Genomic DNA, 144,179 nt, shown 5'->3' on the forward strand with positions numbered 1-144,179 from the left:
TGGGTAAGTAAATGGAACACTTAAAACCCCCAAATAAAGACAAATCTCTACATTCAAAAGACTCACAAAGACTGACAATAGATGCCACTCAAGTTGTGTGGTCTTAGGGCTATATTTTTAAAGCCTTCATGTCCTTAAAAACTCTAAAATGCATATACATCATCCTTACCATTTTTAATAGTTTATTCAATCCTTTCAGACCATATAATGAAAAGTTATGGGATTCCAATCAAAGACAAACCCTGGGAACCAGAGAGTGTGGTAGAGGAGGGCTGGCTGCGAAGGCAAGCCATTCATGGCTTGAACCCCAGTTCTGTCACTTCTTGCACAATGATCTCAGGCAAGTTGTTTGAGTATCCTCACCATGGGTGAAGTGGGAATAATAACATCTCCAGGGTGGTGGCATAAAAAGTAAAGTAGCTCTCCTATGGTAAGTATTCAGAAATGCTAGCTGTTTCTATCTTTTCTAAATTATTCTCTAATTATCAAGCAATATTTTAAAGAACCCACTGAAATTCACAATCACAAAAAAGTTTTTGATTGGAAATACTTGTACCATTGAATGTTGCACATGGACACTGTACCAGTCAGTAGAAATTTCAGAGGTTTTTTAGGTAACTTAAGACTATGATATATTTAAAATGAAACAGATTCATTTAAAAACAATATTTAAGAAGACACGATTGCCAGGAGCATTGGCACACATGCCTGGAATCCACTGATCCAGGGGATTGAGGTGGGAGGATCACAAGTTCAAAGCCAGTCTCAATAACTTGGTGAGGCCTCTGAGCAACTTAGCAAGACCCTATCTCAAAATAAAAATGAAAAGGGTTAAGGATGGTTAAGTATCCCTGGGGTCAATCCTTGGTACCAAGAAAAAAAAGATGATCATAATTAAATGTTCACCATGAAAGAAAAAAAAAAAAAAGTAAAAACACAGCAATTTAGAGAAATGCAGCTCTGTAAGTACTACTATGACATTCTAAAGAGCAAAGATGAGAAACATTAAGATGAAGGACCCCTAAAAAGACACATCACAACACTGCTACTAACGACACAACAGGCTGGGTGCAGAGCTTCGGTTGTCACATATCATTCAGAGGATTCACAGTATTCTTGAGGAAATTAAACAGGAATAAGACAACGCAGAAAAATTAAAATTGAATTTGCAGGAATGAGGTTGGGTACCACTCTTCCAGTTTATCTGGATGCCAGGGCTTAATTTAGGCTCCATGGACAGTATAAATGGACTTTGAAAATGTCTGTGTTCTCCCCCAGATCTTGTGTAAATTCTGTGTGAAGGAGTAAGTATAGGTACATTTTCGCAGAAGAAGGCCTTAGTGCTCAGTAGAATATCAAAGGGGTCCCTAACCCTACAGATAATTCTCATCAGGGCATGTACAAAAGGAAGCATAAATTCCTAGCTGTTCAAGTTCACAGAACACTTCAAGGTACCTCATTACATTCAAAACAGGAAGGAAGTGACTCAAGTCTCTGTAGGTCTGGTATTCAAGACAACTAAAAGGATACAATGGAAGAGAATAATGTTTCAAAATGCACAAAACCTGCAAAAATACAAGATAGCATTTAGAGTGGCTACATATAATGAGTGCCCCATATAATCAATTCATCAGGATCGGAGCAATACAATGTATCTCAAGAGGAAGTCTGAAGCCAGACACATGTGAATCAAACACATCACAGAAAACTCAACTGTAAAAACAGCAAAAGAAGGAAGTGGAACAAATTAACATTTTGAGAGAAAATGACAGTCTGTATAAACTTGGTGTGTAAAATACCTCTTCTTAAACTCTGCCATCCCCTTCCTATCTTCGAAGGAAATTGGTAACACCACCTGCACTACCCAGCTCATGAAATAACCATATAAGGTTGAGTTATCACAATACTATTTAAAGTCAGTCTTTACTTCCAAGTGACAAGATGAAGACTGGAACAATGCAAAGCCATTGGTGTTTAGTGATTCATTTAAGATTGCTAATTAGACACTGTGGATTCAAAAGAAAAAAAAAAAATCATCTGGCATTTCAATTATTTCAAACTCAAAGCTCCTAAGTCCAAGGACCAAAACCAACATATAATAATCAATTGAGTTCCAATTACTAAAACAGATCTGATTTTAAAATCTGAATAGTATGTGAGGGGAGAAACGGTTTTGGCCTTTCAGTGTCATATATGCTTATATTACCAGTGACTCTGTGTGTGTATGTTTGCTAGATTGCAAAAAAAGTACCATTCAGAAATTCAACTCTTAGCTTTAGAGGAGTGCAAGGGTTCTGAACTGAGTAACAGAAAAGAAAGGAAAAACAAAACAAAACCAACCAACCAAACAAACAAAAAACAGAACCCAGCAGCAGCAGCTTAGATAAAAGGATTCTTAGAATAACCATTGAATCTTCCTAAACACAGAGCATAGTACTCCGGTTATTCTCATCGGAAAAATGAGGAAAACAAGCCTTGGACAAGTGAAGTCACCAGTCCAAGGTCATTGAGAGGCAAAATCCAGCGTGAACCAAGGCCCCTGGGATCTCCAAACTGAGACTTGCAGTGAGTCCGAAGTGCTGGAGTGTCTGCAAGACCCCGACCTGCAGATTCCTCCCGTGGAGGTGGCTGCCGGGATGTCCGGGCCGGAGACGTCATCCACCCAGACCCTCTGGCAAGTCTCCAAGAGCCGAGCGGGGGAGTGTCGCCCACCCGGGCCAGGCCCGCGTGCGGGGCGGGGGGTCTGGAGAGGCTGACACCTGCAGCCTCCGGGGGCCGCAGCCGGGAGGCCGCTCGCATTACTTCTGTAACCGGGTCTTCCTGCGGATTGCCACCAACCCCTTCCTGTTGGGGGAGCGGCCGCGAACCCCGCCGCCTCCCTGGCGGGACGGGGACGAGGAGGCGAAGGGGAAGGAAGGACCGCAGGGACCGGAGGGCGGCGGCCCCCCGCCCGCCGGGCTGACAGGCCCCGGGCAGGTCTCGCCCACGGCCAACACCGGGGCCCCCGCTCGCTACGACCCCCGCCGCCGGGTGCGGCGTTCCGCCTCGGGAACTCGCCGGCCTCGAGGGGGCGGCTCCGGGGCAGGGGGTCCCGGCCAGGAAAGCAAAGGGGAGCGGGCCCGGCCGGTGCGACTCACCCGGCCCGCTGCAGTCAGCGCACAAGTCGCTGCTCCGGAGCCTCTTCGACATGACTCCCACCTCCACCTGCCGGGAACCAGGGGCCCGGGAACCGCGAAGGCAGCGGCGGCGGCGCTTCCGCTCTAACGGGTCTCCTCAGGAGCGCTGGCGACGGCGCCTCTCCCCTCAGCGCCTCGCAGCCGCGGCGCAGCACGCAAGCGCGGGGAGGTGCTTGTCTGCAGGTCATGTGACCGGAAAGGGCAGGCTTCCTTGTCGCCATCTTGAGTAAGGGCAGGTACCTGCCCCAGCATCCTCTGTCCTGTTTCTAAATTCTCTTGCATTTGGGCCATCCTTTCTGGAAAAGATTCTTTTCATCTCAGCACTGATTAATACCAGACGAACCAGCAAAATCTTCTGATCAGAACTCTGTATCCACGACCTCCCTGAGTTAAATCAGGTTCAATCATGCATTCCTGTAGTCAAGAAATATGTATATTCCAGGCACTGGAGAAAAGATGGTAAGCAAAGAAGAGAGCATTTTTGGTCCTGATGGAGCTTATGTTCTACTAAGGGTAGCTGTACCAAAACAAAACAAAACAAAACAAAAAACCAAAACAACAAAAAAAAGTAAAATAAGGATACATTAGACAAATTTTCCTCAGGCTACCATTTTAATCTTATTTTAAAAATGTAGATAATGTGTTGTCCACCTGTAGTCCACAATTTGTTTTTGTATGGCCTATCATCTCAGATTTTTTTTTTTTTTTTACATTTAAAAAACAGAAGAAAAAGAAGGAGAGAGCCAGGCGTGATGGTACTTGCCTGTAATCCTAGCGAATCAGGAGAGGCTGAGACAGGAGGATCACAAGCTAGAGGCCAGCTTGGGCAACTTAGTAAGACCCTGCTTTGGGTGTAGCTAGGTGGGAGAGTGTCCTTGGATTCAAGTCCCAGTAGGAGAGAGAGAGAGGGATGGGGAGAGAGAGAAAGAATGAGAATGAACAGCAAAGAAGAATATGCAGCAAAATGTGTATGTAACCAGCAAAACTAAATATTTACTAACTAGCTACAGAAATGGATTAAGTTATGGGAAAATGTGATAAGCCTGCTCATAATAAGCCTTCAATAAACAGTAGCTACTACTGTTTTTTTTTTTTAATTTGTGCTCCTGCAGCTTTTAATATTACTGTTATTTTCTAATTACTACTTTTCTTCATAAACTTGGAATTTGAAAATAAGAATAGCTAGTGTAGAGTAATTTACAGGATGGTGTGAGACAAACACAATGAAGTGAAGTTAATCAGAATAAAGGAAAAAAAGGTGTGACCCTAACAATAATGAATGTTTATTGTTATGTGGTAGATGTAAACATAACTGTGATCTCCATGGAGCAAATGTTGGGTGCCTATTGTGGGCCAGGTATTATTTTGATTTTAGGTACTCTGGTAAGCAAAACAGATGTGCTTGCAGTCTTTGTGGAATTTTCAGACTGAGATAGGAGAAATGTTCAATAAACATGGGATGTTGACGAGAAAAAAGATCAAATTTCACAAGACTTCTAAAAGAACAAGACCTGGAACAGGCCTGAGAAGCACTGGTGGGTGTTAAGTCCATCTCTTCATTGTGATAGATGTGTAATGTGGAAATCAATACATAATTCCTACACATCCCAGGTTAGAGCTTCTGGTGTCATCCTGACGCTTGTGCATCCTGCTTTGGTTCAACAACTTACAGAATCTTCTGGGCTTCCCTCCATACGTGTGGAGAATGGATTAGACCAGGATTCTTGAACAGCTGCTGCAGGCATCTGAAAAGCTGTGTGCACATAAGCAGAGAAGGCAGAGGGAATGTTTTCAGAATGCATTGAATAACTTTGCCTAGTTATGTGATCTAGTTGTAGACAGGTGGGCAGACAGAGTGACTGGTTCTTCATTGAGTTAAGGAGACACACATAGTGCCTGAAGTTGGAACCCAAAGCATGAGCATTCTATTTATAGGTGGTGCTCAGATCCAGGTATTATATTAGTCTTTTCAATAATAACCCCAAATCTAAATGGTTAGCTTAAAAATGACACTCAAAAGCCAGGTACAGTGGTACATGCCTTTAATTCCAGGGAATGTAGCTCAGTGGTAGAGCATGTCTGGATCCAATCCATAGTGTGTGTGTGTGTCTGAAGGTGGAATAAACCACCACTATAGGTAGCTTTAAGTCATAACCCAGTTTGGAAATTGGAGAGAACCGTGGTTCTCAACTGGAGGCCATTTTTCTTTCCAGAGGATTTTTGGCAACATCTGGAGACATGCTTTGGGGAGTGCTATTGGCATTTAGTAGGTAGAAAAGCCAGGGATGCTGCTTCGTATCCTACAAAGGATCTTATAACTTCCACACAAAGATTTATCCAGTTCAAAATGTTCCAAGGTTAGGAAATCCTGTGATAGACTTACACCCTTATAATGCAAACATCTCAAACAACCTCTCTAGGGTTTATAATGCCTCCTAAAATTATTTGGTGTTGCCCACTTGCAAAATGGCTTCTGACCAATCATAGAAGGATCTGCCCTGGTCCAAAAAGGCTGCAAGGGAGTCAGTAGCCACAATGGTTTGGTCCAGGCTCCTGTCGTCACCCCCTGACTGCAGAGCCAATGGAAGAGGCCTAGTTGTGGACTGAACCACCGCAGGTCGCCGGAGCAGGGGGAGAGAGGCTGCTGACGGAGAGATAGAGTTTCTCACGCTGAGATCTTGGGCCAAAGAAGAGAACCGCTGCAGCTCTACGCTGTGTGTGTCATTAGGTTTCGTGGTGTGAACTTGGAGGTGGGTGGTACTGGGCGGGCCTCGGACCCGTTGCCTGGCCTCGGCCCCTCCCGCCGCGGCGCGCGGTGGTACGGCCTTCGCACTTCCCTGTTTGGGGCAGTTCGGCCCGCAGAAGTCGGTTCGGGAGCTGTCAGCGCGGGCGCGAGCGCGGCGGGGCGCGGGGTGGGCGCGGCCCGACCCGGTCCCCGACCCGGCCCGCGACCCCCAAACCTCACGCGCCCCACACCCGGCCCGCTAGGCCTCGCAGCCGCCCACCGCGCCCCTTGCCGGATCGCTCGCTCACTCCTCTCGTCCTCTCCGCTAGCCGGCCGCCGGGCGGGCGGCAGAGACCCCGCCGGGACCGAGGCTTCTGGCTGGCGGGCGGCCAGACCCCGGCCGCGGCCTCCTCGCCATGTCCTCGACCAGCGACGCCAGCAGTCACTTCCCCCTGCACCTCCTGGTCTGGAACAACGACTACCGGCAGCTGGAGAAGGAGCTGCGGGGCCAGGTGAGCTGTGGGGCGGAGGGATTTGGGGGGGTCGTTTGGTCTTCCAGAACCCATTTCCAGCCCGCTGCCTCCAGGACCTCCCAGACCCCTTCAGCTCTGCAGTCCTGGGACAGTAATAATAACAGTGATAAGTGTCCAGTGCTTTCTGTAACGCCAGGCCAGGCCCTGGGATTTTTGGGTGTCATCCCTTTTAACCTTCCCCAAAACGCTAGGAGGTAGGCACTTTTATTATTTCATTCGATAGAGAAGGAAACTGAGGCTCTCAGAGGTTGCTTGCTTTGCGTGAGGTTACCCCCAACCCCGCTCCAATTAATATCCATGTCGGGATTTTAACTCAGGTGGCCAGCTCCAGAATGCATCGCCTTTACCGTTGCTAAACTCTGTTGCCTCAAAGACAGAAGAACAACACACACACCCTTACCCCACCCACCCTTGTGAAGAAGGGCTTGGTTGGTTTTAGAGTCCAGGCTGTAACTTGCCCTGTGACCTTGGGCAAGGCATTTTCGTTCTGAGGCCCACAGTCATTTATCCATAGAATGAGGATGTTGGTAGTGATGTAGGCAAACCCAGTACTTGACAGTATTGATAGTTCTTGGGAGGGGTCTGGGAATCAGCATTTAACAAGCTCCCCAGAAAGGCTGATACATTTTAAACTTTGAGAATCCCTGGTGTTCCGGCTCCTTAAAATCCCTTCTTGTTCTAAAGTGCTTTCATTCTTTTTTATTTATTGCCATCTATTTACGATTGAGGTTCTCAATTGGAGGTGATTTTGCCCCTGGGGGGACATTTGGGAATGTAAAGAGGCATTTTTGCTTGTAGGTGAGGAGTGGGTGCTACTGGCATCTAGTGGGCAGAGGCTGCCCTACATCCTACAATGCACAAGGCAGCCACCCACAAGAGAACTATCTGGCTCCAAATGTCAATTGTGTCTTAGTTGAGAAATCTTGCTTTAAAGGATCCCAACAATCCTAGAAGTTCTGGTATCTTCAAGTTACAAACCAGCAAATTTAGTAAATAGAAAAAGGATTTGTAATTACTCTTGCAATCTGGTGTTCTTCTTGGTTTCATTCATTTTATTCAGCAAATTTAAAGACCTAATTTTTGGATGCCTCAAAATTGACCCTAGAATTGTCGAGAAATTTAGAAGAAAAGGAGCATTGGTTCTCTTTTGGATGGCAGGAATTGAGGAGGATCAACCTTACCATGTTTGAACAGTTACCATTAAGTGTGTACTTGCAATCTTCTATATTTAAGTTGATTGAGCATCTACTGGAATTCAAAAGTTGCTCTTTTTTCATTAAAAAAAACTCCATCTGGGCGCAGCGGCACATGCCTATAATCTCACCTACTGGGAAGCCTGAAGCAGAAAGATTACAAGTTTGAGGCCATTCTGGATATTTTAGAGAGACTTTGCCTCAAATAAGAAACAAAAAGGTCTAGGATATAACTCAGTGGTAGCATCTCTGGCTCATTCCCCAGTACCAAAAAGTAAAAAATAAAAATAAAAGATAAAGAACTCCAGACAGAACAAAGTTTTGTAACAGTCATTATTCTTAATTAAATGATACAGTAGCTATTTAAGAGTTAAGGAGATATGACACATGTTCCCAGACAAAGTGATTCACCATTAGGTATCCCAGTATACCTGATGACTTAATACCCTATTACTAGCTGTGGCTCAAAGGTAGTCTGTACCATTTTACTTTTAGCTCTAAGTCTCGCGAGGATCATTTTAAAAATGACCAGTTCTGATTTTTAAGGGTCTGCTTTTTGCATCTGCACTTTTCAGTATTGTGACTGCCCAACTTATGTAATGCTGAGAGAAAGTACAAAGAAAATCACAGAATTAAAATCCTATCACAAATAAAATTCTGTTTCATAAAAAGAGTCATCATTATTAACCACACACTTTCAATTCCAGTTTCCGAAAACAGCAGGCTCTCTACTCTTTGGAGGTGAAGTGAAGTTTAAATTTTTTTAAGACTAAACAAAGTCTTGGTTTATAATCTTTTTTTTTTTTTTTTTAAGTGGTACTGGGGATTGAACCCGGTGGGACTCTACCAATGAACTACACCTCCAACCCTCTTTATTATTATTTTATTGAGGTGGGCTTGCCAAGTTGCCAAGGCTGGCCTCGAATCTGTGATTCTCTTGCTCCAGCCTCCTGAGTAGCTTGGATTCCAGGCATGCGCCATGCACCTAACTCTGGTTTATTATTTAAAGTGTATCATAGTTATCTCTTTCCCCTGCAAACTATGATAAAAGTGTCCATTGAAGTTCTCTGCCTTTTACCTTGAAAAATAATCGGACATTCATGATTAAACTTGGGTATTAAAATCTTGGCAGCAGACTTTCCCCAAGTAAACTTTGGGTCCTCAATGCCCTTGACTGTTAAGGAGGTCAGGAAGAATATTCATACTTGCTAATTCTTTGGTCTTGACTCTGTTCTCAGTAATCACTGTGCACTGTTTCATAGTATCCCAGCTTCTTTTGGGGAGTAGACAGTTGACATGTATTCATAAAGCGGTCTTGACTGGGAGAGTTGACTGTCAGTATAATCCAACTTCAGTCTTGAAACTTGGCCATTGAAAGGACAGTCACACAGCTCCTCTCCATGCTTGGTTCAATGCTCTGCTGTCACCATCTTGAAATCCTTAACTATTTTGAATAAGGGATGCCTTGCATTTTTGTTTTTACTGGGCCCTGCAAATTATATAACTGGCTTAGGGTCAAGAAGTTGAATATCAATATCATTAAACTACATTAAAATATATGACAGCAAATATTTTGTTGCCCTCCTTTTGTCTAAAGTCTATTGATTATGAAACCACCTGCCTCTGTGACCTGGAGGCAATGGGGTTTTAATGGCCAGTATGAATGCTGATTAAGTCGTGAGCTGGGCGTGTTACCTTTACTGACTCATTTCATCACCTGTGCAGATGGGGACCTTGAATGCCTACTGTTTTCCCAAGTGTTGTGTTGAGGTGTTTTATGTGTAATCTTCTATTTAATTCTCACACCAGCTTTCTGGATGGGTGCTACTATGATTCCCACGTTACAGACGAGGCAAACCGATGAAGAGAACTTAGTCACTGCTTAACTGGTATCTGAATTAGGGTTTGAATCCAGAAAGGCAGACTGTCCAAATCCTGGAAATTTTTTGGTGGGGGAGGGATACTGGAGATTGAACTCAGGGGCACTTGACCACTGAGCCAATCCCCAGCCTTGTTTTGTATTTTATTTAGAGACAGGGTCTCACTGAGTTGCTTAGTGCCTCACTTTTGCTGAGGCTGACTTTGAACTCGAGAACCTCCTGCCTCAGCCTCTTGAGCCACAGGGATTACAGGCGTGCGCCACTGTGCTGGGCCAAAATCCTGTATTCTTCACCCCTCAGCTCTTTCAGTAAATCTGGAGAATAAGGAAGATAACGGATTTGAAAGTGCAGGCACATAGTGAATGGGAACAGTACCATTTGGAGTAGCTACCACTGTTTTTATTATAATCGTCATTTATAAACCTAGGAATTTAGCTTCTTTTATGTGTGTTCTAATTTTTTTTTCTGCAAGGAATATGTATTGGTCGCATAATTAATCACCTCAGCAATAAAACCTGCTGTTTTTCTTAATGTTTTGTTTGCCAGCAACTTTCTGCCATCTACTTCATTCCCACCGTCACACTAGGGAGATGTGAAGCAGGCACACTGGTAACTGGAAGGGTTTTATTTTGTTTCAGGAACTTCTGCAGCACAGAAAGCGTCAGTTTTATCCAGATGAAGAGGATGAGCACGTTTCAGCCACAACGGCACAGCGTTGCTAGTAGCTGGGTGGATGTCACTTTGCCAACTATGCAATTGTTTCAGGCCTCCAGTGCTTGCCCAGCAGAGGCACTTAGCAAAGTGCCTCTTAACCCATCAGCTCTTTAATGTTCAGTGGGGCCTCGGAATTGGTTGCTGAGGTTGAAATTGTTTGTGTTCTGGTTATGTCTTTTAGCTAGAGCATTCTGTTAAACTCCTGTGGCCTTCTTCCCCATGCTGGGGAATGCGGGAACATTTATGGGGACAAACGCAGAGGTGAGTTCATGCATCAGACAGTGTAGGGAAAACTCTGGAACCACATAGGGTGAAGGTTGGCAGAGGAGGCCTGACTTTAGACTCCACATACCCTCCTTGGACACCAGCAGGCAAAAATATAACATCCAGGCAGGAGGAAGAGAATGTTCCAGGCAGCAGCAATACCTGGAACCCAACAGGGAACCACCTTGAGGCTCTCACTGCAGCCTGTGGCAGGTCAGATGAGGCCACTGGGCACGTATTCAAGTCAGTGCCAGTGGTGAACCACCCCCGATGAAGTGCCTAGAGGCATACTCCGCAGAAACTGGCCTGTGGATCCCTTTCCCGCTGACCTGAGGCGGGAGGGGGGGCTGGGACTATCTGAGTTAAAGAGGAGTGAGGGAGGTGACCCTGTTGAGGGAAAGGAAGGCTCCTGAGCTTCTGGCCAGAAGTCCCCAGAGGTGAGAGTTCATGAGGAGCCTCGAGATGGCTAGGTAGGATATGGCGGGGCTGGTACTCGCCTGAAGCTGGTGGGGAAGCTGGAAGTGAGGCCGTATCTGGCTTTGAAGCCTATTCTCAAAACTTTGTCATTTACGGCCAGTGGAGGACAGTGGTGTGGGAAAGAAGGCTTTTGAGCAAGAAAAGTAGATGGGTATCAGTTAGCAAGCAGGAAGGAGATGTGTAGACATCTCACTCCTTGACTTAAACTTTTCAGATGCTCGTAGTTAAAAGGGGGTCGGCCGAAGGTACAAAATGAACGACCTAAGCATTCAGCTTTGAAAGTGAATTCCACTTCAATTCTGAAAGCCTGTGCTCTCTGAACTAAGATCATTAGTTGATGATACTAAGCCCCACTACTGTGATGAAATTTGAACAAATCTCTCTTAATAAGAGAGTGACAGTTAATATGAAACTCCATAGTGTGGGCGTATGCTAATAAGAGCTAACTCTGCCTAGTGTGCACTGTAGCATCAAGCAGGTGCCAGGTCAAGGCCTTTCCATTTCATAAGCTAGCAGACTGAAGCGCAAGAGAAATTAAGCAATTAGGCAAGCAGCAAAACAGTATCTAGATACTAGGTTAATTTTATGTATTACCTATAAATACACTTTTCTTCTAGCATCTTTGTTGAGATACTATTCACTTATCATTACAAGCTACCCTTTTGAAGTGTTCTATTTAGTGATTTTTAGTATGTTCACTGAGTTATGCAATCATAACCACTGTTAATTCTGGAACATTTCCTTCACCTCAAAAGAAGTCTCATTGCCCATTTCTTGCCAGCCTTTTAGCCCCAGGTAACTGCTAATCTTTCTGTCTTTGTAGAGTTGCCCATTTTAGACATATTGTATAAATAAAATCAGGTTATATAAGGCCTTTTGTGTCTGGTTTCTTTCCCTTAGCTGATGTGTTTTGGAGGTTTTTCCATGTTATGGCCTGTATCAATTCTTCATTCCTTTTTATGACTGAATAATAATCCATTGTATGGATTTTTTTTGTTACTTGGCCGTTTGATTGTGTCCACTTTTAGTTATTATGAATAATTCTGTTGTGCACGTTTCTTTATAAGTTTTTCTATGGTATATGTTTTCATTTCTCTTGTGTATATATGTTGGAAAGGAATTCCTGGATCATATGGTCACTAAGTAGCTGCACTATTTTACATTCCCATCAGCAGGGTTCAAGGGTTCCATTTTCTCTACATCCTTGTCAACACTTATTATTGTCTGTCTTTTAGGTTTTAACCATCCTAGTGGGTGTGAAATTGTATCTCATTGTGGTTTTTATTTGTATTTCCCTAATGATTTGTGATGTTGAGGATCTTTTCATGTTCTTATTGTCTACTTGTATGTTATTTTCAGAGAAGTGTCTATTCAAATTCATTGCCCATTTTTAATTGAGTTATTTGACTTTTTATTGTTGAATTGTAAGAGCTCTTCATATATTCTGAATGGTAGACTCTGATCAATATAGTATGTGCAAATATTTCTCCCATTCTGTGGGTTACCTTTTTGCTTTCTTTGTGTTATCATTTGAAGGATAAAAGTTTTTAATTTGGTGAAGTCCAGTTTATCTACATTTCCTTTTGGTACTGATCTGTGCTTTTGGTGTCACAGCTAAGACTTTGCCTAGCCTGTGGTCATGAAGGTGTACTGTGTTTTCTTCTGAAAGATTTAAAAAAAATCATTTTAGCTTTCACATTTGGATTTTAAGTTCCATTTTTGAGCCAATTTTCATGTATAAAATAAGAAACATCATTCTTTTGCATGTAAATATCCAGTTGTTAAAGCACCATTTGTTGAAAGGACTGCTTTTTTCCCCAGTGAATTATTTTGGCACCCTTGTTGAAAATTGATTGACCATAAATATGTGGGTTTATTTTAGAACTCTTAAATTGTACTCCATTGAGAAAATGTCTATCCTTATGCTAGTACCACACTGTCTTTATTGCTGTAACTTTGCATAATAACTTTTGAATTTGGGAAATATAAATCCTTGAAATTTGCTTTTCTTTTTATGATGAATATTCTAGGTTCCTTGTGTTTCCATATAAATTTCAGGATCAACTTGTTGATTTCAGTAAAAAGCCAACTGGGATTTTGATAGGAATTGCATTGAACTATGCCTAGTTTGGAGAGTATTGCATCTTAATGATAAAGATTTCTGAACCATGAACATAGGGTGCTTTTACATTTGTCTCAGTTCTTCTCAGCAATGCTTTATGATATTCAGCTTCATTTTTTTCTTTATTTCTAAGTGTTTTTCTTTTTGATGATATCATAAAGTTATCATAATTATTTTCTTAATTTCGTTCTTGAGTTCATTACTAGTATATAGAAATACAATTGATTTTTGTATGTTGATCTTATATTCTGCAATCTTGCTTAATTCATTTTTTTTATTGGATTCCTTTGGATTTTCTGTGTATAAAATTTTGTAATCTATGAATAGAAATATTTCTTTTAAATCTAGATGCTTTTTATTTCTTTTTCTTACCTAATTGCCCTGATTAGACCCTCTAATACAATATTAAATAGAAGTGGTGAATGAGGATATCCTTGTCTTGTTCCTTATTTTAGAGGGAAGCATCCAGTCTTTTATTCCTTCAAGCATGATGTTTTCTGTGGGTTTTTATAGGTGCTCTTTGAGGAATCTGCCTTGAGTTGTGCTTTTTTTTTTTTTTTTTTAAATAGGGCTATTGAACTTTGTCAATACTTTTTCTGTTTGTATCTGTTGACAATCATGTGGTTTTCGTTTTATTTTATTGACAGACAGGAATATGGTAATAATTATCAGATGTTAAACCAATCTTGCATTTATAAGATAAATGTCCCTTGGTTATAGTGGTATGATGGTTAACCTTTTTATATGCTTCCTGGAATGTTATTGAAAAATTTTGCATCTGTGTTCATGAGAGATTGATAAATTTGTCATCAGGATAATACTGGGCTCATATAATAAAGTTGGAAAGTTTCCCTTCCTCTTCTGTATCTTCAAAGAGTTTGTGAATAATTGGTATTAATTTTTAAAATGTTTGATATAATTCAACAGTGAAGTCATGTAGGACTATTTGTGGGGGGTGTTGTTGTTTTAATCTCATTATAAATATATTTGAATTTTCTATTTCTTCTTGAGTCAGTTTTGCTAATTTGTGTCTATATAGAATTTTGTCTTTTTTATCTAAGTTATCAAACTTGTTGGCATACAGTTGTTCATAGTATTCCTCTGTAATCTTTTTTATTTATGTAGAGTTGATAATAATATTCCTTCTTTCATTCCTATGTTTAGTAAAGTGAATGTTCTTTTTTTTTGGTCAATCTAACTCAATATTTGTCAATTTTGTTGATATTTTCAAAGAACAAACTTTGTTGTTTTTTTCTATTGTTTTTCTGCTATTTCTCTAATCTTTATTAACCTGTTGTTTTAATTTAAAAAAAATTTTTTTAACAATAATGAAGAGTGAACTCAGGCTAGTGCTGTACCAGGGAGCTACATTCTCAGCATCTTCTCTGCCTCCCACCCGTTTTTGTTGTTGTTGTTGTTGTTGTTGTTGTTGTTGTTGTTGTTTCACCAGGGATTGAACCCAGGGGCACTTAACCACTTAGCCACATTCCTAGCACTTTTTCATTTTTTATTTTGAGGCAGAATCTCACTAAGTTGCTTAGGGCCACACTAAGTTGCTGAGGCTGGCCTTGAACTTGTTATCTTCCTGCCTCAGCCTTGTGAGTTGCTGGGATTATAGGCCTGCATCATTGTGCCCAGCTTTTTTTTTTTTTTTTTTTTTTTTCTTAAATTCGAGACAGGGGAGACCAGCCTGAAACTTGCAATCTTCCTCTCTTAGCCTCCCAAATATCTGGGTTTACAGGTGCAGATCATGCTCAGCTTCATAACAGTTTTTAAATCACATTGTCACCATAATATATTATGAAATTTCTTCCCTGCCCTTCTCATTTCGAATGAGACAGGCACAGGAGGCTCTGAAGAATTATAATCAGCCATACAAAGCTCTTTGGCATATACATTTCTCCCTGTTGACCAAAGTAGAACAAAGTTAACAATTTAATTTGGATTTTATTTTGTATATCATATCTTAGAGTTATCCAGGAGTTTGAGTGTTAATTCTTAGTCTGAGCCGTTACTTTCCTTCTGGAATGTGAATTGCAGTAAGTACAATTTCTTCTTTCATGTGATAAATATTGTTAAGTCGCTCCTATGTGGCAGGCAGTGTGCCAAACCTAGCACCTTTCATTTGGATTGAATTTGAATTCTGGTTTATGTAATAGACGTGTAGGAAGGTAATGACTTTGCTGATTATTTCTTTCTTGCTAAACTTCAACTGTGTTCATAGTTCATAAGTTCATAGTCTTGTTACTTTTAAGAAAACAATTATTTAATGCAACTTAGAGTGTAGAGTGGCAGAAGCTAAGAAATATAATGCTTGGACTCTCCCTTTAAAATTCTCAATCTCTTTGGTGTGATAGACAAGCCATCCTTTAGGAAAAGTTAAGAGAATGATGAGACAGTGGTATGGAACATGCTCCAGAAGGCATGATGGAACAGTTATATCCTCTTTTTTCCAGGGTTTCACTTTCCACTTACCCATGGTCTACCACACTCTGAAACTATTTAATGGAAAATTCCAGAAATAAACTATTCATATGTTTTATTTTTATTTTTTTCATGTTTTAAATTGCATGCCATTCTGAGTAGCAGAATGAAACCTTACACCATTCCACTCTGTGATGGTGATGTGAATCATTGTGTTGTTCAGTGTATCCACAATGTATATGCTACCTGCCCGTTAGTCATTTAATAACCACTTTTGTTACCAGGTCCACTATTGGAGAGGGGTTTATAGTACTTGTGTTCAAGTAACCCTTGCTTTACTTAATAATGCCCCATAGCACAATGAGAGTATTAATGTTGGCAACTCAGATATACCAAAGAAAAGCTCTAAAGTGCTTCTTGTAAGTCTAGAGGTAAAATTATTTTTTAAAAAATTTGATTTAAATTATTATTTTTTGTGGTGCTGGGGATTGAACCCAGGGCCTTGTGCATGTGAGGCAAGCACTCCACCAACTGAGCTATATCCCCAGCCCTTATTTTTAAAATTTGTTCTAATTGGTTATACATGGAAAATTCTTTGTTGTTTGTTTTGTGCAAGGATGAAAATTCTTTATTTTATTATATATATATGTATGTATGTAGGAAAAAAACATGAGCTGAGTATTGTCCTCGGTTTCGAGTCCACTGGGGTCTTAGAAATGTCCCCCATCTGCAAGGGGGGCTGTTGTATTTCAGCACCTGGGAGGACACTGAAGTCTGGGATTTGTCTAGCAGGTCCCGTGTTCAGCTCGCAGAATGTTTTCAGCTGCTTCTGTTATTCCTCAACAATAGTTCTTCACTGCACAATAGCCATGATATAATTTTAGCAAAATTGGGAGGTTCAAGAGTTGTTGGTTGTGGTTATTTACCCATAGTTCCATTTCACCTCCCTTCCGAAGTGGCACGTGGTATATACATCTTTGGAGACTGCAGTTAGTGCCTGTACAACAACTAGCATCTCAAATCAAGATAAAGCACATTTCCTAAGAAGTGTTATGGTGTTTCAAAAGGTTTTACATTCCGAAAGTCCCACGGCAGTTCATTGTGTCCTTGGAAGAACTTTTGGAGCCCTGTTTTGCAGGCGGTGCTCAGTCACTGAGACTCACACCAGAGAAGCTGCTGCTTGGCTCTGGAGAGCGGATGTGTTTCTGAAAGGAGGGCCAGTAGCTGAGCAGGAATGAAGAGATGAGGCCACTCGTGTGTGTCTGTCACAGGGAAGAAACCCGCCAGTTGATGGAGCACACACGTGTGTGTCCACACACCTCCCTGGTGGGTCACCCTCCTTGTCAGGTGCTGCTGGTGTGGTGTGCTACTTCAGGGCACTTAGAACTCAGTATACAGTCATGAGAGAGGTGTTTTGGTGCAAATCCAGCAACACAATGTAATTTTATTCTGACCGGAATTATCTTCTGTACTTTCAGTTTTGATTAAAGTCCTGCACTTCCTGTTCTAGACCTGAATGCTGATGTGCTTCAGAAATCCCCCACGTTCCATGTCACAGGTTGCTTGCATTTCATGAAAGTCCCTAACCTTTTTTTAGGCTTAATCGGAGTTCTGTTAAGAGCTTAGGGTTGGGTTTGATGATCTGAGGCCTATAGTCATTCTTATTTTTTAAGCACTAAACTTTATAGAGAATGAAACTCATTGCTTAAAATTTTTTTTAATTAAAAAGGGAACTAGAACTTTTATCTTTATTTATAGTCCTCAAATTCACATTTCAACTGTGCTCACATGCAAACAAACCTTTTACATATTTCCATCATTATGTATAAATACTATTTTCTGCTTTTTATACTTAATATAGCTCTCATTTTCATATTCTTATATATCCAATTGTGTACTTCACAGAATGTGGAGGCTGTGGATCCCCGAGGGCGAACATTATTACACCTTGCGGTTTCTTTGGGCCATTTGGAATCTGCTCGAGTCTTGCTCCGGCATAAAGCAGATGTGACCAAAGAAAATGGCCAGGGATGGACAGGCAAGTATACTTGTAAAATAATTTAAAGTCACTTATTTCAGTTTCTCTTTCTGAAAAAAACTAGTCTCAATCATGATTTTCCTTTGAGTCAGCTGTATCTCTCTTGGGAGAGATGGGGGATGGGAGCAGATGGGAGTCAGAGGATGCTGGTTGGCTGGTCTGTAGCACAGAGTCACTCAGGATAGAGGGCGACTCCTCTTCCAGTGACAACCCTCATGCAAATCTTTCCCACTGTACATGAGTGTAGAGGTCAGTTTTACTCTTGCAGTATGGTGGGAAAAAGCAAAAAGAAATTGCTAGAAATAGGCATTTTTGGTAAAAATCCTGTCATTTCAGTGTGTGCAAGCTCTCTTACTATTAGTCAGAGTAGTTTTCTGTTAACTGAGCAAAAGTACTTGTAAGTGCAAGTCCTCTTGCCAGCTTTACACGTAACCACAGTTAAAGCTAGCTTTCGGGAAACACTGTCAGGACTTCAGAACCAATGTCAAGAACTTGGGAAGCGAAAAGTAGGAGAGGTTTGACCAGCAGGCTAAGGGTGCTCTGCCTGCTTCTCTTTTCTTTAGTGATGAGCTAGCCATCAGAAGTCATGGTCATCTCTCTGTTGGACTGCAGCCTCACTCCCTCTTTGAAGCAAATATTGGTCTTTGAGTCATATTGATACTCCGTTGGTGGGCTTTGGGATTTGTCAGAAAGTATGAGGATACTCAGTGATTAAATTTCACTCTCGTTTCCCAGTTTTACATGAGGCTGTGAGCACTGGTGACCCTGAGATGGTGTATACAGTTCTTCAACATCGAGACTACCACAACACGTCCATGGCCCTTGAGGGAGTTCCTGAGCTGCTACATAAAATTCTTGAGGTATCCATAAAACCAGCCATGCCAAACATGGTGCTACATGCTGGTGCAATCGTGGGACACAGTTTGACATTCTTACGTGCCTTCCTGAAGAGTTTCATGAATAGTGAATATGATATTTTGACTGCCTGTCCACCTTGTTGAAGTGTGGGAGCTTCTAGGTCATGGGGGTCACCTTTTTTAAGTGCTATTTTAAAATTATAGCCTAAAGAAAATGGACGTCAGACACAATTTGTTTAGGTGCCTGTTTTCTTAAAAGCAGCAGCACCCTGTGCAGAGGTGAGCATCAGTTACCACGCAAGCGTTTTCAGGCTTGCTAAGGCCTGGAGGTCTGTGTGCCACTTCTCTTTGCCACCCTGGTCACTTCTAGACATTAGTATTTTGCAGCCTCTAATCTATTGCCTCAATTGATTTACAGTTAGTGGCTTTTGGGAAGTTTATCTGTCTTATGAATCAAAGTGTAAAAGCTCTCTGACTCTCAGGTCTATCTTAAAAAATGTTCCTTCTAGGCTCCTGGGTTGTTTTGGATGATGGTTGCCATTCTTCAGATAATATTTGTTATTTGAAAGAACCATCTTATCAGTCAACCATGTGCTGTATTCCCAGGGCAGTAGGAGGCAAGAAAGGAGCAGTGGGTTCAGTTGTCAACATTGTTTATTTTCAACTTAAGCACAGAGTCGAGTTCTCTCAAACATCTCCTAAGATGTCTGCTAGTCAAATCAGCACATTTCTTGAGAAAATTAATAGCTCCATTGAAAAAAGGAAAAACTTCGTTATAAGTCAGTCATCGTTCACTATTTAAGCTCTCTCTAAACATTTTTTTCATTGATGTGTAAGCCAAGTCATGACCAAGATATTCATTTTCCATGTACTACAAAGAAACTTCCCATAAAGTACGTAATAGTTGTATGCATTGTTTTAAAAACAGATGGTTCTTTAGGAGTGTGCAGGGGTCACGAGGATTTGTTTTTATCTAATGTACTGCAGGAGGAACTAAAAGCATCATTTGCTCATTTGACAAAGACAGAAAGTGACTTATTTAACATGGGATCTTCCTTCATTTAAGAAATTCACTGTAAAGGATTTTCTTTTTCACCTGTGTTGACTCGTGGCAGGGGACTGCACGTAGTTACAGTGTCTGCTTAAGGTTACAGAGCCCACAAATGCCTCGTGTGCTTAGCGGCATCAGAGGCTGCAGTTGATCCGTCCTTTAACAGTGTCTCCTTAGTAACGCGTCATCCTTGCTTATCCGCTCTTGGAGGTCGTCTTTGCCCAACATTGGAGTCCTGGCTGGTTTTACCATTCCAGGGTAGATTTCTAGCCTTCCTGCCCTGTGTGTCTGTAAAAACTACAGCAAAACCTGGACTTGTAAGGCACAAATAAACAAAATACCTGGAATCCCTCGTATTTTTCTTCTTGAATGATAACTGTTGGATTTCCTAAGTAGCTCTTTAAGAACCTTCTGCAAAAATTGGTGGTAGATAAGAAAAGACCCCTAAACAAGACTGCTCTGATGGTGTGAAACTTCAAAAAGCCTAATTCTAAAAGTTTAGGAGAAAATTGGGGCAAAGTCTTCTGTTACCTGGAGGGAACATCTACTTCCCATGGAAGTGATGTCTAGCAGTTCTTAAGCCCATCTTTCTATAATTCTTGGGAACCTGACTGAACCCCCCAAATCAGATTTGACTTTTATTCTCTTCCAACCCCATTGCTGTTAACATTCTTAACTGTATAGATATATTTTATATCAAGGTAAAATATAATGGCTTGAATGTAAAATTTCAGTGGGTTTGTACTTCGTTTCTTAGTTTCTCCATTCCCTCTGAACTTTTCAAAAGCCATATTAACCTTGCAGTGTTTGTGTTTAGTGAATAGTGCCAAATGTCATCTATTTGAACCTTTGTCTGTCCTTCAGGCTCCAGATTTCTATGTGCAGATGAAATGGGAATTCACCAGCTGGGGTGAGTGGCTGTGGGCTTATAATTTATTTCCATTTCCAAATTTACAGTGCCTGTATATAGGTTCATTTTTCCTTTGTAACAATTACGTACATTTTTTAAAAAAAATCAGATCTAGGAAATGCATACAGAGAAATAAGGAACAGCAGTCACCTTTAGCCCCATTTTGTTCCTTCCAGTCTTTATCCCCAAGCATTGGACTTTTGTCCCCAAACATGTACACAGATGGTATATGGACATTTGCTTCTCCTTTCATTTATCTATCTTGTTAGTTATTTTTCTTTTATTTTCTTTCTTTTTTGTTTAGTGAAGGTAGAGCCTCACTATCCTGCCTAGGCTGGCCTTGAACTCCTGGGCTCAAGCAATCCTCCTACCTCACCCTCCCTGGTAGTTGGGATGACAGGCATGTGCTACTAAGCCAAGTTATTAATTTTTTTTTTGGTACTGGGAATTGAACTCAGGGGCACTCCCAGCCCTGTTTTGTATTTTATTTAGAGACAGGGTCTCACTGAGTTGCTTAGTGTCTCCGCCATTGCTGAAGCTGGCTTTGAACTCACAATCCTCCTGCCTCAACCTCCCAAGCAACTGGGATTATAGGTGTGTGCCACTGCGCCTGGCTCTTACAAGTTTTTATTTAAGTTTTTAACATTTATTTATTTTATTTATTTATTTTGTGGCATGTAGCACTTTGTTAGTGAGGGTAATCACCTTAGTCTAGGCAGAGAGAAGGCAGGGATGGACAGGACTAGCATCCATGTAAGGGGATTTTCCCGAAAATTGGTGGTTCAACATGCAGGTTTAGAGGAGGCATGGTTGTGGATGAGCACCCCACAGAAAGCAGCAGGCCTCTGCCAAGTCAATAGGAGGGACACCCTAGGCCTGGCAGGGTCCCTGAGACAGCACAGCTTCAATGTCAGACTGGATGTTGATGGTCCAAATTCTGCAGCTGTATCTGCACACTGGCGCAATGGCAGGAGCCCTCCGAACTACTCAAAGTTCCAGGCATTGTCATTGTGGTACACCAGAGACCAGATGACGAACCGGGGTCGGTCCTGAGTGCAGAGGAGTCATTGCTTGGCACCTGTAGGGCCTTCCGCAGGAGTGTGGAGGTTGGATGCACCTGGTGCCATTGGCCTCACATTTCTCCAAGAGGGTGGTTGAGCCAGAACCCATCACTGGGTTGGATATACTTGAGGGAATTCAGAATCTTTTTGCATTTGGTTCTCGTGGTGCCCAAACTGGTTGCATGCATAGGAAGCCAAGCAAGACTGTCCCCAGGGTCCAGTTACCCCTGCAGCTCACTCATCTCAGTGTGGCCCAGACCCAGGTGTCTCAGAGGTGCCCTGGAAGCATGGGCAGCAAGAGGACTGAGAGAGTGTCTGTGGGAACTAGGCTGCTGCTGCCCCGAGCTGAGCAGCGCACATGGCACGGGCGTCAGGAATTGAGGGGAGAAGGTGATCAGAGCAGCCATCTTATTCGTTTTTAACATGTCACTGTGAAATGCTAAGATTCTAGTAAGTAGACTTACCATGATTTACTCATTTCCATATGTGGTTCGGCTTGATTCTTTCAAACTTATTCTAGGAAAGACGATGAGGAAAATATCGGAATAGTGTGTGTTTTACCAAATGGATATATTTCTCTGAGGTATTAGATAAGGCAATTGACTGTATGTTTTCATTGATGTTCTATTTTTTTCTTCTTGTCTGTCCATTAACAATATGGACAGGGTTTCATCTATTTTTGTTTCCAGATTTATTTTTCAGGCAAGAAATTCTTTTCTAGTGAAACATATAAGTGAAGTAAAAAGTATAGAAGAGGATGGGATCGTTCTGAGAAATTAGGGGTTCTTTTCTCATTCACTCTGATTAAAGGTTTTGTTGAAGAGTGATACACTTTAGATATTTGATATTTTGAATGGTGGATATGTCATCATGGAAGGCCGCAGCCTTGTGGCAAGAGTAGCTCATGTGTGAGAGAGACCAGATGGACATACTTGAAAGCCCTGGTGAGGGGTCCTTAAGTGGGGTTCACTTTAGAATTGAGAATACTCTTGGGAAATTTGTTTAGAGTTTTCTCAGCAATGGAACAGAAGGTCCATTTTATTTAGTTTTAATTTAATTTTTTTTTCTGTTTTGGGTATTGGGATTGAACTCAGGGCCTTGTGCTTGCTAACCACATGCTCTTCTATTGAGCTGCACCCCCACACCTCCATATTTATTTACTTATTTATATGGCACTGGAGATTTAACCTAGAGGCACTTTACCATGGAGCTGCATCTCCAGCCCCAACACCCCCCCTCCTTTTTTTTTTAAATTTTGAGACAGGGTCTCACTAAGTTTCTGAGGGCCTTAATAAATTGCCATAACTGACCTTGAACTTGCAATCCTCTTGTCTACCATAATGTCCCAAGTCACTGGGATTATAGATGTGCATTACTGTGCCTGGCCCATTTAATTTATTTTTAAATTTTAATTTTTAATTTTTTTGGATTAAACCCAGAAGAACTTAACCACTGCGTCATATCCCCAGCCTTTTTATTTTTTGTTTTGAAACAGGGTCTTGCCAAATTGCTTAGGGCCTCACCAAGTTGCTGAGGCTGGCTTTGAACTTGTGATCCTCTTGCCTCAGCCTTCTGAGTTGCTGGGATTACAGGCATGTGCCATCATGTCCAGCCTCCTTTTATTTTTAAAGGTGACTTCCTATATGATAAGTGGGGTGCGGGGGCAAGAAATCTAGTTCTATTTAGCGATCACAATCTTGCCACTCCTCTCCTTTTATTAAAGTTATAATCCTGAATTCTTGGCCTGGGTGTTCTGCTTGGCCCTTAGTTTTTCTCAGTAGTATGCTTCTCTCCTCCAGTGCCTTTGGTTTCCAGAATATGCCCGAATGATGTCTGTCGAATTTGGAAAAGTGGTGCCAAACTGCGTGTTGATATCACATTGCTGGGATTTGAAAACATGAGCTGGATAAGAGGGAGGCGTAGTTTTATATTTAAGGGAGAAGGTGAGTGATTCCATTGTAATCATCACTGTGCAAACTGAATCGCAGTGATTTCTCACCATCAAAATGTGTTCATGTCCTGTTCCTTATCCGTCTGATCCTACCTGGGACATGTGTTATTCTTATTAAGTATTCAACTCTCCATCCCTCTTAGTTCTTGTCTGGCTAGTTCTCTTGCACGTGTGATTTGCCATGTACCAGTTAACTCTTGTGACCTGTGGGACAGCTCAAGGCTTTGACTGCAAGCCTTCTGTCTTGAGTCTCTTTATATTCCCTCCATAATGAGGCCTGATCCTTCTAATAGAGGGTCACCCAATATGATACAAAAATAGTTTGTGTTAATTCTGTAATCATGTATTTTTGTAAAGGTCACAGACAAAATGTGTTCCTAATAAAAAATGCAAAGTATTTAAAAATTTATGTCTTTGGGGAAGATGACCTGGAGACCCCTATGAGTTGTGGAAAGCAGGCCAGATAATCCCTGTGTCAGTAGGTGATTTAGGTTTTATCAGGTAACATCTGGGAGGAAAAAGTGAACAATGATACCTTGTACCTACAAGAGGCCCTTGTTTGTGCCTCTTCATTGCCTTCTCTTACTCACGTCCTTGTTTCTGTTAACAGACAATTGGGCAGAGTTGATGGAAGTCAACCACGATGACAAAGTGGTCACCTCTGAACATTTTGATCTTTCCCAAGAAATGGAGCGCCTCACTCTGGACTTGATGAAGCCAAAAAGCAGGGAAGTTGAGAGGCGGCTCACAAGCCCAGTCATTAACACCAGCCTCGATACTAAAAACATTGCTTTTGAAAGGTATGAATTTAGACTCCAGATTTTAATGTCTAATCGCTGTGCTGCCATCTTTAGTGACATGTATGTGTTAATTGGAAATTATGGACAGATTGGGATTGTTTTTCTAATATGACATAATAATACTAGTGGGTTTTAGGATCAATTGCTAACCAAATAGAAACAGTAGCTGATGTCCTACATTGCCTATCATTTTTATAGTTTAACATTGGTGAAGTCTTGGGAAAATGTCTTCCTGTTCTATTATGGGCCCTATCTAGTGGATGTCAGTTGGATCTTATTTTTATTTTTTTTGTGATTTTTAGATCCACAACACTCCTTAAAGTGTGGAACTCTGGGTTTTGGGAAGCTAGAATTGATCCAGTATTGAATTTTGTCGTACTGATTTTAGCCAGTCAGATTTACACACACCATATAGTTAAGTATAGTTCTTTTTCCTATGTGTGAGGCCTAATAGTTTAGAGCAAGAGTCTGGGAGCGATTCAGTTCTGTTCCAGATTCTGTGGAAAAAAATTCTCCAGATAGGCCTGTGTCTTGATTAATCCAGATGAGAACACCTTTCCTGTCATCCACATCTGGGTCACACAGAGGGCACGGACGGCCTTTAAATGTAGAGGAGGTAGAAGCTGTCAGTGTCTTTACCATGAAACACACAGAACCGAGGGAGCCCACAAGAGCCCTTAGCGTTTGCCTAGGATGTCACATCCAGCTCTCTGCAAACCAAAGTAGCATAACCTGAGCTTAAATGGACACTATTATCCTGGATTTAGGTGTTATTTCTCTTCATGAATATGTTTACTGTCCTCTTTTAAATTTTTTCTTTTCTTCATTTCCAAAAAAAAAAAAAAATGGGTAATAAAACCAAGAGATTTCTATTTAGTCAAATAATTTCTAATTTAGATTGGGCTGTGGAATTAGGGTATCAATAGCAGAAAGAAAAACCAGAATGTGCAACCTGTGTGGTGTCGAGCAACTCTTCTGCTTTAAATCCTCTCACCAGCCTCCTGGTACCAGCCTCACCAGTTGATAGCTGTTGTCCTCCTGGGACAGTAGGGTTTAGGGACTGGTGTGCCCGCGTGTGGCTCTGCAGATATGAAGAGCACCTTCAGTTTAAGGTTGTTTGTGACCTCAGATTATAGAAGAGACTGTCCTCACCACCATAGCCCCTGAGAAGAGATAAGAGTGGGAAAGATTGAGTGCCTCCAGCAGAGTTACTAAATAACCTGTGACTTTGGGCACGTAGCCTGATCTTTCTGCTTTTCTATTTCCTTAGCTGAAAGAAGAAAATGAATGAGTCTCGAGATGAAGTCTGTAAAGTCTGTGACTAAGAGACATTTCTTCTAATGTAGTTTATCCGTGGAGTTGCTAGAGTCAACAAGAAGTGTAATTTATGAAGGGAGTGTGGCAATTACTGGCTTTACCCCCGCTGAGTGCAGATGAGAAATAGTGCATTCCATTTGTACTGAGGAGGAAGGCACATTATGTGTTAGCATGGTCAGAGGGTTGTCAAACCTTTCAAACTAATTCTCCCTTCACAACTGGCAGTGGGCTGCTGAGTGAGAATTTCCGGAAGATAACTGCTTTTTTATGGTGATCAGTGAACTTACTGTGCATCAAGCAAGGATTTGAGCCACTCTTGAGTGTGACGTTTGCTGATACAAAAGTCTACTTCTAACTCGAGTTGCGAGTGTTCGTTGATTGAATGTGGAAGGCTTGGCTCTCTCCCATTTTGTGATAGTCACTTTCCTCCATTTCTTTCTTCTAGTCAGTTACTCAAAGCTTGATGCTTGAAGAATTTTTGGTCTGCAGTGGTACTCTGGTTGTCCTTCAGATTTTTCTCTTCTCTGAAAGATTATGCTCTTCCCACCTCAAATAAACCATTCCCTGCACCTTCAGAACTTTCCTCCAGATTGTGTAGTGATCACCATATACAGTGCCTGCCAAGTGGCCTTTGGTGTGGTGTTCTCAGGGGAGACACAAGAGGTGGAAAGGGCACAAGGGGGAGGCAGGGTTTCTGTCCTCTTCAGATGCCTGAGCATGCAGTCAGCCAAGGGCCAAGGAGGTATTAGAATCTTGGTTTTTAAGTCAGGGCACAGCCACGGAGTTTGCTGACTAAACTGCTGTCGGAGTGGGGAAGCAGAGGGAGTAGAAGCCAGGATGGCCCAGAGGAGATGTGGATGCCTGAGCTTGTGGGTCCTCCAGGGCACAGCAGGGCTCCATCTTCTCAGCCTACGTGAAGGATGAGGTGGAGCAGAGGGTGTCACCCTCTGTCCCTCTGATGACTTGTGCCAGGAAACAGTGATTTCCCTCCTCAGGCATCAAGTGACAATGAAAAGATGACAAACCGAGGGTTGGATTAGTTAACTGATTTTTAATTATTGATGGCTAGACAGTGACTGTGGTTTATTAGTCAGGTATGGCCACTGTCCCTTGCCCCTGTGACAGGTCCTTTGTTTCTGAAGTGTAAGTCAGAGATAGCTAGCACTTGGGATAATCCCGTAGGATTCCTGTCCATCCCTGCATGGGTCATTTTGCACTAGTTGTAGACAGCAGGGGATATTAAAGCCCAGGCCCCTCCTTCTATGATGGGCTAAAATACACATTTACATCTCATTACGTTCCATCCAGGCAAATTTCATTTACCAAATCTCATTAGAAGGAAAGCAAACTGAAAACACAAAATGTAAATACCTGCATATGTTCTTTGTGACTGTTCCCTGAGCTTCCTGCATGATGTCCCGCTTCACTCAGGGGTCAGAGAAGGCAAGCTTTTCCCTGCACAGGGCCAAGTAGAGCTAGGATGTGATGTCCTAGACAAACGGCAGGGCTGTTCAGGGATTCCCTCTGAATGGTAGCATTTCCCAGGCAAAGCTGCTTTGAAGAAGAATTAGAACCCCTTTGCTGTTCCTGGTTCCTAAACACCCTTTTTCCAGGAGTACAGAATTGAATAACTGGATTTCTGGGCGTATAACCAATGCAGCTGCCACTGGAATGCTGGGCTACTTTAAAAGAAATTCCATAGACTGGAACCAACAGCTGGGCTGCAAAACCATTTTAACATCCTTTCCCCCTGTTGTATGAGGCCCGAGAAAATGTGTGATACACAAGCCAGTTTACAGGCTTTAATGGCTTCTCCAGGCAGCTCGCCACAGTGATGAGCTCCTGCCCATCATGTTCTTCCTAAGAGCAGCATGCTCCGCGTTTCCCCATGTTAAGAATTCCTTGATGGAGCCGTGGCTGCTTATGGACACAGGACCTCTGATGTTCATGCTCATGGTTAAGATGACCCAGATAAACACTCTGACCTAGATATCTCCTTGTGGCCAGCCCTTGGATGCTGGTCATCTCCACTCACTTCTTTAGGACAGCTGTCCGATAAATGTCACCACCTTTGTCTTCTATGCTGGCAGTTTTTGTAAAGAAGCCAAGAACGGAGTCTGTCTACGCCTGGAGTGAGGCAAATTGATTAATAACTGTGGGAGGGGGATGGGGGTGTTTAAGCCATCTGTCATCCTTTTGTGGACAATAGGACCATGATTTCCAAGTGTCCTTCACTAACTTAAGCTGGGGGAAAAACTAAAGGCTGCAGGGATAAATCTGAATGGCATATTGTACATGTAGAAATTTGTGGTGTTCACTTTTTATCAGAACTAAATCCGGATTCTGGGGCTGGAGGACAGATAAAGCAGAAGTTGTTAATGGTTACGAAGCAAAGGTAAAAGGAAACTCTTAAAATAAGATTTAATATAGCTATTTAGCTTCTATGCAAATGAGGAGTCTGTTCAGATTTTTTCATGCATCTGGGCCATGAAGGTCCTCTGGGGAATACGTACTGTTTAATGTGTCTTTCACTTGGATGTTTGTTTTATTGACTTTCAGAAAAAGGGATAGCATGTTCTGAGGAGGTCTGTAGCTATGCCAAAGAGAAATAATGTTGTAGAAAAATGAGTATAGGTACCAGTTGTCCCAGTGGGAAGGACAAGCTTAAAATAAAAAAAAAGAAAAAGGATTAGATTTCACATGCTTTTTCATTTTTTTAAATAAGCTGAGTGTTTTTTTTTAAAGTCTTATGATAGCTTTTGTGAATCTGTATTACTTGCTTTTTTTTTTTTTTAACTTATTTCTTTAGCTGATTCTAAGCCTCTCTTTTTTAAAATATCAGCCTAATTGTAACAAAAGGCTCACAGCCCATTTGCATGACATCAGTGAATTTAAAACTTGGTAATGGCGGAGACGTTTGTCTGTTGAGTCATCTGGCGTTTCGTCAGTTGGAAGGCTGTTTGCTGGCCTTCCCTTAGTTTTGCAGTATAGAGGGACTGGTGGCTTGTGGGGTGGTGCCAGGTGCTGCAGGGTCCTCTGCTGGCCTCTGAGTGAGCAAAGAAAGCTTATGTCATGCTCAGCAAGCTGCACTTAGAAATAGTCGTTCTCGTGCTGAGTGTATTTTCTGTAGCTTTCAGTGTTGGGAATCCACACATGGCATCTACAGTTAATTGGCTGTTAACTGTTATATTTGATTTTCCAGACCACCATATTCCTAGTCACCGCTGGTCACAGCATTTCCCCTGGCAGTTATAAAAGAGATACGTGTATATATTTTGGTCAGTAGACAGAATGCCTTTTCAGGAGTGACTTGCTGGTTTTCCCTGACTCTCACAGGTCTAGAGAACCTGTGTTCTTTCCTTTTCCTTCTGCCCACCAGATGGCTAAGTCAGTACTGTCAGATCACCATGGATCAGTGGGAGTTCAGGAGTCAGGTTTGGGGGCCTTAGTACAGTAGGATCCCAGCTGGGAATCCTAGTTGCAGGACATTTGAGACTGTTGAGCAACAAAAAGGGCAGGTAGGAAGATGCAGCCTGTCACCATTAACTCCTCGGTGTTAAACTGTCAAATATGGGAAAGTATCTGCTGATGCATTTATAAGTTGATAGTTAGGTATTTCTCTGAAGGTTCCTAATGATTGTTACCATTTATCATTTTTATTTTGCTAGATTTTTTTTTTTTTTTTGCTTCAGCATTCTTGCTCTTGCTGTGCTTATTTTTTGAGATTTGATTCCCTGTGTCACTATTTTCTTTTGTACACATCTCTCAAGGTCTACACAGTAAACAATGTGAATGTGATAACCAAAATACGCACAGAACATCTGACTGAGGAGGAAAAGAAGAGGTACAAAGGTAATCGCCGCTACCTCCCTCCCACCTCTTTTGATTTCTGCTGCTTCTTTTTTTCCCTGTATTTTTCAATCTAGAGAGAGCCTTTGTTTGTTCTGTTAAGTTTGCAGTAATGTGATCTGGACGTGCTAATCCTAAGCCTAACTTCTTTTTTATGAAAATTTCCTGAGACTGACTCATTCTTGGAGTGTTTCCCCATAGTTGGCTCAGCTGTAATTAAAGCCATTCATGAGGGTTTGTTTATGTGTTATGATGAACAATTGTGATATTCAGCCAAGAAAAGTAGATAAGGATGTTGGAGGATAGTATCATGGGAATAAGTAATTTAGCCTGAACTATTGCGATGAAAGATTTGAGTGGAACTTGGGCTCTGAGCCACATAGTTGCCAATATGTTGTTGCCACATCCTGACTCTGTCAGCTCTGTGGCTTTGTGAAGTCACACATCCTCCATGCCTCAGTTTCCTTGGTCGTGAAATGGAGGTGATTTCATTCACTCATCCTTTTTCAGTTATTGAGACGATTAGATATGCAAACCTGTAGCGCTTGCAGCATGTGCTAAGTATGTGGTCACTGTTAACCACCAGCACCATCATGACTGTGCTCATTGCTCCGGTTTGACAGGAATCTGAGGCCCAGACCACATGGAAGTGAGTGGCCAAGGTGGGATTAGAATCCAAATCTGGCTCACTCTTAAATCAAGACTCTTGCCACTATTCTGCTGAATTCTTATGGATGTTCCTCTAGTTTAGCGATCCTAATAAAAAATGTACTGTAAAGGGTATGGATGATTTGATCAGCCTATCAATGGATTTCCTAATGTAGGTAGCTTGAATCTAAAACTTGAAAATATTATGAGGAACTTTTTCTATAGTCACAGTCAGATGTAATAATAGACATTAAACATTCCCTCCCTCTACAGCGGACAGGAACCCACTGGAATCTCTGCTGGGAACTGTGGAACACCAGTTTGGTGCTCAAGGGGTAAGTTGAAGCCACATGCTTTCAGCTCAGTTGACTGAAAAGAATCAATTTATGTATGCTTACGATGGCATTTACTGCATCCCGATTAGGCCTCTCTATTTAGAAACATTAGAGAACTCCCAAGTTGGAATTTGAAATCTTTTGGATGAGAATTAGATGAGCGAATCTTTGAAAATAAAGATTTTGGAGGAGGGGTAAGAGGTAGAAATCAGGTGTGTTTCTCTCTCTCTCTCTCTCTCTCTCTCTCGTCCATTATAAACTAGGGTCTTTTCTATAAACAGCACTTAAAAAGGATTTGGGACTATATTGTAACAGAGCACCTTAACAAATATTTTCTGATTTTATCCTACAGTTGGTACAATTTTTTTTTTCTTTCCAGTTTTAAAGCTTGAGAATGATAGAACTAGCACTTAAATTCCAAGTGTTTCATGTCTCACACACTTTCAGATATTTCTGTCTCCTCTATTTTCTTTCTACAACCAGGAGGTAAAAATGCAAAGGAGAGTAGAAAACATTTTAGACTTGCCATGATAAGACCTTTGTCGACTTTCTTGTTCCATGCAGTAACTTAATTTCAAAAAGTTAATGACTGGAACCTCCTGATCTATAGTTGGTTAACGTGTCCACCTCGTTACCCAGTACACTAGGCTTCCACCTGTATCATTTGGCACTTCTGACTCTCCTGAGTTCTGACCCAGCAGGACCTTACCACAGAGTGTGCCACTGCAAACAACCCCACAGCCATCACGCCTGAAGAGTACTTCAGTGAAGACTTTGATCTGAAAGACAGGGACATCGGGAGGCCAAAGGAGCTGACGATTAGAACACAAAAGTAAGAGTGATTTGGTTGCTACTTTTAACTTACGGATTGTCTCAGAGATGCTGTTTATGGCGTTAGGTCTCATTCCTGTGCTCCTCTTCTTTCAAGAGAATTTTAAATTACTTTGTCTGATGAAAACTAGTACTAGATTGTCCCTTTTCCAAATGAGTATAGAGAGATGTAAGAATTTTTCTGCTGGGTGCAGTGGTGCACACTGTAAGCCTAGCTACTTGGAAGGCTAAGGCAGAAGGATCGTAAGTTTGAGGTCAACCTAGGAAATGTAGAGAGATTCTTGCCAAAGTAAAAAAAAAGGGCTGAAGATGTAGCTCAGTGGTAAAGTGCTTCTGGGTTCCATCCCCAGTACAAAAAAGAACAAGAGAAAAGAGAAAAAGAATTCTTTTTTCTTATTTCTTACTCTGAACAAATCTTGGTCAACCAAGTGAAATGATTTCCAGCAGCTATCAAATTCTTCATGCTTGCTCTCAGTTACAACTGCTCCATGGGTAGGTTGTAATGTAGGCTGTTTTCCCCATTGCCAGATTCCAGGGTGATCTGAATCCCCCCATGGGTCCAGTCCCTCAGTAGTGCTGAATGAGGAGGTAGGGGGAGGAACGTGGAGCAGGAGGCTGGTATTGTCTGGCCTACTGCATGGCAGTAACGTACTCTCCCCTGTGGTGGAGACGGGCGGCCTCAGTATGTCTTTGGTGGAATCCTGCAGGTTTAAAGCGACGCTGTGGATGTGCGAAGAGTTTCCCCTCTCCCTGGTGGAGCAGGTCATTCCCATCATTGACCTGATGGCTCGAACTAGTGCTCATTTTGCAAGACTGAGAGATTTCATCAAGCTGGAATTCCCACCTGGATTTCCTGTCAAAATAGGTATCAGTAAATAAGACTCAGGAACGCGTGTAGGTTCTCCCCATTTTTGTGGGTGACAGAATGTGCTTCACAGAATCAGAGCACATTTGGTACGGGGTAGTCCACAATAAATAACGCAGGGGTCCAGATTATTGTCTGGTTTGATTTGATTGAAAGAAGTGTCTTGATTCTGAGTTCATTTTACATATCAAAATTAGGAGCTCTCCAGTCATCAGTTCAATTTATAGATGGTGCTGACAGATTAAAATGGCATGAAAAATGGATATATTCATTGTTTTAATGTCAAAAATAAGTGAAACTTCAAATTAGATAATTACTTAAGACAATTGACACCAAGATCAATATAATTTAGGGCCTGAACTAGTAGTGCATAATGTTTTATATAATCCCTATTATTTGTGAGGAATTTTAATATTCCTGACACCTGAATTCTGGTCAGTCACTTAATCACTACTGTCTTTGAGGAGAAAATACTTACCTCTCTGAATCAGAATCTGTTTTCCCTGTATGTTGTTAGGAAGATTCAGTGAAATCATAATGTTAAGAAGTGTTTGATATAGTACCAGTTAGTAAGCACACAGTAAAGGATTACTTTTAGTATTTTCAATACGTTTATTTACAAAAATTTTTATTTTATTAGAAATTCCCTTGTTTCACGTCTTAAATGCACGGATTACTTTTGGAAATGTTAATGGCTGTAGCACTGCTGAAGAAACTCAAAATGAAGGGACGCAGGCTGATTCAGGTAAGAAAACAAAGTTGAGTTTCTGATTAGAAGTAGTTTATATATTTAGTCATTGAACTATTTCAGTTTGAAATGGGGGTATCTTATGAAGTAGATCTCTGTGGGATAAGAGAGAATTTTAGATTTAGTTTAGATTAAATAAAAAAACAACTTGTAGAATATATATGATCCCACTTCTATTAAAAAGACAGTATGTTCTTAAAAATTAGCTTTATTCAGAGTAATGTCCATACAGTCAAATACTCCATTTAAAGCGTGACGGCTCAGTGGATTTGGATGAATGTGCATCTGGGCACCATTACAGTCAACACAGAGAGCATTCTAGATTTATTTCCTCATGTTTCTGTGCCGTCAATCCAATTCATATTTGGGATGCTATTGTAAATGGATCTGTTTTCTTAATATTTTCAGTTATATAGAAATTGATTTTTAAATGTTGACCTGGTATTGTGTAATATCACTGATTTTACTTGACGTCTGGTAGTTTTTTTGTAGATTCCTTAGAATTTCTCACATACACAATCATTTTGTCTGTGAATACATACAATTTTAATTCTTCCCTTCCATTCCTTAAGCCTTTTATTTTCTTCTTCTTGCTTTATCAGACTGGCTAGGACATCCAGTTCAATGTTGAATAAGAGTGGTAAGAATGGACATCCTTGCCTTGTCCCTGACTTTAGTGGAGCAAGGGTTGTTTCATTATTAAGTATATTAGTTGTAGGTTTTTTTTAGATATCCTTGAGTAGGTTAAGGAAATTCTTCATTTGTATTCTTAGTTTGTTGACTATTGTTTTTGTTTTGTTGTTGTTTTGAGGTGTTGGGGATCAAGCCCATTGTTGAGGGTTTTTGCCATCACTACTAATTTTTATTAAATGCTTTTTCTCCAACTTTGAGATGGTCATAAGATTTTTCTCCTTTTAGTCTACCAGTATGATGAATTAAACTATAGCATTTTAGTGTACGTAAATTAAAATTTCAAATAAAAATTCTGAACAATAATATACAATTTTATACACCACACAGCAATAAAGTTGGGTAGTATTAGGTGTGTTCATGAGGTTGTGAAGCAAAGGAACATTCATCCGTTCTTGGCAGGAATTGTAAATTGGAATAATTTATTGAAAAGTAAAACACTTGGCATTAATTAGTTAATTCAGATGTTACACCCTGTGATCTAGCTATTTTAAGGTGTGTACCCCAGAGAAACTCATTCACATAGGCATCTGGAGACCCCAAGTAATGACTAACAGAATTGTTCACAATAGCAAAAATTCAAAAATTGCCCAGATATCACAAATAAAATATAGTAGTAAAAATAAAAATTTATAGCCAAGTGTAGCAAAACTGATAAATCTTAAAAATGAAATGAAATGAAATAAATGAATGAAAAATAAAACCAGTTTGAATAATTCTATATGATTCCATTTATGTCAAGGTGAAAATGGGCTACACAAACCTCTCAGATTATGCACATGAAGTCAGACACTTTAGAAGAGCGAGGTAGTGAAAACCGCAGTGGGGGAAGGGGACATTAGAGGGATGCATACCTGGGATATGCATGGGCAGTTTTCTGTGTCTTAGGCTAGGTGAAGGAGACACAGGCATTTGTATTATTGTTATTATTTTTTATTTTAAGTGTTCAGATAGTTCATATACTCCCTTTTATATGTTCACCATATTCATATTTAAGGAGGAAAAACACATTAGTGTGACTACATGTCTGTGTACACACAAACACCACCCATGTAGACATACATACAGCACAGTCCTCAAAGGATGGATACACAAGTAAACCCTCGTTTCCTGTGGAGTTTGGAAATAGAATTAAGGAAGGAAAGAAATCTTTTTTAATTCTGTAGTCTTTTTTTTTTTTTTTTAATACTGAGGATTGAACCGAGAGGCGCTTACCCCCTGAGCCATATCTCCAGCCCTTCTTTATTTTTTATTTGAGACAGGGTCTCACTAAGTTGCTGATGCTGGCCTGGAACTTGCAACCCTCCTGCCTCAGCCTCTTGAGTCCCTGGGATTACAGCCATGTACCATTGTGCTGGGTTAGTCTTCTGTATTTTTTTATGACTGCATTAATTTGTTTGCTAAAATCAGGGCACAAAGAAAAAAGGTGCATTCTGATACTTTTTATTGTCATGATTATTTTTCCTCAAAATCTTTTACATAATAGCAAACCTTGAGTATTTGACTTTGATCTTTTCATTCTTTCTTGAGTTAAATCTGTTTTAGGCCATCACGGTGGTGAGTGCCTATAGTCCCAGATACTTTGGGAGGCTGAGGCAGGAGCACTGCTGGAGTCCAGGAGTTTGTGGCTGGCCTGGGCAACATAGACCCAGTCTCCAAAACAAAACAAACTTTTTCCCCCCTAGAAGTTTGAAAAGTTGTTATAATGAACTTGGACCCTGGATGGTTGCCTTTTGTGTTTCAGCTTCCCAGGTCACGAACTTTGAGGTTGATCAGTCTGTGTTTGAAATTCCTGAATCTTATCACATTCAAGACAATGGCAGAAATGTGCATTTGCAGGATGAAGATTACGAGATAATGCAGTTTGCCATCCAGCAGAGCCTCCTGGAGTCCAGCAGGAGTCAGGTGTGTTTGTCAGGACAAATGACAGGGCTTCAGAGGTGTTACCCTCAGGTTTTGACTATCACCGGAAACTTACTCTACTTAAATAGCAAGTTTGGTGCAGTCGTGGTGTACACGTAGATGGTTTTATGTTTTACACACCTGGTCTTTTACACGAGTCGTTATGCAAGAGACCATCTGCATAACCCCACCAGGATCATTCACACGGTGTCTTCAGACAGACTTTCCTTTTTCTGTTATGTTCACCTGTGTAGCTAATAATTATGTACTTTTCGGGGTGTGTGCTTTATAATTTTCTAGTATCAAAGTAGTAATTTCAGAATTATACTATTGTATTTTTCCTGGAATACTATTTGTCAGTAGTCTTAGGTGGAGGTAGTAGTGGGCTTTTAATCCCAATTCCTCCCCAGGAAAGAACAAGCATGGTGTGGTGTTTCCTTAGTAATGTGATGAAAAAGGTTGTTGATTCTGTGTACAAATTCTTTGACTCAAATGTATTCCTTCATGAGAAGCATCATCCCCTTAAACTGTCTACATGTCTAGCAAAAAGTAGAGCTAAGAACAGGACAGACCTGGGGAAGAATAGTGGCCATTTGGTATCCGATGTGGTGGTCTCTTCAGACCTCACCTGCCTGTGACAATCTGAATCCTCAGGTCCTCCTCCAGCCTCAGCCCCTTCTGTCTTTTCCCTTCTGTGGTTTCTCTGCTCTACTCTGGTGGGTCTGGTCTACTTTTCCACCCTCTGATGTGTCCTGGACTCCTGCTGTCCATTTGTTTGGTCGTCGCTGTCTTCTTTCCTTCCATTGTTCTCTCAGCAGGTATTTGCAGGTATGCTGCCTAATCCTCCTGGGGCTGCTAAGCTTTGAGAATAGTACCTACATTCTAGCATCTCCACTCATTCAGACTTTTGATTTTCTGGTTTATCCTCAAGTCTTAGAGCTTGAGAAAGCCAAGTTCCCTCCTTCACTTCCTCCTGATACCACCATAGACCCATTCACAGACCCATTCAGTTCTCTGAGGCTGCTGGATTGAAGGCCAGAGCAGGCGTATTCCCCTTGGGAGGCTCTTGGTAGAAGGTCTAGGTCCAAACCATCAGTGTCAGCCCACTACACTCTTTCTTTCCCCATGTAAGTAGGCTTAGCTTTTCCAAACCCAGTATCTATAGAAACCTCGTTGATATTAGACAAGGGAGTAGCCAAGGTTAAGGATGACAAATACTGAATTATGTCTTCTGCCCTGAAAACTTGCTTTGATCGTTTAAATGTTGCCCAAGTTTAGCTGCATTCATTAGATTGATTTTTGTGTAAAGTATGGTGGTAGTTGTTAATCAGTGTAGTACTGTATGGTAGTACCATATGTGACCTGATATTTGGGAGATATTTTTGAGGTAACCCAAGTCCTTCTTAGTATTTCACACCAAACTATCAATAATTGGTAGGTAAATATTTTACATTTTATTTCTTGCTGCTTTGGCTTCCTTATCAGCATGATAATTATTCCTTCTAAGAGGTATTCATGTCCCTTGTGTTTGATTTTGCTAGGAACTTTCTGGACCAGCTTCGAATGGAGGGATCAGCCCGACACAGAGCTATGAGGCCCAGTATGAGAGGTAATTGACATGATTCTTAGTGATGTGGCTTTTGTCAATCCAAGGTTGACAGAGGCACTTAATAAAACACAGGCAGATGCATGGCCCAGTACCTAGCAGGAGAGTCTTAATGTGTTAGCTTTTGTGCTTCCTCTTTGGCTGTTATTCATTAAACTAGCTCTGAACTCTTGATAGTGCCTTTCCAGGAACGGGTGATAATTGCTGACTGGTTCACAAGTCTGTGCCCTTGGCAAAAAAGCATCAAGTAAATGTTTTCTCATTGGTTTGATGTTCTATGAATGTCTGATCATAGGGTCTAGGTACGTAGGTGGGAAGTTTATACAATGTTAAAGATTATCACACTTGGAGGAATAGATACAGAGATGATTATAGAAGCACTTTTTAAGGGAAAAACTGCGATTCATTTTCTTGTACTTTAGAGATATGTGAGAAAGTGTTATGAAGAACCTGGGTTTTGCCTTCCAACACACTCAGGTTCCATTTGCAGCCTCATCACTTAGCAGCCAGGTGATTTGGGGCAGTACTCTTGGAGTTTGGGGTTTCTCATCTGCGTTCAGCACCTGCACCCCCTAGGTTAATGGCAGTGTGTGTATAAATGCCCAGCAGTGTGCACTTGGGAAGCAGTGACCAAATGCAGCTGCCACCATGACGAGAGTAATGACAGTCTCTCTTCTTCCCCTTTTTCAACCCAGGGCCATCCAGGAGAGCCTCCTCACCAGCACAGAAGGCCCCTGTCCAGGTGCCCTGAGTGAGACAAGCCGATTTGACAGCGACTTACAGCTAGCCATGGAGCTCTCTGCCAAAGAGCTGGAGGAGCAGGAGCTTCGTCTCCAGGAGGAGGAGGCTGAGCTCCAGCAAGTCTTACAACTGTCACTCACTGAGAAATAGACCTCCCTGCCCACGGGCTGCACACAGCAGAGGCTCTGGGCTGCACATGAGTGCTGTGTCAACTGAGGCCTCCGGGCTGAGGACCTACACTTCGTGCAGATGACAGCTGCCCCTGCTTTACACAGAGGTGCAGGACCAGGGACTACCAGGTCCTTCCAGGACATTCCCCGGAGTGGAGAGGAGCAGGGGACTGGCAGGCCCCATCTCCAAGCTGAGGGGAGAAGAACATCGTCACTTTCCATTAGCTGTATTGGCTTGCAGGTCACATTTTTACTACCAGCTTTAGACAAAAACCCCAAACCCTGCAGGTTTGTAGATACATTTTTATCAAGGAGTGATAACAAAACAAGTTATTGCAGAGTCAGGGTGCTTTTATACACGAGAGCAGCAGCAGCAGCCTTTGTAGAGTGGTTTATGAGAATCTGAGACCTTCTTTACTGTTCACCAAAGAAATGGGTTGTGCGGATCTATTCTTTATTTTTACCTTTATATATAGGGTTTCTAGAACATTGTCATTATTCCTCCTCCATCTCCACCTTATTCCATTCCTTCCACCCCCAGCTAAAGTTAAAGAGGAGATATGTACAGGATCTATTTTAGATTATGGTTAACTATTTGCATCAAATTAAGATATACAGATGACCACGGATGTTGCCTTAGCCTTAAAAATCACTAATAGGTTTGAAACCACCTCACTCCATGCACTGAGGGATCTGATTTGAATTTGTAAAGGCAGTTCCTTTGAGAGCAGGATCCTCCAGGCTAAATCAAAGGCAGCTAATCCTGTCTCTGAAGGAGCCGCTAGGGGAACCCAGGGCTTGTTCTTGAACTGGGAGCGCTGGCCACAGAACAGCAGAAACTAAACCAAGGGTGAAATTCTGCACCTGTTCTGTTAAGAATTTCCAGGAAGACGCTAAGGAAGAACCGGCCACATGTCCTAGTCTCACCCCATGGATAGGGATGGATTTGAAAATTAGAAAGGGAGTTAATATGGAGCTCAATGGCTCTTCACTCAAAAGGGAAAAATGAATTCCACGTTGCTTTTTAGAGTTCAAATCAACATCTTTCTGGATGAATATATTTTTTAACAGAATCTTTTTATTATTTTTAAAAGAGATAAAAAATGACTACTCCCATCAGTAGCAATATAAGGTTATACATTTTAACCAGATTTTCTCAGGCCTTTTTTGGATACCTTTAGTAGTTAACTATTTTGTCTAACCCTCCTGTAAATACCCATCGCATCACAGACCGACCCCTGGGGAATATAGCTGAGGGCACCTCTCCCTCTGGCCCACATGTTCATTCCCACAGGCTGCACTGAAATAACCTGGTAAACAATATCCTCCTCTGTTTCACATCTACTTCCTGTTGCTCTCCTTTCAGGATAGGAAGAGAAATGTACTACCGTTCCAGTTAATGTCTGTATCTTACATTAGTGTTGCCAGTAGGAGGTTCCTACACACAATGAATTGTGCTTTTAATTCCATATTGCCATCTGCCTTTTTGTCATGGTCTGACCAAAACTCCTCAGCACAGGAGGCCAGTATAGGCAACATCACCTTTGTTTCATATGCAGCTTGGCGTTTTGTTTACTTGGCATTTACTGTGAGCGAAGACACTTTGGGAATGGCTGTAGGTAGGCCACGTCATTTACTCTCTAAGGGGAATCATAGGCAATTTCTGTGTTTGCATTCCATTGCTCTGCTTCCCAGTCTCTGACTTTCCCCCTAGGAAGTCACTTAAAAAGGAACTGAGCATCATGCCAACCTGTCAAAGCATTTTTCCTATGTGTTCTCTTAAAATGAAATAAAGACTGCTTCTGTAGAGGGTGCTTATACAGTATCCTATTCAGTCTGAATCTTGTCTCTTTTCACCTTGTTTTCTGGTCACGGGAACAAGCCACTCAGTTGTATAGTCACAAAGCAGCACACTTGGGTCAGCCTTCCTGCCAAGCCACACAGTCCACATGTGCCACAACAACTTGTTCCGATGGAAAGGAAAAGCCTCCCGCATTGGATTGCTCAGACAGTTCTGCAGCAGCGTCCTGGAGGTGCAGTGGCTCTGGTGGAGGCAAACAGGACGTGCTTAACATGCCATCTCCTTTGAAGCCAGAGTGCTTTGTGAGGCTATCTGTACACGTTCAGATGATACCTAAGGCTTCCAGACTCAACTTATACTTGACATGTTGGCATTAAAACAAAAAAGTCATGGCCAGTAAAAATTATTTGGGTCCTGGAAATGAGGCTTTGATATTTCTGGGAAGATGTGAAAAGGTGCTTTGCTTTTGAAGGAAAGTAACCACCAATACACTGAGCCACGAGAACATTGTGAAGAAAACTTATTCTTCTTAGGTCAAGAGGTCCAATGTGTATGGATGATTTTACAACAGTATTGTTTTTTTTTTTTTGTTAAACCCTAGGTTCATTCAAGCTTGAATGGCCCAATAGCAGCAGAAACTAACTGAGCAACTTCTGCTCTTAAGACACTGTAAGAACTAAGTTCCGTAAAGAAACCTATCACACCGTATGTAATGTTAGATGTCGTGGAAGTAGAAAAGTCTACTCTTAGTAATGACAGTAAGGTAAATGTTCCAGCCTCCTGCTGACCACAGATAGCATCAAGAAAGATGGACTGAAATTTTCAGGTGACTGTGGTGCAGTAAGTGATGGGAATTCAAAGTCCCACCTTGACCTATGTCTAAAAATAGGCGTAGGTTAAGATTGGAGACCAGTTGAGAAAAGTGTAATATGATAATAGTACTCAAGAGTCCTCAGATCTCAAGCAGCACCGGGAGGCTTCTGAACCTCAACTTTAAGAGAAAGTTGTGTTTGCTAACATTTTCTTATTGGTGCAGGTGAATCACATGCGTTCATCTGGCTACACAGGTAGTATTCTGAGAATGGTTTAGTTAGGAGGTCTACAGTTTAGGACTTTGACAAGCATACCCCCAAAGATGAAGACTAGGGAAGTAATCTATTTGAAAGTACTAGCTGGCCAGTCTTGAGTGCAGACTCCCCCAGAATTGATGTTTTTATATCTCTCTGCAAAAAGCCTCTTTCTGCAAAGATTATTTTCTTGGACTGATACAGATAAAATTGGAACATGGATGGGTTTTGGATTTGTGTGTGGAATATCATTATTGCATAGTTGTTTCAGAAAACTGGAACAGATGACTGGTAATTCTAAGCAAAAAAGCAAGTCACAAGATTTAACTGCTTGGCAGGTTTTTACTGTTTCATTTTAAAATTCTAAAAATGGCAAACAACATCATAAGCAGTATTTCAAAATGTTCTTCCAGATGAAGTGGTAATGGCTGTGCGTTCCTGAGACTGAACTCTTGTAAATGCCAGTCTCAGTATCCCACAGTCAGTGACCAAGGGACGGTCCAGCTGTGGTGATTCTTCCTATATTTGTATTATTTTCCACATCACTGGAGCTTCACAACAATTAAAAGAGGTCGTACACCACCATTTTACAGATAAGAAAACTGAGGCTCAAAAGAAGTTAAGCCTATTTATAATTAGAGATGGGACAAGAATCCAAGCCTTCTAACCTGGACCCAGTCTGAGAGTTGATTATGGTTTAGTTTTTTTTCCTTAAAAATTATTACATTTACTGAAACATACAGTCTCAAAGTACATACAGTAGGCATTAATTGATTAATCAAAAGAAATTTTTAAAAAATGGACTCCCATTTTATGATACTTTAAAACCACTCTTGGTGATAAAGTAGATGAAATGAATAAAAAAAATCCACTAAGATAAAAAAGCCAAAGGATATAAATAAACTTGATCTAATAGATACATACAGAATTTTAGAATATTAAGCTGACCATAGAGATCAGAAACCTAAATCAATTTTTTTCCAAAAATCACTAAATACCCACATCACATTTTCCAACAACTGTCATGAAATTTGAATTATAAATCCCAAGTAAAACACATACATTTGAACATTAAAAATGCCTTCTAAATCCCTTTAGAGTCAAAGTAGAAATCGAAATCAAAAAGGTGAGAATTATTAAATCTTAACCCAAAAGTGTATGGCTTCACCTTGTCTAGTGAATATAGGTTATTTCACATGAATTTAAAATTCAATTCACAGTGCTTCCTTAAGAAATCAGGTTTACACACACACACACACACACCCGCAAAGTAAAACAGCATATAGGGTTTGGCTTTCATTTTAATTGACAGTTTGCTCAAAAGTACAGAACAAAGAACATCTTAATGGCTCAATGTTATAAGGTTAAACAAAATCCTTAGGTCAAATTGTTACAGTATCCCTCAGTTATTTCACATTAAGTGCAGGTTGTTGAGAAAAGAAAAAAATATCAGTGCTGTGCGAAATAGAGCACAAGATAAGCATTTCAACTTCATGACAAAATTAAATCTAGCACCTTACCTTTAAAATAAATAATCATAACCACTCTATAAGTATGGAAGTATCATTTCAATAGGGGTAAAAATCCTGTTCACCAGCAGTGCAAACTAACGGCAGCATTTTTTAAAGCTGAGATCAAATCTGTGTAAACATACAGCAACCCATGGTGGAAATACACTTCTTGAGTCCTCCTTACCCAAGGCTGCACAGGGCGGGTTCCTGCTAAGTCTCAGGTTTCCAATCTGAAAAGCCACCACAAGCTTTAGGCCATGGGTTAGAAAGACCTAAGTACTATACAAAGAAGATCAACGTGCCCGAACAGGAGGGAGTTCTTTTTCTGAGGGACCAACTAGTCACATTTCCAGTCCAATCCCAGAGTCTTCCATGCCAAGGGTACACATGGTAACAGGCCTACCTGATGTGGCCCTGACTTCAGTGGGGACATCCATGTGCAGAGCTGAATGCAGGTAGTCACAGGCCCAAGTTCCCCACAGTGGACACTGCTTTGCAACCAGGGCATTTTCAGTCAACTCAGTATAATGAAAAATGTGATTCTTAAACTGCTGTGACCAGATGGCTCTAATGCAGGGAATGTCTACAGGTTAAGCCTTCCCCTTATTACTATTTCAAGCATTAACAGTTAGTCCTTTCCAGTGTGGTTCTTACAGACACGGGGTTACCATGTTTTCTTTCTCCTGAGCACACCATGTTTGCACTGAACCTTGGAGCTTCTGGTTTTTGACAAGTACAGTCAGAAATAAAAAGAAATATCCAGAAGCAGACTCAGCAGCCAATTATTTGCATTATGATGTTAGGGGAAAAAAAAAATCACTAATAGATATTTTTTCTAAATCATTTAGCTTTTACCAAATGACCAAAGGTCATTTCCAAGTAGAAAAGTTCTGATTCCAACTTCTCCATTGGCCCAAGTGCAACACAACTTCTCCTGTTCCCAAAAACTTGTGGCAGAACTTGCTTGTTTGGCTGTTACCGACGCCGAATGGGCTTGTAGACACAAAATGCCATAAGGATGACGGTCACCAGCAGGATGCTGAAAATGGTCCCCATCAACACTGCAAAGAGAAAATAGGTTAGCTCCTAAGGGCAGCTCCAGTTCTGCAATTTATGCATCTGTTGATTATGATTTGTCAAATGCCACTTACTGCCAGGAACTGTGTCAGGTGTAGGGGAGAGAGTTGTGGCTAAACCCTTAGTGAAACATAAGTAAAAGCCTTTGACATACCTTGATATGCCAGGAAGAACACAATAATGTGATGATGATGGGGGGGGCAGTGTCACAGCAGGCAGGGTGGTGGAGGAAGCACCGAAGGTGACAGACAAGCTGACCCTTGATAACAGGAAGAAGCAGCTATGTGTAGCTCTGCAGGGAGAGTACTGTCTTCCCAAGGATCAGAAAAAGGCCCAAAGAAAAGGGGGCAAGCATGGAAGGAGCAAAGAGAGAGAGAGGCAAGAGAGGAGGCCAGACAGGAAGGCTGGAGCCAGTTTGCAGGGCCCTGGAGATCATGGAAAAAAACAAGGACTTCCCCCCTAAATTTAAAGAGAAGACACTGGTGGACTGCAGGCAGGGAGACATACTTTGATTTTGCTGGGAAAAAGACCCCTCTTGCTGCCATGTGGAGAATAATCTGTCTACAGACAGATAAGAACAGATGCAAGGAGCCCAACTATATTTGGGAAGCCACTAGGAAGACCTGCAAATTCAGTAAAGAATAAAATATTTTGGCTGGGGATATAGCTCAGTTGGTAGAGTGTCTGCCTCGTAAGCACAAGGCCCTGGGTTCAATCCCCAGTACCACAAAAAAAAAAAAAAAAAAAAAGAATAAAATATTTCAGTCTCTTGTCTTGACCAGGATCTTCTGACCAAAGAAGCAATTAACCAACTGCACAAACCTATTATGTTTTTGGGGAAAAAAGTTCCCAACTAAAATTTTCAAGGTGCTCAGGTGAGAAGTGGAATCTACAACTATCTACTCAAGTTGAGCCCTGCTGGTACAGGATGATAAGGAACTGGGCTTTAAACTACTCACCAGTCACCTGCCAGAAGGTTTACTCCTACAGCAGCAATGATGTGCAATCATGTTTTAATGACTATCTCAGAGATCTTAGGAAGCATTCAAAATGCTGTTACCATTAATAAGCAAACACATTTACATGTGCTTACTTGTAAGCAAGTGGGCCCAACCCAGGTTCCAGATGGGGTCTAATCATGGTTGTTTTCCAATCTAGTTACTATTCCTCTGGAAAACCAACATTTGACTGGTTTCCTTGGGATTAGTAAATTCAGAGTATCTGTGACTTTCTCCTACTGTCCATCACCATCCACACTTAACCCAGTTATTATATGGAAAGATCGTGTTTTTTTGGTGAGTGAAGGAGAGGAAGAGGAGAAAAGGGGACAAAGACAGTGTAGCATATCTCCAAAAGGTTAGAAGTATCTTTAAGGTTTTTTATTAAAAAAAGAAAAAAAACTACATCTTATGTCAGCTAAATGTTATATCTCAAAATAGCCCTTGTTAACTAAACACCTGCCCCAATTTTCAAAAGTCTTGAATTCCAAGTTTCTAAAATTCTGACTGTAATTAGATTCAAAACTGTCTTATTTTGCTTAAACCATTTTCTTGCATTTAGAAGGACTCTAAAAAATTAAAACTCCCAAAGCAGAAATGCTGACGACAGAAATGGAGATGGCAATCTTCTTAAAATAAATTAAAAACAGCATAAAAGCTGTGTTATGAGGTATATAATATCTATTGGGATAGCTACCTATCTATCTGGGGCTTGATTGATTCTCCTGCTCATCTTTCTACACCTCTCCCTGTACTTTGCATGTAGTAACCGTTGTCTGACTGGCAGTTTCAGACAGAACCTATTAAAGACTATTTCACTCAATCCTTATGGTCAGTTTCCATAAGGGAGTACTGTTTTCTGCATCCATCATATGGGACAAATGACACCCACTTAAAAAGAATTATTTGAGGTTTAAACAAAAAAGTGCTCAACAAATTGCTGGACATACCATAAGCATACTATAAATAAGCACTGTTACTATGGTCTAGTCCAGCAACATGGCACAGGGTTTGGGCTCAGACTATCTGGGTTTCCATGTACATTTACAAGCTACATAACCTCACACAAGTCACCCAATCTCTCTGTGTCTGTTTCCTTGTCTTAAAAAAAAAAAAAAGAAAGAAAGAAAGAAATAAAAATACCCACTGCACAGAATTGTCTAGGGCCATGTTTCTGGAACTACCAGTGGTAAAGGAGTAATTTTTATCCTTTCTGGCCAGAACCAGCAGCTCCCTTCGTAGCTCCCTACGAAGCATTCCTGGCCAGGGATACCTAAAATTGGTCTCAACTTGCTGGGATGCTACAACATCACACTGTTAAGTTGTTGTTTTGATTTTTTATTTTTGGGGGGGTTGGTACTAGAAATTGAACCTGGGGGAAACTCAGTCACCAAGTCACATCCCCAACCCTACTCTGTATTTTATTTATACAGGGTCTCAAAGAGTTGCTTAGCACCTTGCTTTTGCTGAGGCTGGCTTTGAATTCTCCATCCTCCTGCCTCAGCCTCCCGAGCCGCTGGGTTTATAGGTGTGCCCCACCGCCCAGTACATTGAATTTCTGAGTCATCTCTTTGGAGATAGCACAGATTGCACACCACTCTCTAAGTAGTGCTGATCTACAACACTGGTCTCAATGCCGGGAACGTTCAGCTGGAGCTCACCGGCAACAAGTTGGAGACATTCTGATGATCGAAACGGGGTGGTGCTGAACAACCTACAGTGTTCAGGGCAGCCTCCCCTCCACCCGAGAATCTTTTGCTCCAACATGTCAGTAGTATCCAGGCTAAGAAATCCTGACAATGTGTGGAAGCTGCTTGGCAGGGTGCTAAGGAGTTCAGGATGCGCCTTGTTGCCTGGCCTAAGCCCACGCGACCACACAGGGGCCACCCAGGCTGAGATGCAGGCTGTCCGATTCCAGTTCACTTAGGCACATTCGGGTCTTGTGTTGAGCAGCAAAGTTCGGGTCTTCGGAGAGGGGGTCTCGAGGCTCCCTGAGAGGCCCCACCTGCCGCCCAGCCCTCACACATCTCCCCCATTTCGCCGTCCGCCCGGCGTGCCGGTTCCGGCGGACCGTAGCTGCGGAAGCGCAGGTACCACCCCCCGTCGCCCGCGGATGCTCACCTAGGTTCTGCCCGCGCAGCACCGCATACGGCCGGCTCCGCTCTGGCGGCTCCACCGGGCTTGGGGCCTCCGCCTGCCCCAGCAGGAGGCTGCCCAGGCCCAGGCCCAGGCCCAGGCCCAGACACACCGGACGCAACATCTTCCGCGGCACCAGTGACAAAGAGGCCACTTCCGCCGCAAGCCCCGCCCTTGCCTCGACCCCAGCACCGCTTTCCGCAGCCTCCATCCGCCCGGTGCGCGTCGTTGCCAGGGTGACCGTACCTTCCGGCTAAGGTTCCGAACCTTTAAAGGTTCCTCGCGGATTAACGTTCCGCCCAGGCCAATTTTCCGCGCAGATTTATCTGCCATCCTGGGCAGCGTTCCACCGCCGTGACGCATCCTCTGTGACCCACGTTGACATCACTCGGTAGAAGTCTCTTAGGTCCATTCTGGACCCATGGACGTGTGCGTGTGTACCAATCCATGCCTTTTCTTACGAAATCTACATCACAGGCCTGAAAAATAGTGTTCCCATTTTACAGATGCCACTCAGGGAGTCCTTACCCGAACATCCTTTTCTAAAACTGCATCTCGCCCTCTCCCTCAGAATGCACACTCCCTCCCCTCGTTCTTTCACCCCCAGTGCCCTTAAACTCACTGCCATTTGCCCTTTACATTTGATGTACATTTTGTAATATTTCTGAGTCCCTGCCATCCACTCTAGAATGTAAAGTGCAGGAGGCGGTGATTTTGTTCTTGCTCACTGCTCCCTAAAGAGAGAAGAGTAGCACGGTAGGCTCAATGGATGTTTGTTGAACAAACGAGGAGACTGAGCTTAGTGTTTGGTCCCAGGCTACATGTGGTAAGTGGCAGCGCTAGAACTTGACCCCGATATTATACATTCTAAATATGGAGGCTTTACCAACTCACATATGGATTCATGTCACTGTTCAGGCTTGATTTGTGGCAGGATCAGTAATATCTACCTCAAAACGCACAAGCCCTGCAAAGGGGATATTGGAAAGCATTCTAGATAGTTATACCCAAATGCATGAGATCCCACAGGGGAGTGTCTTCGTTTACATATTTATTTTTAAGTTGGCCTGGAAATGTAGCTCAGTGTAGCATTTGCTTAGCATGCAACAGGGCCCTGGGTTTAATCCCCAGTACTGAAAAGAAAAATTAAGTGCCGACCACTCTCCTGTCCTCATGTAACTTTTAGTCTACTTAGGAAGGCAGATAATCAACAGTCACAAAGAGAATTATATAACTTGAAATTGCAATGGATGCTATAGAGTAAAATAATCACGGGATACTGAACTTAGACATCAGGGAGGCAATCCCCATCAGGCTGGTGGATTACCTTTGCAGAGATCTGGCCCTGGGAACTGGTGGAATGTTGGGCCCTAAAAGAACCTCCATCTGAAAGGAGGATGGAGAATGCTTCTCTTTAGGCAAAATTAGGACCCTCTTTACCTCTCTCGGGGATGTTTCCTGGCAGGTCAGTTAGTTCATGATGGGTTCTAGTGTGTTTAAAAGTAGAAATAGGTCGTGGAGTGGACGCCTAAGCATTAGTATTAAATGAGCACAGTGCTCAGCTCTCTGGCCCTCAGTGCTTGCCTCTAGAGAATGAGGATGATAACCGATTGACCTCCAAGTTGTTAGAGGATTGAATTAAGAAAATTCTTGTTGACGTCACACATTGTAAATGGCCTACATGTCAGCTATAATATTTTTGTTTGGGGAAATATGCCTTAGGAGAGTGGGTTTGGAATGGACCCTAGACATCATGTTTGTGTATTATTGAAATGCCTGCATTTCCATTCTTTTTTTTTGTGCTGCCCATCATTGAACTGGTCCCCAAATTCTCTTCAATAAACGGATGTGCAAAAGAGACATAAGAAGGCTAAGCAATTGTTTAAAGAAAATGTGTTCTATGGAGTCACACTGTATGACTTTCTGTTCTTGCTTCAAGATTTTTGCTGTCTCCTTTATGTACAGTGTTCTTCCTTGAGAACTGTACACATCAGTCCTCTGCCTGAGGCACTCCTTAGGGTGCCTGTTCCTCAGACCTCAAAGTTCTGAGGTCACTTGTCTTCACGGCCCTTGTCTTCCCTGCAGTGTGTTTTCAACACTGTCTGTATTTGGTTCTCTCATTGTTTTCTCTTATCATTTGTCTCCTGCTCTCATCTGTAAACCCCGTGAAGGGAGAGACAACATCAGTCCACTACTCTGTCCTCAGTGCCAAAGTAATGCCTACAACAGAGAAGTGTCCTCAAATATTTGTTGAGTGGTTGTGAAGCAGTAATGCTGAGGAAGGAAAAGAGAAACATGTTTGTCAAAAAGGGTTGAAGGAGGAAGAAAAACAGTGAAAAGAGAGAAAACAGCCTGTTTTCTCCACTTAAGAACTTTGCATATATTTGCACATTTCCAACAGAGGGACCCATTCAGAATTACATATGATGATCTCTACCACAAAATTCTCACAGCTCTTGATCTTTTGATGCTTGGTTCATTAGACCTTGCATTTTGGTGATTTCTGAACAACTCTTATCTCGCTAACTGGACTACATACTTCCAGGATACCCAGATCTGAATTTCAGATAAACAAGAAATAATATTTAGTAAAGGTGCATCCCAAAGATTGCACGGAATAACATATTCTGTATTTTTTTATTTGCTCAATCTGGCAACCCTACTTTCAGAGCACAATCTGAAACTTATTCATCTTTGTAACCTTCTTTTTTCCATGGTCTAGCATGATAAGTGCTTTACACATTGTAGGTGCACAATAAATGCTTGTGCAATAAATAATTGCATGACTATAGACTGAGGGACTTATATATGCATATTCAGGTCACAACATTTCAGGAGATACACTCACATCTGTAGTTTCTTTCTATAGAAACAAAAGAAAAAATGGAGAATTTGGGGGGGAGCTGCCAATGAATGAATTAATATTAAATTGATATATAAAACATAACATTTTTCCTCAGTTGCAAGCATACAATTCAATGGCATTAAATACATGAAATACATTCACAATGCTGTGTAACCATCACCACTATCTAGACTTAAAATCTTTCATTACTGCCAAGAAAAATTCTCTACCTATTAAACAACTCTTCCTCCTTAGCCCCAATTTCTAGAAACTTCTATTCTGTCTCTATGAATTTGATTACTCTCAGTAGTTTGTATAAGTGGAATCATATGTATTCATTCTTCTATATCTGGCATGTTCACTAAGCATGTTTTCGAGGTCCATTCACGTTGTGGCATTATGTAAAAGATTCGCTTCTTTTGTGGCTAAATACTATTCTGCTATGTGTACATACATATCTCATTTATTCATTCAACTACTGATGGACCTTGGGGTCGTTTCCACCTTTCCGTTGCTGTGAATAATGCTGCAGTGAGTATTGGCATATGCATATCTGTTTGAGTCCCTGTGTTCAAATCTTTGAAATATATACCTACGATTGGAATTGCTGGTCATGTGGTAGTTCTATATTTAAACTTTGGAGAAACCACCAAATTGTTTTCCACAGTGACTGTACCACTTTCCACTCCCTCCAGCAACACGTGTGTTCCAGTTTCTCCACGTCCTTGCCAAGACTTGTTTTTATTTATTTTTTTCTCAAGTTGTAGCCATCCAATTGGGTATGAAGTGCTATTTCTTTGTGGTTTTGATTTGCTTTGGAAGTGCCAATTAAGATTAGGATAGAAATGGTTTTTAACTGTAGCTCAGGAAAATAGCAGCTTTTTCAGTTAAAAAGGCAATGCCCAGAACACAATCTGGAACAGAGAGTTGAAGACAGCTAAATTATTCCACATTTTTCTTATGTGTAATTCTGATTTTTACCTGATATCTGAGAGATAAGAGGTGGGGCCCTTGAGAGAGGATGATATCAGAGATGGGAGAAGGGTCTGGATTGGCAGGAAGCCAAGTCGGGCATCACGGTATCAGGAGGCTCACAGAGGACAGTCAGTGCAACCTGTTATTTGTGTTTCCGTGGCTTCCTATGCTGTTATAATTCCAAACCTACCTTATCCCCAAAAGTTTGGTAAAAGGGGATTATGTAGGACATCTTAAATTAAGAGTGCTTTAGGGAATAAAAGCGGAGGGGGGGGCATTGTGACTGTGTCTGGGCTGAGTCAGCTTGAGACTGAACTTCAGCCTTAGGAGTGCTGAAGATACCACTAGGGAGCCAGGAAAAGGTATGCAAGAAATACCGGGCCACAAGTGACCGTCAGGAGAAAGCTCTGGACATCCCATCGTGATGACAGAGCTGACACTGTCAGGTTCTGGATGCCAGGATCTGTTCCCTCTTCTTCCAGCTATAGCTGGTGAGCAGTGGGAAAGCGCCCCTCCCTCCCAGCCTCTGGGGTCCTCACGCCCTTGCTCAGGAGTGTGCACGTGATCTGCACCTGTCCAATCAGCATTTCCCATCACTCTGACTGCAGTGTGGGTTCTGGACAGTGTGTGCGATCACAGTTGGGCCCATGAGAGCTATCTCCAGGCCTTTTCCCACGGCTCTTGAGGAGGATCCTTCCTCTGTCTGAGCTGTTAAGGGCCATCTTTGCCACCTGTTGAGCAAACACAGAAGCAAGGAGGTCCAAGGGATCAGAAGAGATCATGGCGCAGTCTGATGACACTGAATATCTAGCTTCACACTCTTGGGCCAGGCATTGCAGTCACATGAGCAGACCGATTTAGTGTTTGCTTTAGCTTATTAGTTGATTTGGGTGGCTGTGATTTTCACTCCCAAAAGACCCTGACACGATAGATCTGTAGAAACTTGAGTTGAACTATCTCAGCCAAGGAAATGGCTGCTTCAACTGTTGTCCTTTAGCTTCAGCCGAAGTAGAACACGATCATCTTCGCTTTCAATTCCTCCTTCTCAGGTTCTTAATTTGCTGCTCTGTGTTTGAGTATCCTTCTACCACCATGCTGACATGAAGCAGGAATTCCATACAGCCCTTGTGTCCTTTCAGGGGAAAAGGCTCTTGCCTGAGGAGATGGAGGGCAAGGGCAAAGGTATTTGAAGAAATTACCTTGATTTTTGGCATTGCTGGGTGTCCAGTATTTCCTTAGAGGATGCGTCAAGTACTTGTCTTTGTGATCACATTTAAAACTTGCCTTTGTGATCACCCAGAAACAAGGTGTCAGATGACGACAAAAGACTTGGCTTCTAAAGATGTTCTATATTTAAAATACAGCTGCAGAATGTGGATTTTCACCTACATTTACAGCAAAGAAGCAGCTATGCTTTTCTGAACCATTTGCCCCCTTTATTGGTAACCAAGATTGTCTTTTTCCAATTTTTTTTCCCTTCAAAAGAACCACATTTATGCTCTTCTGGTCTAAAACAGGATTGAATTTAGTTACATCAACGTTCTAATTTTAAAACCATCAGCTCAGCACTTTTGCCCTCAGTCAACTTGAGCACATCTACTTGGAGTGCTTCAAAAATTACCCTGAATTTTGCTCCTGTTGGGTGTTTAGAATTTCCTGAGAGGATGCGTCAGGTACTGTCTTTGTCTCAAGGTCGTGACGGATGTAGTGACTCTCTCACTGACTTAGTGACTGAAGGATACATTAAATCCCAGACTTGAGGAGTTAAATGAGACATCTGACATGCAACAGGAATTGGCAAGCAATTGACCACCCGCTGGATTATGTGTCTTGAAGTCACAGTTTTTCTGTGCTTATTCCAGGGTTTGGAAAGCAGCCAGGACACCATCAGTGTCATTACTACATGCTTCTAATTTTCCTTTTGGCAAGTATTTTCCTCTTTCTCTACCCTACGCTGCCCTAAGAAAAATTGGAACAAAGTGGTTATAAACATGGAATCCGGGGCTGGGATTGTGGCTCAGTGGTGGAGCACTTGCCTAGCATGTGGGAGGCACTGGGTTCGATCCTCAGCACCCCATAAAAATAAAAATAAATAAAGGTCCACTGACAACTAAAAAATGTTTAAAAAAGTAAACATGGAATCCAGAGCCAAGATGTTTGAAAGTGAACTTCCAAGTTCTTACTTTGTTACTCTGACAATGTGACTTGACTTCTCTGAGACTTAGTAACCTTTTCTGTAAAATGGATGTAATGACAGATCCTGCCTGGGAAGGACTTTGTGAGGGATAAATGAGATGATACTCATGCATGGTAAGTGTTCCACCCCGGAAACTCACTGCTGGGTCAATTGTATGCACATCCTCTATTGAGAATGAGGGGTTTGGAGTAAGGTTATGCATTTGTGACAACATCTGTTAGTTTGTACATACTAAAAAAGACCAAGGGTGTCTTTTGTGTCAACAGTGCTGGGCTTCACACAACTCCTTTGAGTCTTGTGATTTGGTAAAGCCAGTTCAAAGAGAGATACAGCTTGTTGGAATGGCCTGGACATCTGGCAGGAGGGAAGTCAGGGTTACAGTGTGGTTGTGGGGTTCACCTCTCTCTGACTCACTTACTCACTTAATCCTTTGGCTCAAGCACTAGGTTCCCATTTCTCCTCTAGGGACAGGAGTCAGTTAGACCCAATCAGAATTTGAACCCTGGTTTGTCTTCTATGACCTCAGACATAAATCAGGGTGCTAGAGGTTGAGTACTAAGATTGGTAAGTCACTGTTGGAATTGACTCAAGCAACAGGCTCTCCAGTTACTATCTTTTCAAATTAAAAAAAATGTTTTTAGTTGTTGATGGTCTTTATCTATTTATCTATTTTTAAAATATATTTTTAGTTGTTGATGGGCCTTTATTTTTATTTATCGATATGCAGTGCTGAAAAGTGAACCCAGTGCCTCACACGTGCTAGGCGAGTGCTCTACCACTGACCCACAACCCGAGCCCCTGGACCTTTATTTTATTCATTTGTTTATATGTGGTGCTGAGGATCAAACCCAGTGCCTCACATATGCAAGGCAAGCGCTGTACCACTGAGCCGCAACCTCAGCCCTCAAATTTTTAATTCTTTCTCTATTCCAATATCGAGTCAATGATCAGTTGCAAACTACTCCTCCTAATTGAAGTTTTGTCTTTTACCAACATCTTCTCCACCAGTAACTATCATTTTACTTTTAAGCTCTTATAAGTCCGATTTTTTTAGATTCCATTTATAAGTGAGATCATCTAGTGTTCATCCTTCTGTGCTCGCTCTGTTGCACTTAACATAATGTCTATGATCCTATTTTATTTATTTTCCCATACTTTTTATTGGTGCATTACAACTGTACATAATGATGGGGTCTGTTGTTACATAGTCATGCACACACACAATATAACAATATAACCTGGTCAGTATCATTCCCCAGTATTTCCCCTTTCTCTTCCCCGCTCCCCCTGGTTCTTCCCCGCTCCCCCTGGTTCTTCCCTGCTCCCCCTGGTTCTTCCCCCTACTCTACTTGATTTCCCTTTAATTTTCAGGAGATTGCTGCCCACCTTTCTTTTCCTTTTTCCTCTATGGTTTCCACATATGAAATAAAACATATAACCCTCGACTTGCTGAGTTTGATTTATTTAATACAATAATACTATCAAGTTCCACCCATTTTTCTGCAAATGACATAATTTCATTCTTATTTATGACTGAATAAAACTCCATTGTGTGTATATGTATATAACGTGTGTGTGTGTGTGTGTGTGTGTGACATTTTCTTAATCCATTCATTCATTGTCAGACACCTAGGCTAGTTCCATAATTTGGCTATTGTGAATTGTGCTGCCATAAAAATGAGTACGTGTGTATTACTGAAGTATGAAGACTTTAATTCTTTAGGACTAATACTGAGGATTGCCATAGCTGGGTCCTATGGCGGTTTCATGCTTAGTCTTTTGAAGAGCCTCCATACCAATTTCCATAGTGGTTGTACTAATTCATAGCCCACCAACAGCATAAAATTGTTCCTTTTTCTCCACATCTTCTTCATATGATCCTATTTATATTATACAAAATTTATTTTTTTCTATGTGCATCAAAACATCTGGAAGAATACACCTGCAATAATAGGGTTATCTCTAGATATCAGGCTGGTTTCTATTTCCTTTTTTTTTTTTTTTTAACTTTTCTCAGCATTGTCCAAATTTCTCTATCATCATTGTACATTAATTTTGTACTACAATACAAAAAGTAGTTATTTCTTATTAGGGAAACGAAAAAGGAAAATATTCAAAAAATACTCTGAACATCTTAACAGTCTGCCTTTACACTGAGATTTCTTTTCTTATTTTTTTTTCATTCTTATACCTGTTTTCATTTTTGAAATTTCTTTAATGAAAATACATTAGTCTCCCTTTATTCTTGGTTTTGCTTTACAAGATTTCAACTACCTGAGCTCAACCAGGGTCCAAAAATATTATGTAGAAAATTCCAGGGCTGGGGACATAGCTCAGTTGGTAGAGTGCTTGCCTTGCATGCACAAGGCCCTGGGTTCAATCCCCAGCACCGAAAAAAAAAAAAAAAAGAAAAGAAAAAGAAAAGAAAATTCCAGAAATAAATGTTGTTTTGAGTATGTGATAAAATCTCATGCCATCCCACTCGGCCCTGAGCAGGACATAAATCATTCCTTTGTAAAAGGACATAGATCTATACTGTTTACACCTACTAAGGAGCCGTCTCAGTTTTCAGATGCACTGTGGAGGTATCTTAGTGCTTGTTTTCAAGTAACCCTTATTTAATTTAATTACGACCCCAAAGCACAAGAATAATGATGCTCACAATTTGGATGTACCAAAAAGAAGTCATAAAGTGCTTCTTTAGGTTAAAAGGTGAAAGTTCTCATCAAGGACAGAAAAAAATTCATATGCTGGGGTTTCTGAGATCTAGGGTAAGTTATTATGGTTTATTTCTTACTATGCCTGATTTACAAATTGAACCTTATGTAGGTATGTATATATAGGGAAAGTCATAGCATATGTAGGGTTAAACACTATCTGAGGTTTTTGGCATCCACTGGGGGACATATTCCTTATAGATGGGGGGTTTATAGTACTGTTTTTATTTTTATTAATGGTTGTTCATCCTTAAATTCTTTTTTTAAATATGTTGATAGACCTTTATTTTATTCACTTATTTTTATGTTGTGCTGAGAATCGAACCCAGTGCCCCACACATGCCAGGCAAGCACTCTACCACTGAGCCATAATACCAACATCCTTAGATTCTTTTTATTTGACATTCATATAACTACACCCGCTACATTTTGGCTGACATCTGCTTGTCACACAGTTTTGCATCTCTTTATTCATTCTTTCTTTGTTTTTTGAGATGGGGGTTGCTGAAGTTGGCCTGTAACTCCTGGGTTCAAGGGATCTTCTTGTCCTCAAATTCCAAGTAGCTGGGATGACAGGCACAGGCCACTATGCCCAGTTATAGCATCCCTTTATTTTTAACCTTTCTGAGCCTTGTTTAGGTATGTCTCTCATATAATCTTAAAATTATGTTAACCAGATAATCTTTCTTTTGTTATTGTGGTAAAATGTCCACAATGTAAATTTTACCATTTCAAGCGCTTGTAAATGTACAATTCGATGGCATTAAGACTACTCACAATATCATGTGATCACCACCACTATCCATTTCCAGAACGTTTTCATCATCCCACAGCTGTTGGACAGTAAGTCCTCAAGCCCCTTGTCCCCAGTCCCTGGTAACCTCTGTTCTACTTTTTTTTCTACACTCTTTTAAACAACTATTTTTATGGTTTGTAGCCATCTCAAAACTAGCAGAAATTACATGCACACTTGAATGCAATTACAAAACTATCGTTTTCTGTGACCACGTATCCTAACATCAATCAGTCATAAAATATGAAACACTGCTTGCAGTTTCTTGAATTTTAATACTGCACAAACTTCTTCATGAAGAGAACATTCACCTGTTGAAAGGGAGCACTGTTTGTCCGACTCGAATATGAGTTCGTCCTTTTCAGATTCTCAGGTCAAATGAGTACCAGACACGTGGAATCCTTGGGCCCCCCCAACCGCCCCAAGACCTGCGCTGGGATCCTCAGCGGCTGCGCCTGGAGGCCCTCGAGCTCAATGCGGAAAAACCTCCGCCTTCTCCTCCAGGGAGGACTTGGGCCCTGAAATTTTTTTTCTTTTTTTAAATTGGGGAGGGGGTGCCAGAGATTGAACTCTGGGGCACTCGACCACTGAGCCACATCGCCAGTCAATTTTGGATTTTATTTAGAGACAGGGTCTCACTGAGTTGCTTAGCGCCTGGCTTTTGCTGAGGTTGGCTTTGAACTCGTGATCCTCCGGCCTCAGCCTCCCGAGCTGCTGGGATGACAGGCGTGCGCCCTTGCGCCCGGCTGGCCCTGACACTTTCTATCCAGTGCAACAGGCATCATTCGACCAGAAACTTGAGGAAAGGGAGTCTTCATTCTTCGGCGCACGCGACGATGCGACCCGCCCACAACCCCAGCGATAGCCCGGCTCACCATGTTGAAGTGTGTCCGGCGACTCCACCGCGCAGAAGTCCCTGCCGAGGAGCCCCTCGCCGCCTCCTCAGAGAGCCTACCCGAGAGACAAGCGCGCAGGGCTAGGAAAGCAGCTCAGTGGTGAGGCACTTGCCCAGCCAGGGTGAGAGCCAGGGCTCCATCGCCACCACTGCAACTAGAGGCAAGGGCGGAAACTGGCGGGACAGCAGGGCCTCGGAGCTCCGCCCCCAGGCACTGCCTAGGCCAATCAGGGCCAGTCGGCTGGGAGGCCACGCCCCCTCAACGAGAAGTAGCGCCGGCTCTCTGCGCTGCTCTGCCTCCTGGCGCAGCCTCTGGCAGTGCTGAGTAGTGCAGGCGGTGAGGGGCGGGAACGCCCACGGATCATAACTGACAAGGCATCTCTTAGCTCAGTGGTGAAGCGCGCCAGAGTTCAAGATTGAACCCAGTGCCAACAACCATTTAGGGGAAGCAGCAGTAGCAGTTCTAAGATTCAGAAAACGGGAAATAAACAACCTCCCAAACTATCTGCACAGTTCGAGGAACTAGGAAAGCAGGAACAAACTGGGCCCAAAGGTAGCAGAAAGGAAAAAGGTAAAAATGATCAGAGCAGGAAGACATGAAACAGAGGCCTGAAAAATTTTAGAAAAGATCAATGAAACAATAAGCAGGTTTTGGGACACGGTAAATAAAACTGACAAAACTTTAGCTAGACTGAGAGGAAACAAATAAAAATGATAAATGAAAGAGAGGATATTGCAAGTGATACCAAGATCATAAAAGAGTACTTCCGGAGTGGAGTCACCGCCTCTGCACCCTCCTCCAGGGGCTTCCGCAGGAGCTCAGGTCTACGTCAGGGACCCAACACGGCCCATTATTGGTGAACTTCATTCCTCTCCCCCTGCTCTCTCCTGTCCCGCCTCCTTCAACTACTCAGTTTGACCTATTCATAGCAGAGAAGAGGTTTTGTTTGGTGATATCTCTCCCACTGAATCCACCTAAGTGAAATCCTGACAATATGTTTTTCTTTAATAGGGAGATATAGTTAAATTGCCATCACTTTCTATTATATTAGGTCTAAAACTAATTTCATGTATTTATCTTAGAGATTTTCATGTCATTTGTGAGAAAGGATAGCTCCCCTGGTATATGTGATACAGTTAAGGCTTTGTTTATAATCCTAAATGAGGTTTTTCCATATGGTTGCATCTGCAATTTTATAAAACGGTATAAATTCTTATACATCAAAGTCAAAGGTCATACATGGGTGAATCCCATTGAGTAAATTTAGATAATTATTTACTTCTATTTGCTCATCTCTGATGCTGAACATTATTAAGGATTCCTGAGAATAAACAAAAATGATCATTTGCTTTCTAATGGTTTTAAGGTACCTTACAGGGTGCAATGAATGAGCTGAGCCAGAGGGTGGGAGCATTTTCTCATGTGAGCAAATGGTGTATTATGCTTCCTTCATTGTCAACCTGGAGTCTTTGCCTTTTAATCCCCTGCTGTGTACTGGGATCTTCACAGTTTTGCTTTTATATTTCAGATACTTTGAGTATAATCTTACTATTTTCCCCTCTTTGCAACTGATCACAAATTAAAATTTAAAAAAAAAAAAGACAATTTTGATCCTTTTAAATCACGTATTCTCAATGGGATGAGATGATTCAAAGACAGTTGGGTCTTTATCAAAAGGACTAATTTGTTAGCGGGGGTAGTGGAAGAGGCAAGGCTAATTCAAGTAATTGGATTAACTTGCATTGAATTTTTTTAAGCTGTGTTTACCAATTTCAAATATGTGGGATGTAAAATGTATCTTGAATTAAATGTATTACTTTTTTTTTTTTTTTTTTTTTTTTTTAGCTTCCGGGGACCAAACCGGGGCCTCCCTTGTGCTAGGCAAGCACTCTACAACTGAGCTTTAACCCCAGCTGCATTTGCATATGTTTTTAAACTCAATCTGTAGAACAGTTTAAAGTTTTCCATCTAGAAATGTTTGGAGATTCAGGAATAGTGGGAAATGGGTAGGGTTGGTAATTGAAATCAGGAATGAAATTGCTTTTTGCTCTCAATATGTTAGATTTGACTCCTTGTACCATGGGCTTTTGTGATCCATGAGAATATTTGTGGGGGGAGTTAATTTTTGCTCATTTGACTTGTTTTCATAAACAGAATCAAAAGGCGTAGGTCTGGAGTTCAGGTTTTTAAGCAAAACATGCACGCTTACATGACACACCGGACATTACAAAATATACTTGTCTAGACAGCAGAAGAGCAAGCACCCTCTAGTATGGCATGTGGTCACTCTAGAAATTCTATGAGAACCTGTTGCTCTGCTCATGTGGGGATGCACATCTTGCCTTCCATTCTGTCAGTCTGTGATCTGAGAGGTTCAAACTTGAGGGGAGTTTGACAGTTGTCAGGTTCTTACCCAGAGTCCTCCAAGGTGGGAAACCTGAATTGCTGATGCAGAAGTATGTCACCATTGAGCTTCTGAAAGCTCTTTCTTCTAATGGGCCAGCTAACAACTCTCACTCAATATATTGCTTTCATTCCCCCACTCTGATTTCTCTACTGATTTTGAATTATGTTTTATGATTTTGTATTATCATGCCCCATTTGGATTTTTTTATTCTTCTATCCAGCTGGTTGCCTTAAAGAGCTTCTTAACTTAGAAAAATATACATTTTCTGATGTCAGTTTCATACTGTTTGAGAGAAGAAATACCAGGAAGCACACCCAACTGCTTTATCAGATCAGGAGAATTTTTTTTTTTTTTGGGTACCGGGGATTGAACTCAGGGGCACTCAACCACTGAGCCACATCCCCAGCCCTATTTTGTATTTTATTTAGAGACAGGGTCTCACTGAGCTGCTTTAGTGCTTTGCTTTTGCTGAGGCTGACTTTGAACTCGAGATCCTCCTGCCTCATCTTCCCACGTTGCTGGGATGACAGGCGTGTGCCACCACACCTGGCTGAGGGTTTTGATACTGTATATAACAATAGATATCCTTCAAAAGGGGAATTAGAGGCCAAACTCTTACGAACATAGATGTCATAATGCCAAAGCCTGGGTGGTCCTCTGGGAGGGTAGTGGTGTAGGATTCACAGACTATGGCTATGGTTGGATTACTCTAAGGTAGATAAAACTCTGTCCCCTGGACCTGCAGGATCTAGTGGGGGATGGGGAAGCTCATGAGCAGTAATCTGTTCAATGAGAGCTGGTGGGAGGTGCATGTTCTCAGCCAGACAGTTGTCCAGCGCTCAGACAGTGGCTTAGATCAATAGTCCCCAGACATGGGCACATGCCAACTTCTTACACTGAACCAGCCCAGGGGGCCACTTGACCCATTAATAAGAATTATCTACTCATTTGGGAGTGATTACAAGGAAGAAAGCCAATTCTCGAAACAGTCATCAAGTGGCAGTTGGTTTGGAATGCCCTGAATTCTGAGCCAGGCTGGGAGCCATGGGGTTGTCAACTGCTCATCAGGAAGGCTCACTGATTGGCAGTTAACAGTGAGAAGATGCTGGGGCAGGATGGGCACAAGTGTGGACATCTCCTTTGTCCTTCAGAGAGGTTTCATTTGGATGAAATAATCATATTTCAGGTTAGGTGTGAAATCTGAAGACAGTTAACAATTTCAACACTTCTTTTAGCTCAGTCAGATCTTCTGGGACACCAGACTTCCCTAGGAAACCTTGGGGCAGGAGGATTTGAGAGTGAGAAGAACTCTTGGTTCATGGTTTTGAGGCATTAACTAGAGGACTCAGTTGTTCAGGTTTCTCTGTCCCTAGGGAAATAACTCCACTCCTGTCCCAGATCTATCACCCATCAGTGTTGTGAATCTGGGAAAAATCTCCCACTTTTAATTCCCCACCTAAAGGGTAAATTTGGGGTTACAGCCTCTGCCCTACTATCTCTTGGGTAAGATATGGGGGCCATAGGAAATAAAAGGTGTTCTCCATAGCTACAAAGATTATCCCCGACTGAAGGCTGAAGAACAGACTCTGATACTCCACTGCTCTGAAGCCATGTCTGTGTTCCAGCACAATCAAAAAATTGGCTATTCTTCCAGACATTTAATGAATGAGTATTTTAGGGCAATTATGAAGCACTTGTCTCCTCAAGGCTTCGCCTATACCTAGTTTTTGTTAGCCTTTTAACACAATATAGGCCAGATGGACATTTCCACATCTCCAAACAGGGAGCCGAGGCACAGATGGGTCTAACTTTCTCAGGTGTGCACAGCTTCACCAGATTTGAACCCAGCCCATGTAGCCCCAGCTCTGTGCTCTTGGCCATTGTTCCATCTTTGTGTATGATCTCACCTCAGTAAAGGCATTTTCTCACACAACCGTCAGTTTGGTGTTAAGTTCCTGCCAAACTGCATGGCCTTTCTGAAACCCAATTCTGACTCAGGTGCTTTGCTGTCCCAGTGGTGAAAAATGAGATCAAAGGTTTGAACTCTAAGAACATTCAAATTCCTTTATTCTCATTATATGGTCACTGACTGTACAAGAGAGCAAAAGATGGTACTTCATTGTAACATCAGTAACCACCCTCTGGGAGCTGCTGTTCTACTCTCAACTTCTATGAGATCGATTTTTTAAAATTCCATCTCTGAGTAAGATTGACCAGTATTTTTCTTTCTGTTCCTGACTTATTTCACTTAATATAATGTCTTCCAGGTCCATACACGCTGTTGTAAATGATGGGATTGTTCTTACCACACACACAAAAATGGAAATATTGAATGAGTTGGATGTGATATCATAATGTACACATGTAGGGAAACTTCATGTTGTTCCCCAAATATGTGAAATTATCACGTGTTGATAAAAAAGTTCGGACATTGAGTCAATTATTTCTAATTGCCCTAATGGTCTTCTGTCAACAGCTGTCTTCATCGTAATACATTTCCCAGGATCTTGCCTCAATGATCTGGTTACTCCATGGTCAAGATATCTTCTGACTACTGCAAGCCACAGTCCAGAGGAATCCACTTCTGACCATCCAAAAGTGTACACCCTACAGAGCTATCAGATAAAGGTATGCTGGAGATTCAGTCTGAATTCATTCATCAATAATTTTAGTTTATTCAGAGTTACATAGTTCAGAGAAAACTAAATGTTCCTTGCCATATTCTCCTTTTATTTGATGGGTACAGATTTAAATTCATTAAGTCAATCAGCATTCCTAAAACTCCAAAAGTAAAGATCTATTTGCAACTTAAAGTTTTTACACTCTTTATAGTAAACCAAACCTCAAGTGAATGCTTACACAGTGGTTGAATGTGAGCTGAAGTAGGTCTCTTTCTGCAACAGTGGTTCCAAATTTAATTTTTGAATATTGTTTTCTTTATCTTCTATACTGTTGCATTCGATGCTAAAAATTTCCTTCTGAGTATTATTTTCACTGTATCCCACAAATTTCACAAGGCAAATTTTAATTTCCTTTTATTCGAAATATGAAATAAACTGGGCACGGTTGCACATGCCTGTAGTCCCAGCAGCTTGGGATGCTGAGGCAGGAGGATCTCGAGTTCAAAGCCAGCTTCAGCAACTTAGCCAAGCCCTAAGCAACTCAGTGAGAGCCTGTATCTAAGTAAGATACCAAAAAAGGGCTGGGGATGTGGCTTAGTGGTTGAGTGCCCCTGGGTTCAATCCCTGGGGAGGGAGGAAGGGAGGGAAGGAGGGAGGGAGGGAGGGAGGGAGGGAGGAAGGAAGGAAGGAAGGAAGGAAGGAAGGAAGGAAGGAAGGAAGGAAGGAAGGAAGGAAGGAAGGAAGGAAGTCTCTGAAGACTTCTTCCTTGATCTGTTGTTTGAATGTGTTGTTTAAACTCCAGACATTGGGGAGTTTTCCAGGTCTTTTTTTTGTTGTTGTTGCTGAATTGTAGTTTAATTCCATGTTGGTATGAAAGCTCATTTTGTATGATTTGTATTCTTTCACACTTGTCCAGGTGTTTTATAGCCCACAACGTGGTCTATGTTGAGGAATGTCTCAAGTGACCTTGAGAAGAAGTGTATTCTCTCACTGTTGAGGAAGCAGTGTACAAATGCCAATTAGGCCTCGTTGCTTGGTAGTTTCCTAGGGCTGCCATGACCAAGGACCAGGCTGGTAGGCTTGGGTGTACTGTCTCAGGGTTCTGAGGCTGGAGATTTAATGGAGGCTTAGGCAGGCCCATGCTCCCTCTGAAATCTTAGGGCGGGCTCCTTCCTTACCTGGTCCTAGCTCCTGCAGGTTCGCTGGCCATCTTTTACTCTCCTGGCTTGCAGCCACCCCCACTTCACACTCTGCCTCCATCAACCTTGGTGTTTGTCCCTCCTGGATCTTTCTCCTGTTCTTATGAGAACAGCAATCACACGGAAAAGGAGTCCACCCTGTTCCAATATGACATTACCTTAACTGAGTTCTATTTCCAAATAAGGGCCCGCTTTGAGGGACCGGTGTCAGGGCTTTGACACGTATTCAGTGGGACAAAGTCTGACACATAACAGAGCTGTCGAGATCAACTCTATCCTTATTTCCTTCCTGGTGGATCTGTCAGATTCTTAAAAATGGGTGTTGAGGGCTGGGAGCGTGGCTCAGTGGGGGAGCGCTTGCCTGGCACGTGGGAGGCACTGGGTTCAATCCTCAGCACCACATAAAAATAAATCAAATAAAGGTATTGTGTCTCTCCACACAACTAAAAAATATTTTTTAAAAAAATGGGTGTTGAACTCTTCCACTGTAACAGTGGATTAACCAATTTCTCATTGTGGTCCCATCCATTTTTTTCTCGGATTTTCATTTCTTTCCTGGTCCACTCCTTTTCCTTCCATCGTCCACTACTACGTTCCTGCAGCACCTGAGTCATTCATCCACCTCCACCCACCCTATCCCCGGGTTCACCCCAAGAAGTTTCCCTGAGTAGTTCTTGGGCAACACCAATGCCCTGGCAGTTTCACTGTTTTCCACTAGTTTCCCTCGAGGTTGGGATGGGGGTGTTTCTGTCTGACCAGGGAGAGCACCAGGCCCAGTCTGTTGCTGAGGTAAGGTGGTCCTTCTTTGTCTGAGACATAAATATCGTTTTTGTGATTTCCTCATTTCCATTTGAATTCATACATGAAAATCTGACCATGTACACTGTGGATGACTTATACAATTTCCCTGGGGGAGGTTTACCAGCTGGAAGTCTATGACCAAAAGGGGCCCAATTCCAGATGGTTCCTGTGGGGACGGCATCAGTTTGGTAGTGAGCCCTTTCCTCAGTAGCACCCTTCCCTGGTTGAACGAGAATTGTGTGTGTAGACTTGCCGAATCTCCCATGAGAAGCTCCTGTCTTTTTTGGCAAGTGCCCCCCTAGGCTTTATTTGGGGTCCACTGCCTGCACCACTGTGTCCCATCCAGTTTTCTAATGTCCCCAAAGTGAATAGCAGACCTGTGCACACGGGACTTGGCGTGATATATGATCGTCACAGTGGCTTCCTGTCTGTGACTGCAGGTGGACTCCACAGCAAGTGAAAACTGTACGTGTTCTCAGCTCCACCGCGGGTCAAGTGAACAGGTCAGTGCTGAGAAAGGCTGGGCTTTCTTGGCTGTATTTCTAGAAAGCCCTCCTGATTCCTCCTGATGCCTGATGGAAGGAGGGGATAGGGTTAAAGAAAAGCTGATAACCCACTGAATAATGCCGACCACCTACCACTCTTCCTGAGAGTTATAATTTTGGACAACAGGAAGGAGATAGTGGCAAAGTAACTTAACTTCTGAATGGAAGCGACACAGGACTGTGTCCTTGAGGCACAGCACATACTTGAGTGTTTATTTATTTATTTATTTATTTTTTAGAATGACTGCTTCACACTGACAAGTCACCCTTATCTGGAAAGTCAAAGGCCCTGCTTCCCATTTCTCTCCTGCTCCTGCTCCTCTTCTTCGCCTTACACTCCTGCCCCATGTCCACATCAAGTAATATTCCTGCATGATTCATGAGCAACGCCATCAGCATGCTACCAGTCACCCTGCATCCTCCCAGTCCCCTCAGAGGACTTGGTAGAGTAGCTTCCTCATGATGAGATGGATACGGAGGACCCGTCTTGTGCTCTGGTAAGTTTACTTCTTTTTGTGAGAAAGACAAGTATTATTTATTTAGATTTTTTTTCCTATCCTATTGTATTAAGGTAGGACAATCTAAATATATACATATATTAGGGCTGGCTTATACAATTTCCTTGGTTTGGGAATTTCAAGGGAGAATCCGTTGCCAACTGAGACTTCATTGAAGGCAAAATTCAAAAATCACAGTTTCAGCTGTGACACCCTGTATGGTGGCTTGCATTTTCCTGAGCTACAGTTTTCCCTCCTGGCAAAAGAAATTTGTCACTGTCAGCCAAAATAGACTTGAGACATCCATCCCCCATGCAGAGCTTGCTCTGTTCTTGCCTTTGCGTTCCCTTGACTTGACCACTGGCTTTCATCTGGTTTTCTAATGTCACCAAGTGAATAAAAGGTCTGTGCACACAGGACGGAGCATGGTCTGATCTTCATGTGACTCCTTTTTCTATAAATTCAGGTGGATCCAAAAAGAACCAAATATGGTATGTGTCCTGGACTCTCTTTCTTGCTGATCGATAATCTAGATGAGGAGAAGGGTGGGACAGTCCTGCTGGCTTTAGGGTGCAGAGCCCTGGCCATTCCAGCTTCCTGCCGTGGGGGAGGAGTGTGTGTGTGGTGGCAGAGAAAGGACTCAGGCCATTCTTCGTAGCCCATGGTAGCAACTGTGTTCCCGTAAGGTGGTGTCTGTCTACCTGTGCATCCATGTGAGACGATCTGAGTATGCCTGTATGTGAGCTTTTGGGTTTTCGTTTTTTTCCTCTAGATACATATTCCCCCATCTCATCACGTCAGTGTTTTCAACCAAAAATGCCATCACCATAAGAGCATGATTGTGAATGCATGTAAATCAATCGAAGTGTAAATTTGTGTATATGCAGCTCTTTGAATGCCATTTAAACATCAGTTAACATGGGGGAAAATATCCTGTCTAAACCCAGGAAAGTCTTCACAGGGCTTGAAGAAGGTCAGAGTTGTGTCTCATTACTCCTGTTGATGGGCCAGTGGTAATTAGTTTAGTAATGAACTTCACCTGCCAGGAGGTCTCTGCATTTGCTCCTGGCTTTGGGTTGTTCATGCTGCTTTACTCTTGACACTTACTCCAACCTCTCATCTCTTTTTTTTTTTTTGTGAAAGGTCTTAGAATCCATCTTCCCACAATCCATCTTAAGTACAGAGGGCTGGGCATGGCCCTTCTTTTTGCAATGAGCCCCAGGTCCACTTATATGCTACAGCCAGTTCTGGAAAGAATCGGAGGCAGATGTGAGCTGAAGGTTGTGTGACCCAGAGACATGTTTAAATCGGAGGGAGTCTTTAGGGGCCTAACCGGCACAGCTGCGTCATGTCTAGTGGGCTCCAGTGCAGGGTGAGTTCAGCACGGGGATGGGGGCTGATCCCACAGTCCAGGTGGTCCTGGCTGTTCCCTCGTGTGACCTGGAAGACATCACTTTGAGAGCACCTCTGATATGTCTTCATATTGTCAGCCGCAAATGCTATGTAGGTCCTTCCTCTCTTGGGTAGGCAGATCCTCATCCTGGCTCTTCACAGGCTGCCTTTTCTTAGTCCCCAGGAGCGTTTGATGAGTATCTCCTTGTGCAGAGAGCATGCTCAGGTGTGGAAAGGATTCCTCCTCAGCTTATCCAGCCCGTAGTGCCGCACATTGAGCCAGGTACCCACACAGGCTCTGACCCATGATGGGGGCATGCGAAGACGGTGGCTGCGTCCCCCTCTCCGCACCCCGTTTTCTCATCGCTTCTAGACTAGGTGTGCCAGGCCATGTTGGGAGCCACATAGGCCTGAAGGTTAACGTCACTGATGGAGTGTTTCTGGGACATAACAGAACTCCTGGCTCTTGGGCATGTGCCCAGGGACTTCTTATAAATGAGTGAGTGTATCAGGCCAGCCAATTCCTCTGCAAGGGGAAAACAAGGTATGGGAGGCCATATCTTCCACCTCTTTGGACTCTAGGTCTTTGCCCTCCAGTGGGACCATCACTACACGGATGCGCTCTGTATGTTTAAGTTAATTTAAACAAATACCACTAAATCCTCAGAGTTTAATCCCACTAGCCATATTTCAAGTGCTAACATACGTGCATGCATTGGATTCATAATGGACAGTGAACATTCCAGTCCTCTCATGGGTACCTGTTCTGCAAAGGGCACGGGGCCTATTCACTGGACTCGTCACACAAAATGTGTTTGCTGAAGCCCTTTTATCTCTCAGCCATGGCCATGAATTCAGAAAACTGGCGAGGGGCGGTGGAGGATGAAGAAAAGAGGGACAGGCACACTTAGAGAGAAAAAGTTGGGGCCAGGTGGGTAGCCAACCCCTGATGGAATTTGACTGACTCAGAGCTAGCCCAGCACATAAAGGGTATTTGTGGGAAAGCAGAAAGGTCATTTCTTCAGAGCAGGCAATCTGAAAGATGGAGGACTGGTGAGACATTAAGGTTATCTTGTTATGCTCATAATTCTCTGTTCCTAAGCTCAGGGTCCTGACTGATACAGCTCCGCATCTTTGCACATAGCCTCCTGTGGCCAGCGTCACCATAGCAACTAGGCCATCTTGACCTGTACCTTCACACAGGAAGTTCCCAGTGCAAATGCAGCCACAAGGCAATCAGGAAACCCTGGTTCAAGTCTCCGCTCTCCACATGTGTTCATCATCGTTGAAATTCCACATGTGCAGAAGAGAGCAATTTGGGCCAGTGGAAGCAAGAAGTTGAAATGTGATTCCTTCAACTCTTCTCTCTCACTCCAAGGCTTGCGACTGACTGCAATGCCTTGTTGAAGGCCTCTGACTTCCCCAAACCCAGGGAGAGTCGAAAACACAGAGGGCAGATCATGGGGATCTTGTGCAATCTAGGGTATTTGATTGTTTTCTACTGCTGTTACAAAACACCTGAGGGCGGGGACATTATAAGGCAGAGGTGTGCCTAACTCACAGGTGTGGCGATATGACAGCATGGCACTTGCATTTGCTTGGCAAGATGAAAGCCCACTGGGCTGCATCGCAGCGTTACAGGTGACACGAGGATGGATGAGACCTGGAGCCGGGGGTGGGGACTCAGGGGCCTGGTCTGCTTGCTTTGTAACACACGTCCCTTGAGGGAACTAACCAGGGAGTGAGGAGACGAGCTGCATCTCTCTGAGGGTGGTGCCCTTTATGACCTTCCACCAGGCCCCACTGCTTCCAGGGCTCATGCCTCCCAACAAGGCCAAAGTGAGGACCAAGCCCCCAAGCACACGAACCTTTGCGGGCAAAACACATCCAACCATACCACCCACCTTGAACTTAAGGGGTACGGAAGAAAGGGGTGAGGGTCTCTTAACATTGTTAACTGACGTTGTGTCTCTAAAGGTTGGATCATCAGCGGAAGGCAGGATTTGAGCAGTGAGGATGAAGACTGCAGGTAGATTCCTGGGAGGAGCGGGGCTGCCTGCTTATTTGGGGGCTGAGGTATGGGAGATAAAAGGGAAAGAAACAGGAAATACGTGTTGTTTTCTATTCTGAGGTCACAGGAATAAGAGCTAGTCTGTCTACCAGGCTTTGAGCATACTATTTATAGTCTTTCTTTCTTTCTTTCTTTCTTTCTTTCTTTCTTTCTTTCTTTCTTTCTTTCTTTCTTTCTTTCTTTCTTTCTTTCTTTTCTTTCTCTCTCTCTCTCTCTCTCTCTCTCCTCCCTCCCTCCCTCTCTCTCTCTCTCTCTCTCTCTCTCTCTCTCTCCCTCCCTCCCTCCCTCTCTCTCTCTCTCTCTTTCTTTCTTTCGCTTTGCTGATCTCAGCCTTCCTCATGATATCTGCTTTCTCCTACCTCTGCCTCTTCCAAACACCTAAGGACTTGACTCCAGTTGGTCAGCATCTCTTGGAAACGAGGCTCTGGGGATTGAACCCCACTGAACCACGATGGAAGGCATCTGGTGCGACACCCTCCCTCAGAGGTACTGCTTGAAACTAGGGACAAAGTTCTTACTTGTGCCAGGTCAGGATTTGACCCTTCTCTCTGCACATTGAGGGCTTATTCCACCGCTCTCTCTTCCTTCCTCTTGTCCAGTCCTGGTTTCAAAGGCTGTTCCAGGTTTTGGGGAGTTCAAGAATGTTTTCCTCTGGGCTTCCCACACATGCTTCTTGATACCTCCGAAGACGAGAGTCGAGAAATAAATCCTTGACCACATTTCTCACCTTCACTTCTCCTCTAATTTCTACATCCTGGGATTAGGGGAAAAACCTGAATTGGCTTTCATTTGAGAGTCCTGTGTCCATCTGTCTTTCAAGCCCCTCCAGGCCCGCACGGCCCTGTGGGCCACCTGTTCTGGAACTGGACGGGCTCAGGAAGGAGCCTCTGGGCGTCAGGACCTGGATGTCACCGCTCCTGTCTCTCCAGCGCTCCTTCCCGGCAGCAGTGCCCTGTTCCTGCACTTCAGCTGGGTCTCAGCCTGTTCCCTGTTCTCAGGTTTACCAGGGGTCTCCCGTCTCAGTCCTCCACAGCTTAGTGCAAATCCTGGCAGATCCCATTTCTGTTATATTGCCGTAAACACACCTGCTGCCACTTGTGTACTTGCTACTTGCATACCAGGGGATTTGGATAAGTTACTCTAGCTTAAATCCATCATCAGTTATGGGATTTTTCGGGGAAGGATAAATGCCTCCCCCAGCCCCAGGCCCAGAAAACTCACTTGATGTGCGTTTGCCATTCTCCCCCATAGCAGCAACACAACTCAGTCCTGAGACAGGTGCCCCTGGGCGTGGGTGGAGTGGAGCCTTCATCTTTCCACCGATGTCCCCATATTGGAGAAACGCATGAGAGTGGAGTCTGACAAAGGGAAATGAAACTGGAAAGAGCAAAGCAGGGAGTATCTCAATACCAGATCTTCAACTATACTACAAAGCAATAGTAACAAAAACAGCATGGTATTGGCACCAAAATGGACAGGAAGATCAATGGTACAGAATAGAGGACACGGACACAAACCCAAATAAATACAATTTTCTCATACTAGACAAAGGTGCCAAAAATATGCAATGGAGAAAAGATAGCCTCTTCTACAAATGGTGCTGGGAAAACTGGAACTCCATATGCAACAGAATGAAGCTAAACCCTATCTCTCACCCTGCACAAAACTCAACTCAAAATGGATCAAGGACCTCGGAATCAGACCAGAGACCCTGCATCTTATACAAGAAAAAGTAGGTCCAAACCTTCATCATGTTGGCTTAGGATCAGACTTCCTTAACAGGACTCCCATAGCACAAGAAATAAATGCAAGAATCAATAACTGGGATAGGTTCAAACTAAAAAGCTTTCTCTCAACAAAGGAAACTATCAGCAATGCGAAGAGAGAGCCTACAGAGTGGGAGAATATCTTTGCCACTCATATTTCAGATAGAGCGCTAATTTCCAGAATCTATAAAGAACTCAAAAAGCTCTACACCAAGAATACAAATAATCCAATCAACAAATGGGCTAAGGAAATGAACAGACACTTCACAGAAGAAGATGTACAAGCAATCAACAAACATGAAAAAATGTTCAACATCTCTAGAAATAAGAGAAATGCAAATCAAAACTACCCTAAGATTTCATCTCACCCCAATTAGAATGGCGATTATCAAGAACACAAGCAACAATAGGTGTTGGAGAGGATGTGGGGGAAAAGGTACACTCATACATTGCTGGTGGGGTTGCAAATTAGTGCAGCCACTCTGGAAAGCAGTGTGGAGATTCCTCAGAAAGCTTGGAATGGAACCACCATTTGACCCAGCTATCCCACTCCTTGGCCTATACCCAAAGGACTTAAAATCAGCACACTACAGAGATACAGCCACATCAATGTTCATAGCTGCTCAATTCACCATAGCCAGATTGTGGAACCAACCGAGATGCCCTTCAGTTGATGAATGGATAAAGAAACTGTGGCATATATATACAATGGAATATTACTCCACCATGAAGAATGATAAAATCATGGCATTTGCAGGCAAATGGATGAAATTGGAGAATATCATGCTAAGTGAGACAAGCCAATCTCAAAAAACTAAAGGACGAATGATCTCGCTGATAAGCGGATGAGGACATATAATGGGGGGTTGGAGGGGTTAGTGTTAGGGTTAGGGTTAGGTTTAGGGTTAGGGATAAGGAGGGTGGTAAGAATGGAGGAAGGAAGGACTGTATAGAGGGAAAAGAGGGGTGGGAGGGGTGGGGGGGAAGGGAAAAAAATAACAGAATGAATCAAAAAACATTGCCCTATGTAAATTTATGATTACACAAATGGTATGCCTTGACTCCATGTACAAATAGAGAAACAACATGTATCCCACTTGCTTAAATAATAATAAAAAAATTTTAAATAAATTTATAAAAAAAAAAAAGAACAAGGAAAGAGAAGAGAGACAGGTGGTATGAAGGGGATGTCAGGGAAGGGGAGTCCATTGCATGCCCAGAAAATCCTGGAGACAATGGCAGCCTCTGGGAAGAACAGGGGGACACAGTCGTCCCTTCCTTAACACAGTGGTGAACTCTGGACCAGACCTCACTGCAGAGGGGCAGTGACTGAGACCTGGAGACAGGAGTCCAGAAACGAGGAAGAGGGAGCTCTGAGCTTTGCTCTCCCCACGGCCACACCAGTATCATCGGTGCCCTTGTGCATGGGGAAGTCTGTGTCACAGATCCTGAGAATGAGATAATGGCACCAGCAGTCTGCATGTAATTTATTTCCTCCTCGTGTCTATTTCTTCTCATGCAGCCCTTCCCAGTTCCCTCTTGGCCACTTTTTGTGCCTTTTCCTGAAGGTGCTGGTCTCAGCAGATCCTCGAGGTCCTTGGGTCTTCCATGTCTGCTAAGTCTCTCTGGAGACCTCCTCACCCGCTTTGTTAGCTGTGCCCTGGTTTCTTCACCATTGTGAATCATGCTGAGCAACCCTGCGCCGCCAGGCAGGGTGCTGGGGTTGTAGTCAGACAAGCTAGGTCCCCGCTTGCTGGAAGGGGCCTTGGAGATCTGTGGCTCTGCTCTGGGCACCCCACACCTGGGTTCTTCTGCCCTGGGTGTGTCTGGACGTGCAAGGTTTCTCTCTTCCTTCCATCCGTCAAGGTTAGGCAGTTAAAAAAAACCAAACATTTCTTTCCCACAGGTGTGTACTTCCAGGAGTCCTATCCTGAATTGAAAAGAAAGGATCAAGGAACTCAAAGGGGATGAAGAAGACGAAGGGTAAGTGCAGAGAGAGCGGAGGGGGCGCAGAAGCGAACGAGTGCGCATGTTCTCCACGGCTCCCTAAGTTCCCTTTCCCTCCTCTTTTCGTTTTGCCATGTTGAATCAATGCTTATTTCAAGGGTCTCTCCTCGCTCTTATCGGTGATACTGTGTTATGCTAGCGCTTACAGCTCCTCACCGTTTCCCCGGGTAAGTGACAGGCATGTGCACCGCTGCTCACCTGAAAGCGTGGCTCTGTTCCCATCCACCGTCCACGCGCTCTCTGAACCCCGCAATGAGGGAGAAGGGCGGGAGGAGGAGGAGAGAGCGGAGGGAGGTTTCCCCGCTGAGGTTTTGCAGCAATAAGATCAGGAAGTAGGAAGTTATTTTTTGCTGTCTTTTCATCTCTATACTGTGTGAAGTAACGCTTAACCACCACACAGAACCAGCAGGCCCTTTTCTGGGTCATAACTCAGTAATTTTCTCCCTGCAAGCAATGTATTTAAAAATGTGCTCATTAATGTACACAGCCATCTCACAGCAACTAGTAAAAGATTAAAAGTGTGCACCCCTCAGACATTTATTTACAGTGTTTAAAGGGGAATACATTTTGCCCTGGGGACGAAGCTCTGAAAAGATTTAACCAAACATCCAAAAATAAATTGAGAGTGTAAAAGGAGAACAGAGAAACAAATACCATCAAAGAAAAAAAGATCAATAGTAGCTTACATATAAAACTAAATCAGTAGCTTATTAACCAGATTGTATAGAGCTAATAAAAAGCAAAAATCAGACTGAAATATTACAAATTTTTTAAAAACACTAAAAAAATCAGGCATTAATTTGCATAGCTTCAGTTTTATTTTCTTTCTCTCCTCCCCCCCCCCCCCTTCAATGTTCTTATCTTCCTGCGGGAGCATACAAGAAATTATTTTCATCTTCTATTTGACCTCAAATGTCTATAGAGTGTAGAGTATTAGCGATTCTGTGAGGTTCTTGTGTTGGAAAGCTTTAAATATCGTTATTTCTACTAGTTATAGTTTTGACCGTGTTGTCAAAGTCAAATTCTTCCGCAGGTTCTCCTTAAGGAAACTTGACTTTTACAACCCCTTGCCTGCATATGGCTTCCTTTTGGCACTTGGGGCAGAAACTTTAATTTGATGCCATTCCACTTATTGAGCTTTAGGGGTCTTATTGATGTCTGTGCCAATGTGTCAGAGTGTGTACCCTGTTTCCTTCTAGCAGTCACAGTGTTTTTGATCTAATTCCTAGGTCTTCGTGCACTTTGAATTGATTTGCATGTAAACTGAGACAGGAATCTCGTTTAATTCTTCTACATATTGTTTTTCAGCACCATTTGTTAAAATGACTATCTTTTCTTCAGCATGAGTTTTTGGCACCTTTGTGAAGGATCAGATGACTGTGCCTGTGGATTTGTCTCTGTGTCTTCTCTTCTGCTCCACTGGTCTTCATTTTTATTTTATTTTATTTTTTATTCTGGTACCATGACATTTTGGTTACTGTGGCTCTGTAGTATAATTTGAGATTAGGTATTGTGAGGCCTCTGGCATTGCTCTTACTGAGCAGGATTGCTTTGGCTATTATGGGTCATTTATTCTTCCTTATGTATTTTATGACTTTTTTCTAGTTCTATGAAATACATCATCAGTATTTTGATGAGGATGGCAGTAATTCTATGGATTGTTCTTCACAATGTGGCCATTTTGACTGTAATTACGTTTATCCAAGAACATGGGAGGTCTTTTCATCTTTTAAATCCTTCAATTTCTTTATCTTTGCCACTCATACTTCAGATAGAGCACTAATTTCCAGAATATATAAAGAACTCAAAAAGCTCTACACCAAGAATACAAATAACCCAATCAACAAATGGGCTAAGGATAAGAACAGATGCTTCACAGATCTACAAGCAATCACCAAACATATGAAAAAATGTTCACCATCTTTAGTAATAAGAGAAATGTGAATCAAAACTACACTAAGATTCCATCTCACCCCAATTAGAATGGCAATTATCAAGAACACAAGCAACAATAGATGTTGGAGAGGATGTGGGGAAAAAGTACACTCATACATTGCTGGTGGGGCTGCAAATTAGTGCAGCCACTCTGGAAAGCAGTGTGGAGATTCCTTAGAAAACTTGGAATGGAACCACCATTTGACCCAGCTATCCCACTCCTTGGCCTATACCCAAAGGACTTAAAATCAGCATACTACAGAGATACAGCCACATCAATGTTCATAGCTGCTCAGTTCACAATAGGCAGACTGTGGAACCAAACTAGATGCCCTTCAATTGATGAATGGATAAAGAAACTGTGCTATATAAACAATGGAATATTACTCAGCCATAAAGAATAATAAAATTATGGCATTTGCAGGCAAATGGTTGAAATTGGAGAATATCATGCTAAATGAGATAAGCCAATCTAAAAAATCCAAAAGACGAATGATCTCACTGATAAGCGGATGATGACACGTAATGGGGGGTGGGAGGGGGGCAAGAATGGAGGAAGGAGGGACTGTATAGAGGGAAAAGAGAGGTGGGAGGGGTGGGGGGGGAAGGAAAAATAACAGAATGAATCAAACATCATTACTCTAGGTAAATGTATGAATATGCAAATGTAAGCTGTTACTCCATGTACAAACAGAAACAACATGTATTCCATTTGTTTACAATAAAAATAAATTCTAAAGAAATCCTTCAATTTCTTGCTTCAGTGTTCTAGTTTTTAGTGCAGAGGTTTTTCACATCCTTTGGTAGGTTTGTCCACAGGTATCTTATTACTTATTTTTTGAGGATTGTGAATGGAATTATTTTCCTGATTTCCTTTTCAGCCGATTCATTGTTGGAGTATTAGAGATCTATTGATATATATTTTTTTTGGGTATATGGATTTTGTATCTTGCTACCTTCCTGAGTTTTTAAAAAATCAGCTCTAAGATTCCATCTCACCCCAATTAGAATGGCGATCATCAAGAACACAAGCAACAATAGGTGTTGGAGAGGATGTGGGGGAAAAGGTACACTCATACATTGCTGGTGGGACTGCAAATTAGTGCAGCCACTCTGGAAAGCAGTGTGGAGATTCCTTAGAAAACTTGGAATGGACCCACCATTTGACCCAGCTATCCCACTCCTCGGCCTATACCCAAAGGACTTAAAATCAGCATACTACAGAGATACAGCCACATCAGTGTTCATAATTGCTCAATTCACAATAGCCAGACTGTGGAACCAACCTAGATGTCCTTCAATTGATGAATGGATAAAGAAACTGTGGTATATATATATACAATGGAATATTACTCAGCTATAAAGAATAATAAAATTATGGCATTTGCAGGCAATTGGATGAGATTGGAGAATATCATGCTAAGTGAGATAAGTCAATCTCAAAAAATTAAAGGAAGAATGATCTTGCTGATAAGCAGATGATGACACATAATGGGGGGTGGAAGGGGGACAAGAATGGAGGAAGGAGGGACTGTATAGAGGGAAAAGAGGGGTGGGAGGGGTGGGGGGAAGGAAGAAATAACAATGAATCAAACATCATTACCCTATGTAAAAGTATGATTACGCAAATGGTATGCTGTTACTCCATGTACAAACAGAAACAATATGTATCCCATTTGTTTACAATAAAAATAAATTAAAAATTTTAAAAATCAGCGCTGTAAGTCTTCTGGTGAAATTTCTTGTTATTCTAAGTATAGAACCATGTCATCTGCAAACAGAGATAATTCGACTTCTTTTTCCTACTTTAATCCTTTTAATTTTCTTCTCTTGCCTAATTTTTCTTGCTATGGTTTCAAGAACTATACTGAATATGCATGATATAAACAGACTTCCTTATCTTGTTCCTGATTGTAGAGAAAATGCTTTGAGTTTTTCTCCTTTTCACTATGATGTTGGTTTGGGGTTTGCTATTTATAGACTTTATAATGGTGAGGAAAGTTCCTTATATACCCAGGTTCTTCAGTGTTTTTAACATGCATGGGTCTTGGATTTTGGTAGTCTTTTTCTGAATATATTGAGATTGATCATGTGATTTTTCCCCTTAATTCTATTTATGTCATGAATGACATTTATTAGTTTGTATCTATTGAACTTGCATCCCTGGGATGAAACCAACTAGATCATGGTGTACAATCTTCTTTATGTCTTTTCAAATACAGATTGTTAATATTTTAGTAAGGATTTTTGCCTGTAGGTTTATTAGGGATATTGGTCTATAGATTTTTTTTCCTTGATGTGTCTTCTTCATCTGGTTTTGGTATCAGGGAAATACTGGCTCCATAGAATTAATTTGGGAGTGTTCCCTCCTTTTTTTTTATGGAATAATTTGAAGAGCACTGGCATTGGTTCTTCTTTAAAGGTCTGGTAGTACTCAACTGAGAATCATTTAGTCCTGGGCTTTTCTTGGTTGGAAGGTTTTTTTTTTTTTTTATTACTGCTTTAATCTTATCGTTTATTGTTTGTCTGTTTAGATTTTCTGTATCCTCCTGGTTTAATTTAGATAGGTCATATGTGTCTAGAAATCCTCTGGATTTCAGAAATGTCTGTGGTGATATTTCCTTTTTCATCTCCAATTTTGTTGATTTGAGTCATCTCTCCATTTTGATTAGTTTGGCTAAGAGTTTATCAACTTTAACTTTTCAAAGAACCAACTTTTCATTGCATTGATCTTCTGTATTTTTATTTTTTATTTCATTAATTTCAGCTCTGAATTTATCGCCTGTTGCTTGCTGATATTAAGATTTGTTGACATTAGTTGTCCCTGCTCCTCTAGGGCCTTGGGATGTGACATGAGATGGTTTATTTGGGATCTTTCAGATTTTTCTTTTGGTCATGTAATGCTATAAACTTTACTATTAGAACTGCCTTCACAATGTCCCAGAGATTTAGGTATGTGTGTCCCTACTCTTTTGATTCTAGAAATTTTTGTATTTCTCCTTTTATTGATTCTATGATCTATTTCACATTTCAAAGGGTATTGTCAAATCTCCATGTGTTTATGTGACTTCTATAATATTTCTTGCTGTTGATTTCTAATTTTATTTCATTATGATCTGATGAGATACAAGGATTAATATTGTTTTTCTTAATTTGCAAAGACCTGCTTTGTGTTTGGAAATATGGTCACTTTTGGAGAAGGTACCATGAACTGCTGAGAAGAAATTGAGTTTAACTTTCACTGAATGAAATATTCTAGAGTTGCCTTTAGGTCTATTTGATTGATAGTATAATTTATGTCTGAAGTGCCTTTATTGATTATATATCTAGATGATGTGTCTATTAGCAAGAATGGTGTTGAAATGATCTAAAATTATTGTATTCATTTGTATCTGGGACTTAATATTGAATAGTGTTTTATGTAATTAGGCACATCAACATTTGGGGCATAAATATTTACCATTGTCATATCTTCTTGTTGAATCATTTCATTTACCAGTGTATAGTGAAATTCCTTGTCTACTTGAAATCTGTTTTGTCTTATATGAGCATAGCTACTCCTGCTTGTTTTTGAATTCCATTTGCATGGCATATCTTTTTCCATCCTTTCACTTTCAACCTGCCTTTGCCTATAAGATGAATTTCTTGCAAACAGCATATAGTGGGGCCTTGTTTTTTAATTTACTCTGAAAGACTGTCTTTTATTTGGAGGGTTGAGATGATTTATGATTTATTATGAAAATATGTTTATTATTTATTGTCATTTTGATTTGGTTCATATTTAAAAAAATTTAAGTTGTTGATGGACCTTTATTTTATTCATTTATTTATATGGACCTTTATTTTATTCATATATTTATATAGTGTCAAACTGAGAGTTGTATATTGGCAGAGAATTGAACCCAGTGCCTCACACATGCTAGGCAACACTCTACCACTGAGCCATCAACCCAGCACTTGGTTCATATTTTTAATTCCATCTTAATTTTCATTCACTTGACAGCTCTTCTGGTGAGTTTAATCAATTTGGAAGCTCTGGGGTTTGTTTTTACAGTCTTCTATCTGTAGTATTACTTTCAGTATATTCTATAGTGCTGGCTTAGTGTTCATGAACTCTTTTAATGCATCCTTATCTTGGAAAGTTTTTATTTCTTTTTTTTTAATGGGTAATTATCTATTATTGTCTTTCTTTTTTATTTTTTTAATTGTAAACAAATGGGATACATGTACATGGAGTAACAGCATACCATTTGCATATTCATACATTTATAGAGTAATAATGTTTGATTCATTCCGTTATTTTCCCCACCCCTCCCACCTCTATTTTCCCTCTATACAATCCTTCCTTCCTCCATTCTTGCCCCCCTCCCACCCCCCATTACGTGTCATCATCTGCTTATCAGTGAGATCATTCATCTTTTGGATTTTTTAGATTGGCTTATCTCACTTAGCATGATATTCTCCAGTTTCATCCATTTGCCTGCAAATGCCATAATTTTATTATTCTTTATGGCTGAGTAATATTCCATTGTATATATATGCCACAGTTTCTTTATCCATTCATCAATTGAAGGGCATCTAGTTTGGTTCCATAGTCTGGCTATTGTGGATTGAGCAGCTATGAACATTGATGTGGCTGTATCTCTGTAGTATGCTGATTTTAAGTCCTTTGGGTATAGGCCAAGGAGTGGGATAGCTGGGTCAAATGGTAGGTCCATTCCAAGTTTTCTAAGGAATCTCCACACTGCTTTCCAGAGTGGCTGCACTAATTTGCAGCCCCACCAGCAATGTATGAGTGTACCTTTTCCCCCACATCCTCGCCAACACGTATTGTTGTGTTCTTGATAATCGCCATTGTAATTGGGGTGAGATGGAATCTTAGTGTAGTTTTCATTTGCATTTCTCTTATTACTAAAGATGGTGACATTTTTTCATGTTTGTTGATTGCTTGTAGATCTTCTTCGGTGAAGTGTCTGTTCATTTCCTTAGCCCATTTGTTGATTGGGTTATTTGTATTCTTGGTGTAGAGTTTTTTGAGTTTTTTATATATTCTGGAAATTAGTGCTCTATCTGAAGTATAAGTGGCAAAGATATTCTCCCACTCTGTAGGCTCTCTCTTCACATTGATGATGAAAGTTTTTATTTCTACTTCAATGGGAATGGCTTTGCTGCATAAAGAAAACTTGGTTGGCAATTGTTTTCTTTCATAGATTAGATTATCTCATTTCAGACCATCCTGGACTTTAGAGTCTGATTTAAGAAGTCAGTAGTAAGGCTTATTGGTTTTCTTTTAAATGTGATCTTTTTTTCTTGCAGCTTTTAATTTTCTCTTCTTATTCTCTTGATTATGATATGCCTTGTGAGAGTTTCTTATCTTGTCTATTTGCTCTTCTATATGCATCCTATATGTGGATGTCTATCTCATCCCACCATATTTGGGAAATTGTGTGCTATTTTTTCATTCAAAATGGTCTTGATGCCATTTTGACCGTATCTTCATCACTTCTTCAATTCCAATGACTCTTAAATTGGTCTCTTAACGTCGACTCAGACTTCTTGTATATTCTGATCATGGTCTTTTTTTCCCCCTTTACTGGGTGTTCAAGTTTTATACCCTGTCTTCAAGACCCGAGTTCTTTTTCCTACTTAATTTAATATGTTGGTGATACTTTTGAATGAATTTTGTATTTGATTGATTGTATCTTTCATTTCCTAAAGTTTTGATTGGTATGTTTTCAGAATCTCCAGCTCTTTATTGAAATGGTCTTTAACCACCTGTACTTGCTCCCTTGATCCATTTTTGGATTTTCTTTTAGCCCATTAATCATTTCAATAATCATTTTTCTTTTTGTAGTCTTTCTCTGGAATTTCATCCCCTTAGATATCTTTGCATTCCTTTTTGGAGGATTTGTAAATTTTGTGGGGGGGACTTGTTTGCCTGTTTCCTCATGTTTTAGAACTCTTAGACTTGTATGTCTGTTGAGATATATTAATCTTTCTCTTTTTTGTGGGGTTTCTTTTTTCTGTGCTGTCAGTTTATCTCAGCTTCACCACATAGGCTTGCTGTAGTCCAAGTATTAATTCAACCTCTAATGCCTCTTAGTTTGTTGCTGCAGAAGTGATTAATGAACTTGGGAGCCGGGGTAGCACTATTGATTCTCCTGAACCACAATATTCTTCCACCTGTATGATCTATATTAGTGAATGTTTCACTGATATTGTGAAAGAAGTGTATTCTCCCATTGTCACATGATATACAAATGTCAATTAACTCTAGTTGATTAATAGCAATTTTATTGGCTTCCTAGGATTGCCATGACCAAGGACCAGATTGGTTGGCTTGTCATATTGTTTCAGCATTCTGAAGGCTGGAAATCCCAAATAAAGGTTTAGACAGGGCCATACTCCCTCTGAAATGTGCAAGGAAAAATTTTTCCTTGTCATTTCCTAGATTCTGCTTATTTGGTTGCCATTCTTGATTTTCTTGGCTTGTAACTACAGTAATTAATTTTCTGCCTTCCCCATCACATGGCAATTTTTCCTTGTGGATCTTTCTCCTATTCTTATGAGAACAGTAGTCATATTGAATAAGAAGTTCACCCTATTCCAATACATCATCATATTGAAATTTGACACATAACAGATATGTGGCTCATCTCTATACTCACTTATTTTCTTCCTGATGGATGTGTCAAGTACTTATAAAGGAGTGTTCACCTCTTCCATTGTACTAGTAGATGAATCTATTTCTTCTTGTAGTTCTCTGAGCGTTTTTGTTTGTATTTCATTTTTTTCCTTGTCTAGTCTTTCTCATTCTATTATCCACTAAAGAGCTTATTTTCCAGCAGCAACTGCATGTAAATCAAGAATCCTCTTCCATTCTAGCCCTTGTCCACACTAGAAATTCCCCTGAGCACTCCTTCAGTAATACCGAGGTACTGAGATTTACATAGTTCTTTTGCTAGATTCTCATGAGGTCCTGTCGGAGGCAGTTCTATGTGACAAGGGAAAGGATGAGGCCCATCGATTCACAAGGTAAGACTGACTGCCCTTCCTTGTCCAAGACATAAATGTTTCATTGGTTACTTCCTTTTCATTCAAATTCAGACTTGAAAATCTGGTCATGCACATTATAGATGACTTATAAACTTAATTCAACAGCAAGCCTATTAATAACCGATGCCTGATTTGAGATGGTTATCACTCTGACAGACAGCATCTGTTGCCTATTGAATAGTAGAGAGCAATTTCCTCAGTAGCATTTTTCCTGGTTGAAAAAGCATTTTGTATGTGTCAATCAAAGTGTACTTGCAAAATCTCCCATGAGAAGCTCGTGTCTTTTCTATGCTTTACTTGGAGACTCTGACTGTATCACTGTTTCTCATCCCATTTTCTAATATCTCTAGTAAAAAGTAACCCTGTGGCCATGGGACTTGACATGATCTGATCCTCATAGTCTCTCCCTTTCTGTTATTGCAACTGGACTCTGCAGCAAATGAAAATCATACATCTTCCTAACTCCCACACATGTTGAGGGAAAAAATCTTAAGTACTGGGAGGTTGGGGTTTCTTATCTTTATGTCTATCTAGAAAACCCTCCTGATTCCAGAACGGTGTTGGAAAAAGGAGTGGGGTGTGGTGGTGAAATAAGCTGATAATCCATTAAAGAGTTTTGCCCATCTAGCATGGTCCTTAAATCAGCTATATCATTTTGGTGGTGTGGATATGTATGCATAAGGGTTGGGAGGTATCTCAGGGCAAGTCCATGTGTAGTGATTGTGAATGTGCTTGTGAAAATATGTGTAAAAGTATTTTCTTATATGTACAGCTCAAGTGTCAATTTTCTAAAAAAAAAAATCCAACACTAGTACACACTTTAGATAAATCAATTCTTTCAAATCTCACTATAGCTGACTCTGAAAGTTAGTTTACTGTTCCCACTGCCTAGATGGAGATGTAAGAGTCAAATGATCCAGTCTCTTGACTCTGTAAGTGCAAGAAGTAAGTTTGAGTGCAGGAATGGATCACAATGTTGATACCCTGAGGACAGAACTGACCTCAACTGGAGTAGAAAAATGGGTGAGTTACATCTCAAAAAATGCTGTTGCTCATGTTTGTGTCTCTACAGATTGGATCATCAACAGATGATACGGTTTGAGCAGTGAAGTTGAAGACTGCAGGTAGGGCCCAATAGGAAAAGTTCCCTGGGAGAAAGGGCGTCTGCCTACTTATTTGGAGACTGAAACACGGATGTATGTAAAAGAAGTAGGGAATACACATTCTTTGTCATATTTTAATGACATAGGAGTAGGAGCTTGTAATTCTACTGGATTTAAGCATTCTGTTGGTAACCTCTTTTCTTACTCTACTAGCTAAGCACAGTCTTCCTCATAAGACCGGCTCTGTCCCATTTCTGCCTCTCCCAGACATCAAAGCACTTGGTTAGCATCTCTTGGGAATTGTAAACAAGAGATTTTGATCTGGGTTTTGGGTGTTGAATCACAATGGAAGAAATCTAGTGGGATGCACTCCCTCGGATGTACTACATGAAACAGGATAAAAAGTTCTTCTTGCATGTGCCGGATATAGGGTAGGAAATCGACTCTCCCCTCTGCACTATCAGGTCTTATGACAACACTTTCTGTTCTGTCCTCTTGTCCACTCCTTGTTCAAAAGACACTCCCGGGTATGGGGAAATTAAAGACTATTTCCTCTGGACTTTCTTCACATTCTCCTGGGTCCGTCTGATTGTTGAGAAATACATCCTTGGCCACTTTCTTCACCTCCACTCCTTATCTAATTCCAAACTCCTGGTTCGTTAAATCTCCCTTTAGGCCTCCTCACCCTCCTTGCCCTGGTTTCTGCACCATGCTGAGGAACCCTGAATGGCCAGGCAAAGAGCTGGTGCAGAAGTACGACTGAGCTCTGGGTACCCCACATCTGGGTTCTCTTGCCCTGGCCGGCTCTAAACATGTATGATTGATGTTTTTTTTTCTTTTTTCCTTCTGTCAAAATTAATTAAAAAATTAAATACTTTTGCCAGGAATCTGGTTCCGTGAATCCTGTCCTGTATTGAAGAAAGGGATCAAGGAAGTTAAACAAGATGAAGAAGAACAGAAAGAGGAAATGTGAGTGTGGAGAGAGCGGGTGGGGTAGCAGAAGTCAAATAAATGCACGTATTCTCCATTGCTTCCTTAAGATTCTCTGTTGCGCTGAGGAAAGCAAGCAGAACCCAGGAGAGCACTGCTGCGGCCAGCGCTGCATGTCACCACGCAAGGGCAGATAAGTTTACGGCTAAAATCAGTGCAGGCAAATGAAGGATGCCCTGAGAACACATCTCAGGGAATGGATGGATATTCATTCCTTGGAAGTCCTTAAGATTTTTAGGCCAAGTCCTCCACTGCCTGTCTTAACTAGGAGAGGTTGTAGGTATCCATAGGGCCACCATGTGCTCACTCTGTTGTGTTCTTTGTGGAAGGTACTCTTGGAGTAGTCATCATCCTATCCCTACGGGTCCCACGCCCAAGGAGTATGGGGAGCACCCAGCTCATGGATGGATGCCATGGGATATTGTGGAATTGATGCTTCCATTTCAGGTCTCTGGGGATGGGGTGAAGAGGAGAGAGGTAGGGTAGACCTCCTCACTGCAAGCAGGGAGTTCAGCTGGCCCACCTGTGCATCCCTGTGGACTCTGAAGAGATCCTGGCATCAGCTAGGGGACACTGCACTCTGCAAACCTGGCTGGGAGTAAATAGCTCAAATTTCAGGGTCCCTCAGTCTCTGAGGAGTGCATGGGGGTTTGTCCTTTATTGCACCATTTCTGAAACTGAGGTTATATAGAGGGTGTTCAGTATGTCAAATGTGAAAAACACACAAACTCAGAAGGAATTACAGTAATTAATCTATTCTGATGGCAGTTATTTATGTTTTCGTAAATTAAAAAATACAGATATAGATGGCTTCATGGTGTTTAAAAAGCAAAATTTTCTGTAACCTTATCCAGTCAGAATTGCTAGACAAGAATTGCTAAAACCACAAAGTTTATAGTTTTTTGATCAAGCATAGTGATTTTCTTTCTCTTTTTCTCTTTTTGGTGTGGAGATTGGACTCAAGTCTCCTGCATGGGCATCTGATCCAAGAAGCAGTCTGAGGATGGGTTCTACAGAGGGCAGTGCTGGAGGGGGCAAGATCCTGGCACCACCCTATTTCATCAGACCTGCTGACGCTCAGGGAACCCAGCTGTGTTCACTCCAGCATCCTAGAGAGTCCCTTTCCTCTGCTTCAGGTTCACTGTCCAGGGGAGTAGCCCCTGAAGGGCTGCTAAGGCGAATGTCCAGGGAAACTCAGTCCTGGAGGACATTCATGTATCTAGATAATTAGGTGGATATACACTAGATAATTGGGTGGACTTGACTCCCTTTTCAGGTCTCTGGGGAAAGGGTGAAGAGGAGGCAATCAGGGTAGGGCTTCTCCTCATGCAAACAGTGCATCCTGTGGGCTCTGCAAAAGCCCTGGCATTAGCTAGGGGACACTGCACCCTGCAAGCCTATCTGTGATTAAGTAGCATATGGACAACACACTCGGCAGAGGGCACCAGGCAGGTTACCTTGCAGGGCCGAAGGAGCCTTCTGGTCAACCTGGTTTTCCACACCCTCCCCAGTGAGCACTTCCTCCCTTGCCTAGGTGTCTTCCCAGGGACGCCACACCTGGGTCTGTGTTGCAGAATCCTACACTGACACCTGGAAGGACAGGGATCTATGGTCCTAGGGTTCAGAAGAGGGGATTGTGCAGTGTCTGGACACCAGGCCACCGAGGAGGAGGAGCCACTTGGCTGCTGCTTCTCTTCTGCATGTAAAAATAGTGCATACGATCGTACACATTTAGGTTCACTTTGTACAGTTATTGATCCTCTAATGTTCAGTGTTTTTGTATTAAATATTTGCTTGTATCCGTTGCTTTTAAACCTTTTTCTGTAAAAGAGAACACATTACAGGAAAACGAGGGATATTGATGAATCACAAAGCAGTCCCCCCAGAGGCCCCCACCATGATCACTCCTGCCTCCTACCCCTCATATTTTTCTTACATAGTAACTTCTGATTTAGCACGGGATTTTGTTCCCTGAATTCTGTTTGTTCCTCTGGAAGGGAACTTGGGAAAATTATCACCCCAGGTCTTCCACGACCCCTGGGATGTCAGGGCCTTTATTCCTAAAAATCAGTGCATCTGTTATCAAATCCACGGTGACCCATGTCTTTTCTGAAAGATCTTCAGTGTGTTGCTCTGTTTCCTTCAGGTAAAGCTGGGTTCTCTCTGAAAGAGTAAAGATATTCTGCTTTCCATTTTCTTCTATGTCATTTGCACTTTCATTCTAGATACCCTGAGGGATTTCTCTTTTTCTTTAAGCTCAGAATTTTACTAGAATATCACTGGCCTTCGTCATTTCGAGTCAGTGCTCAGAATTCTCTTGAAGTAACAATTCCAAAGCACTGTTTTGTTTCCAGAAAAATCTGATTTTTTAAGATTGGGCTTTGTATCTTTGCTTTGTGTTCTTTCTGAGACCTCAATCATTTTTTTCTCCCCAATTTTTTTACCATCTCTTGCTTAATTTCTTTTGAAATGTTCCCTCTCTTGAAACTTCCTTCTCTTATAAGACACAACCCTTCACCATGCTTCTTCTTACATCTCATTGTGGAACCTACATTCCAGTGTTTACTTATTCTCATCCTGACTTCAGTCCATTCAATTATGGTGTTTCTATGCAATCCTCAAATATGCCACCTCATTTCCTACATTGGCCGACTCTAGACTTTTCCCATTCTTTAGTGAGTATTCTCCCTCATCAACTTCCCTTGTATCTGTTCTAATCTATTGTTATCCTGGCCTTGATTATTGTCCTGCATTGGAAGAAGACAACTGCTACTCATAATCAAAACCAGTTGTCATTCCCTTTAAGTGGTTACCTATGTTCTGAAGCCTTCAGAGTATTTAGTCCATTATAAATGTAACCATTTACCTCTTTTTTTTTTTTTTTTTTTTTTTTTTTTGTGGTGCTGGGGATTGAACCCAGGGCCTTGCATTTACCTCCTTTCTAAATTATTTCTTTTCCTTAATATTATTGATCAGAATTCATTCTTACAATTATGTCTTTCAGTTCCTTAAGGTTTAAACAGTCATGAAATTTTCTCATTTACCTTGAGTCATTTGATATTAGAGTCGTGAATTTTCCCATTCTTTCTAGATGTATCTATTTTTAGAGCAGTTTGGTTTGAGCCCTGGGAATTTATTTGTAGTTGGCGTGTGACTTTTATTTTGACCCTTTAGATTTCTTGATATGCCTGTGCTGGGTCATGGTCAGCTGGTCCCACACCTCTCTGGGCAAATGGCTTTTGCTCTTTGCAGGCACAGGCAGCAGGCCCACCTTGATGCCTTCTCTATGTCACAGCATTCCCAAGGATTGTCCTTACAGCTGTTCCCAGCACTGTAGAGAGGATTTTAATTTTCTTGACTGATTTTTTAAAAATTCTGTGCACCTACAAAATATGTCAGCCCTATTATGCTGAGAATTTCATTCCACCTTAAAAAGAAGGAAATCTTGTCATTTACAACAATACTGATGAAACTAGAAGGCATAATGCTAAGTGAAATAAGCAGAGAATGATGATCTCCCTTAGATGTGGAATCAGAGTGGAATGGTGGTGGCCAGGGATTGGTGTTTGGGAGGACGGGGAGCTGTGGTCAAGGTGGCAATGTTTCAGGGATGCAGGATGAGCAAGCTCTGGAGAGCTCATTTGTCGTGTTTCCAAACAGTAACACTGTATTGTGTCCTGGGTATTTGTTGAGAGTGTAGATCTTAAATGTTCTCTTCACACACACACACACACACACACACACACACACACAGGTAAAAGTGGATGACTTTGTGGCTGTGTTGATTAGTTTACTGTGGCAATCATTTCATAGTGTATATGTACATCAAAGCTCCACATTGTACTCTTTAAAATAGGCAACTTGTCAATTTTACCTAAGGATGGAAAAATGTTTAAGCTAAACTTTTGTGAAATTATTTGAGAATTCAATAATTTTAGAAAATATACTCCGTAAGTATAATCAGCTATATGTATAATAAAATTTATATTTTGAGATACTTGATCAGAAATCCACTCAGCATTACTACAGTCTAAGAAATGCCCTCAACAGCTCTGCTCATGGTTGAAACAAAAGAAAGATCCTTTCAAAATGATAAATTATTGAGATTATTTGTGATCATACAGTTGCTGGGAGTGACTGATGCCACTTTTGAGTATATGAATTAAATATAAAATTGCTAAAGGTATATATTTTCATGACAACATTAAGAAATTTATAAAAAATTAAGCCAAGAAATCTTATGATTTATCAAGGTCAAGTATTAAGGAAGAGTATATTTGTATTATATAAAGCATGGCACCATAAATATTTTGTAATGTGTAAATTTTATGTCGCTCTTTATGTGTCTTCATCACTTTTGTATGTTGTCTAAATAATAAAATATTTAAGGAAAAAAGGTGTTTATATAATTGAGTACAACCTGCTTCTTGCATAAGGATTTCTGAATTTTCTTTTTGCCTTGGTCTTCGTCTTAGTCTGTTTTGTGCTACTGTAACACAATGCCAGAAACTGGGTAATGTTAAAAGAAAAAAAAATTTATTTCTTGAGAATGAGAATCTCAATATTAAGGTGCTGGTATCTGACAAGGCCCTCCTCTGCTGCTTCACCTAGTGGCACAAAGTGAAAGGGCAAGAGGGGGTGTGAAAGGGTTTTTCATTTGGCATGAGAAGTCCACTCCCATGGTAACAGCACTAATCCTTTTATGATTATAGAACCTTTATGAGTGAATGGCCTCTGAAACATCCATTTCTCTATCCTGTGGCATTGGGGATTATGTTGCCAACACATGAACTCTTAAGGACCCTTTCAAACCATGGCAGCCCAGATGAGTGGAACCAGCATGGTGGGCTTTTATCCAACTTTACTGAGCGACGGCACAGGTTCAAAGTATCACCCTGAAACACCCAGTCTTATCCAAAGGATCCATTCAGGGTACTCCCAGCCACAGGTAGCTGAACCCATTGCCCCCTGCTCATGCCTGAGCAGGCCCATCCAGCAGTGGGGAAGGACCCATGGTCTAACCAATCACCTCCCTGTTGGAGGATGGAGACCTGGGTTGGGGGAAGGCAGTTAACTGCAGAAGGTGACTTTAAACCTGAGAGGACAGAGAAATCCCAGCGCTTGACTGGATGAGTTTCCTGTCTAAGTGAAAATGGGAACAACAGAACTTGTTGGAAAATGAGAGAAGATATCGCTTGGTTTGGAAACACATCCCTGACTTAGGGATGACTCTCTTGTGTCAGGTGGCACCTTGGGGTCAGGGGAATCCTGGGGTTGAGGAGGGGCATTTTATCCTCAAAGAATGTTTTGTTTGTAGTCTAGAAGGGTATAGCAAAATTTAAAGCTTCCTTTTCCCCGCCTAGACTCTGCTAAGAGTGAGTGGCATTTACTTGTTCCCAGAACAACCACTTAACAGCAAACTCATTAGTCCTCTAGTAGACAAAACTAAAGCAGCTACAACATTCACAAACAGGTTTCTGTGAGGAGATAAGATTTCACTTCTCCTGGTTAAATGCCTGAGCATGGAATTGCAGGGTCGGAGGTAGGTTTTCCCTCCCAGCCTGCCTTGCTCATTCCTGGCCTGCCACCCTAACAGGCCCCAGGTAGTGTTGCCCTTCCGTTGTCAGTGGCTGCCCCGGCAGGTCACACAAGCGTGGGTCCCACAGCTGCCGCCTCCCACAGGAGCTACTTAGCCAGGCGCTTTACTTGCCAGGAGTTGCCCCTCTGTCGGGCAGGGTTCTGGTCCTGAATCACGTCCCCGACAGCTCTGGGGCCAGCCTTGCTCTCTAGGTTCAACGCCCTGAAGCTCATTGCCCTCCACTCTCAGCAGGACCTCAGGAGGGTCCACGGGATGGTCTGCAAGTCAGCCCTTCACGCCCCTTACTCTTGTATCTTCTGCGGGGCGCACCAGCCTTGCACACGTGAGGGGTTCCTCAGAAGTTTTTCTGCACATGGCGGATAGTGTGTTCTATGCCCATGTGCCCATTCTTTGCTCGTGCATTCCAAAGATGCATTCCAGCAATAGGCCAAACCAGACCTGATGTCCAGTTGGCAGCTAAAGGAGAACAGTCAGAGCTCAGTCCTCCAAACCAAGTATCCGATTTTACCCAGCTGCTTCTATGGGTAGTTACTGGCTAAACTTTGCCTCTCATCCCTGCCCACGGCCCTAGGGGGCAAGGATCTGCCAGAAGAATTCAGCTGCCTGGAGCCTGCTCACTGTGCCCACGACTCAGTTTCTTGGCTTGTGGGGGCAGCACAGATGCCCCTGACCCAGCATCCACTTGAAGGCCATGCTGCAAGTATCCAGTGACTCTGTGGTTTGCCAAAGCATCTCTAAGGCACTTCCCCTCCACCACCCCACAGACTCTATGGCCCTTTCAGGGGGTCCAGCCTCCAGAAGAGGCTGATGCTGTCTGCTGACAATTCCAAGATGTCCCGCAGATCAGCCAGTGTACTGAGTAAATTAACTCGATTTTTGGTGCAGGAGCAGAGAGTCACCCCTTGCAGCCTGCAATACCAGGCGTGCCCAAGACCCCTGCATGGAGACCTGGGAGAGAGTAGGAAAGATTTGGCCAGCCAGGGGGAAGACCCCACGGTTACAGAGAAGCAGGGCCGTCAGAGAAAGGGCCCCCATGGCACTAGGGGCCCACAGTTCAGGCCCCTGGAGATCCATGGAGGCCTCTCTTCCTTAGCGCCAAGGCCTGGGTCTCTGCAGAGAAACCTCCATGCCAAGAGCTCTGAAGCCAGAACCAACAAGGAACTCTACACCTCATGTGTGACCTCCTGCCCCAGCGAAATGCCATCACAAGCTCATACCGCGTCACCCGAGGTCCCCCACGGCCGCAGAGGAGGCGTCCAACATCACCAGGTTGCTCCTCAAGTCTTCAAGAAAGTACTAGTAATCAGGACCCTTGGTCTGCCTCTGGCTTCTGAGGTTTCCCAGAGGAAGACCTCGTGTGCAAAGGTACACCAGGGAAGAAGAGAGTAACCTCGAGGATTTGGGCACCCACATCCAAAAGTTCTAGGCTCTTCAAAAGCAAGATTCTTCTGTTGCCACATAGGCGGGGGTATCCATACCTTTGGGGTTCAAGAAGCAAATGCTGAACTGAGGAGAACATCCACTTCTTCCCACGCTGGGCCTTGTGGGAGCTCCATTTAGGTGTGAACCCAGAGTCTGGCCCAGACCTCGAGGTCCTGGGAAAAACCGGAGTCTCAGAGACCCAGCGCTCCATTCCCACCCCCTTCTTGCTGCTCTTCCCTCAAAGGTCAATTCTTCCAGGATGTTTTGGTCTCATGCAGTGAGTGGGTCCTCATATCAGAACATGGAGACCCTTGGCCCATTTCCCTCCAGTCCTAGAGCAGGGAGGACATCCCAAAGACAAAGACAAAATCTTGAAAGAGTCCAGAGGAGAAGTCATTTTCTCTGCAGAGGAACTAACTAACCTGCAAATGAAATTGGGCTTCTCTTCAGAAACCATGCAAGAAGGGAGCGGAATTTGTGAATGTGTGGCTAGCAGATCTGCCTTGCAAGAAATTCAACATTTCTTCAGAGAGAAGCCAAATGACCGAAGGTCATGAGAATGGAAGATTGTGAGAGAAGAAACACATCAAGGCAAAGGAAAAGGGCTTTTACTCTTTTACTTTTCTTGTTAACAGATCCGATTTTGTTCAAGATAATCATAACAAAAATACATTTGGTGATAGGGTTAATGGATAAGCAAAACGTATGACAGCGAATTTTTTAAGGGATGGAAGTCGGGAATTGAACTTACTTTTACAAGGCGCCTGTAATTACATGGAGCACTTGAAAGTGAACTTAGGTGTCTTGTGCATTTATAGTGTGAGTTTTAGAGAAAAAAAAATTTTTTTTTTCCTGGTACTGAGAATTGAACTCAGAGGCACTCGACCACTGAGCCACATCCCAAGCCCTATTTTGCATTTTATTTAGGGAAGGGCCTCATTTTCCTAAGGCTCAGTGAGCAACTCAGTGAGCAACTCTTACTGAGTGCTTAGGGCGTCATTTTCCTAAGGCTGGCTTTGAACTCGAGAGCCTCTTGCCTCAGCAGCCTCCTGAGCTGCTGGGATGACAGGCGTGCGCCACTGCGCCGGCCTCAAAAATGTTTTTGAAGTATAATTTATATGCTAAAAGAAGAGGGAAAATGGAATCAAATAAAATATTCTAATTAAACCAGGAAAGCCGAAAAAAAAGCATGTGTGAAATAAGAATAAGGTTAATAAGTAGAAAGTGTTCTAAATATGGTAGCTATTAATTCAATTGTACCAACAACCACTTCCTTTCTAATAACGTAGAATTGTTCATATGGACTCATGACAGAAAAACATGTATTGCAATTCATAAGTCTTTATTGTAACTTGTGTGTCACTGTTGCCTTTTCACATGTCTGAGGTCATCAAGGCCACCTGTCCCCTTGATGCAAAGTGGGGGCTGGGAAGATCTCTAAGATCCTTTCCAGTTCTTTGGATGCTGTGGTACACCCTTCAGTTTAAAGTCTGTGATGGCTTCCAAACTCAGCTTGCAAACAGCTTCCTCAAGTGGCCTCTGTAGCTTTCCATCAGTCTGAGCCTGTCATGTCTTGTCAACACTACAGACACATATATTATAGCTGATGATACAGCTGTTCATGCCGACGCACGGATCATATAGGACTGAGGAGTGTCCCCCTGCGTCACTTTAACATGACTATTTAAAATATACCAAGTTAAAAGAAACTATCAGAATAGATTAAAAACAAGAAGACAACGTGGACAATATGTTTTGTACAACCCTCCCCCCCACCTTAAATGTGAAAACAAATATAAAATTAAGGGGATGGAGAAAGATATACTTGTCATGTTAACCCAAACTAGAAAGCTGGAGCAGCTACGTTAATTTCAGGCATTGCAGACTTCAGAATAAGGAAAATTGTCAGGGGTAGGATGAGCAACACATAACGTTAAAGGAGTCAGTTCTCTAAGAGGTTACAAACAGTCTTCAACCACACTGCACCCAACAATAGGGTATCCAGAGAGGCAGGGCAAAACTGGTGGAACTGCAAAAAGAAGTAGAAATACGAGCGTCTGAGACCTCAACGCTACCCCCTTGTGACAGACAGATGCAGCAGGCAGGAAAGCAGCAATACAGTTGACATGAACAGTATCACCCATTGCCCAGGTCAAGTACTGCATTCAGTGAAAGGAAAATACAGTTCTTCTTGAGTCCACATGGAACATCCACCAAGACAGATCACATTCTGGGTGAGAAGGTAAGAAGGAGAAAAACCCAACTGCATCTCAACAAGTTTAAGACAGAAATACACAAAATACGTTCTCAGGTCAAAAATGGAGGTTTAAAGAAGAGAAAGACCTGAAAAAATCCCCCCGTATTTGAGATTAAATGACACATTAAAAATGCATCAAAAAGAAACCATAAGAGAAATTAAGACTATTTTCCACTAAATGAAAATGAGTACGAACATATCAGAGAGTCTGCAGTCTCTCCACGACCTCCAGCGGCCTCGGTGCCAATCAAGTCCGGCCTCCTGGCAGTGGCCTATACCGGGCTCTGCATGGTCTGTGTCATGCTTCCTGCCAGGCCAGGCTCTCCACTGGTTCCCCTCCCTGCTTAGAGTCTGTGGAAGCAGAGCGCTCGCCCCACCTCAGGACCTTTGCACCAACCCCTCCCGCCACCTGGAACATTCCTTCCCTGACTCCCCATACAACCCTCCCACTTCTGCACCTCACTCTTTGACCCCCAAATTGGGGTCCCTGCTGGAATTTCTGTGAAGGGAACTTCTCCTCCCTTGGGTTTGAGAGCTTTGGGTTGTGGTGTTAAGCTGGCCACCAGGGAAGTTCCCAGGGGGTCCCCAAGGGTAATGCAGGAAGCGGGCCTCAGGGGGCTGAGAGGTGGTGACTGGCAAGATGGGAGAGGATCCCACACAGGCAGGGGAAGGGTAGGGGGCAATTCTGCTTTCTTCCAGTCAGACCGTGGGACTGGTTGGTCTTCCTTGGGGAAATCAGAGGCCAATACACCTTCCCGTGTCCCCTGGAGTGGGACAGGGGAGGAGGTACCCGGAGGCCTCAGTCACACAGGTTGACCAGAAGAGTCTCCCGTAGGAGGGGAATGGTCAGGGTATGCAGATGCCTTTTCTTGGAACTTCCCCATCCTGGGTTTGACCTGCACAGTAGCCCTCAGCTGTGGCTCTGGTTCCTTGATCTTGGCACTCAGCTCCACCGGCTCCTGGTGGGGCCTAATGTCCTAATGGAGAGACCGCAGGGCAAAGTGGAACCACAGAGCTTCCATGTGGGAGTGAATTGATGCACTGGAGGGAGAAGACGCAGCCTATGGTTCCGCTTTTCAAAACAGGCTGAGCGGATGGGACCTTCTCTTACTTCCAGTAAGGGTTCTGCCATGCCAGCTGTCTGGGGGAAGAGGCACACTGGAGTGAATTTCCGCGAGTTGAATGACGGCTGTGACAAGTGACAACCTTTGCAAGCTTAGGGCCACTGAGTCGCAATATTTGCCATCACTAGAACAAGACTGGAAGAGTACACAGGCTAGTGCACATGCTCTCTGTTTTCAGAGAGTCGAAGTTCTTGGAAAGAAGATCACAGACGGTCACTGTACTTTGTGCTGAGCGGGGGGAGGGAGTGTCCACCCTTCCAGGGGCCCTCTAGCTGTCCTGTCCCAGGCACGTTGCCCAACAATGCCTAGGTGAGAAGCGTGGAGGTGGTGACATTTCACCATCTCCTAGGGTGACCCTGTGCTGATCTGATCTGAGAGACAGACACATCCATTCTGCAGCCCTGGCACTGGGTCCAAGGTGATGCCTGGTGCGTCAAGTTGGAGGATCCAGTATGGTCGGCAGGCAGGCCGGACTCGTTCAGTTTCATGAATCACCAAATGCTTTTCCCACCTTTTGGTCATAATTGCCAATTCTAAATATCTGAGAATGGGCAACAGAAGACCCGATGAGGGCGGCGTTCACCTACTGCTAGAATCTCCCATCTCCCAGATGTTTCCACAGCAACTCAGGGACACACCAGGGCCTTTCATTGGCGATTCTCCTAATCCAACCTGCCATACACCTTTAATTTTACTTACAGCAGAGAAGAGGTTTTGGCTGGTGATATTTATCCCATTGACAGTAAACTCAGTCAAAGCCTTAATCTTGACAGTCCATCTAAAAATATTTTAGTCGTAGATGGACACAGTAACTATTTTTATGTGAGCTGAGGATCAAACCCAGTGCCTCACACATGCTAGGCAAGCAGTCTACCACTGAGCTATAACCCCAGTTCCCGTTTTTCTTTATAGGGAGATAAATCGTGCTTGCTTATATTAGATTAGACTTAACTTACTAATTTCACAACTTGGGAAACATCTCATTTGTAAGTAGGGATAGATCCTTTAGATATACAAGATAGAGTTAAGCCTTTGTTTATAATAGTAAACTAGATTCTTCAATATGATTGATTGCATCTGCAGTTTTATAAAATGTAATAAATTTATTTATATATAATATATATCAGAAGCAAAAGTTTAGGTGTGTGCATGCCATTGATGGCCTTTTAGATTGTTTTTTTTTTTTCTTACTTCCATTTGCTTATCTCTGATGTGTGAAATTTTTTGAGAGTTCATGAAAATAAAGAAAAATGACTGGTAGCTTCCTAATGAATTTCAAACACTTTGCAGAGTGTTGAGAATCCGTTGAGCTAGAAGACGGGGAGCATTTTCTCAGGGTGCCCCTGGGATCAGACACAAATTGTTCACAATCGGGGTGAATGTGATTTCTTCATTGAAATCAGCCCAGAGTCTCTTCCTTTTAATTCTCTTCTGTGTACAAAACTGTGTCTTCACAGTTTTGTTTTTTGATTTCGAGTACTTTGCATATAATCTTACTGTTATCCCTTCTTCTCACTCAGCTGATCACATATCACATGTTAAATAAATTTCCTCTTTTGGATTTTTTTTTTTTTAATGAAGACTTAATTTTGGTCCTCTTCAACCATGATTCTTCATGGGATGAGATGAGACAGAATTCGGTCTTGAGCGAAAGGATTGATTTGTCAGCAGGGGTTATGGAAGAGGCAAGGTTAATTCAAGTGACTGGAATAACTTGTACTGAATTTATGAAAATGTTGTGTTTACCAATTTCAAATACGTGGGATATAATCTTACTGTTCCCCCCACCTGAAAATGTATCCCATATTCAAAGTGTTTTTAAGCCTAATCTGGGACACAGTTTAACTTTTTCCATCTAGAAACGTCTGGAGATTCAGGAATAGTGAAAGGGTCGGGTTGGTATTTCAAATCAAGAATGGAATCACTTTTTGCTCTCCATATGTTTACATTTGACTCCCTTGTATCTTGGGTTTTTATGATCCATGAAAATATTTGTCAGGGGAGGTAATTTTTGCTCATTTAACTTGTTTTCATAAACAGAGAATCAAATGTACGGGTCTGGGATTCAGTTTTTCAAACAAAATGTGCATCCTTACATGACACACCCTGGTATTGTGAAATAAACACGTCTAGATAGCAGAAGAGCCCCAGCCCTTGAGTGGCATGTGCTCACTCAAAATTCCATGAAGACCCCTCGCCACCAAGATGTGAGGATGCACATCTTGCCTTCCGTTCTGTCAGTCTTGTGGGCTGAGTGTTTCAAATTTGAGAGCAGTTGGGATGTTCTCAGGTTCTTACCTAGAATCCTCCGAGACGGGAAACCTGAATTGCTGCTACAGAGTATGTCACCATTGAGCTTCTGGAGGCTGTGTCTCCAAATGGACCAGTTATAACTCTTACCCAACATACCCGCCACCCCATTTTCTCTGCTAAGGGGGCACTGCTGGAAGACAGTGCCAGGAGGAAAGTGGAGGAGGGAATGAGGGCCGGTGGTCCTCAGGGTGGGTCCTAGAGCGGGGATCACAGGCCGTGGCTATGGTTGAGTCCCTCTAAGGCAGACAAGACTCTGCCCACAGCCCTGCAGGATCTAGGAAGGAATGAGAAAGACGTGGGCAGGAACGTGCATGTTCTCAGCCAGGCAGCTGCTCAGACAGTGGCTCGGATCAGCATTCTGAGGGTTGGGGTCATGCCGACTTCATATGATGAAAACCTCAGCCCAGCAGGCCACTTGGCCCCCATTAACTGACACCCATGCTCATTCAGGGGTGGTCACGGGAAAGAGATTAAAATCCAGAGGCGGGAGACAGGGCTGCAATTTCAGCCCCTCTCCTGGCTCATTCAAATCTTTCTGGACATCAGTCTTCCTGGGGAAAACTTTCAGGCGGATTTGAGAAAGAGTGAGAAGACCTCATGGTTCAGCTTCCCTGACCTCACCTAGAGGACTCGGGTGTTCAGGGATCTCCGTCCCCACTCCTCTCCCAGTTCCATCACCCATCAGTGTTGTGACTCTGAGCGAGTCACCTAAAATCTCCCAATTTCAATTCTCTTACTGGTGAATTTGGGGTCATAGTCCCTGCTAGTTCATCGCTCTCCATGAGCTGCAAAGATTACCCCTATGTGAAGGATGAAGAACAGACTTTCCTCCACTGCTCTGCAGCCATGTCTGTGTTCCACCACAATCAAAGAGCCGGCGTATTCTTCCAGATGTTTAATGAGTGAGCACTTCAGGGCGCTATGAGAGCACCTGTCTGCTGAAGTCTCTTCCTGTTAATCATCACTTCCAGTCTTATCAGACGGACCAGATGGACATTTCCATCTCCAAACAGGGAGCTAAGGCACAGATGAGTCTGTTTGACCTTCTCAGGTGTGCACGGCTTCTACACCAAATATGCACCCAGCCCATGTGGCCCCAGCCCTGTGCTCTTGGCCATTGTTCCGACTTTCTATATGATCTCACCTCAGTAAAGGCATTTTCTCACACAATAGTCTGATTTTAAGTTTCACACCAAACTGCAGCGTCTCTTTGAAGCCCAACTCTGACTCAGGTGCTTTGTGTCCCAGTGGTGAAAACTGAGATCAAAAGTTTGAACTCAAATCACTCCGATTCTTCTAACTAATTGAAACACAGAGTGCATTATCATTCACTATCGTCACTGGCAGGGCAAGAAAATTCTTGAATATTTTCCTAACAAGGGACTGTAATATCATCTGTCACCTCAGGTAACTGCTATGATACTCTCAACTTCTAGGAGGATCAATTTTTTAGATTCCACCTGTGAGAGATTGTATAGAATTTGTCTTTCTGAATATCCTCCAGGTCCATCCATGCTGTCGCACATGACAGAATTATTCTCACCACAGAGAAATAGAAATACTCAAGGTGCTGGGCACACCATCACTGCATAAAATGTACATGTAGGGGACCATCACACTGGGCCCCCAAATATGTAAAATTATCATGCATTGATTTAAAAAAGTTTGAGCTGTGAATCAATTGTTACTAATTATCCTGTGGTCATCTGCCAGCAAGATGTCAGCAGCTGCCTCTATTGCTTTACATTTCCCAGGATCTTCCCTCCCTGACATTGTTCTCCATGGTCAAGGTATCCCACTGACTGCCACAAGTCGTGGTCCAGGGGAATCTGTCTCTGACCAGTCAACAGTGTGCATCCTGAAGAAGAGTCAGACAAAGATATAGTGGAAATTCACTCCTTAAGTTCTGCCATCAACGGGTCTGGTTCATTCAGAGTTCCACAGTTTAGAGAACGCTCTAAATGTGCCACACCATACTCTTTTCTACTTGACATGTACAAATTCAAATCCATTAAGTCAACCAACATCGCTACAACTCCAGAAGTGCAGTTTTGTGCACCTTTAGTAAACTACATCTTAACCGAATGCTAACAATGCAGATTGTTGAACATGAACTGAAAGGTCCCCCTTCTGCAATAGTGATGCCAGATTTCATAATAAGACATAGAGAAAATATTTAGAGCAATTTTAGATTCAAATAGTAAGTGAACAGATAGGACAGAATGCTCTCAAATCCAACCCTCTACCCTATATTTCTTTTTAAAATATCATTTTTTGCAACTAGACACCATCATGGTAAGTGACCAAGTCAGAAAGTCAAGGGTCGTATGTTTTCTCTCATATGCGGAAGCTAGAGAGGAAAAAGAAGAGAAAAGGGGGGACCTCTTAAAAATCAAAGGGAGATCAGTAGAAGAAGGGACCAAGGGATGAGAAGAGGGGAAGGTGGAAGTGCAGGGAGTGATAGTGGCCAAAGTATATGGTTATAGTGTGTGCATGTATGCTTATGTAATGACAAATCTCATCTCTATGTACAACTATAATGCACCCAGAAAAAAATGGAAAAAGACCACAACATTTTCCATAAGATAAAGTAAAACGGAATGAAATAAAGTAAAATACCATTTTCTTTTAGGGCAAAGGCCTAACCAATACTGACAGGTTATCATTAGCACAGTTCAGAGTTTGCCCTGAGGGTCACTCGGTTGCACAGTTCTGTGGGTTTTGACAAAGGCCTAATGTCATCTATCACCATTACATTACATTATGAAGGACGGTAGGGCCACCGTCCTTCATATTCCCTCTGCTTTATCCATTACCCTGCCTTCCCTTTTTCCAAGACCTCTGGAAACAACTGACATTTCACTACCTCTATGGTATTTTCTGTCCCAGAATTCCATATGGTTAGTATCACAGAGCATGCAGCTTTTTCTTGGACTGACGATATTACGGTGCGAGGGCAGGGGTCCCCAGGGGCTCTCGGGTCCAAGTTCTTGGCCTCCCAAGCCAAGAATCAGGAAAGACCTGAAAGGTTGGCAGGCAAGGCAGAGGGTTATCAAAAGCCAGAGAAAAGACTCCGGGGGTGGGGGGTTGGGAGGTTGGGGGGTGCAGCGCCGCTGAGCTGCAGTCTGCATAGGGGAGCTTGACTTTGATTGGACTGTGCTATTCCTCCCCCACGGGGGGCGGGGCGTGGGTTTGGGGTCGATTGACAGCTGAACTTCAAATGATTTTTTTTTTCTACTACCTATGCCTAATTTTCTTTTCCCCCTGGAAAATGTACAGATAGGGAGAAAACCACAATACTAATGATATGTTAAGTAGCAACAAGTTGGGCTACTGCCCATGCCTAAAATTGGGGACTTTCTCTTTAGGGGGACTGGACTCCCTCGTAAGTTGTCTGGCTTCCTCCCCTTAACCTCAAGATGGCCCCAGTTTCCCCTCACCGGAAGTTTTAGGCAGATTTTTCAGGTAGAGGTTTCAGGTTCCTAATCCTTCCCCAGGCCTGGTCTCCTACCTAACGACTTGACTTAGCTGTATAAATGTAAGGTTTCTATTATAGTTTTCAGTTGCTTGATAGTTCAGTGATTTTTATCGCTAAAAAATATCCCACTGGATACACGTACTAAAATTTGTTGGTACGGTCCCCTGTGGTAGGAGATCTTGGATGCTTCCAATTTGGGCAGCCATAAATAAAGTTGCCATAAACATTCCTTTCAGGTTTTGTGGAGACCTATCTTTTAGTTTTACTGGATAAATGCCTAGGATTGGGGTTGCCTGGAATTACTTTGCATGGTTAGTTTATAGTTTCCCTTTCTAAGAATTTGGTAGGAATCACAGGTAGAAGCATTTTGGCCTGGTGGTTTCTTTTTTGAAGTTAACTCATTATTGATTCCATTTCTTTAAATATGGGCCTATTCAGCTTATCTTTCTTCCTGGGTAAGTTTTGGTCTTTCCGCCTTTGAAGAAATGGGTCTGTTTTCTCCACGCTGTTCAATTGCTAGCAGAGAGTTGTTAAAAGTACTTATCCTCTAATGTCCATGGAATCAGGAATGAGAATTCCTCTTTCGTTTATATTATTGGTTCATTGTGTCTTCTCCTTTTCTTTGGACTTAGTCTGGCTAGAGAGTAACCAAATTTGTTGATCATTTTAGAAAACTGAACTTTGGATTTGTTAATTTCCCATTTTTCATTACTTGCTTTTTGCCAATAATGGCCCATTTCCTTTTCTTCTCTCTGCCTTATAGTCCACTGGTCTTTTTTCTCTAGTTTCCTAAGGTGGAAGCTTAGATTGTTGAATTCAGGTCTTTTTATTTCCTATAATGTTGCACGCAATGCTACAAATTTTCCCACCGTGTACTACTCTCGCTGTATCCCACAAATTTCAGAAGGTGTATTTTCGTTACATTTTGTTCATATGTAATAATTCCCTGGAGGCTTCTTCTCTGACCCATATGTTTTATAGTCTGTGTTATTAATCTCCACATATTTGGTGGCGTTCCAGGTCTATGTTATTGAATTCTAATGCAATTTCATTTGGTGTGAGAGCACATTTTGTATAATTTTGTTTTTATTCTTTCACACTTGTCCAGGTGTTTTATAGCCCACAACGTGGTCTATGTTGAGGAATGTCTCAAGTGACCTTGAGAAGAAGTGTATTCTCTCACTGTTGAGTGAAGCAGTGTACAAATGCCAATTAGGCCTCGTTGCTTGGTAGTATTTTGTTAGTTTTCTAGGGCTGCCATGACCAAGGACCAGGCTGGTAGGCTTGACATACTAGAGGTGTACTGTCTCAGGGTTCTGAGGCTGGAGATTTAATGGAGGCTTAGGCAGGCAGGCCCATGCCCCCTCTGAAATCTTAGGGCGGGCTCCTTCCTTACCTGGTCCCAGCTCCTGCAGGTTCGCTGGCCATCTTTTACTCTCCTGGCTTGCAGCCACCCCCACTTCATACTCTGCCTCCATCAACCTTGGTGTTTGTCCCTCCTGGATCTTTCTCCTGTTCTTATGAGAACAGCAATCACACGGAAAAGGAGTCCACCCTGTTCCAATATGACATTACCTTAACTGAGTTCTATTTCCAAATAAGGGCCCGCTTTGAGGGATCGGTGTCAGGGCTTTGACACGTATTCAGTGGGACAAAGTCTGACACATAACAGAGCTGTCGAAATCAACTCTGTCCTTACTTATTTCCTTCCTGGTGGATCTGTAAGTACTTAGAAAGGGATGTTGAAATCTTCAACTGTACCAGTGAATTAACCTATTTTTTTTATTGTTGTCCCATTAATTTTGTCTATATTTTGTCCTGGTTCATTCCTTCTCCCTCTCTCATCTGCTAAGGAGCCTGTTGCAGCAGCAACTGAGTCTATGCATGTTAATTGACAACCTACCCCCACCCTAGCCACATGTCCACATCAAGAAAGTTCCCCGAGTAATTCTTCAGCAGCACCAATGTACTGACAGCTACACTATCTTCTCCTACATTCCTCTGAAGTCCTCTTGAAAGTGATCTCATGTGACAAGGCAGAGGGCGAGACCTAATCTATTGCCCAGGTAAGAGGACCCTTCTTCAAGATATCAATGTTGATTTTTTTTTTTGTTTCTTTTTTCATTCAAATGCAGACATGAAAATATGGCCATGTACACTATAGATGAATTATACAATTTCCTTTCGAGGAATGTCAGCTGCAAACCTATTATCAACTGATGCCGGATTCAAGATGGCATTCAGTTATGACAGCATCGGTCGCCAACTCTACGATAATGCACATTTTCTTCAGTACACTCTTTCATAGTTAAAAAAGAATTCTGTGTGTGCCAACCAAAATAGACTTGCCGAATCTCCCATGAGTAGCTCCTGTCTTTTTGGCAAGTGCCCTCTAGGCTTTATTTGGGGGTCATTGCCTGCCTTACTGTGTCCCATCCAGTTTTCTAATGTCCCCAAAGTGAACAGCAGACCTGTGCACACAGGACTCGGCGTGATATATGATCGTCACAGCGGCTTCCTGTCTGTGACTGCAGGTGGACTGCACAGCTAGTGAAAACTGTACGTGTTCTCAGCTCCGCCGCGGGTCTAGTGAACAGGTCAGTGCTGAGAAAGGCTGGGCTTTCTCGACCATTTTAGTCTAGAAAGCCCTCCTGATTCCAGATGCCGGATGGAAGAGGGGACTGGGATGTGGCGAAGGAAACTGATAATCCAGGGAAGAATTCTGACCATCTACCATGTTCCCTGGGGCAGCTGTGTGATGTCGGTGGTGTGGATACGTGTGATGAAGGAGGTTTGGAGTATCTCGGAGCCCGTGTGTAGAGACTGTGCGTGTGCTTGTGAAGAGTGTGCGTTTCCTCAGAAAATATGTTCTCATATGCACAGCCAAGTGTTTTTTTTTCTGAAGGAAAAAAAAAAAAAAAACCTACTCTTGCACACTTTGTACAAGTCAGTTCTTTCAACCTTCACTACAGCCAAATCTGAAGGTCAGCTTACTGTCCCCACTGCCTAGATGGAGAGAGTTCAGAGCTGAATGATCCAGCCTCTTGACACTAGGTGGAAGAGGCGAGAATTCAGGATGGGCCCCAATCTTGGTGCTCCGGGCTGTGGGACTGCCCTTGTCACTCAGCCACGTGTCACACGCCAGGTGTTCCGCGTACTTGTGTACACTTACAGGGCAGGATTTTGGCTTGCAGATATTCCAAACGCTCTCCACAGGTGGCCTTAGTGGTCACTGCTGTTGGCTACAGTCCCCCTTGGAGTACAGAATGTAAAAAAAAAAAAAAACCAAACATTCTTCCCACAGGGTGTACTTCCAGGAGTCCTATCCTGAATTGAAAAGAAAGGATCAAGGAACTCAAAGGGGATGAAGAAGACGAAGGGTAAGTGCAGAGGAGCGGAGGGGGCGCAGAAGCGAACGAGTGCGCATGTTCTCCACGGCTCCCTAAGTTCCCTTTCCCTCCTCTTTTCGTTTTGCCATGTTGAATCAATGCTTATTTCAAGGGTCTCTCCTCGCTCTTATCGGTGATACTGTGTTATGCTAGCGCTTACAGCTCCTCACCGTTTCCCCGGGTAAGTGACAGGCATGTGCACCGCTGCTCACCTGAAAGCGTGGCTCTGTTCCCATCCACCGTCCACGCGCTCTCTGAACCCCGCAATGAGGGGAAGGGCGGGAGGAGGAGGAGAGAGCGGAGGGAGGTTTCCCCGCTGAGGTTTTGCAGCAATAAGATCAGGAAGTAGGAAGTTATTTTTTGCTGTCTTTTCATCTCTATACTGTGTGAAGTAACGCTTAACCACCACACAGAACCAGCAGGCCCTTTTCTGGGTCATAACTCAGTAATTTTCTCCCTGCAAGCAATGTATTTAAAAATGTGCTCATTAATGTACACAGCCATCTCACAGCAACTAGTAAAAGATTAAAAGTGTGCACCCCTCAGACATTTATTTACAGTGTTTAAAGGGGAATACATTTTGCCCTGGGGACGAAGCTCTGAAAAGATTTAACCAAACATCCAAAATAAATTGAGAGTGTAAAGGAGAACAGAGAAACAAATACCATCAAAGAAAAAAAGATCAATAGTAGCTTACATATAAAACTAAATCAGTAGCTTATTAACCAGATTGTATAGAGCTAATAAAAAGCAAAAATCAGACTGAAATATTACAAATTTTTTAAAAACACTAAAAAAATCAGGCATTAATTTGCATAGCTTCAGTTTTATTTTCTTTCTCTCCTTCCCCCCCCTTCAATGTTCTTATCTTCCTGCGGGAGCATACAAGAAATTATTTTCATCTTCTATTTGACCTCAAATGTCTATAGAGTGTAGAGTATTAGCGATTCTGTGAGGTTCTTGTGTTGGAAAGCTTTAAATATCGTTATTTCTACTAGTTATAGTTTTGACCGTGTTGTCAAAGTCAAATTCTTCCGCAGGTTCTCCTTAAGGAAACTTGACTTTTACAACCCCTTGCCTGCATATGGCTTCCTTTTGGCACTTGGGGCAGAAACTTTAATTTGATGCCATTCCACTTATTGAGCTTTAGGGGTCTTATTGATGTCTGTGCCAATGTGTCAGAGTGTGTACCCTGTTTCCTTCTAGCAGTCACAGTGTTTTTGATCTAATTCCTAGGTCTTCGTGCACTTTGAATTGATTTGCGTGTAAACTGAGACAGGAATCTCGTTTAATTCTTCTACATATTGTTTTTCAGCACCATTTGTTAAAATGGCTATCTTTTCTTCAGCATGAGTTTTTGGCACCTTTGTGAAGGATCAGATGACTGTGCCTGTGGATTTGTCTCTGTGTCTTCTCTTCTGCTCCACTGGTCTTCATTTTATTTTATTTTATTTTTTATTCTGGTACCATGACATTTTGGTTACTGTGGCTCTGTAGTATAATTTGAGATTAGGTATTGTGAGGCCTCTGGCATTGCTCTTACTGAGCAGGATTGCTTTGGCTATTATGGGTCATTTATTCTTCCTTATGTATTTTAGGACTTTTTTCTAGTTCTATGAAATACATCATCAGTATTTTGATGAGGATGGCAGTAATTCTATGGATTGTTCTTCACAATGTGGCCATTTTGACTGTAATTACGTTTATCCAAGAACATGGGAGGTCTTTTCATCTTTTAAATCCTTCAATTTCTTTATCTTTGCCACTCATACTTCAGATAGAGCACTAATTTCCAGAATATATAAAGAACTCAAAAAGCTCTACCCCAAGAATACAAATAACCCAGTCAACAAATGGGCTAAGGATATGAACAGATGCTTCACAGATCTACAAGCAATCACCAAACACATGAAAAAATGTTCACCATCTTTAGTAATAAGAGAAATGCAAATCAAAACTACACTAAGATTTCATCTCACCCCAATTAGAATGGCGATTATCAAGAACACAAGCAACAATAGATGTTGGAGAGGATGTGGGGAAAAAGTACACTCATACATTGCTGGTGGGGCTGCAAATTAGTGCAGCCACTCTGGAAAGCAGTGTGGAGATTCCTTAGAAAACTTGGAATGGAACCACCATTTGACCCAGCTATCCCACTCCTTGGCCTATATCCAAAGGACTTAAAATCAGCACACTACAGAGATACAGCCACATCAATGTTCATAGCTGCTCAGTTCACAATAGGCAGACTGTGGAACCAAACTAGATGCCCTTCAATTGATGAATGGATAAAGAAACTGTGCTATATAAACAATGGAATATTACTCAGCCATAAAGAATAATAAAATTATGGCATTTGCAGGCAAATGGTTGAAATTGGAGAATATCATGCTAAATGAGATAAGCCAATCTAAAAAATCCAAAAGACGAATGATCTCACTGATAAGCGGATGATGACACGTAATGGGGGGGTGGGAGGGGGGCAAGAATGGAGGAAGGAGGGACTGTATAGAGGGAAAAGAGAGGTGGGAGGGGGTGGGGGGAAGGAAAAAAACAGAATGAATCAACATCATTACTCTAGGTAAATGTATGAATATGCAAATGTAAGCTGTTACTCCATGTACAAACAGAAACAACATGTATTCCATTTGTTTACAATAAAAATAAATTCTAAAGAAATCCTTCAATTTCTTGCTTCAGTGTTCTAGTTTTTAGTGCAGAGGTTTTTCACATCCTTTGGTAGGTTTGTCCACAGGTATCTTATTACTTATTTTTTGAGGATTGTGAATGGAATTATTTTCCTGATTTCCTTTTCAGCCGATTCATTGTTGGAGTATTAGAGATCTATTGATATATATTTTTTTTGGGTATATGGATTTTGTATCTTGCTACCTTCCTGAGTTTTTAAAAAATCAGCTCTAAGATTCCATCTCACCCCAATTAGAATGGCGATTATCAAGAACACAAGCAACAATAGATGTTGGAGAGGATGTGGGGGAAAAGGTACACTCATACATTGCTGGTGGGACTGCAAATTAGTGCAGCCACTCTGGAAAGCAGTGTGGAGATTCCTTAGAAAACTTGGAATGGACCCACCATTTGACCCAGCTATCCCACTCCTCGGCCTATACCCAAAGGACTTAAAATCAGCATACTACAGAGATACAGCCACATCAGTGTTCATAATTGCTCAATTCACAATAGCCAGACTGTGGAACCAACCTAGATGTCCTTCAATTGATGAATGGATAAAGAAACTGTGGTATATATATACAATGGAATATTACTCAGCTATAAAGAATAATAAAATTATGGCATTTGCAGGCAATTGGATGAGATTGGAGAATATCATGCTAAGTGAGATAAGCAATCTCAAAAATTAAAGGAAGAATGATCTTGCTGATAAGCAGATGATGACACATAATGGGGGGTGGAAGGGGGACAAGAATGGAGGAAGGAGGGACTGTATAGAGGGAAAAGAGGGGTGGGAGGGGTGGGGGGAAGGAAGAAATAACAATGAATCAAACATCATTACCCTATGTAAAAGTATGATTACGCAAATGGTATGCTGTTACTCCATGTACAAACAGAAACAATATGTATCCCATTTGTTTACAATAAAAATAAATTAAAAATTTTAAAAATCAGCGCTGTAAGTCTTCTGGTGAAATTTCTTGTTATTCTAAGTATAGAACCATGTCATCTGCAAACAGAGATAATTCGACTTCTTTTTCCTACTTTAATCCTTTTAATTTTCTTCTCTTGCCTAATTTTTCTTGCTATGGTTTCAAGAACTATACTGAATATGCATGATATAAACAGACTTCCTTATCTTGTTCCTGATTGTAGAGAAAATGCTTTGAGTTTTCTCCTTTTCACTATGATGTTGGTTTGGGGTTTGCTATTTATAGACTTTATAATGGTGAGGAAAGTTCCTTATATACCCAGGTTCTTCAGTGTTTTTAACATGCATGGGTCTTGGATTTTGGTAGTCTTTTTCTGAATATATTGAGATTGATCATGTGATTTTTCCCTCCCTTAATTCTATTATGTCATGAATGACATTTATTAGTTTGTATCTATTGAACTTGCATCCCTGGGATGAAACCAACTAGATCATGGTGTACAATCTTCTTTGTCTTTTCAAATACAGATTGTTAATATTTTAGTAAGGATTTTTGCCTGTAGGTTTATTAGGGATATTGGTCTATAGATTTTTTTTCCTTGATGTGTCTTCTTCATCTGGTTTTGGTATCAGGGAAATACTGGCTCCATAGAATTAATTTGGGAGTGTTCCCTCCTTTTTTTTTTATGGAATAATTTGAAGAGCACTGGCATTGGTTCTTCTTTAAAGGTCGGTAGTACTCAACTGAGAATCATTTAGTCCTGGGCTTTTCTTGGTTGGAAGGTTTTTTTTTTTTTTATTACTGCTTTAATCTTATCGTTTATTGTTTGTCTGTTTAGATTTTCTGTATCCTCCTGGTTTAATTTAGATAGGTCATATGTGTCTAGAAATCCTCTGGATTTCAGAAATGTCTGTGGTGATATTTCCTTTTTCATCTCCAATTTTGTTGATTTGAGTCATCTCTCCATTTGATTAGTTTGGCTAAGAGTTTATCAACTTTAACTTTTCAAAGAACCAACTTTTCATTGCATTGATCTTCTGTATTTTTATTTTTTATTTCATTAATTTCAGCTCTGAATTATCGCCTGTTGCTTGCTGATATTAAGATTTGTTGACATTAGTTGTCCCTGCTCCTCTAGGGCCTTGGGATGTGACATGAGATGGTTTATTTGGGATCTTTCAGATTTTTCTTTTGGTCATGTAATGCTATAAACTTTACTATTAGAACTGCCTTCACAATGTCCCAGAGATTTAGGTATGTGTGTCCCTACTCTTTTGATTCTAGAAATTTTTGTATTTCTCCTTTTATTGATTCTATGATCTATTTCACATTTCAAAGGGTATTGTCAAATCTCCATGTGTTTATGTGACTTCTATAATATTTCTTGCTGTTGATTTCTAATTTTATTTCATTATGATCTGATGAGATACAAGGATTAATATTGTTTTTCTTAATTTGCAAAGACCTGCTTTGTGTTTGGAAATATGGTCACTTTTGGAGAAGGTACCATGAACTGCTGAGAAGAAATTGAGTTTAACTTTCACTGAATGAAATATTCTAGAGTTGCCTTTAGGTCTATTTGATTGATAGTATAATTTATGTCTGAAGTGCCTTTATTGATTATATATCTAGATGATGTGTCTATTAGCAATGGTGTTGAAATGATCTAAAATTATTGTATTCATTTGTATCTGGGACTTAATATTGAATAGTGTTTTATGTAATTAGGCACATCAACATTTGGGGCATAAATATTTACCATTGTCATATCTTCTTGTTGAATCATTTCATTTACCAGTGTATAGTGAAATTCCTTGTCTACTTGAAATCTGTTTTGTCTTATATGAGCATAGCTACTCCTGCTTGTTTTTGAATTCCATTTGCATGGCATATCTTTTTCCATCCTTTCACTTTCAACCTGCCTTTGCCTATAAGATGAATTTCTTGCAAACAGCATATAGTGGGGCCTTGTTTTTTAATTTACTCTGAAAGACTGTCTTTTATTTGGAGGGTTGAGAGATTTGATTTATTGAAAATATGTTTATTATTTATTGTCTTTTGATTTGGTTCATATTTAAAAAAATTTAAGTTGTTGATGGACCTTTATTTTATTCATTTATTTATATGGACCTTTATTTTATTCATATATTTATATAGTGTCAAACTGAGAGTTGTATATTGGCAGAGAATTGAACCCAGTGCCTCACACATGCTAGGCAACACTCTACCACTGAGCCATCAACCCAGCACTTGGTTCATATTTTAATTCCATCTTAATTTTCATTCACTTGACAGCTCTTCTGGTGAGTTTAATCAATTTGGAAGCTCTGGGGTTTGTTTTTACAGTCTTCTATCTGTAGTATTACTTTCAGTATATTCTATAGTGCTGGCTTAGTGTTCATGAACTCTTTTAATGCATCCTTATCTTGGAAAGTTTTTATTTTTTTTTTTAATGGGTAATTATCTATTATTGTCTTTCTTTTTTATTTTTTTAATTGTAAACAAATGGGATACATGTACATGGAGTAACAGCATACCATTTGCATATTCATACATTTATAGAGTAATAATGTTTGATTCATTCCGTTATTTTCCCCACCCCTCCCACCTCTATTTTCCCTCTATACAATCCTTCCTTCCTCCATTCTTGCCCCCCTCCCACCCCCCATTACGTGTCATCATCTGCTTATCAGTGAGATCATTCATCTTTTGGATTTTTTTAGATTGGCTTATCTCACTTAGCATGATATTCTCCAGTTTCATCCATTTGCCTGCAAATGCCATAATTTTATTATTCTTTATGGCTGAGTAATATTCCATGTATATATATGCCACAGTTTCTTTATCCATTCATCAATTGAAGGGCATCTAGTTTGGTTCCATAGTCTGGCTATTGTGGATTGAGCAGCTATGAACATTGATGTGGCTGTAATCTCTGTAGTATGCTGATTTTAAGTCCTTTGGGTATAGGCCAAGGAGTGGGATAGCTGGGTCAAATGGTAGGTCCCATTCCAAGTTTTCTAAGGAATCTCCACACTGCTTTCCAGAGTGGCTGCACTAATTTGCAGCCCCCACCAGGCAATGTATGGAGTGCTACCTTTTTCCCCCACATCCTCGCCACACGTATTGTTGTGTTCGTGATATCGCCATGTAATTTGGGGGTGAGATGGAATCTTAGTGTAGTTTTCCATTTGCATTTCTCGTATTACTAAAGATGGTGACATTTTTTCATGTTGTTGATTTGCGTGTAGATCTTCTTCGGTTGAAGTGTCTGTTCATTTCCTTAGCCCATTTGTTGATGGGTTATTTGTATTCTTGGTGTAGAGTTTTTTTGAGTTTTTTTATATATTCTGGAAAATAGTGCTCTATCTGAAGTATAAGTGGCCAAAGGATATTCTCCCACTCTGTAGGCTCTCTCTTCACATTGATGATGAAAAGTTTTTATTTCTACTTCAATGGAGATGGCTTTGCTGCATAAAGAAAACTTGGTTTGGCAATTGTTTTCTTTCATAGATTAGATTATCTCATTTCCGACCATCCCTGGACTTTAGAGTCTGATTTAAGAAGTCAGTAGTAAGGCTTATTGGTTTTCTTTTAAATGTGATCTTTTTTTCTTGCAGCTTTTAATTTTCTCTTCTTATTCTCTTGATTATGATAGCCTTGTGAGAGTTTCTTATCTTTGTCTATTTGCTCTTCTATATGCCATCCTATATGGGGATGTCTATCTCATCCCACCATATTTGGGAAATTGTGTGCTATTTTTTCATTCAAAATGGTCTTGATGCCATTTTGACCGTATCTTCATCACTTCCTTCAATTCCAATGACTCTTAAATTGGTCTCTTAACGTCGACTCAGACTTCTTGTATATTCTGATCATGGTCTTTTTTTCCCCCTTTACTGGGTGTTCAAGTTTTATACCCTGTCTTCAAGACCCGAGTCTTTTTCCTACTTATTTAATATGTTGGTGATACTTTTGAATGAATTTTGTATTTGATTGATTGTATCTTTCATTTCCTAAAGTTTTGATTGGTATGTTTCAGAATCTCCAGCTCTTTATTGAAATGGTCTTTAACCACCTGTACTTGCTCCCTTGATCCATTTTGGATTTTCTTTAGCCCATTAATCATTTCAATAATCATTTTTCTTTTTGTAGTCTTTCTCTGGAATTTCATCCCCTTAGATATCTTTGCATTCCCTTTTTGGAGGATTTGTAAATTTTGTGGGGGGGACTTGTTTGCCCTGTTTTCCTCATGTTTTAGAACTCTTAGACTTGTATGTCTGTTGAGATATATTAATCTTTCTCTTTTTTGTGGGGTTTTCTTTTTTCTGTGCTGTCAGTTTATCTCAGCTTCACCACATAGGCTTGCTGTAGTCCAAGTATTAATTCAACCTCTAATGCCTCTTAGTTTGTTGCTGCAGAAGTGATTAATGAACTTGGGAGCCGGGGTAAGCACTATTGATTCTCCTGAACCACAATATTCTTCCACCTGTATGATCTATATTAGTGAATGTTTCACTGATATTGTGAAAGAAGTGTATTCTCCCATTGTCCACATGATATACAAATGTCAATTAACTCTAGTTGATTAATAGCAATTTTATTGGCTTCCTAGGATTGCCATGACCAAGGACCGATTGGTTGGCTTGTCATATTGTTTCAGCAGCTTCTGAAGGCTGGGAATCCCAAATAAAGGTTTAAGACAGGGCCATACTCCCTCTGAAATGTGCAAGGAAAAATTTTTCCTTGTCATTTCCTAGATTCTGCTTATTTGGTTGCCATTCTTGATTTTCTTGGCTTGTAACTACAGTAATTAATTTTCTGCCTTCCCCATCACATGGCATTTTTCCTTGTGGATCTTTCTCCTATTCTTATGAGAACAGTAGTCATATTGAATAAGAAGTTCACCCTATTCCAATACATCATCATATTGAAATTTGACACATAACAGATATGTGGCTCATCTCTATACTCACTATTTTCTTCCTGATGGATGTGTCAAGTACTTATAAAGGAGTGTTCACCTCTTCCATTGTACTAGTAGATGAATCTATTTCTTCTTGTAGTTCTCTGAGCGTTTTTGTTTGTATTCATTTTTTTCCTTGTCTAGTCTTTCTCATTCTATTATCCACTAAAGAGCTTATTTTCCAGCAGCAACTGCATGTAAATCAAGAATCCTCTTCCATTCTAGCCCTTGTCCACACTAGAATTCCCCTGAGCACTCCTTCAGTAATACCGAGGTACTGAGATTTACATAGTTCTTTTGCTAGATTCTCATGAGGTCCTGTCGGAGGCAGTTCTATGTGACAAGGGAAAGGGATGAGGCCCATCGATTCACAAGGTAAGACTGACTGCCCTTCCTTGTCCAAGACATAAATGTTTCATTGGTTACTTCCTTTTCATTCAAATTCAGACTTGAAAATCTGGTCATGCACATTATAGATGACTTATAAACTTAATTCAACAGCAAGCCTATTAATAACCGATGCCTGATTTGAGATGGTTATCACTCTGACAGACAGCATCTGTTGCCTATTGAATAGTAGAGAGCAATTCCTCAGTAGCATTTTCCTGGTTGAAAAAGCATTTTGTATGTGTCAATCAAAGTGTACTTGCAAATCTCCCATGAGAAGCTCGTGTCTTTTCTATGCTTTACTTGGAGACTCTGACTGTATCACTGTTTCTCATCCCATTTTCTAATATCTCTAGTAAAAAGTAACCCTGTGGCCATGGGACTTGACATGATCTGATCCTCATAGTCTCTCCCTTTCTGTTATTGCAACTGGACTCTGCAGCAATGAAAATCATACATCTTCCTACTCCCACACATGTTGAGGGAAAAAATCTTAAGTACTGGGAAGGTTGGGGTTTCTTATCTTTATGTCTATCTAGAAACCCTCCTGATTCCAGAACGGTGTTGGAAAAAGGAGTGGGGTGTGGTGGTGAAATAAACTGATAATCCATTAAAGAGTTTTGCCCATCTAGCATGGTCCTTAAATCAGCTATATCATTTTGGTGGTGTGGATATGTATGCATAAGGGTTGGGAGGTATCTCAGGGCAAGTCCATGTGTAGTGATTGTGAATGTGCTTGTGAAAATATGTGTAAAGTATTTTCTTATATGTACAGCTCAAGTGTCAATTTTCTAAAAAAAAAAATCCAACACTAGTACACACTTTAGATAAATCAATTCTTTCAAATCTCACTATAGCTGACTCTGAAAGTTAGTTTACTGTTCCCACTGCCTAGATGGAGATGTAAGAGTCAAATGATCCAGTCTCTTGACTCTGTAAGTGCAAGAAGTAAGTTTGAGTGCAGGAATGGATCACAATGTTGATACCCTGAGGACAGAACTGACCTCAACTGGAGTAGAAAAATGGGTGAGTTACATTCTCAAAAAATGCTGTTGCTCATGTTTGTGTCTCTACAGATTGGATCATCAACAGATGATACGGTTTGAGCAGTGAAGTTGAAGACTGCAGGTAGGGCCCAATAGGAAAAGTTCCCTGGAGAAAGGGCGTCTGCCTACTTATTTGGAGACTGAAACACGGATGTATGTAAAAGAAGTAGGGAATACACATTCTTTGTCATATTTTAATGACATAGGAGTAGGAGCTTGTAATTCTACTGGATTTAAGCATTCTGTTGGTAACCTCTTTTCTTACTCTACTAGCTAAGCACAGGTCTTCCTCATAAGACCCGGCTCTGTCCCATTTCTGCCTCTCCCAGACATCAAAGCACTTGGTTAGCATCTCTTGGGAATTGTAAACAAGAGATTTTGATCTGGGTTTTGGGTGTTGAATCACAATGGAAGAATCTAGTGGGATGCACTCCCTCGGATGTACTACATGAAACAGGATAAAAAGTTCTTCTTGCATGTGCCGGATATAGGGTAGGAAATCGACTCTCCCCTCTGCACTATCAGGTCTTATGACAACACTTTCTGTTCTGTCCTCTTGTCCACTCCTTGTTCAAAAGGACACTCCCGGTTATGGGGAAATTAAAGACTATTTCCTCTGGACTTTCTTCACATTCTCCTGGGTCCGTCTGATTGTTGAGAAATACATCCTTGGCCACTTTCTTCACCTCCACTCCTTATCTAATTCCAAACTCCTGGTTCGTTAAATCTCCCTTTAGGCCTCCTCACCCTCCTTGCCCTGGTTTCTGCACCATGCTGAGGAACCCTGAATGGCCAGGCAAAGAGCTGGTGCAGAAGTACGGACTGAGCTCTGGGTACCCCACATCTGGGTTCTCTTGCCCTGGCCGGCTCTAAACATGTATGATTGATGTTTTTTTTTCTTTTTTCCTTCTGTCAAATTAATTAAAAAATTAAATACTTTGCCAGGAATCTGGTTCCGTGAATCCTGTCCTGTATTGAAGAAAGGGATCAAGGAAGTTAAACAAGATGAAGAAGAACAGAAAGAGGAAATGTGAGTGTGGAGAGAGCGGGTGGGGTAGCAGAAGTCAAATAAATGCACGTATTCTCCATTGCTTCCTTAAGATTCTCTGTTGCGCTGAGGAAAGCAAGCAGAACCCAGGAGAGCACTGCTGCGGCCAGCGCTGCATGTCACCACGCAAGGGCAGATAAGTTTACGGCTAAAATCAGTGCAGGCAAATGAAGGATGCCCTGAGAACACATCTCAGGGAATGGATGGATATTCATTCCTTGGAAGTCCTTAAGATTTTTAGGCCAAGTCCTCCACTGCCTGTCTTAACTAGGAGAGGTTGTAGGTATCCATAGGGCCACCATGTGCTCACTCTGTTGTGTTCTTTGTGGAAGGTACTCTTGGAGTAGGTCATCATCCTATCCCTACGGGTCCCACGCCCAAGGAGTATGGGGAGCACCCAGCTCATGGATGGATGCCATGGGATATTGTGGAATTGATGCTTCCATTTCAGGTCTCTGGGGATGGGGTGAAGAGGAGAGAGGTAGGGTAGACCTCCTCACGCAAACAGGGGAGTTCAGCTGGCCCACCTGTGCATCCCTGTGGACTCTGAAGAGATCCTGGCATCAGCTAGGGGACACTGCACTCTGCAAACCTGGCTTGGAGTAAATAGCTCAAATTTTCAGGGTCCCTCAGTCTCTGAGGAGTTGCATGGGGGTTTGTCCTTTATTGCACCATTTCTGAAACTGAGGTTATATAGAGGGTGTTCAGTATGTCAAATGTGAAAAACACACAAACTCAGAAGGAATTACAGTAATTAATCTATTCTGATGGCAAGTTATTTATGTTTTGTAAATTAAAAAATACAGATATAGCTGGCTTCATGGTGTTTTAAAAAGCAAAATTTTCTGTAACCTTATCCAGTCAGAATTGCTAGACAAGAATTGCTAAAACCACAAAGTTTATAGTTTTTTGATCAAGCATAGTGATTTTCTTTCTCTTTTTCTCTTTTTGGTGTGGAGATTGGACTCAAGTCTCCTGCATGGGCATCTGATCCAAGAAGCAGTCTGAGGATGGGTTCTACAGAGGGCAGTGCTGGAGGGGCAAGATCCTGGCACCACCCTATTTCATCAGACCTGCTGACGCTCAGGGAACCCAGCTGTGTTCACTCCAGCATCCTAGAGAGTCCCTTTCCTCTGCTTCAGGTTCACTGTCCAGGGGAGTAGCCCCTGAAGGGCTGCTAAGGCGAATGTCCAGGGAAACTCAGTCCTGGAGGACATTCATGTATCCTAGATAATTAGGTGGATATACACTAGATAATTGGGTGGACTTGACTCCCTTTTCAGGTCTCTGGGGAAAGGGTGAAGAGGAGGCAATCAGGGTAGGGCTTCTCCTCATGCAAACAGTGCATCCTGTGGGCTCTGCAAAAGCCCTGGCATTAGCTAGGGGACACTGCACCCTGCAAGCCTATCTGTGATTAAGTAGCATATGGACAACACACTCGGCAGAGGGCACCAGGCAGGTTACCTTGCAGGGCCGAAGGAGCCTTCTGGTCAACCTGGTTTTCCACACCCTCCCCAGTGAGCACTTCCTCCCTTGCCTAGGTGTCTTCCCAGGGACGCCACACCTGGGTCTGTGTTGCAGAATCCTACACTGACACCTGGAAGGACAGGGATCTATGGTCCTAGGGTTCAGAAGAGGGGATTGTGCAGTGTCTGGACACCAGGCCACCGAGGAGGAGGAGCCACTTGGCTGCTGCTTCTCTTCTGCATGTAAAAATAGTGCATACGATCGTACACATTTAGGTTCACTTTGTACAGTTATTGATCCTCTAATGTTCAGTGTTTTTGTATTAAATATTTGCTTGGTATCCGTTGCTTTTAAAACCTTTTTCTGTAAAAGAGAACACATTACAGGAAAACAGAGATATTGATGAATCACAAAGCAGTCCCCCCAGAGGCCCCCACCATGATCACTCCCTGCCTCCTACCCCCTCATATTTTTCTTACATAGTAACTTCTGATTTAGCACGGGATTTTGTTCCCTGAATTCTGTTTGTTCCTCTGGAAGGGAACTTGGGAAAATTATCACCCCAGGTCTTCCACGACCCCTGGGATGTCAGGGCCTTTATTCCTAAAAATCAGTGCATCTGTTATCAAATCCACGGTGACCCATGTCTTTTCTGAAAGATCTTCAGTGTGTTGCTCTGTTTCCTTCAGGTAAAGCTGGGTTCTCTCTGAAAGAGTAAAGATATTCTGCTTTCCATTTTCTTCTATGTCATTTGCACTTTCATTCTAGATACCCTGAGGGATTTCTCTTTTTCTTTAAAGCTCAGAATTTTACTAGAATATCACTTGGCCTTCGTCATTTCGAGTCAGTGCTCAGAATTCTCTTGAAGTAACAATTCCAAAGCACTGTTTTGTTTCCAGAAAAATCTGATTTTTTAAGATTGGGCTTTGTATCTTTGCTTTGTGTTCTTTCTGAGACCTCAATCATTTTTTTCTCCCCAATTTTTTTACCATCTCTTGCTTAATTTCTTTTGAAATGTTTCCCTCTCTTGAAACTTCCTTCTCTTATAAGACACAACCCTTCACCATGCTTCTTCTTTACATCTCATTGTGGAACCTACATTCCAGTGTTTACTTATTCTCTCCTGACTTCAGTCCATTCAATTATGGTGTTTCTATGCAATCCTCAAATATGCCACCTCATTTCCTACATTTGCCGACTCTAGACTTTTCCCATTCTTTAGTGAGTATTCTCCCTCATCAACTCCCTTGTATCTGTTCTAATCTATTGTTATCCTGGCCTTGATTATTGTCCCTGCATTGGAAGAAGACAACTGCTACTCATAATCAAAACCAGTTGTCATTCCCTTTAAGTGGTTACCTATGTTCTGAAGCCTTCAGAGTATTTAGTCCATTATAAATGTAACCATTTACCTCTTTTTTTTTTTTTTTTTTTTTTTGTGGTGCTGGGGATTGAACCCAGGGCCTTGCATTTACCTCCTTTCTAAATTATTTCTTTTCCTTAATATTATTGATCAGAATTTCATTCTTACAATTATTGTCTTTCAGTTCCTTAAGGTTTAAACAGTCATGAAATTTTCTCATTTACCTTTGAGTCATTTGATATTAGAGTCGTGAATTTTCCCATTCTTTCTAGATGTATCTATTTTTAGAGCAGTTTGGTTTGAGCCCTGGGAATTTATTTGTAGTTGGCGTGTGACTTTTATTTTGAACCCTTTAGATTTCTTGATATGCCTGTGCTGGGTCATGGTCAGCTGGTCCCACACCTCTCTGGGCAAATGGCTTTTGCTCTTTGCAGGCACAGGCAGCAGGCCCACCTTGATGCCTTCTCTATGTCACAGCATTCCCAAGGATTGTCCTTACAGCTGTTCCCAGCACTGTAGAGAGGATTTTAATTTTCTTGACTGATTTTTTAAAAATTCTGTGCACCTACAAAAATATGTCAGCCCTATTATGCTGAGAATTTCATTCCACCTTAAAAAGAAGGAAATCTTGTCATTTACAACAATACTGATGAAACTAGAAGGCATAATGCTAAGTGAAATAAGCAGAGAATGATGATCTCCCTTAGATGTGGAATCAGAGTGGAATGGTGGTGGCCAGGGATTGGTGTTTGGGAGGACGGGGAGCTGTTGGTCAAGGTGGCAATGTTTCAGGGATGCAGGATGAGCAAGCTCTGGAGAGCTCATTTGTCGTGTTTCCAAACAGTAACACTGTATTGTGTCCTGGGTATTTGTTGAGAGTGTAGATCTTAAATGTTCTCTTCACACACACACACACACACACACACACACACACAGGTAAAAGTGGATGACTTTGTGGCTGTGTTGATTAGTTTACTGTGGCAATCATTTCATAGTGTATATGTACATCAAAGCTCCACATTGTACTCTTTAAAATAGGCAACTTGTCAATTTTACCTAAGGATGGAAAAATGTTTAAGCTAAACTTTTGTGAAATTATTTGAGAATTCAATAATTTTAGAAAATATACTCCGTAAGTATAATCAGCTATATGTATAATAAAATTTATATTTTGAGATACTTGATCAGAAATCCACTCAGCATTACTACAGTCTAAGAAATGCCCTCAACAGCTCTGCTCATGGTTGAAACAAAAGAAAGATCCTTTTCAAAATGATAAATTATTGAGATTATTTGTGATCATACAGTTGCTGGGAGTGACTGATGCCACTTTTGAGTATATGAATTAAATATAAAATTGCTAAAGGTATATATTTTCATGACAACATTAAGAAATTTATAAAAAATTAAGCCAAGAAATCTTATGATTTATCAAGGTCAAGTATTAAGGAAGAGTATATTTGTATTATATAAAGCATGGCACCATAAATATTTTGTAATGTGTAAATTTTATGTCGCTCTTTATGTGTCTTCATCACTTTTGTATGTTGTCTAAATAATAAAATATTTTAAGGAAAAAAGGTGTTTATATAATTGAGTACCAACCTGCTTCTTGCATAAGGATTTCTGAATTTTCTTTTTGCCTTGGGTCTTCGTCTTAGTCTGTTTTGTGCTACTGTAACACAATGCCAGAAACTGGGTAATGTTAAAAAGAAAAAAAAATTTATTTCTTGAGAATGAGAATCTCAATATTAAGGTGCTGGTATCTGACAAGGCCCTCCTCTGCTGCTTCACCTAGTGGCACAAAGTGAAAGGGCAAGAGGGGGTGTGAAAGGGTTTTTCATTTGGCAATGAGAAGTCCACTCCCATGGTAACAGCACTAATCCTTTTATGATTATAGAACCTTTATGAGTGAATGGCCTCTGAAACATCCCATTTCTCTATCCTGTGGCATTGGGGATTATGTTGCCAACACATGAACTCTTAAGGACCCTTTCAAACCATGGCAGCCCAGATGAGTGGAACCAGCATGGTGGGCTTTTATCCAACTTTACTGAGCGACGGCACAGGTTCAAAGTATCACCTGAAACACCCATCTTATCCAAAGGATCCATTCAAGGGTACTCCCAGCCACAGGTAGCTGAACCCATTGCCCCCTGCTCATGCCTGAGCAGGCCCATCCAGCAGTGGGGAGGACCCATGGTCTAACCAATCACCTCCCTTGTTGGAGGATGGAGACCTGGGTTGGGGGAAGGCAGTTAACTGCAGAAGGTGACTTTAAACCTGAGAGGACAGAGAAATCCCAGCGCTTGACTGGATGAGTTTCCTGTCTAAGTGAAAATGGGAACAACAGAACTTGTTGGAAAATGAGAGAAGATATCGCTTGGTTTGGAAACACATCCCTGACTTAGGGATGACTCTCTTGTGTCAGGTGGCACCTTGGGGTCAGGGGAATCCTGGGGTTGAGGAGGGCATTTTATCCTCAAAGAATGTTTTGTTTGTAGTCTAGAAGGGTATAGCAAAATTTAAAGCTTCCTTTTCCCCGCCTAGACTCTGCTAAGAGTGAGTGGCATTTACTTGTTCCCAGAACAACCACTTAACAGCAAACTCATTAGTCCTCTAGTAGACAAAACTAAAGCAGCTACAACATTCACAAACAGGTTTCTGTGAGGAGATAAGATTTCACTTCTCCTGGTTAAATGCCTGAGCATGGAATTGCAGGGTCGGAGGTAGGTTTTCCCTCCCAGCCTGCCTTGCTCATTCCTGGCCTGCCACCCTAACAGGCCCCAGGTAGTGTTGCCCTTCCGTTGTCAGTGGCTGCCCCGGCAGGTCACACAAGCGTGGGTCCCACAGCTGCCGCCTCCCACAGGAGCTACTTAGCCAGGCGCTTTACTTGCCAGGAGTTGCCCCTCTGTCGGGCAGGGTTCTGGTCCTGAATCACGTCCCGACAGCTCTGGGGCCAGCCTTGCTCTCTAGGTTCAACGCCCTGAAGCTCATTGCCCTCCACTCTCAGCAGGACCTCAGGAGGGTCCACGGGATGGTCTGCAAGTCAGCCCTTCACGCCCCTTACTCTTGTATCTTCTGCGGGGCGCACCAGCCTTGCACACGTGAGGGGTTCCTCAGAAGTTTTTCTGCACATGGCGGATAGTGTGTTCTATGCCCATGTGCCCATTCTTTGCTCGTGCATTCCAAAGATGCATTCCAGCAATAGGCCAAACCAGACCTGATGTCCAGTTGGCAGCTAAAGGAGAACAGTCAGAGCTCAGTCCTCCAAACCAAGTATCCGATTTTACCCAGCTGCTTCTATGGGTAGTTACTGGCTAAACTTTGCCTCTCATCCCTGCCCACGGCCCTAGGGGGCAAGGATCTGCCAGAAGAATTCAGCTGCCTGGAGCCTGCTCACTGTGCCCACGACTCAGTTTCTTGGCTTGTGGGGGCAGCACAGATGCCCCTGACCCAGCATCCACTTGAAGGCCATGCTGCAAGTATCCAGTGACTCTGTGGTTTGCCAAAGCATCTCTAAGGCACTTCCCCTCCACCACCCCACAGACTCTATGGCCCTTTCAGGGGGTCCAGCCTCCAGAAGAGGCTGATGCTGTCTGCTGACAATTCCAAGATGTCCCGCAGATCAGCCAGTGTACTGAGTAAATTAACTCGATTTTTGGTGCAGGAGCAGAGAGTCACCCCTTGCAGCCTGCAATACCAGGCGTGCCCAAGACCCCTGCATGGAGACCTGGGAGAGAGTAGGAAAGATTTGGCCAGCCAGGGGGAAGACCCCACGGTTACAGAGAAGCAGGGCCGTCAGAGAAAGGGCCCCCATGGCACTAGGGGCCCACAGTTCAGGCCCCTGGAGATCCATGGAGGCCTCTCTTCCTTAGCGCCAAGGCCTGGGTCTCTGCAGAGAAACCTCCATGCCAAGAGCTCTGAAGCCAGAACCAACAAGGAACTCTACACCTCATGTGTGACCTCCTGCCCCAGCGAAATGCCATCACAAGCTCATACCGCGTCACCCGAGGTCCCCCACGGCCGCAGAGGAGGCGTCCAACATCACCAGGTTGCTCCTCAAGTCTTCAAGAAAGTACTAGTAATCAGGACCCTTGGTCTGCCTCTGGCTTCTGAGGTTTCCCAGAGGAAGACCTCGTGTGCAAAGGTACACCAGGGAAGAAGAGAGTAACCTCGAGGATTTGGGCACCCACATCCAAAAGTTCTAGGCTCTTCAAAAGCAAGATTCTTCTGTTGCCACATAGGCGGGGGTATCCATACCTTTGGGGTTCAAGAAGCAAATGCTGAACTGAGAGAACATCCACTTCTTCCCACGCTGGGCCTTGTGGGAGCTCCATTTAGGTGTGAACCCAGAGTCTGGCCCAGACCTCGAGGTCCTGGGAAAAACCGGAGTCTCAGAGACCCAGCGCTCCATTCCCACCCCCTTCTTGCTGCTCTTCCCTCAAAGGTCAATTCTTCCAGGATGTTTTGGTCTCATGCCAGTGAGTGGGTCCTCATATCAGAACATGGAGACCCTTGGCCCATTTCCCTCCAGTCCTAGAGCAGGGAGGACATCCCCAAAGACAAAGACAAAATCTTGAAAGAGTCCAGAGGAGAAGTCATTTCTCTGCAGAGGAACTAACTAACCTGCAAATGAAATTGGGCTTCTCTTCAGAAACCATGCAAGAAGGGAGCGGAATTTGTGAATGTGTGGCTAGCAGATCTGCCTTGCAAGAAATTCAACATTTCTTCAGAGAGAAGCCAAATGACCGAAGGTCATGAAGAATGGAAGATTGTGAGAGAAGAAACACATCAAGGCAAAGGAAAAGGGCTTTTACTCTTTTACTTTTCTTGTTAACAGATCCGATTTTGTTCAAGATAATCATAACAAAAATACATTTGGTGATAGGGTTAATGGATAAGCAAAACGTATGACAGCGATTTTTTAAGGGATGGAAGTCGGGAATTGAACTTACTTTTACAAGGCGCCTGTAATTACATGGAGCACTTGAAAGTGAACTTAGGTGTCTTGTGCATTTATAGTGTGAGTTTTAGAGAAAAAAAAAATTTTTTTTTCCTGGTACTGAGAATTGAACTCAGAGGCACTCGACCACTGAGCCACATCCCAAGCCCTATTTTGCATTTTATTTAGGGAAGGGCCTCATTTTCCTAAGGCTCAGTGAGCAACTCAGTGAGCAACTCTTACTGAGTTGCTTAGGGCCTCATTTTCCTAAGGCTGGCTTTGAACTCGAGAGCCTCTTGCCTCAGCAGCCTCCTGAGCTGCTGGGATGACAGGCGTGCGCCACTGCGCCCGGCCTCAAAAATGTTTTTGAAGTATAATTTATATGCTAAAAGAAGAGGGAAAATGGAATCAAATAAAATATTCTATTAAACCAGGAAAGCCAAAAAAAAGCATGTGTGAAATAGAATAGGGTTAATAAGTAGAAAGTGTTCTAAATATGGTAGCTATTAATTCAATTGTACCAACAACCACTTCCTTTCTAATAACGTAGAATTGTTCATATGGACTCATGACAGAAAAACATGTATTTGCAATTCATAAGTCTTTATTGTAACTTGTGTGTCACTGTTGCCTTTTCACATGTCTGAGGTCATCAAGGCCACCTGTCCCTTGATGCAAAGTGGGGGCTGGGAAGATCTCTAAGATCCTTTCCAGTTCTTTGGATGCTGTGGTACACCCTTCAGTTAAAGTCTGTGATGGCTTCCAAAACTCAGCTTGCAAACCAGCTTCCTCAAGTGGCCTCTGTAGCTTTCCATCAGTCTGAGCCTGTCATGTCTTGTCAACACTACAGACACATATATTATAGCTGATGATACAGCTGTTCATGCCGACGCACGGATCATATAGGACTGAGGAGTGTCCCCTGCGTCACTTTAACCATGACTATTTAAAATATACCAAGTTAAAAGAAACTATCAGAATAGATTAAAAACAAGAAGACAACGTGACAATATGTTTTGTACAACCCTCCCCCCCACCTTAAATGTGAAAACAAATATAAAATTAAGGGGATGGAGAAAGATATACTTGTCATGTTAACCCAAACTAGAAAGCTGGAGCAGCTACGTTAATTTCAGGCATTGCAGACTTCAGAATAAGGAAAATTGTCAGGGGTAGGATGAGCAACACATAACGTTAAAGGAGTCAGTTCTCTAAGAGGTTACAACAGTCTTCAACACACATGCACCCAACAATAGGGTATCCAGAGAGGCAGGGCAAAACCTGGTGGAACTGCAAAAAGAAGTAGAAATACGAGCGTCTGAGACCTCAACGCTACCCCCTTGTGACAGACAGATGCAGCAGGCAGGAAAGCAGCAATACAGTTGACATGAACAGTATCACCCATTGCCCAGGTCAAGTACTGCATTCAGTGAAAGGAAAATACAGTTCTTCTTGAGTCCACATGGAACATCCACCAAGACAGATCACATTCTGGGTGAGAAAGGTAAGAAGGAGAAAAACCCAACTGCATCTCAACAAGTTTAAGACAGAAATACACAAAATACGTTCTCAGGTCAAAATGGAGTTTAAAGAAGAGAAAGACCTGAAAAATCCCCCCGTATTTTGAGATTAAATGACACATTAAAAATGCATCAAAAAGAAACCATAAGAGAAATTAAGACTATTTTCCACTAAATGAAAATGAGTACGAACATATCAGAGAGTCTGCAGTCTCTCCACGACTCTCCAGCGGCCTCGGTGCCAATCAAGTCCGGCCTCCTGGCAGTGGCCTATACCGGGCTCTGCATGGTCTGTGTCATGCTTCCTGCCAGGCCAGGCTCTCCACTGGTTCCCCTCCCTGCTTAGAGTCTGTGGAAGCAGAGCGCTCGCCCCACCTCAGGACCTTTGCACCAACCCCTCCCGCCACCTGGAACATTCCTTCCCTGACTCCCCATACAACCCTCCCACTTCTGCACCTCACTCTTTGACCCCCAAATTGGGGTCCCTGCTGGAATTTCTGTGAAGGGAACTTCTCCTCCCTTGGGTTTGAGAGCTTTGGGTTGTGGTGTTAAGCTGGCCACCAGGGAAGTTCCCCAGGGGGTCCCCAAGGGTAATGCAGGAAGCGGGCCTCAGGGGGCTGAGAGGTGGTGACTGGCAAGATGGGAGAGGATCCCACACAGGCAGGGGAAGGGTAGGGGGCAATTCTGCTTTCTTCCAGTCAGACCGTGGGACTGGTTGGTCTTCCTTGGGGAAATCAGAGGCCAATACACCTTCCCGTGTCCCCTGGAGTGGGACAGGGGAGGAGGTACCCGGAGGCCTCAGTCACACAGGTTGACCAGAAGAGTCTCCCGTAGGAGGGGAATGGTCAGGGTATGCAGATGCCTTTTCTTGGAACTTCCCCATCCTGGGTTTGACCTGCACAGTAGCCCTCAGCTGTGGCTCTGGTTCCTTGATCTTGGCACTCAGCTCCACCGGCTCCTGGTGGGGGCCTAATGTCCTAATGGAGAGACCGCAGGGCAAAGTGGAACCACAGAGCTTCCATGTGGGAGTGAATTGATGCACTGGAGGGAGAAGACGCAGCCTATGGTTCCGCTTTTCAAAACAGGCTGAGCGGATGGGACCTTCTCTTACTTCCAGTAAGGGTTCTGCCATGCCAGCTGTCTGGGGGAAGAGGCACACTGGAGTGAATTTCCGCGAGTTGAATGACGGCTGTGACAAGTGACAACCTTTGCAAGCTTAGGGCCACTGAGTCGCAATATTTGCCATCACTAGAACAAGACTGGAAGAGTACACAGGCTAGTGCACATGCTCTCTGTTTTCAGAGAGTCGAAGTTCTTGGAAAGAAGATCACAGACGGTCACTGTACTTTGTGCTGAGCGGGGGGAGGGAGTGTCCACCCTTCCAGGGGCCCTCTAGCTGTCCTGTCCCAGTCACGTTGCCCAACAATGCCTAGGTGAGAAGCGTGGAGGTGGTGACATTTCACCATCTCCTAGGGTGACCCTGGTGCTGATCTGATCTGAGAGACAGACACATCCATTCTGCAGCCCTGGCACTGGGTCCCAAGGTGATGCCTGGTGCGTCAAGTTGGAGGATCCAGTATGGTCGGCAGGCAGGCCGGACTCGTTCAGTTCATGAATCACCAAATGCTTTTCCCACCTTTTTGGTCATAATTGCCAATTCTAAATATCTGAGAATGGGCAACAGAAGACCCGAGAGGGCGGCGTTCACCTACTGCTAGAATCTCCCATCTCCCAGATGTTTCCACAGCAACTCAGGGACACACCAGGGCCTTTCATTGGCGAGATTCCCTAATCCAACCCTGCCATACACCTTTAATTTACTTACAGCAGAGAAGAGGTTTTGGCTGGTGATATTTATCCCATTGACAGTAAACTCAGTCAAAGCCTTAATCTTGACAGTCCATCTAAAAATATTTTTAGTCGTAGATGGACACAGTAACTATTTTTATGTGGAGCTGAGGATCAAACCCAGTGCCTCACACATGCTAGGCAAGCAGTCTACCACTGAGCTATAACCCCAGTTCCCGTTTTTCTTTATAGGGAGATAAAATCGTGCTTGCTTTATATTAGATTAGACTTAACTTACTAATTTCACAACTTGGAAACATCTCATTTGTAAGTAGGGATAGATCCTTTAGATATACAAGATAGAGTTAAGCCTTTGTTTATAATAGTAAACTAGATTCTTCAATATGATTGATTGCATCTGCAGTTTTATAAAATGTAATAAATTTATTTATATATAATATATATCAGAAGCAAAAGTTTAGGTGTGTGCATGCCATTGATGGCCTTTTAGATTGTTTTTTTTTTTTCTTACTTCCATTTGCTTATCTCTGATGTGTGAAATTTTTTGAGAGTTCATGAAAATAAAGAAAAATGACTGGTAGCTTCCTAATGAATTTCAAACACTTTGCAGAGTGTTGAGAATCCGTTGAGCTAGAAGACGGGGAGCATTTTCTCAGGGTGCCCCTGGGATCAGACACAAATTGTTCACAATCGGGTGAATTGTGATTTCTTCATTGAAATCAGCCCAGAGTCTCTTCCTTTTAATTCTCTTCTGTGTACAAAACTGTGTCTTCACAGTTTTGTTTTTTGATTTCGAGTACTTTGCATATAATCTTACTGTTATCCCTTCTTCTCACTCAGCTGATCACATATCACATGTTAAATAAATTTCCTCTTTTGGATTTTTTTTTTTTAATGAAGACTTAATTTTGGTCCTCTTCAACCATGATTCTTCATGGGATGAGATGAGACAGAATTCGGTCTTGAGCGAAAGGATTGATTTGTCAGCAGGGGTTATGGAAGAGGCAAGGTTAATTCAAGTGACTGGAATAACTTGTACTGAATTTATGAAAATGTTGTGTTTACCAATTTCAAATACGTGGGATATAATCTTACTGTTCCCCCCACCTGAAAATGTATCCCATATTCAAAGTGTTTTTAAGCCTAATCTGGGACACAGTTTAACTTTTTCCATCTAGAAACGTCTGGAGATTCAGGAATAGTGAAAGGGTCGGGTTGGTATTTCAAATCAAGAATGGAATCACTTTTTGCTCTCCATATGTTTACATTTGACTCCCTTGTATCTTGGGTTTTTATGATCCATGAAAATATTTGTCAGGGGAGGTAATTTTTGCTCATTTAACTTGTTTTCATAAACAGAGAATCAAAATGTACGGGTCTGGGATTCAGTTTTTCAAACAAAATGTGCATCCTTACATGACACACCTGGTATTGTGAAATAAACACGTCTAGATAGCAGAAGAGCCCCAGCCCTTGAGTGGCATGTGCTCACTCAAAATTCCATGAAGACCCCTCGCCACCAAGATGTGAGGATGCACATCTTGCCTTCCGTTCTGTCAGTCTTGTGGGCTGAGTGTTTCAAATTTGAGAGCAGTTGGGATGTTCTCAGGTTCTTACCTAGAATCCTCCGAGACGGGAAACCTGAATTGCTGCTACAGAAGTATGTCACCATTGAGCTTCTGGAGGCTGTGTCTCCAAATGGACCAGTTATAACTCTTACCCAACATACCCGCCACCCCATTTTCTCTGCTAAGGGGGCACTGCTGGAAGACAGTGCCAGGAGGAAAGTGGAGGAGGGAATGAGGGCCGGTGGTCCTCAGGGTGGGTCCTAGAGCGGGGATCACAGGCCGTGGCTATGGTTGAGTCCCTCTAAGGCAGACAAGACTCTGCCCACAGCCCTGCAGGATCTAGGAAGGAATGAGAAAGACGTGGGCAGGAACGTGCATGTTCTCAGCCAGGCAGCTGCTCAGACAGTGGCTCGGATCAGCACTCTGAGGGTTGGGGTCATGCTGACTTCATATGATGAAAACCTCAGCCCAGCAGGCCACTTGGCCCCCATTAACTGACACCCATGCTCATTCAGGGGTGGTCACGGGAAAGAGATTAAAATCCAGAGGCGGGAGACAGGGCTGCAATTTCAGCCCCTCTCCTGGCTCATTCAAATCTTTCTGGACATCAGTCTTCCTGGGGAAAACTTTCAGGCGGATTTGAGAAAGAGTGAGAAGACCTCATGGTTCAGCTTCCCTGACCTCACCTAGAGGACTCGGGTGTTCAGGGATCTCCGTCCCCACTCCTCTCCCAGTTCCATCACCCATCAGTGTTGTGACTCTGAGTGAGTCACCTAAAATCTCCCAATTTCAATTCTCTTACTGGTGAATTTGGGGTCATAGTCCCTGCTAGTTCATCGCTCTCCATGAGCTGCAAAGATTACCCCTATGTGAAGGATGAAGAACAGACTTTGATCCTCCACTGCTCTGCAGCCATGTCTGTGTTCCACCACAATCAAAGAGCCGGCGTATTCTTCCAGATGTTTAATGAGTGAGCACTTCAGGGCGCTATGAGAGCACCTGTCTGCTGAAGTCTCTTCCTGTTAATCATCACTTCCAGTCTTATCAGACGGACCAGATGGACATTTCCATCTCCAAACAGGGAGCTAAGGCACAGATGAGTCTGTTTGACCTTCTCAGGTGTGCACGGCTTCTACACCAAATATGCACCCAGCCCATGTGGCCCCAGCCCTGTGCTCTTGGCCATTGTTCCGACTTTCTATATGATCTCACCTCAGTAAAGGCATTTTCTCACACAATAGTCTGATTTTAAGTTTCACACCAAACTGCAGCGTCTCTTTGAAGCCCAACTCTGACTCAGGTGCTTTGTGTCCCAGTGGTGAAAACTGAGATCAAAAGTTTGAACTCAAATCACTCCGATTCTTCTAACTAAATTGAAACACAGAGTGCATTATCATTCACTATCGTCACTGGCAGGGCAAGAAAATTCTTGAATATTTTCCTAACAAGGGACTGTAATATCATCTGTCACCTCAGGTAACTGCTATGATACTCTCAACTTCTAGGAGGATCAATTTTTTAGATTCCACCTGTGAGAGATTGTATAGAATTTGTCTTTCTGAATATCCTCCAGGTCCATCCATGCTGTCGCACATGACAGAATTATTCTCACCACAGAGAAATAGAAATACTCAAGGTGCTGGGCACACCATCACTGCATAAAATGTACATGTAGGGGACCATCACACTGGGCCCCCAAATATGTAAAATTATCATGCATTGATTTAAAAAAGTTTGAGCTGTGAATCAATTGTTACTAATTATCCTGTGGTCATCTGCCAGCAAGATGTCAGCAGCTGCCTCTATTGCTTTACATTTCCCAGGATCTTCCCTCCCTGACATTGTTCTCCATGGTCAAGGTATCCCACTGACTGCCACAAGTCGTGGTCCAGGGGAATCTGTCTCTGACCAGTCAACAGTGTGCATCCTGAAGAAGAGTCAGACAAAGATATAGTGGAAATTCACTCCTTAAGTTCTGCCATCAACGGGTCTGGTTCATTCAGAGTTCCACAGTTTAGAGAACGCTCTAAATGTGCCACACCATACTCTTTTTCTACTTGACATGTACAAATTCAAATCCATTAAGTCAACCAACATCGCTACAACTCCAGAAGTGCAGTTTTGTGCACCTTTAGTAAACTACATCTTAACCGAATGCTAACAATGCAGATTGTTGAACATGAACTGAAAGGTCCCCCTTCTGCAATAGTGATGCCAGATTTCATAATAAGACATAGAGAAAATATTTAGAGCAATTTTAGATTCAAATAGTAAGTGAACAGATAGGACAGAATGCTCTCAAATCCAACCCTCTACCCTATATTTCTTTTTAAAATATCATTTTTTGCAACTAGACACCATCATGGTAAGTGACCAAAGTCAGAAAGTCAAGGGTCGTATGTTTTCTCTCATATGCGGAAGCTAGAGAGGAAAAAGGAAGAGAAAAGGGGGGACCTCTTAAAAATCAAAGGGAGATCAGTAGAAGAAAGGGACCAAGGGATGAGAAGAGGGGAAGGTGGAAGTGCAGGGAGTGATAGTGGCCAAAGTATATGGTTATAGTGTGTGCATGTATGCTTATGTAATGACAAATCTCATCTCTATGTACAACTATAATGCACCCAGAAAAAAATGGAAAAAGACCACAACATTTTCCATAAGATAAAGTAAAACGGAATGAAATAAAGTAAAATACCATTTTCTTTTAGGGCAAAGGCCTAACCAATACTGACAGGTTATCATTAGCACAGTTCAGAGTTTGCCCTGAGGGTCACTCGGTTGCACAGTTCTGTGGGTTTTGACAAAGGCCTAATGTCATCTATCACCATTACATTACATTATGAAGGACGGTAGGGCCACCGTCCTTCATATTCCCTCTGCTTTATCCATTACCCTGCCTTCCCTTTTTCCAAGACCTCTGGAAACAACTGACATTTTCACTACCTCTATGGTATTTTCTGTCCCAGAATTCCATATGGTTAGTATCACAGAGCATGCAGCTTTTTCTTGGACTGACGATATTACTGGTGCGAGGGCAGGGGTCCCCAGGGGCTCTCGGGTCCAAGTTCTTGGCCTCCCAAGCCAAGAATCAGGAAAGACCTGAAAGGTTGGCAGGCAAGGCAGAGGGTTATCAAAAGCCAGAGAAAAGACTCCGGGGGGGGGGGGTGGGGGGGTGGGGGGGTGCAGCGCCGCTGAGCTGCAGTCTGCATAGGGGAGCTTGACTTTGATTGGACTGTGCTATTCCTCCCCCACGGGGGGCGGGGCGTGGGTTTGGGGTCGATTGACAGCTGAACTTCAAATGATTTTTTTTTTCTACTACCTATGCCTAATTTTCTTTTCCCCCTGGAAAATGTACAGATAGGGAGAAAACCACAATACTAATGATATGTTAAGTAGCAACAAGTTGGGCTACTGCCCATGCCTAAAATTGGGGACTTTCTCTTTAGGGGGACTGGACTCCCTCGTAAGTTGTCTGGCTTCCTCCCCTTAACCTCAAGATGGCCCCAGTTTCCCCTCACCGGAAGTTTTAGGCAGATTTTTCAGGTAGAGGTTTCAGGTTCCTAATCCTTCCCCAGGCCTGGTCTCCTACCTAACGACTTGACTTAGCTGTATAAATGTAAGGTTTCTATTATAGTTTTCAGTTGCTTGATAGTTCAGTGATTTTTATCGCTAAAAAATATCCCACTGGATACACGTACTAAAATTTGTTGGTACGGTCCCCTGTGGTAGGAGATCTTGGATGCTTCCAATTTGGGCAGCCATAAATAAAGTTGCCATAAACATTCCTTTCAGGTTTTGTGGAGACCTATCTTTTAGTTTTACTGGATAAATGCCTAGGATTGGGGTTGCCTGGAATTACTTTGCATGGTTAGTTTATAGTTTCCCTTTCTAAGAATTTGGTAGGAATCACAGGTAGAAGCATTTTGGCCTGGTGGTTTCTTTTTTGAAGTTAACTCATTATTGATTCCATTTCTTTAAATATGGGCCTATTCAGCTTATCTTTCTTCCTGGGTAAGTTTTGGTCTTTCCGCCTTTGAAGAAATGGGTCTGTTTTCTCCACGCTGTTCAATTGCTAGCAGAGAGTTGTTAAAAGTACTTATCCTCTAATGTCCATGGAATCAGGAATGAGAATTCCTCTTTCGTTTATATTATTGGTTCATTGTGTCTTCTCCTTTTCTTTGGACTTAGTCTGGCTAGAGAGTAACCAAATTTGTTGATCATTTTAGAAAACTGAACTTTGGATTTGTTAATTTCCCATTTTTCATTACTTGCTTTTTGCCAATAATGGCCCATTTCCTTTTCTTCTCTCTGCCTTATAGTCCACTGGTCTTTTTTCTCTAGTTTCCTAAGGTGGAAGCTTAGATTGTTGAATTCAGGTCTTTTTATTTCCTATAATGTTGCACGCAATGCTACAAATTTTCCCACCGTGTACTACTCTCGCTGTATCCCACAAATTTCAGAAGGTGTATTTTCGTTACATTTTGTTCATATGTAATAATTCCCTGGAGGCTTCTTCTCTGACCCATATGTTTTATAGTCTGTGTTATTAATCTCCACATATTTGGTGGCGTTCCAGGTCTATGTTATTGAATTCTAATGCAATTTCATTTGGTGTGAGAGCACATTTTGTATAATTTTGTTTTTATTCTTTCACACTTGTCCAGGTGTTTTATAGCCCACAACGTGGTCTATGTTGAGGAATGTCTCAAGTGACCTTGAGAAGAAGTGTATTCTCTCACTGTTGAGTGAAGCAGTGTACAAATGCCAATTAGGCCTCGTTGCTTGGTAGTATTTTGTTAGTTTTCTAGGGCTGCCATGACCAAGGACCAGGCTGGTAGGCTTGACATACTAGAGGTGTACTGTCTCAGGGTTCTGAGGCTGGAGATTTAATGGAGGCTTAGGCAGGCAGGCCCATGCCCCCTCTGAAATCTTAGGGCGGGCTCCTTCCTTACCTGGTCCCAGCTCCTGCAGGTTCGCTGGCCATCTTTTACTCTCCTGGCTTGCAGCCACCCCCACTTCATACTCTGCCTCCATCAACCTTGGTGTTTGTCCCTCCTGGATCTTTCTCCTGTTCTTATGAGAACAGCAATCACACGGAAAAGGAGTCCACCCTGTTCCAATATGACATTACCTTAACTGAGTTCTATTTCCAAATAAGGGCCCGCTTTGAGGGATCGGTGTCAGGGCTTTGACACGTATTCAGTGGGACAAAGTCTGACACATAACAGAGCTGTCGAAATCAACTCTGTCCTTACTTATTTCCTTCCTGGTGGATCTGTAAGTACTTAGAAAGGGATGTTGAAATCTTCAACTGTACCAGTGAATTAACCTATTTTTTTTATTGTTGTCCCATTAATTTTGTCTATATTTTGTCCTGGTTCATTCCTTCTCCCTCTCTCATCTGCTAAGGAGCCTGTTGCAGCAGCAACTGAGTCTATGCATGTTAATTGACAACCTACCCCCACCCTAGCCACATGTCCACATCAAGAAAGTTCCCCGAGTAATTCTTCAGCAGCACCAATGTACTGACAGCTACACTATCTTCTCCTACATTCCTCTGAAGTCCTCTTGAAAGTGATCTCATGTGACAAGGCAGAGGGCGAGACCTAATCTATTGCCCAGGTAAGAGGACCCTTCTTCAAGATATCAATGTTGATTTTTTTTTGTTTCTTTCTTTTTCATTCAAATGCAGACATGAAAATATGGCCATGTACACTATAGATGAATTATACAATTTCCTTTCGAGGAATGTCAGCTGCAAACCTATTATCAACTGATGCCGGATTCAAGATGGCATTCAGTTATGACAGCATCGGTCGCCAACTCTACGATAATGCACATTTTCTTCAGTACACTCTTTCATAGTTAAAAAAAGAATTCTGTGTGTGCCAACCAAAATAGACTTGCCGAATCTCCCATGAGTAGCTCCTGTCTTTTTGGCAAGTGCCCTCTAGGCTTTATTTGGGGGTCATTGCCTGCCTTACTGTGTCCCATCCAGTTTTCTAATGTCCCCAAAGTGAACAGCAGACCTGTGCACACAGGACTCGGCGTGATATATGATCGTCACAGCGGCTTCCTGTCTGTGACTGCAGGTGGACTGCACAGCTAGTGAAAACTGTACGTGTTCTCAGCTCCGCCGCGGGTCTAGTGAACAGGTCAGTGCTGAGAAAGGCTGGGCTTTCTCGACCATTTTAGTCTAGAAAGCCCTCCTGATTCCAGATGCCGGATGGAAGAGGGGACTGGGATGTGGCGAAGGAAACTGATAATCCAGGGAAGAATTCTGACCATCTACCATGTTCCCTGGGGCAGCTGTGTGATGTCGGTGGTGTGGATACGTGTGATGAAGGAGGTTTGGAGTATCTCGGAGCCCGTGTGTAGAGACTGTGCGTGTGCTTGTGAAGAGTGTGCGTTTCCTCAGAAAATATGTTCTCATATGCACAGCACAAGTGTTGTTTTTCTGAAGGAAAAAAAAAAAAAAACCTACTCTTGCACACTTTGTACAAGTCAGTTCTTTCAACCTTCACTACAGCCAAATCTGAAGGTCAGCTTACTGTCCCCACTGCCTAGATGGAGAGAGTTCAGAGCTGAATGATCCAGCCTCTTGACACTAGGTGGAAGAGGCGAGAATTCAGGATGGGCCCCAATCTTGGTGCTCCGGGCTGTGGGACTGCCCTTGTCACTCAGCCACGTGTCACACGCCAGGTGGTTCCGCGTACTTGTGTACACTTACAGGGCAGGATTTTGGCTTGCAGATATTCCAAACGCTCTCCACAGGTGGCCTTAGTGGTCACTGCTGTTGGCTACAGTCCCCCTTGGAGTACAGAATGTGAAGTACACACAGGCTCCTATGGTTCTGGTCAGGTGACGTAGACTGAGGGTTTTCAGGCTCCACATGTGGGACCACATGGAGCAATAATCTGCTGATGCCAGGTCTTTGCTGAACCCCTCATTCGTAGCAGATAAGAGTCAGGAAGTCATTTTATTGTATTTAATCCCACCATCACCGCATGCCTTAGAGATGCTCGAATTCATTAGCACACAGACCCAAGGTACAAATGAAAATAAGAACTCAAAGTACAACTCAGTTGTTGACCTGAGGTCCACCCCCACCACCCACCTTGTTGCAAGTCTCTTGTGCAGCTGGGTCAGAGCGTCAGCACGCAGGCAAGCTGAACTCCACCATCAACTGTGTGTGCTACTGTCACAGGTAGCAGGAGCCTGGACAGCCACTGCTTCAGTAGACACCACACGTTGCACAGAAAGGAAGACAGGAAGGGAAAATGTCACGTGATTTCCAGTGGTTATTTTTCAATGGTAGGATTCCAGTATGTTCAAACCTTCTCTACAAACTATTGTCTATAAAAAAAAGGTCAGCCAATACATATAGAACATTTCCTAGAACTGAATCCAGTCTTCCAATGAACGTTACTTAAATTAAGTACAAACTCTAAAAGAGATAACGTGTGCGTCGCCCACACGTGGATGCAGGGGAAGATACGGTCTTGGAAGAGAGCAAGAAGATAGTGGCAGATGAGTTCAGCTACTGAATGGGCAGGAGGAGACCTGGGACTGTGTCACTGAGGCACAGCATGTACTTGAGGGCTTACCCCCCTTTTAAAGAATGACTATTTCACAAGTACACTTTGCCTTTAGCTGGAAAGCCAAAGGCTCTGCTTCTCATTCCTCTCCTGCTCCTCTCCTTTGCCTTACATTCTCGCCCCTTGTCCACATCAAGTAATGTTCCCGAATAATTCCCCAGCAACAGCATCCGTGTACTGACAGTCACTCTGTGTCCCTCCAGTGCCTTGGTGGAGTCACTTCCTCATGACAAGATGGAGCAGGATATGCCCTGGTCAGTCAACTCGAGTTTGTCCCAAATTGAAGTGTCTCTTTGGTTTCCTTCTCCTTCCATTGCAGGAAGAGATGATAATCTGAATGTGTATATGAGAGATGCCGTGTACCATTTCCTCGGTGGGGGCAGTTTCCAGGGAGAGTCCGCTGCCAACTGAGACCTCACTGGAGGCAGCATTGACAAATGTCAGCATCAGCTGCACACTGTGTGGTAGCAAGCTTTGTCCTCAGCAGCAGCTTTCCCTCCTGGCAAAAGAATTTCGTAATTACCAACCAGAATAGACTGGAGTGTCTTCTGGCGGGGGCAGGTTTCCAATTGACCACTGTTTGCCATCTGGTTTTCTAATGCCTCCGGGTCAACAAAAAGCCTGTGCACCCAGGACGCAGATGGCCTGATCCTCATAGTGACTCCTTTTCTATAGTTACAGGTGGATCCAAGAGAAACTGAAAATGGTATGTGTCCTGGACACCATCACTTGCCAATCGATAATCTAGATGACGAGAAGGGTGGGGCGGTCCCGCTGGCTTTAGTGTGCAGAGCCCTAGCGATTCGAGCTTCCTGCTACGGGTGAGACCACCTTGAATTTCTAAGTAAACAACAATGACCATTCTCTAGTTCTGGGAAGCAACTCTGCTTCCTTTGGGCGATGGAGGGTTGGGTCCATGGGGCTGGTGTTGTGTCTGTGTGCATCCATGTGGCATGATTCTGAGCGCGACTGTGTGGGAGCTTCCGTGCCTTTCTTTGTTTCTCTAGATAGAGATCCCTCTAGTTACCAGTGTCAATGTTTTCAACCCAAAAATGCCATCGCCGTGATTGCATGATTATGGATGTATATGAATCCATAATCAAACCGTGCAGTTTGTTGCATGCGAAGTATGCCTCAGTTAATAGGGGAGAAACACCCCATGAAACCCAGGATGATTGTCAAAGGGATGGAGCAGCGCTGTGTTCACAGGACGCTTGACAAGGACCGAGCTGTGTTTCATGATCCCTATTAATGGACCAGTGACAACTTCATTTCGTAATGAACGTCACTGGTCAGCAGGTCTCAGTATTTGCTCCTGGCATCGGGTTATTCATGATGCTTCACTCTTGACTCTTTTCTCACTCACATGCCTTTTCTCTGAAAAAGGTCTCCGAATTCATCTTCCACAACCGAACAAGGCAGGAACTGCTGGACAGGGCCCTTCTTTGCAGTGATCCCCAGGTCCACCGGCATGCTGCACCCAGTTCTGTCAGGAGTCTGAGACAGGAGAACAGACCTGAGGGTTGGTCCTGAGGCAGAGCTGCCCAGGTCTGAACTCCCCAGAGCTGGGGCAGGGGCCAGTGTGCATGCTTCCCTGGCTTCTGGAAGCTGCCTGACAACCGGTCTTTGTGTAGACACAGCTGGCCAAGGGTTATCTGCCCCAGAAGCACATTTAAATCAGAGGGACTCTTCACATGGCATGTGGGGCACAGCTGCAGGGTAGGTGCCAAGCAGGGAGCGTGGGCTCCAGGGTAAGCACAGTGTGGCGCTGTGGGCTGATCCCACAGTCCAGGAGGTCCCCGCTATTCCCTCGGATGGCCCAGAAGACATCACTTCGACAGTGTTCCTGGTATGTCTTCACCTGTCGGTTGCAAGTGCTGTGTATGTCCTCGGGCTCATGGAGGAACTACGGCCCCGGCTGGTCACTGTGAAGGCAGGGTCTGCATCATCCTCCTTCCACGTCCCTGGGAGGTGGAAGCCCAGTCCTGGGAAGACTGTGTTAGGACCGGTGAGCCTTAGATGTACACCCCATTGGTCTGGAATCAGGCTCAGGTGCCCAGAGGTTCCCTCCTCAGCTTGTCCACCCTGTTGTGTCCCACCCTGAGCCAAGTACCCACATGGGTCAGGGGAATGAGGGTGGGCTCATGAAGACAGCATGCTGTCCCCCTCCCTGTCACCTCTCCTGTTCTCACCACTTCTACGCTGGGCATAGACAGGACATGCTGGGCCCTTTGGGGAGCCAACTGGACCTGAACGTTGACCTCACTCATTTCGTGTCCCTGGTGCCCCACAGGGCGCCTGGCTCTTATGCATGTGCTCAGGGACTACTTATGAGTGATTGCATCAGGGTAGCAAACTACACTGCAAGGGAAGATCAAGGGAAGAGAGGTCATGTCGTCCTCATCTTTAGATCGAGGGCTTTGCCCTCCAATGTGACAGACACCACGTGGATGTGCGGTCCATGTTTAAATTAAATTAAAAAAAAAAAAAAAAAAAAGGAAACGACATCTTCGGAGCTTCGTCCCACTAGTCTCATTTGGATATCCAGCAGACGCCACATAAGTCGTGTGCCTGAGGCAGAGAGAGCACTTCTGTGCTCTCGTGGGGACCTGCTCTGACTCCAGCACGGAGTCATCAAATTGTGGGCGTCAGAGTTGCCTTCCCAGGTTGATGTGTTTGAAAGAGGGGGTGATGATGGGCCAGTGGAAGTGAGAATTGGAAAGACGAGTCCTTCATCTCCTCTCTCCCTCGAAGGCTTGTAACTGATGAGAGTGATTTGTTCAAGTTTTCTGACTCTGCAAAACCCAGGGAGGGATCTGAGAACACAGAGGACAGATCAGGCTGCTCCTGCGTGATCTTCTGTATCAGTCTGTTTTCTATTGCTGTAACAAAACACCTGAAGCTGGGGAATATGTAGAAGCGTGCTCAGCTCACAGTTGTGGAGATTCCAGAGCCCGGCACTGGCATTTGCTTGGCTTTGGTGAAGGAGGCCTTCTTGGCTGCATCAAAACCTGACAGGTGACATCATGATGGGTGCACATGCAAGAGGCAGAAATCACATGGTGAGACAGGAAGCCAAGGGGGCTTCAGAGGTCTGGGGTGTCTTTTTTATAACACGTCACTCTGGAGGGATCTAACCACTCAGATGCCGCTGAGCGTGGTGCCCTCAGTGACCTCATCACCTTCCACCAGACCCCTCCTCAACATGGTCACAGGGAGAACCAAGCCTCAGGCGCATGAACCTTTGGAGGACAAACCACACCCAAACCATGGCATCCACCATGACCTCAACTGGTGTAGAACAAAGGCGGGGGGGGGGTGGGGGGACTCGAGTGTCAGTGTCATCGTTGCTGACATTTGTGTCCCTAAAGATTGGATTATCAGCAGAAGATTCGAGCAGTGAAGATGAAGACTGCAGGTGGGGGTCTTCCCCTTGGGGCACACCCTCATGGGAGAGGTTCCTGGGAGGAGTTGGGTCCACCTGCTCATTTGGAGTCAGGGGCATGGCGTATGAATGAAAAGGAATGGGATATTTGTGTCCTTTTCTTATTTTAATGACAGGAATCAGAGCTCGTAAGCTGATTGGCTTTGAGCATCCTGTTTGTAAGCTCCTTTTGTTTCGCTCGTTAAACAGTCTTCTTCATAAGACCTTCTCTGTCCTACTTCTGTGTCTCCCAAACGTGAAAGCACTTGGCTGTGACTGGTCAGGGGCATCTCTTGAAAAGGGGACATGGGAGGTTTCTGCCTGGGCCTTGGTGTGGAAAGGCAAGGGAAGTGATCTAATGGCCCACCCTCCCTCAGACGTACCAGGTGAGCCTAGCTCCAGGACTCAAGTGGGTGCCAGGTGCTGGGTGAGGAGTCCACCCTCCACTCTGCACCGTCAGGCCATAGAGCAGCACCTTCTGTTCTGTCCTCATTGTCCACTCCTGGTTTAAGAGACACTCCCAGATTTGGGGGAGGGAAAGAGCATTTCCTCTGGGCTTTCTGCACACACTAAGGGGTCCTTCTGGGAAAGAACATTGAGAGGAGGTGCAGCCCCCTCGGTGGGTCTCACTCCACTCCTCTTCTAATTCCCCAGTCCTGAGACCAGGAGGAAAACCTGCTTTTGTTCCCATTTGAGAGACCTGCGCCCAGCTGCCCGTCAAGCCCCTCCAAGGCTGGACAGGAATGCCAGAGGACATGTGGAAAGAGGCCTCACCAGCCTGCTGTCCATGTGCCCTGGAGCTTCTGGGCAGCAGGAGCAGGATGCCACTGCTCCTCTCTGTCCACTTGTCCAGCCAGACAGTAATGCCTTGATCCTCCTCCTCGGTCAGGCCCCAGCCTGTTCCCTGTCCTGAGGCGGCTTCCAGGGAATCTTCCCTCCCACTCTTCCCATGTTGGTGCCATGATTGTTGTTTTCTTTTTTGGAAGGTAGAGCTGTAAATCCACCTGCTGTCACTTGTACATGACTGGAATTGGGGCAAGTTACTTTACCTCTAAATGTGTGCTGATCCTCCCTAATTAGTTATGGAATTGTTGTGAAGATCAAATGCCTCCCAAGGTCGCGAGAGCTTCCTGGGAACTTACTTGATGTATGTTGGTTGTCATTCCCTCCCCCGGGGACCCAAGATGGGTGCCCCTGGTTTGGGTGGAGTGGCGGATTCAGTGATTAACCAGGGAGGATTAACTGAGAGGGTGGCAGTATATCCTTCGTCTTTCCACCAGTGTCCCCATATGGGACGAAAATATGAAGAGTGGAGCTTGAACGAGGCAAGAGGAAACTGGAAAGAACAAGGAGAGAGAAAAGAGGTGGTATGAGGAAGATGGGGAAGTCAATGTCACGCCCAGAAGGTCGCGGAGACAGTGACCTCTTGGAGGAAGAGGAGGACACAGGCCTCCCTTCCTTAAAAGCGGGTTGACGTTTGGACTGGAAAAGAAGCCTGGAGATTCTAGACCCATTCCTCAGTGCAGAGGGGATGGGACCGAGGCCCGGAGACAGGAGTCCAGAGACGAGGCAGAACTGGATTCTGACTTTGGATTCTACACCAGGAGCCGCAGGGGCCCGATTTCTCGCCTTGACTTTAACCTGTCCTTCCTCTCCCCAAGGCCACACCATCACCATCACTGTCCTTGTGCATGCAGAAGTCAATTTCACAGGTCCTAAGGATGAGGATAATGGAACCAGCAATATGCAGCGTTTTATTTCCTCTTCATGTCTCCTTTTTATTCTGTTTTATCTACAAACTCTTTTACTTGTGGCTCTTCCCCATTCCCTCTTTCCATTTTTTTCTTTTTTTTTTTTTTTTTTTTTTTTTTTTTTTTTTTTTGCCTTTGCCTGAAGTGCTGATCTCATCCAGACACCTGAGGTCCTTGGATCTTCGGTGTCTGTCACCTCCTTCTGTAGCCCTCCTCACCCTCTTTCTTAGCCTTGCCCTGGTTTTCGGAGTCCAGGCTGCACCACGGAATCATGCGGAGCAACCCTGCGTGGCCAAGCAGGGAGCCCCCGGCAGGGATCAGAGGAGCCGGGCCCCACCTTGCTGAGTGGGACCAGAGAAGCGAGGCCGTGCCCTGTGCACCCCACCCCCGGGTTCTCCTGCCCTGGGTGACTGTGAACACGCACGATTACGGTCTTCCTCCCATCTGTCAGGATGAGGCAACCTTCAAATAATTCTCTCAACAGGAATCTGCCTCCAGAAATCCTGCCCTGATTTGAAAAGAAGGAATCAAGGAAGTAAAAGGAGATGAAGGAGAATAGAAGAGGAAACGTGAGCGTGGGAGCGAGAATAGAAGTCAAATAAGTGCACATACTCTCCACGGCTTCCTTCACTTTCTTCATTGCACTTTAGGAGACCCAGCAGTCACCTAGGACGGCACTGAAGTGGCCACTACTGCATATGACCGTGACCACGCAAGGGGAGGTTAAGTTCATGGTTAAAATCAGTGCAGGCAAGCCAAGGATGCCCTGGCGACATATCTCAGGGAATCGCTGGCCATGCCTGCTGGGCCAGCTCCTCCCCTGAATCAGGAGAGTTTGGAGGGCCGCCACGTGCTTTCTCCGCCGGATGTAGCACACACTGTGTTCTTTGTGCAAAGTGTCCTTGGAGTGGGTCAACACTCCAGCCCTGCAGGACCCAATCCTGCCCTCCGAAGCTTCCCAAGGGAAATGGGGAGTACTCAGCTCATGGATGGATGTGGGGGTGGATAGAGACCTGACTTCCCTGTTTCAGGCCTCCTGGGAACGGGTGAAGAGGAGACAGGCGTGGCGGGTCTCCTCTTTATGAGAGCCACATGGAGCTCGGGTGGCCCAGTGTGCATCCTGTGGGCTCCACAGATCCCCAGCATCAGCTAGGGGATACTTCGCCCTGCAAACTCAGCTGGGAGTAAGTAGCTCAACTTCTGGGAGCCCCTTGGCTTCTGTGGAGCCCCGAAGCGGGGTACATCTCATAGCACCGTTTCTGAAGCTGAGCTTCTATGGGTTGTTTTGCTATGGATGTCAAATGTGAACAAAACACAAAATCTGAAGGAGAGAGTGTCATAACTCACTCTGTTCAGAGGGCAGAATTGCAAGTTATTTGCATTTCTTTTCATTTCCAATTTTATGAATGAATAAACATGGAGGCAATGTTTTCATTACATTGTAAAAAGCAAGAGCATCTGTAACCTCCTCCCAGCAGAATTACTAAAGTCTGAAAATGTAGTTTTCTGATCACAGCATAGTGATTTTCTTGTTATTTGTCTTTATTTGGTGTGGAGATGGGACACAAGCCTCCAGAATGGACAACTACTAGAAAGTTAATTTTGAGGATGGATCCAACAAAAGGGTAGGACTGGAGGCACAGGGTCCTGGGGCCACCCAGTGTCATCAGACCTGCTGATCCTCAGGGGACACAGCCTTTCTGCTCAGGGGTCCTAGAGACCCCTTTTTTCCCTCCTCAGGTTCACTGTCTGGGGTCCGCCCGTGAAGGCTGTCCAGGTGAATGCCCAGGGAAATTCTCTCCTGGAAGACATTCACAGACGCTCTCTGCCCACAGACGACACACTCAGCAGAGGGCAGCAGACAGGCCCCACTGCCGCTGGAACAGAACCCTAGGGAGATCAGGACCCAAGGTCACCTTGCAGTGCCTGAGAGGCCTGCTGGTCCTGTCCACCCTCCCCAGGAGGAGCCTCCTCTGTGTCTCCTCTCTGTCTCCCCACAAGGGATGCCCCACCTGGGTCTGTATTGTCCTTTCCTATACTGACACCTGGGAAGACAGGTGGCTCTGTGGCTTAGAGGAGGGAGCTTTCAGGGTCCAGAACTGGAACCAGACTCCAAGACATAGGGCAACAGCTACCTAGCTGTTTCTCCTCTCCCATGGGTAAAAACAGTGCCTAGGACTGTTCTATATTTAATGTGAGGTGTTTTTGTATGAAAACAGTTACTTGCTACCAGTTGCTTTTAAGGCCTTTTCTGTAAAAAAGAACATAGATGCCAGCAAAACCCTACGGAGTGGCAGACCTTCGTGAATTACAAAGCAGTCCCCCCAGTGGCCCCTGCCACGACATTGCCTCCCCTCCCCCTCCCTCCTATCCCCCTCAGTGTGTCTTCACTGAACACGGTGACTTCTGACTGGGCACTTCCCAGCTGCCCTGTGTCAATGTCCCTCTAGGGATTTTATTCTCTGTGTTCCTCTGGAAGGGAACATGGGAACAACATCATCTCAGGGTTTCCGTGATGCATCCGACAAAAGTCAGTTTGATAGCTATCCAATCCACGGCTGCCCACGTCTTCCGTGTCGCTTCGTTTCCTTCAGGTACAGTTGGGTTCTCTCTGAAAGAGTAAAGATGCTCTGCTTTTCCTTTTCTTCTATGTCCCTTGCGCTCTCATTCTGGATACCCCAGAGGGTTTCCCTTTTTCTTGGAAGTCTCACTAGACCATCACCTGGTCTTCGCGGTTCCAAGTCGGTGCGCAGATTCTCTTGAAGAAACAACCCCAAAGCATTATTGTTTCATTTCCAGAGAAAAATGGAGCTGCAGCTTTTCAGCTTGGCTTGGTATCTTTGGTGCTTCTCTTTCGGGCCCCTCAGTCATTTCTGTATTCAGATGTCCTGTGTTCAGATCTTTGACTTTGGGCATTTATTCAAACCTCCTAGCACCTCGTGCTTGGTTTCACACGTTTCCCTCTTGGACTCTGTTTCTTGTAGACACAGCCCTGCACTGTGTTGCTTCCACTTTGTCACCTTGATGAGCCGGTTTTCCAGGGTTTCTTACTACCCTCCCCCCCGACTTTGTCCACTCCCGTCTGAGTTTCTCATTCACATCGCTCACGCCTGCTCATGCTTTTCCTCATTTTTCTTGATGAATTTGCCTCAGTTTTGGAAAAGGGCATTGTCCAGTAACCGAGTCTCATCAAGACTGAGACCCTTTATTCTCCCTCCAGTACCTTTACATGGAACTGGCATCAATCATTTTCTGCTGGTCCTTGTGTTATGAAATTTGTTTTTGTGCATTTTTATGAGCATCACCATTCAGCAAAGCTTCTCCAACCTAACAGAGCTTTTCTCTGATGTTTCTGTGCCTTGCCCACGAATATGCCGCTTCGTTTCCTCCATTTGCTTCTCCCATTCTTTAATGAATCCTCTCTCGAACCACCTCCCTTGGACCTGTGATCCTGCACCTGACTGTTGTTCCTGCACGTAATGACAGTCTTGGAAGAGGACAACTGCAACCCTCTTAAAACCTGTGGTCATTCCCCTTAGCTGGGTATCCATTTTTTGTGTGCTTCAGAAAACTCAGGGCCCATTATATATCGAAAAATCATTTCCTTCCCTACTTATGTTTTACTTCTCTTTATTGGTCACTCTTTCTAGCTTACCATTATTGACTTTCATTAACTTCCGGTTTACTTCAGTCACAGAAACCCTTTGTCTTGTATATTTCCTTTTGAGTCATTTGACTTTATTTCTAGAGGTGTCTTCATTCAGAGAGATTTGGTTTGAGCTCTGAGGGTGTATTTTTTTAATTACTGTGTGATCGTTATTTATTTTGAACACTTTATATTCCCATTCATGCCCACACTGGCTCATGTCCACCCTGGCCCACACCTCTCTGGGCAAATGGCTTTTTCCATTTTCAGGCATAGGCAACAGGCCCACCTTGATGCCTTTTATCTCTGTCATAGCACCCCCAAGGATAAAGACACTGTTAAAATAACCTCTGTTGAAAAAAGGATCTCTAATTTTCTTGACTGACTTATATCCACATGCAAAAGCGTGGCCACCATATTATGCTGAGAACGTTATTCCTTCAAAAAGGAGGCGGCCTTGGGAGTCACAACCATGTATGTGAAACGAGGAAACATTATGTTGAGTCAAATAAGCAGTCACAGAATGAAACGGTCTCCCTTGGACGTGGAACGTAAACCTGCGAGCACATAGCAGAATGGAGTCGCCCAGGGCCTGGAGTTTGGGAACATGGCGAGCTGCTGGTCACAGGTTGCCATGGGTCCTGGCTGCAGGATGCAGGATCTCTGGAGAGCTCACCAGCAGCCAGCTTCCTGCAGTGACACCATCTTGTGTCCTGGGCACTTGAGACAGTAGATCCTACTTTGCCCAGGACACACATGGAAGGTAAGTGTGAGTTAGTGGGTGTGCCAATTAGCTCAGTTCTGACAACCATATCACAGTGTGTAATGTGCACCAAAACACCACGTTGCATGCCTGTTAAGTAAGCAATTTTTCTTTGTGAATTTTACCTTCATGGGGGAAAAAAAAAGTTGCAATTAAAGCTAGACTTTCATGAAATCATTTGGAGAATATATTTTAGGAAAAGTTGTTCCACAAGAATCATCGGCTGTATGTATAGTGAAATTTACATTTTGAAATAACTGAGCGGAAATTCATCCACTGCTGTTACAGCCTAGGAATCGCTTCTAACAGCTCCACTTCTGCTGGAAACGACAGATAGATCCACTTTCGCGTCGTAAATGACTGAGCAGGTCTGTGATCTCACACTTGCT

The 144,179-nt window shown here is 42.8% G+C and overlaps 3 protein-coding genes and 2 long non-coding RNA genes across 6 annotated transcripts in view; 3 read left to right on the forward strand and 2 right to left on the reverse strand.

Annotated features, from left to right (window-relative positions):
* Window positions 1-3,316, reverse strand: part of LOC306667930 (ARF GTPase-activating protein GIT2-like) — a 9,232-nt gene extending 5,916 nt beyond the window's left edge. The window contains exon 1 of the mRNA XM_079150830.1: window positions 3,138-3,316. Coding sequence (XP_079006956.1) covers window positions 3,138-3,189 — 52 coding nt within the window. The 5' untranslated portion in view covers window positions 3,190-3,316. The remainder of the gene's footprint in view (window positions 1-3,137) is intronic.
* Window positions 3,317-6,091: 2,775 nt separating this feature from the next.
* Window positions 6,092-39,696, forward strand: LOC306668178 (ankyrin repeat domain-containing protein 13A). 2 transcript variants are annotated; one of them, XM_079151352.1, is made up of 15 exons: window positions 6,092-6,413; window positions 17,414-17,546; window positions 18,282-18,406; window positions 20,319-20,364; window positions 23,225-23,368; window positions 23,987-24,176; window positions 27,822-27,888; window positions 29,264-29,345; window positions 30,264-30,325; window positions 31,024-31,157; window positions 31,864-32,021; window positions 32,662-32,766; window positions 35,204-35,364; window positions 36,903-36,970; window positions 37,663-39,696. In XM_079151352.1, the coding sequence occupies exons 1-15, from the start codon at window positions 6,318-6,320 to the stop codon at window positions 37,856-37,858; spliced, it is 1,767 nt and encodes a 588-aa protein (XP_079007478.1). In that variant the 5' UTR covers window positions 6,092-6,317; the 3' UTR covers window positions 37,859-39,696. The 2 variants fall into 2 exon arrangements, with proteins under 2 accessions (XP_079007478.1, XP_079007479.1); XM_079151353.1 differs by having other exon boundaries at window positions 6,094-6,413; window positions 31,027-31,157.
* A 2,333-nt stretch (window positions 39,697-42,029) lies between these two features.
* LOC306668235 (uncharacterized protein C12orf76 homolog) lies at window positions 42,030-57,048 on the reverse strand. The gene is made up of 3 exons (XM_079151468.1): window positions 56,871-57,048; window positions 46,454-46,947; window positions 42,030-43,318 (listed from the first exon to the last, which is right to left on the reverse strand). The coding sequence occupies exons 2-3, from the start codon at window positions 46,677-46,679 to the stop codon at window positions 43,233-43,235; spliced, it is 312 nt and encodes a 103-aa protein (XP_079007594.1). The 5' UTR covers window positions 46,680-46,947; window positions 56,871-57,048; the 3' UTR covers window positions 42,030-43,232.
* A 10,874-nt stretch (window positions 57,049-67,922) lies between these two features.
* On the forward strand, window positions 67,923-84,490 carry LOC306668252. Its single transcript, XR_013765787.1, has 7 exons — window positions 67,923-67,994; window positions 68,331-68,382; window positions 72,097-72,173; window positions 81,098-81,167; window positions 82,261-82,312; window positions 83,176-83,260; window positions 84,234-84,490. It is a non-coding gene; the product is annotated as an uncharacterized lncRNA (long non-coding RNA).
* Window positions 84,491-112,920: 28,430 nt separating this feature from the next.
* Window positions 112,921-115,175, forward strand: LOC306668256. Its single transcript, XR_013765792.1, has 3 exons — window positions 112,921-112,973; window positions 113,837-113,921; window positions 114,899-115,175. It is a non-coding gene; the product is annotated as an uncharacterized lncRNA (long non-coding RNA).
* The last annotated feature ends 29,004 nt before the right edge of the window (window positions 115,176-144,179 follow it).

The sequence above is a fragment of the Sciurus vulgaris genome (genome assembly GCF_902686455.1).
Source record: "Sciurus vulgaris genome assembly, chromosome: 8".
Taxonomy (NCBI): Eukaryota; Metazoa; Chordata; class Mammalia; order Rodentia; family Sciuridae; genus Sciurus; species Sciurus vulgaris.

Coding starts and splice junctions, on each gene's coding strand:
- LOC306668178 (XM_079151352.1), top strand. CDS start 6,318: ATGTCCTCGACCAGCGACGCCAGCAGTCACTTCCCCCTGCACCTCCTG. Junction 27,889..29,263: donor TTAATGGTTACGAAGCAAAG/GTAAAAGGAAAC, acceptor ACATCTCTCAAG/GTCTACACAGTAAACAATGT. Junction 30,326..31,023: donor ACCAGTTTGGTGCTCAAGGG/GTAAGTTGAAGC, acceptor GTTCTGACCCAG/CAGGACCTTACCACAGAGTG.
- LOC306668235 (XM_079151468.1), bottom strand. CDS start 46,679: ATGGAGGCTGCGGAAAGCGGTGCTGGGGTCGAGGCAAGGGCGGGGCTT. Junction 43,319..46,453: donor GCTGCGCGGGCAGAACCTAG/GTGAGCATCCGC, acceptor TTCTCTTTGCAG/TGTTGATGGGGACCATTTTC.